We start from the raw sequence: 139,791 nt of genomic DNA on the forward strand, positions 1-139,791 counted from the left end.
AGTAAAAGTCAACTCGATTAAATGTCTCAGTGAAGTGATAGTTTATTTTATGATTTTGAGGCCTTTGATTATTTTTTTTTTGTTTCCTTTTTGTTAGTGGCTAGTTAAAATATGCTTAGAGATCTCTATGTTTTTTATGTTTGCAAGGTTCAATAGTTAAATATTTTGTGTGATTACGTGTATTCTTGATTCAAAGGTTATATTTTGCCCCGAGAAAAACGCTAAAAGCTAGTCAGAATCTGAAGTAGACTGCCGGATTTCATAAGATTTTCTAAAAATTTCGAAATAAATTCTCATATGACTTCTATGTCTTTGAAAAGAGCAAGTTGAACAAAGATGTCGTCACAAAAAAGTTAATAAACTCATCTAGATTGTAAAAATCAAATTATACATTTTAGAGTGTTATATAGAGTGTTGTTCACAACATCTGTTGAAATTAACTTTCTTTTTAACTTCATTGTAATTTGTTAAATGTATACTTATTTTTTTACGATGACATCCATGAAACTTTTATTTTGATACGAAATCTGGAATTTAAATATGTCCTGAACAAAGAAAGCAATTCAATGGTGTACAAGTTTTGATCCAACCGTTACCAATCTTTCTATATATTAGTGTTTCTAAGTTGTAATGTTTCTACATTTAAATGTGTGCGAGGAATTCACCCCTTTATGTGGCTGATAATATTTTGTTCATGTAAAGTTACCCCAAATCTATATACAAATCGTGGATTGATTACATCAGTTTCGACCAATTTAACCCTTCTCATAAGGCTCTTGTTATATTATCTCTTGCCACCATTTGGGGATGGTCATTATTCGTGTCTTATATTATCCTTTGGTAACTGACATTTCTACCACTTTTTTGACACAATGAACCAAACATAGAGAGCTCAACAGTTAATCACTTTTTTCGTGAGAAAATGGAATGTGGTCTTATTAGTCTGACTCATATTCTCTCCTTTTGTCAGGTAACTAACATTTCTACCAAGCGGTTTGGACCGGGTAACAAAAATCTGAAATAACGTTTGGATTTCATAAGATTTTCTAAAAATACATATTTGGAAATAAATTCTGTACGACTTTTATGTGTTTGAAAATAGTAAGTTGAACAAATATGGTGTCAGGTAAACGCATGACACCAAAAAGTGCGAAAATTAGTATCATTGTGCATACACGTTTGTGTGTTAGTCAACCCCATGTAGCGTCAGACGACGTGAGAATAAACCATGGTACGCTCCCACTAGGAGAATGCTAGAAAACATTTTACCCGTAAAATAGAGATGTGATCTACCACAACAGCGTTAGCAAGAGTCCACCAGTCTTTGGTGCAGTGGTTGGACACCCCTCTTAAGTCCATGAGGTCGTGGGATCGAGTCCCGGTGGAAGTAGTTTGCCACCAAGATTTATCCTATGTAATTTAGGCTATAAATAATGTAATAATTTGTCGGGTTTTAGGCCTCTTTGTTGTTGAGTTTTAGGCCTCTTTCATTATTAGTTTAAATTTCAACATGAACGCGCCAAGAAAAGTAAACCAGTGAAACTAAATTTCAACCGTCACTCTAGTACTAGTCAAAGAACAACAAACAAAAGTATTTCATTAAATACAACATTGGTAGAAGTGTAGAACAACTTAGAACCTTTTAATAGTTTAACAGTATTCAAACTAGAGTATATGTTTGGAAGTTTCATCATGTTAACAATTAATGAATGTTATAAAAGGAAGGGTTTTTTGAGCTTACCCCCTCAAAATTAATTGGTAATTGAGTTTACCCCCTTCAGTAATTGGTAATTGAGCTTACCCCCTTGAATTTAGATTTTTTGTCAAAACTACTAAGGATATGTTTGGTATGTGATAATAAAATCAGAAAGTAAATAATATATAAACAAAATCAATCTTTACTAATCATATTCCTGACCAAATCAAACAATAAAATGAGGTAAAATCCCTAATATGAATCATATTGAAGAATAGTTGTTCTTGGTAGTGGCAATTATTTCACGTATGCCAAACATAGCCTTTGTGTTTTTGTCACTAATAGTAAGTCTAAGGGGGTAAGCTCAATTACTCATTATTGAGGGGGGTAAACTCAATTACCAATTAGTGACGAGGGGGTAAGCCCAAAAAACCCTAAAAGGAAAGTGAACAAATATTTTGAGACATTCGTAAAAAAAAAAAATATAACAACCAAACAGACGGAGTAAGTATTATATCAGTAAATGTTGTTTATCGTGTCCAAATCCACAGAGTAACTTGTCCTTAAAATAAATTTCATCAAGATTTCAAAGTTATAAGTTTCCAACGCTATATATAGACAATGAAAGATTGGTCAAACCTTAATTCATCACATCTTTATATCCTCACCCACTTCGTCCTTTATCCTTTTGAATCTTCCAAATCTTTTGTATAGTCTTGATACCAATCGGTTTAATCATATGATCTGATTCTCTTATAGTAATATCGCTAGTACCACAGTCCTTTGACATCGCTGCATATAATAAGAGTACTACTGATTAGCAATTAGTTGAGAAACAAGGATTAGGGTTAACAAATATATAGTCTTGTTTGGCACTTAACTGATTACAGGAACATTCATACACCCTGAAATGAATTTGAGTAGCCATTCAATATTAGCAACATGAATATCAATGAGAATTATATCACATTCTTCCTTGTCCGTTTTTGTAGTAAGCCATTTTGTAATAAGCCAACGTAAAGCAGATGGAGAAGAAGTATGTATTATAACTGAAAAGTACAACCCAAACTGTATCAAATATGAAAAACGATAGGGAACAAGAAAAACCAGTCACTGAACAAAAATTCTATGTGGCTTACTGTTGATTCGCCCTTGGGATGATTCTGATTCGCGAATCAAGTTAAAAATTTTGCCCAGAGTCTTTTTGATTTTTCTTGTTCTCTATCGTTACTTATCAAATATCTCTTAAATTTGGAAATTGCATATTAAGGTTTACCTTCACAATTACTATCCCTAAGTTTGTTTTCTTGCAAGCGTTATGGATCATTATCGACAATCAAAATCTTAAGAGTTTTCTCACAAGTCTGTATTGTCGTCCACGTCTCCCCTTCTTCATTGTTGTCAATCTCCTGATGAAAACCAAAAAGTAGATCAAAATTTAACAACTCCACTTTGCTAATCTTTAATAACTCAATGGTTTTTTTTGTTAGAAAATCGAACTTGACGGTTGAATCATAATCAGCAATCTACCTATATTTGATTAGGGTACACCATAATTTCATAATGTAGATGCTAAGATCCATCGGTTTCTTACTCAGACTAGATAATGTATATATGGAACTCCAATTTAAAAGGAAATAAAAACAATCACGACAGATTATTTGATTTGAGTTACTTGAATCAAACAAAAGATTTCTTTGAAGAACTTACTTGTTTGATTTCAGTAACTTGATTCGCCATAATGCGTTTGCCCTACCTTCTCTACAAAAACAAAATATATATAATGCAAAAAAAAAACAAGAACCCTAGAAATCTCGTTCAAAGGTTTAGTTTAAATACTACAGGGTATTGGCGGACCCATCATCCACTAAGGGCAAGTCCAACGTCGGGTTCGAGCTCTCAATTTTGGAAGCCCCTGAATTTTAGGAGCCCCGGCGTTTTGTTTCAATTCCAACGTCGGCTCCCAATCGGGACTCTCTAATCAAAATAATGTATGTGTGCGGAGTACGTGTGCAAAATTTTGGTTTCAGTTTTCGACTATAAATTATTAATTTTAGATACAAAATTAAAATGTGATATTATTCGAGAGAGATAATTTCCAAAAGATAAACACAAACAAAAAAAAAACAATAATAGTTCAAAACAAATAAAGAAGAATTCCCATTTTGGGGGATCCACCCAAATCTATCTTCCCAACTGATAGAATTGGGGACGGGAGCCCGGGTTGGGAGGGTCGGGCTGGGGGCTGGGCTCCCAAAATTTGAATTTTGGGAGTCAGCCCCCATTAGGGTTGGGAATCGGGCGGGTTCGGTCGGGATCGGGCTTGATAGAGTCGGGCTCGGACGGATCGGGCACTAAAATACCTAGTCCGCAACTAGTATCCGGGCGGATCGGGCCGGACATATTCAACATATTCACTGCCCGTAGCCCGTCCGAGCCCGCCTGCCCGAGCGGGTTCCATCGGTGACGGGCCGGACGGGCTCGGGTTATTTTAGTATTTTTTTTTAATAATTAGAACTCTTTCTGTAACTTAGTATTTTTTTTAATAATTAGCCAACTCTTTCTGTAACCCTAGGTTAGTATTTTTTGATTGTGCTTCTTTTTTTATTATGCATTAGGTTCAACCTCTCTGCCCATCTCTTATCTTTGGTGCTATTATGCATTCAGTAGACTTGTTTTAAAGAGTTACATAAACATAAATTAAAACCATCAAACTATTTTTCATGTCACTAAGTTACAACAAAATAAAACAATCTATCTCAAGTTCTCTTTTTTTCTTTTTTGAAATTATCTCAAGATCTCAACCCATTGTTAAAAAAAAATACATCAACAACTAAGATCTACAAAAAATAATAAACCCTAGTTACCAAAGAAAACAGTAAACCCTAGATACAAAAAAAACAGTAAACCCTATATATAAAAAAAACAGAAAACAGTAAATCATTACAAAATACAAACCATTTCCAGATCTATAAAAAAAATACATCACATTTAAATAAATAAAAAACCTATTTTTCGAGTTAACAACACCAGCAAATCTATAAAAAAAAATACATTATTAACCAAGTTACAACAAATCCTTCGAGTTACATCACTTTTCTTGTTTCTTCACCCACATGTAGAAGTAGATCGGAGAAAAAATTGAAGAATCATGGTGAAATAAGTTTTCAGAGTTTACAACTTTCTACTATTAGTTGAATAGATGATTTTGGGTTCTCTGGGATTTAATGGTTTTGGTTTCTCCTTAGTATTAGTTGAATAGATGAGATGAGAAAGTGTAATGGTTTTAGCTTTTTAGGGTTTAATGGAGTTTTGATGAGAATGGGAGAGAAACTAGACAGAGGAGGCGGCAAGGTGAGTTGTAATGGGAGTGGGAAAAGCCCTCTTTTATAGGGTTCAATGGGAGCTTAGGGTTTCTCACGGGTTTTGAATCGGGCGGGTTTCGGCTCGGGTATCGGACGGGCTTATCGGGCCGGGACTCGGATTTGAACCCTTGTCCGAGTCTCGGCCTTATAAGCCCGAGCCATCGGGCCGGGTAATCCCGGCTCGGGTAGCACGCGGTCAGCGGGTCTAAACGGTCCGGGCAGATCGGGCCGGATCCCGGGTTCCCGGACCGTTTTCCCACCCCTAGCCCCCATACGTTGGACTTGCCCTAAGAGAGGCGGTATGTAATTCGTAATTTCTTTATATAACCAGGAGTAATTTTGTAATCATGTCTTCTAATTCTTTTCAACTACCTTTGAATGAAGATTCTTCCCTGTCCCTCTCGCCAATATCCTCCCTTCATGTCTTCCTTTCATGTATTTTCGATTTTCATTATTATTATTAGAGTTATTTCTTTTTTGGCCCCCTATTTTCAAGTAAATGTCGTAACTACTCTTCCTAATTTCAAAATAAAATATTAAAAAAGAGATATTTCCACCTCACCTTTTTTCAAGTAAATGCTATTACTACCCGGAAATTAATCTTTTTTTTCTTAATATTTTTAATATTTTTTTTGATAGTTTTATTTTGAAATTAGGAAGGGTAGTTATGGCATTTACTTGAAAATAAGGGGCCAAATTTGAATTTATGAAAAATAGGGGGCTAAGAAGAAAACTGGTCACAAAGTAGGGGGCCAAAAAGGAAATAACTCTTATTATTATTTCATCAATAAACTATTAATGGGTTTTAAACTATAGTTCAAACTTGAAATTAGGTGAGCTAATATGTGAAGAATTTCGAATAGAAACATGTGCATTTTCCATAAGAAGAGAGAGTGAGGAACTAAAACCATATTAAGGTTAATAAATTTTGTGTAGATAAAACCTAGTTTCCATTTCTTGAGGTGATTTAGAGCACGTTACTTGATTGGAGATAGGTTTTGTGGTAACTTCTACACGATTTTTTTACTAACTTTTAAGTGTGGGGTATGCTCTGTGAACATAAAATCCTGATTTCGCAAACAGTCAGAGTCTAGTCTTGTAATGGTGTTCAGGTGATCTCCTACATTGGTTACAACGGTTCACCCTTGCAACATTAATTGAAGAGGTATTTCTTGTATGACATCTTCCTTTATAACGAGTAAAGAAGCTGTCAATTTGCAATGTCGATCGGAAAAAAAAAATGTCGATCGGAAAGAAAAAATGTCGCGTATCGTTCGGAAATATTGTCCATGCCCCAGAGACACGGATTACACCCTCGTACTATTACTGTTGGATGAAGACGATGTGTTTGCCACAGCTTCTTCTGGGCAAGAAACTGTAAAACAGTCGTGCCAGAAATGGTTTATAAAACACACTTTGGATTTGAGATCAACCCATATTTTAGGGCACGTTTTGACTTAGATGGTGACATTGTTAACCTTTGTAAATGTGAATTGCAGGTGATTAAATACTATATTCAGAAGTGCAAAGTTGCACAAAGATAAGGTTGGTAATTGTAGAGATAGTTTGAATAACTTTTATGCTCATATGTAATTTTATACATTATCATAACAACTTTCCGAATGCAGCGTGGGTGCAATTCTTGAAAGCCAAATATTACCCAAACTCTGATAATCCAGGTCCAGCGAAACAACATTACTCATGGATCTGGAAAAACATTTGCAAACATTTCAATCGAATTAAGAACTTAATTATCTGGGAAGTTCACACGGGAGAAGACATTAATATTTGGCAGGATATATGGATCTTTACCATAAACAACTCGATCATAAACCAGCATAACTCAAACCTTACTCTCGTCACAAATAACAAATGGAACGAAAATCTCATGATTGACAATTTTGACGATAATACGAGAAATTTAATCAAAACGATCCCCATTGATCATGAAGGAAGGGATGAACTAAAATGGATACTCACAGAATCCGGAAAGTACACAGTCAAATCCATGTACAATCACCTTAGAAGGGAAAATCGCACTTCGACGCAATCCCATTATAACTGGAATTTTATTGGGTTATTTCCCAAATGGCCCCCAACTTTGTGACCAGCTTCCTGCCTAGCCCCCTACTTTAGCAAAAATACCCATATAGCCCCCTTTTTCAGTTACTGTTATAACACCGTTAACTAGTCGTCACCTTCTCTCTGCCACCTCACCTTCTCGCCACCTCATCGTCTTCTCCGGCAAAAGTCGCCGGTCGGAAAATTTTACGGCCGGCCACCTTCAAACCAAAAAAAAAAAAAAAATTATTTGCTCTCTCCTCTCTCTCTCATTCTTTTTTTTCTCTCCCCTTTCTCTCTAGATCTAGAGAGAGGGAAAAAAATTTAGAGAGAGAGAGAGAGAGCAAAAAAAAATTATTTAGGTTAGAAGGTCGCCGACCGAAAATTTTCTGGCCGGCAACTTTTGCCGGAGAAGACGATGAGGTGGCGAGAAGGTGATGAATAGTTAACGGTGTTATAACGGTAATTGGAAAAGGGGCTATATGGGGTATTTTTGCTAAAGTATGGGGTTAGGTAGGAAGTTGGTCACAAAGTTGGGGCCCATTTTGAAAATAACCCAATTTTATTTGGGATATACCCACCATCCCAAGAATACTACTATTTTTATGGAAAATATGCGCCAAGGCACTACCGGTTAAAGAACGTATAGGTAAATTCATAGGTAATAACATGCAGTGTCATATGTGCACGAAAACAGAGACTATCGAGCACGCACTGTTATACTGTCCCGTAGCCAAAAACGTCTGGTTTCACTTCAACATAATTTCGGAAAATATTAGCTCTATCACGGAATGAATTTTCTCTTGGCAAAACTATACTCATAGGTGCACTATAAAGAATAATACTCATTTTGCAACTGTCCTGTGGATCATACAGAAAACAAGATGTGAAAGCTGCTTCCAGAACACTAATGCTGAAACAAAAACAATTATCAACATGATCAAAAGTTTCCCGGAAAAAAACAATGAGACTGTTAATAATAATCATACTACTACAGAAAAATGGATCCCTCCAATTGCACCATATCTCAAAATTAACGTAGATGCCTCTTTCACTTCCGTAGAATCCAACATAGGTACGGGGTTGATAATTCATGATGCGGATTCTAAATTCATTGAACTGCTGCGACCTTCACTAGAGCTAGAAATAGCGAAGAAAGTGAAGCTATTGCCATTCTAAATGACATGGCTTGGGCAGAAGATCATGAATGCAAAAGCATTATCATCGAAAGCGACAATTATAACCTCATCAAGCATATCCAAGATCACAGACATACAATGCAGTGGCAATCCAAAATTCACATCAACAAAATACGAGAAATGAAAAGAAGTTTCGACAGCATCATATTCAAATACACCAAGATGAAGCTAAACTCTCAAGCAGACAAGCTGGCAAAATGGGGCCGTGAGAAAAACAAATCCAAGACATGGAAGAATGTTCCTTTTATTTTAATTAAGCAGTATTGTAATACAATTCTAGTTTAATTAGTAAAGAGTACCCTTTCAACAAAAAAAAAAAACTTCCCATTGTCTTTTCTGTTCACATCCGATGTTTTACTAAAGAATTTTTATTATTCTCACCAAAAAAAAAAAAGAATTTTTATTAGCTTTCATGAACTGAAATTCTAAAATAATTTGACTCTGAAACTAGATGTAACTATCTTAATGTTTCGAAACTAAAAGGAATCAGAAGTAGTTTTTTCATATATAAAAACCATTTAGACAATAACAGGGGTGGCCCTGGGCCAAAGCGAACAAAGCGTCGCTTCGGGCCACCGGCTTTTAGGGGCCACCAAGACATTAATTTCTGTAAGAAATATATAAGAAGTCCAACTCTCTAACAAAATTATAAGGGCCCCATTTAAAAAACGTTAAGTAAAAAGGGCCACCAAATTTGATGATCTTTAAATAGATGGTGGGGCCAACAATTTGTTTGATTTATGTGAAAGTAGAGTAGAAAGTGTTGATTCAAAAACTGGTGGATACAAGTTATGATTACGAGAAGCTTATCCGATTTAAAAAATGTTAAGTAAAAAAGGCCACCAAGACATTAGGTTTCAAGCTCCACAATTAGGAGAAGCTTTAGAAGAATTGGTGGAGACAAGTGATGATTCAAAAACAGTTTATGATGCCAAAAATATATTAAAACAAGACTTTGAAAATTTTGAATTCCTTTTGAGCATAATTATTTGGCATAATATATTGTTTGCGGTAAACTCTATTAGCAAAACACTTCAAGCTGAAGATATGGATATTGATGTTGCATTAGAGAAATTGAATGGACTCATTCGTTCTCTTGAAGATTATAGAGAATTGAGATTTGAAGAAGGCATGGTTGAAGCTAAAGAGATTGCCATTAAAATGGGAGTTGAAACAACATTTTGAGAAAAACGTATTATTCAAAGAAAGACACAGTTTGACGAGAATGCGTGTGAAGATCCATCAATGTCACTTGAAGAAGCATTTAGAGTTAATTATTACATATACATATTAGATCAGACTTTTTCTTCATTTAAGAGCATATTCAAGCAAACTAGAAATACAAAGAAATATTTAGTTTTCTGTTTGAGTTAAAAAAGTTAAACTCCCAAGATGATGGTAATTTGAGATATTCATGTGTTCGCTTTGAAACCTTTTTCAAGCATAATGAGTCATATATCATAGACGGACTAGACTTAGTTTCTGAACTGAAAATGTTGAAGCGTCTTTTACCAAATGAGATCAAAAGACCAACTGAAGTACTAGATTTTTTGAAAGATATGAAAGGTTGTTAACCAAACACAGGAGTTTCTTATAGAATTTTGTAAAAGATACCAGTTATTGTTGCTTCTGCAGAAAGAAGTTTTTCTACGTTGAAGTTGATTAAGTCTTATATTCGATCTACTATGTCAGAAGAAAGGTTAAACTGGTTAGCTATTATATCTATTGAGAATGATATAGCTGACAGCCTTGATTATTAGTGACTTTGCATCGAAAAATTTAAGAAGAACAAAATTTCAGTGATTGTAATTATCAAAAAAATTATTTTGTTATATAAATATGATGAAAATATTTTGCGGTACTTAACGTTTTCATGTAAATACATTTAGACGTTTTACAATTTGGTAGAAAGGGCCACATTTTTAGACCTCGCTTTGGGCCACCGAAAAGTCAAGGCCGCCCCTGGACAATAAGATAAGATCACTCCTGTTTTTGTTGAAATATCACTTCTATAAATTTGAAAAAACATACCTAACTAAATTTGCACATGTTCTAAGTTGTGATTTTTTTTTTTCTTAAACTAATATATTAGCACGTGATTAATGAGGAGATTTTATAGTACACAATAGAAATACAGAAAGATTCAAACTTTGTTTTTGTATTTTGTGGATATAAACTTAAAAAAAAATGAGTCGACAACTTGTAACTTTACGCGTGTATGAGATATAACAAATAAGTACTAGAAAAGGCAATATGTGGAAGATTAGCAAATAGACGACCCGGGCCATTGAAGTATTGCTTTCTCATTGGAGTTCGATTTTTTTATTTTGTCAAATTTTCACATACAAATTTTAATAATTTGTCTCATTTTGTTTTTCTAAATCTAAATACTAATATGTTTTAATAGACACAAATCAGTTCTTACTACTGAAACAAAAATAAAAATTCATCCTCACTGAAAAGAGAAAGAGACTAGTAGCACCAACTTACCGGCAAGTCAACCCTACTGGGATTCCATTTCCATCTCTCTTTTTCTCTCTCTAGAAAATCAATCACAAAAGAGAGAAAGTTGTCATCTCTCTCTCTCTCTAAGATTTAAACAATGAAGCAATGATAGAAAAAGGTGATCATTTTTAGTTTCTTCAATCCACTCAACTACCAAAACAGAGTAGAGAGAGAAAACCCACAACTCTGTTGAACCCATAGATAGATCAATTGTTAAGATGTACACAGTTAAACCCATAACTCCATTGAGCTCAGAGATCAAGATTTCTCCGGTTACCAGATCCATTAAAGCAGCTAACTTTGGATTCCAGAATAAATTTTATCTCAGGAGAATACAAAACCCACGATTTTGTTTAAGGGTTGGTTCGATTCGAGCAGTGATTAGTAGTGAAGATAAAAATGTTGGATCAACAGTTTCTAAAACATCATCTTCAGTTAAAGAAGAGAGTAATGGGTCACTGAGTTCATCAACTTCTTCTTCTTCACTGATTGATGTGACAGCAGCAATCACAATCAGAAGGAAGATGAAGGAGAAACTTAGTGAGAAGCTTGAGGACCACTGGGAATCGATTATTAATGGTATGGGTCAAGGGATCATTATTCAACTCATTAGTGAGGAGCTAGATCCTGGTTTGTTCTCTTAAACCCCCATATCTTCTCTGTAAATGGGTATTTCTTATATGACTCTAAAATGAGATTTTATCTATTACTAGTAATAATGAAATGTGAATTTAGTACTCAATTTCTACCCCAATAGCATTAGGGTTTTAATTTCATGCATTTTTACATATCATAGTTTCTAGATGTAATAGTCATACGTCGCTTGGAAGAGTGTCTAGAGCCTCTGCTATAGGTGTGTGCTCAAGCTTAGTATGGCCTTCTGAGTGCGCTCGCGGAGTCATTGCCATGAACAAAACTCCGTTCTTGTTGGGGCTCTGGGTGTCAAAATCGGGGACAATTTGATAACCACTGAGGCTTTGGGGTGTTACTGAGTTCATGGTTTTAACTTAGAAATGCTAGCTAGCTTCTACCCCAATAGCAATAGGGTTTTAATTTCATCCATTTTTACATGTAATCTTAGTTTCTAGATGTAACATTCTCACATCGCTTGGAAGAGCGTCTGGACTCTGTTATAGGTGTGTGCTCAAGCTCAGTAACTTAGTAAGGCCTTTTGGATGCCCTCGCGGAGCCTTTGACAGGAACAAAACCTAGTACTTGTTGGGGCTCCAGGTGTCAAAATCGGGGATAATATCGATAACAACTGAGGCTTTGGGGCGTTACAGAGTTCTGGTTTTAGTTTAGAATTACTAGTTAGCTTCACCTTATAGTTAAGTTAGGTTTTTTTGAGGACTAAGATGATTTTGTAACTCTTGCCTTTTCATAGACATGATCTTTGATCTTGAGTTAACCTTTTGATGATCATTTTATTGTTTTCAGTTACTGGATCTGGCAAAATTGTAGAATCTGCAGTAAGAGATTGGGCACCTAAACAATTAGAGCAATCAAACTATGTCGAATATGGTGCTAATTTCACTGTCCCATCCGATTTCGGATCCCCAGGAGCTATTCTCATTACTAATCTTCATAACAAAGAGTTTTACCTTGTTGAAATCGTCGTTCAGGGTTATAGTGATGGACCCATCTTCTTCTCTGCAAATTCATGGATTCAATCTCGGAATACTAATCCTGAAAGTAGAATTATCTTCAAAAATCAAGTAAGAGCTCAATATTATTTCATACTCGATAGTTTTTTACTTGCTTATTGATTCTAACTTACTCCAGTCTCATCTTGATTAGGCTTATTTGCCTTCACAAACACCAGCTGGTCTTAAGGATCTTAGGCGTGAAGATTTACTAAGTATCCGAGGGAATGGAAAAGGGGAGAGGAAATTCTCCGACAGAGTTTATGATTATGCTCCTTATAATGACTTGGGTAATTCCGATAAGTCTGACGATCTTGCTAGACCAGTTCTTACTGGTGAAGATAAGCCTTATCCTAGGCGTTGTCGAACTGGTCGCCCTTCAATGAAATCAGGTACATTCTCTTCAAATCATGTCTTGTTGCATTTTAATCGATTCATTTGTTATCGTGTTTGCCTTTAGATGTCTCTTGTTTGTTTATATGACTACTGTATGTCTAAAGTGGGTCTATTCTTTCTGTTTATACAGATCCTTATTCAGAGAGTAGAATAGAGAAGCCTCATCCGGTTTATGTTCCAAGAGATGAAACGTTTGAAGAAATCAAGCAAGCAACTTTCTCCGCCGGACGATTGAAAGCTGTGCTCCACAATATAATACCATCTCTAGCTGCTACGTTATCAAGCAATGATAATCCCTTCACTTGCTTCTCCGAAATCGACAAGTTATATAACGATGGTTTTATCTTGAAACACGACGGATCAAATTCTGCTCTTTTTGAAAACTTACTTGTGCCAAGGTTGCTGAAGAAAGCGGTGAAAGCGGGTCAAAGATTGTTTAAATACGAAATACCAGCCCTTATCTCAAGTAAGTAGAACTAACTCGATATAGCATCTCATATGTTTTGGTTGGGTGTCCTCTATTTGAAACTGCATTTCGTGTGACATTATACGATTATGATTCTAGGGGACAGATTCTCATGGTTACGCGATAATGAGTTTGCACGACAGACTTTGGCTGGGGTTAATCCTGTCAACCTCGAATTGTTGAAGGTAGAATTGATCCCAATTGTGTTTTCATTACGGATCCTTATCAATGTTATATAAATTTTTTCCATGTTCTTTTATCACTATAGTAATTCCTGAAGTAAGAACAAACGCTTGCAGGAATTTCCGATCGTCAGCAAATTAGACCCCACGGTTTATGGTCGTCGAGAGTCTCTGTTAACGAAAGAATTAATAGAACAAGAACTCAGTGGAATAACTATTGAAGAGGTAAATTGCTTGCATATGCATTTCAACATCTCTCTATCCCTTGCTCTCTCGCTCTAAATTTGTGTGTTTTGGTGAATGAAATTGCAGGCAATAGAGAGCAAGAAGTTGTTTATACTTGACTACCATGATATGCTGTTGCCTTTCATTAAGAAAATGAATGCATTACCCGGGAGGAAGGCGTACGCTTCTAGGACTATTTTCTTCCTAAACAAAACTGGTCTTAAGCCCATAGCTATCGAACTTTCTCTTCCCCCGACGCCTTCTTCGCCTCAGAACAAACACGTCTACACACATGGTCATGATGCCACAAATTACTGGCTCTGGAAGCTGGCTAAAGCTCATGTATGTTCAAATGATGCAGGAGTCCATCAACTAGTAAATCATTGGTAAGTTACTAAAATTAGAATTTGATGCATTTATGTCGATACCTTTAATTGCTTATTTCAAGCTTATTATAATCGATAGAATTAAGTTGATCTTTCGAACCTTCCAGGTTGAGGACACATGCGGCTATGGAACCTTACATCATAGCTACCCATAGGCAGCTTAGTTCAATGCACCCAATTTACAAGCTTCTACACCCACATATGCGATATACATTGGAAATCAATGCATTGGCGCGACAGAGTTTGATAAACGGAGGAGGAATCATCGAAGCCTGTTTTAGCCCTGGAAAGTACTCGATGGAGTTGAGTTCTGCTGCTTATAAGAGTATGTGGAGGTTCGACATGGAAGGCTTACCAGCGGACTTGATTCGGAGGTAAAACATTTCCGCTTTCTTTGTTTGATCTCATCGTGTGTCTTTCCTGTTCATGAATTCTGAGCTCGAGTTCTTTTTTGTCGGGCCAAATTGTGATATTTATGAATGTAAACTTCAGGGGAATGGCAGAAGAGGATCCGTCGATGCCAGGTGGAGTGAAACTCGTGATCGAAGACTACCCTTATGCTGCTGATGGTCTTCTCATCTGGTCTGCCATTAAAGAGTGGGTAGAAGCTTATGTCGCTCATTTCTACAAAGAAAACAAGAGCATCTTATCTGATGTTGAACTCCAAGCTTGGTGGAGTGAGATCAAGAACAAGGGCCATTATGACAAGCGAAACGAACCTTGGTGGCCTAAACTAAACACCAAAGAAGACTTAGTAGGCATACTCACAACAATGATATGGACTTCATCGGGCCAACATGCTGCGATAAACTTCGGACAGTATCCATTTGGTGGGTACATGCCCAACCGCCCTACTTTAATGAGGAAACTAATTCCTCGCGAAGATGATCCTGAATATGAAAAGTTCCTTATGAACCCACAAGATACGTTTTTATCGTCTATTCCAACTCAACTCCAAGCTACCAAGATTATGGCAGTTCAAGACACATTATCGACTCATTCGCCAGATGAAGAATACTTGGGACAACTTCACCTTTTACACTGTCACTGGATTAACGATACCGAAGTTCTAAGTTTGTTTGAGAAATTCTCTTCAAAGTTGTTCGAAATAGAAGAGACAATCAAGGAAAGAAATAATAATGTTAAACTGAAGAACAGAAATGGCGCTGGTGTTCCTCCTTACGAGTTATTGCTTCCCCTGTCTGAACCTGGTGTTACCGGCCGTGGAATCCCGAACAGCATATCTATATGAATGGTTCGCTCCGTTAGTGTCATTCCGATAACCTTGATGATGGTCAGAGCAGGCTATTACTAGATTTTCAAGGCCTGTAACTTACAAATAAGACCATCTGCTGTTTCTTCTTCTGATGTCTTCTCTAAGGAGTAGTTGTGATGCTTTCTTCTCTCTCTAGAGATTTCATGTAATAGGTTCTGTCAGTTCTGTAATTTGAGTATACAATTCAGTGTGTAAACTAGTAAACATGTAAACTTAGTATTTTCCATTTTAGAAGATTAACGTGAAGACAAACATGCATCAGAAAAACTTCTCTTGGGTGGTACTTGTTTTCGATGATTGAATCTGAATTATACTCAAATAGACACAAAGTCAACTCAGAGACGAGTCAGTCGTATACGAGGCACGAGTCAGACAAAACGTCAAACAGTTCAAAATCTGTCTCCCGCCATTACAAAGATCGAGTCAGATTTCATATCTGACTCGAACAACACTACCTGCGTTTGAAACATTTTTCCCAAATCTACCTGAAATCTGAATTGAGAATCAGAACCAGAGCCACTCCTTGACTTCAGATCAATGGTTCTTGAAAATTATTTCATATAAAGAAGAAAAGAAAAGGGAAAATCGTAAATAAGTTAAATTTTTAGCATAGGTTACAATATGCTAATGAAAAATATGTTACAGATACAAAGTGTTCATTTTGATCACCATAACTTCAAGGAGAAAAATATTCTGCATCGAGAAGTGTAGGCAGTAGAGAAGAAAATGAAAGCTTTCGCCGTTCAAGCCATGACCTCTGTTAAAGAATCGTATCATGTCTCTCGCCAATGCATGCTCTAGGCTTCAAAGTACTCATCAGCCGAAAGGGTAGTCAACCGATTAGCCAAATAGACCAGTATTACCTAGCTCTCGTTGTTGCAACTCCTTTCTCCTAAGCTCTTGCAATGGATCAGGACTCTTCATAACTCTTCGTAGACGTCTAACATTCATGAAAAACCAAAATTCAATTGAAGAGAACATAAGATTTTGATGATATGCTTAATTTTTGTCCAGTAAATTTAGTTCGGTTTAGTTTTATGACTCGGTTTATTATACCTGTCTTGAGCATGTTGAGCTGGAAACGTTGGCATGAAATCCTTTGATTTGGGTAGAGGAACTTCACGGAACCACTCATGATTAAGAGCATCTTCGGCAGTTATACGCTGAAAAACATGGTAATCAAGTCTATGTTACAAACAATATCAGTAATTTCGAAATGTTAATTGGCAGTAGCTAGATCAAGATATAAGTAACTATTTTGATAATGGGACTCTGAAAGAATTAATTACCTTCTCTGGGTCGTACGTAAGTAACTTGTTCATCAAGTCAAATCCAGAATCAGATAGAACAGGAGATCCAGTGAAAGATGTGCCTGGGAATTTCTTTCTAAGTAGATTATACCTGAAAAAAAGACGTCAGTGGTTACAAAAGAAGTACAAAATAATTACTTCCAACTGAAAATGTCACCAGGCAAACCACTTAGTCTGACCAGATCACCTAAAGCCGGAAGCCTGGGAAAAGAGTAGAGAGAATAAGAACAAAGCGAATCCCATAATGAGCTATGAAGTATCGGAAATAAATAAAATGACTTACTTTTGTTTAACAAAGTTGACCTTTACCCCAGGTAACTTGGAAAAACCTGGCCAAATCGTCTCACTTGGTGTGCCAAGTATGCGAAAAATCTGCATTAAGAAGAGCTTATCAAATATTGATCTAAAGGAGCCCGCACATATCACTGATGAGAATTCTGGAGAGAAAGATTACCTTGTCCAGCTGATCCACTTCACTTTTCCCATTAAAAAGTGGCTCCTTACATAGAAGTTCCGCCATTATACAACCCAGAGACCACATATCGATAGCCGTTGAATACTGTTTTGCTCCCAATAGAAGTTCTGGTGCCCTGAAAGTAGCAATATAACACATTACTTGTGAAGTTCGTAATGAATAAGATATTCTTTGTACAATGTTCAACCAAGTATTATAAATGGAAAAATCCGCTATCTCTTGCTTGTTAATGACATACTTAGTCAAATGTTGAATCAAGTGTTAAATTGACATCTCAAAAACAGAATGGAGAAAATAACGTAAACCAAACAGAAAACTTACATTATGCCAAATGATAATAATATGTGGAAGTAGAGTTGCCCTCACCTGTACCACAGAGTAACCACCAAATGAGTATAGGGCTTCAATGGACTCCCATATTGACGAGACAACCCAAAGTCACAGATCTTCAACTCGCCTCTGTTATTCAAGAGAAGATTTGATGTCTTTAAATCCCTGTGAAGAACCCAATTATCGTGAAGATATTTGACACCATCCAATAATTGTAGCATTAGGCATTTAACTTCACTCTGGCTATAAGGCTGCTTCATTGTTTCCATCAAAGCTTTAAGATCGTGTTCCATGTACTCCATAACCATAAAAATACTATCAAGGTTGCTCCCCACGACGACTTCCTTCACATCCACAATTGATGGGTGATGAAACGCTAGTAGAATGTTTATTTCTCTCAAAGAAGTCAAAGGGAAACCTTCTCTTTCTTTTTCCATTTTCACCTTCTTCAAAGCTACAATTTCCCCTGTCTTCTTATCCTTTGCTCTATACACAACACCATAGGTGCCTTCATCTATCTTGTTGAGTCTCTCAAATTCATCAACACTTCTACACCCCTGAAGCATGTTTATACATCTTTGAGGAGGGGCTATTGGCTCTGGGATTCTACAAGAATCATCTTCCTCCTCGGAATATGAATCTGAGTGGTAAACCCTTTCCCTTCTGTTTCCATTCTCTTCATCAACCTCCATAGTATCATTCTCGGGGTGCTCACCTTCACTTGTAGAACCAGCTATCCGATCTCCATCAGACTCATATGACCTTGCTCGAGTTACTTCTAAGCCTCCTTCTATTGTGACCTCACCAGGTTCAGGTGTTGATGCCTTTGTCTTTAACCTGGTGTCTGACGATCGAGAATCTTGCATCTTCTTCCTTTTTCTAGGCATATCGTCATAGTACGAAGTCTCAACAACATCAACAGGAGACGTACTCTCATCTGCCCACCGTGAAGAAGAAATGTTCCTAGTAGACACAATGTCATCTTCTTCCATCTGCCCTGGCTCTCGGTCATTGCTCCACTGGTGCTCCCGTGGTGGAGAAGTTAATAAGCTTTCTGGTGACTCTAAAACAGCAGACACCACCGATGCAGATGCAATTGGAGGTTTAGGTAGTGGAGGAAGAGGACTGGGTAGTCTGATAGGTTTAATGGGAGAAATCTGCACACCACCGTTAGGAACAGTATTAGGAGATTGACGAAAAGATTTTGGCAGTGGGGGAGGAGGAGGAAGCTGTGAACTCGTCGAGACGAATTTACTAGTAGAAGAACTGACAGGTTCTTTCTCTTCTCTATCCCAGACAATGGGCGAAAACTTCCTCTTTCTATCTAGAGATGATGAAACCCCATTTTGAGCTTTAGAAACAACCTCATTATCCTTTACCTGTAATTCAGAACCAATAGTACCATCAGACCCACTTCCACTCGAAAGCTCACCAGGTTCTCGATCAGCTGTTCTAACAGACAACCCAGCTCTTCTACTACGACTACTACTATCGCTGCTCGAGTTAGAACGATAGCCACCATTAATTACTTCCCTCTCTTTAATATCCTTCCCCCTAACCCTAAATTTATCACTGTCATCCATCTCTTTCTTCCGCTCAATTTCACGGAAGCGAGCCTGTTCTAGGTCAGGTTCACCTTTGCTAGCATAAGCCAATTCTTCCTTAGTATAATAAAAATCCCTCATTTTAGCAACTTCAATATCCGACTCGCGCTCCCTAACTTCATTATTCCTATAACCACCATGTCTTCTCGAACCCATAAAACCAATCCAAACAAGAAAACTCAAACCCCAAACAAAAACCCTAAATCCAAACAACGAAACCCTAAACAAACCCCTATAAAAAACAACTTTCTGCTTTATTTTTTTCTTATTTGCCCTAACACCTCAAAGAAAGCCTAATAACCCAATAATCATAGATCTGATAAATAAACTACTCCAAAAAACTAGAGAAGGACAAATCTTAATCTTCCTGTTGCTCCTCCTAACCTTCTACGAGTTTGAAATTATAGAGAGAGAGAGAGAAAAAGAATGAGATCGAAATAAAAGAAACCCTAGAAATCAAATATACCAGTTCAAATCAAATACTGGAAATATCTAAAATTGATTCGTGTCTCTCTCTATTAATCCTTTCTCTCTCTAGAACTCTTTCTCTCTCTAATCGAAGAAGAAGACAGTAATTAGAGTAGAGATTTAGGGAATTACTTACCGGAAGAGCGTCGAGAACTTTTTTCCCCCAATTTCTTCACCAAAGAGAAGTAGCCGCCACAAAAAGGAGTGAACTTTATAAATTGGGCGCCCCGCGACGATGATAATAATAATAATAATGAAGGTTATTTTGCTGACGGCCCCTGGTTTATGACCAGCTTCCAGTCTTGCCTCCGAACTTATTGAAAATACCTAGATGGTTCTCTTTTTGCTGTTACAGTCACAGGACCATTAAAGTCAGATGTTTTATTCCAAAGTCACCCTTATTTTAATTCTTTCACATCAACTCTCTTTCTCTGTAAAAACTCACGTCATCATCTCTTCTATTCCCTAGATTATCTCTCTCTAGAACTCATTCATCTTCATTTTATGATACTCCATCAGCTTGTTAGTAATATTGAATTCGTTAATGAATCATTGATATACTACTACAAAGTTTGGTTTGGTATGGTATATTAAGATTGTAATAACACCAGGCGGATCTCCGATTGTTGATTTAGAAACAGTTTACTAACAAGGAACACCGGAACTGAAAAACATCCCGTTTAGTTTGGTTCGGTTTGGTTTAACGGATTTGATTTTTCGACGGGTCTGAAATGTATCTGCAAATTGTTGAAATGTATTCTTGGACCAGTAGCGCATGTTTAGATCTTATCCTGTCTGAAATCAAACATTCTGACTTTTGACATAAACTGTAAGTAGTTGAGTCACATACATAGTGAAAGTCATTTTGATTGAGCGGTAAAATGTGTATCGTCACCGGAGATACTAGAGTTTAAACCTTCTTGTGTCCGGATAAAAAAAAAATGGACCGAATAGATCCAATCTAAACCGGTGTTTAGGTCCTCAGGGCAAGGAAGATGCATGGACAACCTTCATAATTACTATGTATTTTAGTTTGAAGTGATTAGTTATGAATATTCTACTCAGTATTTCTTAGGAAACCAAAATATTTCCACCAATTCCATCATTCCCAAACGGATTCATTAAATTACAAGGGGCAAAATCCATTCGATCGTAAATACACAATTTTTTTTAAATTTTTTTTTCACAATCATGAATAGAATAGACCTAATTCCTGCAAATTCTATATTGTACCATAGTTGCAAATCAGAGAATGACAAAAAAAAATGCATATCAGAGAATAAATCAAACATAATTACAATTTCCAATTTTAAATTGTAAATTTGAATAACCAAATTGAGGTAACACATTTATGAGTAGCTCCCTGTATTTTGGAGGCAATTGGTAATGAAGGTAGACGAAGATGATCCAAGATGATATCTCCATGACTATGAAGACTGAGTAAGAGCTTTCGTTGTTAAGTTACCGATTAACGCTGTCAAGAATCCTAGTAGCCCGCCCGCAACAACCTGTCGGAATTTGCAAGGTTTCAACACAAGAAGGATTATTATGTTACACCCGGGGTTGTTCGTGAAATTGCAGCTATGAATCTGACTCGTCTTAATTTGGATCGTCCGACTCAAGTAGACCAAAAATCAACCCAAATCAGTCACTCAGACGAGTTAGGTATCATGAATCAGACAAATCAAATATTTTGAAATCTGACTCAAGTCAATTCAAACCTCGAGTCAGATTTCATATTTCACTTAGAGAAAAACAAAAAACTACCTAAGATAGATTAAGGCTTAAATAATGATAAAAGGGTTGAGTATGGTATATGGTCATTCGAGATATAAACGGGGAAACGGTCGTTATAACAAATTTTTCATCAAGAGGACGCTAAGAAGTAAGAAGACATTTGAAGGAGTGAATCATACCTGAAAAGGAGTATGCCCGAGAAGTTCACGAAGCGGTCTGGTGTCAGACAGTGGATGTTCTTCGGGTAGTTCAAATACAATTTGATTTAATACCTGCAAATATTAAGTTTTCTATAAAAAATCAAAACTAGTTTATATCCTATTATCAAAGTGATATGATGATTCCATCATTTGTGTGTGAAGCCTACCAGCACTAAAAATGAAAAAAAGATGGATGTATTCTCTAGATGTAAGACAGTAAACCCAAAGAATATGAAGAATTTAGCTGAGTAAAAGAGAAGATGACGAATCGGAAAGAGAGAATGAAGAAAAGAAACAGGACTAGAAGTAAAATCACACCTCTGCTTGGCGTCCAGCGTGTAACCTAACACCAGATGCATCATACATCACCTGTCAAGTAACACATTTCATTAGAAATCTCCAAGGTCAAGTAACATACTGACCTTGATCCCTTAATTTAATCACCAGTTATTTCCCTTTTTGTTTCTAAGATTGAAATGGTCCGATCAATAAAAATCTTCTCGGATTGATTATACAATTAATGGACAACGAACACCCTTTCATACATGATAAATTGTCTAGACCTTATCATGGCTAAACATACCAAATGTTAAACACTGGAGTACACGTCCGAATTACGCATATCTCTGACGAAACAGTAGAGCGGAGAAAGATTCTACTAGATTAGTGAAATCCAAAGAGTATTTTAGCATCACATCTAGTCAACAACTCAACATACTACGTTATTAGCATGCATAACACCTGCTGGAAAACATGTCAAGATACGAATGTCATGACTCATGTAAGCAATCGGCAAGAATTTATCGGGCAGATGACTTAAAAAAGAACGGTATTGTCCCGAACGACCGTTGCATGAGCATTTGGTGAAGACGTATAAATTAGTAACTGAATGTATGTAAACGATTAAGTAAAGAATCATACAACGACTGCTAAGATCATCGAAGTGGCAAACATGGATCCTCCAAAGCCTTCTTGGAATCCGATTGCCATAGCAAGAGCAGAAACAGTTGCAGAATGGGATGATGGCATCCCACCAGATCCAATAAGTTGTTTAACATCCCACTGTCTCTCTTTATACCTGCATCTCTATCAAATTTTGTAACTCTTTAGCAGAAATTGACTACCAAAAAACTAGTAAAGACACCATAAAAACAAGTAACAATCAAACTTTAAGCCATGATCGACGACAATAATGGCAAGGATATGGATGAGCGAAAATCGTTAGCAATCACATTTTAGTACAAGCTCAAATGTATCCTTATATCTTTTACAGATCTGCATGCATACGGGCATGTTTGGCATGCAGGAATGGATTGTTGTTACCACGAACAGACATTCCATAATGGTGTTAGGTGCAAAGGGACGAACCACGAATCACATTCGGATGGGGGGGGGGGGGGGGGGGGGGGGTGCTGTTTTTCCTCCTCGAGGGGGATCCCAAACCCAGGGTGTGATCACATTCCATAATGGTGGGTTTTCGATTATTTTTCTCTTGGAATGGTCCATTTAATAATCTACAAACAAATTTAAACCAATCATTTTACTTACCAACAACAATAAAGTTAGGTATTGCAATTAGGAAACACATTACGGGATTTATATTTGAGGTAATCGAATTCCTTTTCCGCGTGCCAAACCCGGCCTTAAACTTCCTCATCTTAGGCTACTCTCATCCTAATCTAAGGTGCCGTTTATGTTTTTATCATTGTTTGTTTCTAACTCGTTCGTCTAAATCTGAATCCTCTAAATCAAATGGAGGTAACACCAACCACCATTTAGATGAGTAATACACAATCAAACATTCTAAAATATCACTCAAGTCAGATTTGAAATCTGACTGAGAAAAAAAACACACCTTAAAACACTAAGTATGATATCTAACACAGTATATCAAGATACCAAGTAAGCAACTAAAATCAGAATTCATCATATAAATATCAAAACAAGTATGAAAATTAGCCGTTCTAATTAGTTGTTTCATTGATTCTGTTTCTCAAACATTTAGGTTACAAATCAAACAATTCAATCAATCAATCAAGAGAGATAGAGAGGTATACCAGGTGGTGAAGAACTTGATAGATTGAGCAAAAGCGAACGCGATTATAGCAGAAATAAGAGGATAATTTGCCAAAAGAGAATAAGAGGAACAAGAAGTAGGTTGAATCGAAGGAACAGCAGCAGCAGAAACAGAAGCAGAATTCAGTACTAAATCACTATCAACCATATTCCCTCTTTAATCCTCTCTTTCTTAATTATGAAAAAAAAAAATCACTCGTTCAGTTCGAGTTGATGATCTTCTTCCAATACCTAAATGCTTATCTTTCACTTCTAATCAAGTAGAGAGACAGAAGACTGATTGTAGAGAAGAGAAAGAACGATTTTGGTGGGAAATAAGAGAGAGAGAGATAGAAAGAAGAAGGTGGAAAATTAGGGCAGTAATAACGAACTGCCCTTGTGTGTCTTTTTCTCTCTTTTTTTAAAAACGTTACGTGAACGTTCAATTGGATATTTGGATATCCATTATTTCAATCTAGGAATATTCCCACTGATTGTTTCAGGAGAAATGTTATTTGACCTAAAAAAAAATTATGCCAATCATAGCACGTCAAGTGTTGATGTAGTTAGCTTTCGTTGGACTGAGTTATTTTTGTTTCAACATGAGTAGCCCAATAGAAACTGGCAACATTAACATTATGATCGCTTCTTTTTTTCGCGGCAACTAGAATTTTTGATACTATACGTTGTTTATCAGTATCTAATTGAGAGCAAAAAAAAAAAAATGTTCTCTCTTTGAACATGGTTATGAGGCAGAGATAAGGCGAAAATCCAACGTGGATGCTATAATTTTACCAAAGGTGATATTGTCCAGTATCTCAAAGATTACGCCTTGTGTTTTAGTTGACTAAAAAAATTAGGCAAATCACGTTATCCACTCTAAAATTCGTTTTTTTTTTTGTACCGGAATGGCACAATTGCTTTGAGAAATATACCTAATTAAGAACCCGAACTAAAAGACCCTTGTTCCGATCATTTTAGTTTTCATGGCAACTTCAAGATCTAGCTGTTATCTCATTGATTACATTATTTCTATTATTATTTTCGAAAGTCAAACTTAAGGAACATATACAGTAATACGCAAATTCAAAAAAGATATCTCAACACTTTTTAAGTTCGAACTTGCACCTGTGGTTAGAGAGAGAAAAAGAGATTTTTCGCACCTGTGGTTGAATCAATCACAACGGTTGATCTCGTATTCTCTCCCAAAATCTGCATGGGGTTTCTAGGGTAGCATATGGAATTGGACAATTGGTCATTTTTCTCTGTTCCTCTAAATTTTAATCAACTCTTGATTGACAATTGAAGTAATCTATCATGAAATTGTGAAATTGCAAGGAAGATCTCAAACATAAACATTCACACTTCTGATTCATCTATCATGAAACTGTCACAAAAGAAGAAACTTAACTTTTTACATGATTATGTCACAAATATACTAGCATTTCTAACAAATAAATGGGAAGGGGATCGATCTGACAGGAGACTAAAATCAAACAATTATGCACGCCCATCAAAACACAAGAACGGAAAATACAATTACGAACACAATCACCCTCCACAAACAAGACTTCCCACCAAAGGTTAAAGCAAATTTCTCACAAAAACTCGTTACATTATCGTGCAATTGCATTTCGACTCCAGCTTTGGGGGCTTCAAACTGTCAACCTTGTTCGGAATCCCTGAATCATGTTTCAGGGATTCGGGTTGTTTTATGTTGGTATCTGTTTTGGTCGACAGAACTTTTCCATCTACTTCGGCTGGCTTCTGTCTGGCTTTCTGAGACTTAGAAGGTCGTTTATTAACAGTTCTGAGATTCCGGGAGTCTTTCCTATCGGAGCTAGTTTTACCCAATATAGTAACCATAGGTCTTGGAGTCTCTAAAGGAATCACATTTTCTTTCTCCATTGCTATGGTTGCTGCCCCGAAAGCAAGATCGCGAACAATCGAACTGCAAAAGAGTAGTGTTTCATCTGCTTCTTCTTCCTTGGATACACTACTTTCTTCCTGTCTTCGGTACACGTCCTCCGTTAAACTTGATTTTTCTGTCATAAATATGAGATTTAGTCAAAAGACAATTACAAAAAATACCCAAACTAGCAAGAAGATTCTTGTATACAAATACAAATTTGGAAGAAAATCATTTGATTAACGAGAAAAAGTTTAACGGTACGAAATGGAATGTAAAGTTCGATATTAGCTCAAAATATCAACTTGTAAGGTAACAATACTAACCACGTATAGAGTCTGAAACGCTTTCGTTAGCAGAAGTTGGTATACCTTCCTCCGGTGTAGGAAGGACAAAGAGATTATTCGATTCATTGATGCTGCAATCTGAACTTGGAGATTCAATATGTTCAGTTTGTGAACCAGATATACTCTCATGACAATTTTCTAGTTCTTCTGATACAGAACTCAACAAGCTATATGTCGGATCCTCGATGGCATCAAATTTATAAACAAAACTGTTTAGTGTGACATCTTCCTCAGTAGAGGACTCCAGAGTAACTGTTCGTTCTCCAATAACCGAGGTATTCCGTGTCTGACATGCCATATCTTCAGCATTCTCAGATGAAGTACAGTAGTCATCATCTTGAAATGTTGTTACAGTTGAAGTATCTTCTAAGTGGATGTTTTGTGAATGGCTAGATAATTCCGAGGTAGAAGAGTTCATTGTTCTGCAGATTTCAGTGCTAATCGATTTTTCTCTCTCTAGAGCAGACTTCTTGATAAAGGAAGAATCTGGATCGTCCAACTTGTATTCGATATTTCCATAAGAGGCATCAAGGGTATCTTCAGTTGTACTCTTTGGAGGGCACATAGTGTGAGATGAATGATCTGAAATTTCAGAGAAGGAAGATCCACGCCTTCGATGTTTAGAAACAAAATCATGTCCCGAGCTCTCCATGCTAGCTTTCTTGCCACTTAACTGCCGCTGAACACGGGGCTCTTGTTTGGATGAGCTCAAATCAAGAGATGATGATGTTGAGACACTACTAGGAAAAATGGAGCTTCTCGTGTTCGTGCTGTCTCTTGCACAAGAGAGATTGCCATCAGGTATATTAGCAGAAAAGTCCCTCCCTTCAGCAACATACAAATTTTTACTACTTAACGTTTTCCGATAAACGAAAACTCCATCACCTTCTACAACATCAATTTTCAAGTCTCCGTCGCCATTTTCTATTTGCAACTGCTGATCAGAACTTGCACTCTCAAGGTGGTCAGAACAAACTAGGTCCTGCCCCACAAGTTGTTGATTGGCAATATGCTTCTTCCCTTCCTCCATGATTGACCTTGTAAGTGATATGTCTGCTGAGCAAATCTGACCATGGTCGACATAGATCTCATCATCGAAAAGCGAAGTGTGACTTCCATCAATAGTTTCTCTCAGCTCAGATACTCCAACTTCAAGCCCCAACCGCCCATCCACTAAATTACTCTGAGAATGAGGCAAACACACATTTTTCCTCCTGCAATCTGGGCAAATTTTGTCGTTCTCTTTTGCCAGCCCCATCGAGCAATACTCCTTACTACACTTTGAACAGGACAGCACATTGTCAAGACAGTTGAAATCCTCAATGTTCGAAGATCCAGAAGCAGATGCTGGTATATCAGCAGCAGAATCAAGACTGCTCAAATTTCCAAATTCCCCAGGCCTGGCTTCACTTGTACTACTTACAATCTCGTAATGTGCAAGAATAGGTGGTCCATCATGGATTTCATGCTCAGAATCCTTATTCAGCCCATCCGCCTTATCAAGGATAGAAACTTCATCTCGAGCATCAGATTTTGGTATATTTCGATTAGAAGTGACATCCTGGCAATGGTCACTACCTTCAGTATTGAGTGCAACACTTGTACCTAGATCAGAACTTGCATTACTGCTGGTTGCGAAGGAAGAATTCTGAGAAATTGTAGAATGATGTGAAGAGCTTGTTTTCCCAAGATAGAATGTAGTGCTGGGGACGCTTGATAAAAGTGGCCTGAACATTTGAGGACCTCTCCTATCCTAAAAGAAGAAAAAAAACACATATGACATCTGAACGAATTTGACGAGAAATTGTAAAACATGCGTATATGAAGTAGGTATTCGAACTCTTTACTTCTGGGCTAAACAGACAATAAAATGTTTTGTTTATGTATTTTTTCCGTTACAGTGTTGTAATTCGATCACTTGAGAGAGAAAAAAATTTATCATGAAAGAGAATCTCATCTCAATCACGCCAAGAAAACAGTATATAACACATGAAGGGAATTGCCTATTGACGTTGTTTCACGTTTCCCTACTCTAAAGTGTTTCGTTGAGATAAAAAAAAAACTTATATTGTTAGGCTCAGCAATAGACGCTTCCACCGCATAGAACACATTTTTTAAGTTATCCAGTCCTAAATGTGCATGGTAAAGTAGTTGTCCAAATTAATTTATTCCTTGTTTTGCTGCTAACTTGTAGTGTTTTCTCATGCACTTTCAACGGTAAAAGCTTAGTGGTATATATATTAAAAAACTATTAGGGAAAAGAAACATACCATTTGTCTGAGTGCTGAATCGAATGATCTTTTAGGAGCAGAACTCGTAGAAGATAGCCTCTGGGAAAATGTTGATCCTCTGCTATTTGGAAATACTCCAACTTTTCGTACAGACGAACGAGCAGAGACATTGACCCTGATGGATTGCGGCGAATCTACATCATCATCACCAGATGATGCCACAGAACCCTTACTCTGAGAACTAAATCGGTCTCGATCATGACTATATGATGAACTTGCACTTCTAGACGCAGTAGGGGACATTGATTGCCTTTCAGATTTCGATGATGATCCCCTTCCATCTCTGGATGCTGGAGATGATCCCCTTCCGTCCCTGGATGCTGGTGATGATCCCCTACCATTTGTGGATGCCGGTGAAGATACCCTGCCATTCCGGGATGCCGGTGATGATCCCCTACCATTCCTGGATGCTGGTGACGAGCCTCTCACATATGATGCTGGACGATCAGCTACAGAAGTACGAAGATTTGGAGGTGCCTCTAAGGAGAAACCGGGCATGTCGGCCTGCCAAGCCCGCGATTTTGGTGAAGGAGAGTTTCCGCGACTTGTCTTTATTGGAGAAGTTCCTCCTTTTCCAGAGGAAACTGCACTGCTACTCGAGCCCGAGTTCATTCTCCGAAGAGTTGGAGTTGAACTTCTAGGAGTAGGTGTTGAAGGTCTATGTGGTGGATCAGATGGACTTTGTGAAGGGGTTGTTGGTCGTAAAGTGAGGGCTGGGCTACCCCGAGAAGCAGAAGATGATGGTCTTCCTCTTGACTGCAAAGAATTTCCTGGTCGAGGAGAAGGACTCAATCGGCGTGGACTTGCGCTACTTCTACTAGTTCCAGAACTCTTATCCATCTGCCATAAATGAAAAACTTTTAAACGTTACCAAATTTAAAGAGGATAAACACTGAAAAATGGTTCAGGTTAAGAACCCATTACTTACTGTAGCTGATCGAGCGAAACTAACAGGTTGACTTCGAGGTCTGCCAGTGCGAGCAAGATTTACTGATGGAGTCTCGTCCTCCAAAGAGGGAAAGAGAGGTGTCTCGGGAGGAGTTAATAGCCTTGAGGAGTGAGTACCGACAAATCATGAGTTTAGTACCATATAAAGTAAAATTTGGTTCAGAAAAATACATAAACGGCAAAAAACACTACCTATAAAATCAAATGTTAATTTCATTAAACAAACCAAGAAAACTTCTATGTTTTTCAATTATTTGCCATCTTCGACGATCGAACTTATTACCTTAACGTTAAAGCAATAAATTGCTGGAACAACAATTGAGTAAGATATTCTTGTATACTCATTTGAAGTATTATCAGAAGTCGACTGATGCATTTGTATATCAATAACTTACTACGAAAAAGAGTTCCTTACTAACAATTGAGGCTTCTAGTAATCTAGTCCTACTTTATGTTCAAAGAAAATAAAACCCACTCCAAGTAATGCACAATAGTCAAAAAAGATACTATACTAACCAGTCATAGTCATTTTTATCGGCATCTCCATCAAGCAGGTCACTGCTCTCACCTCGAGCTGGAATTGAGATTTCAAGCTTCGAATTCGCAAAATATCTCAACTTCATTGCTGAAAAGTGTAACACAGAATTAGACAAGAAAATAAAAGTTAACCCGCCAAAATGCCAGCCACTAAGAAACTATATCTCAAATATCGTAAAATGTATATGAACAAAAAGGCAAGAATCTGATTAAGAAATTACATAAAGAGTCATCAAAATCATCGGTCGATTGAAGCAAAAAGTTGTCTGTTTCTTTAGTTTGCATATCATTGAACAAAGCGAGATCATCTTCTTTCTCCTTAAGGAATAACCCACCATCGAGACTTCGCCCACGCTTATGATTCTGTACTCTGAGCTCCCTACTTGGAGAGAATCTCCTAACTGGAGAAGGAGGCATCTTCTTCACCACTAAAATTGCCACACCAAAGACTTCACTTTTCCATAAGAATCAAAATTTTCCAAACCCAAGTAATCATAATCACAATCATGTTCAAACTTGGCAACTGCAATAACTAAACTCTAAAATACCTCAAATGGAACACCCAAAACTCAAATTGTCAAACTTTCCTGAAGAAACCCAAATTTCAGGGATGCTAGTTAAGAGAAATTGAACTGCAAAAACTTGATACCAACCCAAATTTCTCACAGCAAACAAGCTTACAATATCATCATCACACAAAACCCTAGCTTTTATAGTAACCCACCATCACAAAATCCATCCACAACAAAACAGTGTGAGCACACCAAATAACCAATTACCATTCTCCAAACTCACTAGAAAGATATCACAAAGGATTCGGAATCATTTAAAGTCCGATTAAAATGGAAAAACTTCAACAAAATCCAAAAGATAACGAAATTGGGTAACTATAATAACTATTAAAAAAAGAGTATCAAGTTCTAAAATACCAGTAGATCGGAAAAAAGGGTAGATGGATCTATTTGTAGAAACCCTAATTTTAGAACATTAAACAAGAGATAGGGAATGAGGAAATTGAGAAGGAAGATTTTGATGAGTGAGTAGAGAGAGAAAGTAATTTAGAAGTTGGAAGATTCTCTCTTCATTCTTCTTCTTCTTCTTGTTTCTGATGATAATTCTTCCATTCTACTATGGCTGATCAAAATTCTCTCTTTTTTTGTCCTCCATTTTTGTTTGGGATTTTGATGAATTTACTTTACTACCACTATGATTAGATGGCTTGTTTTTTAGTGGATTAAGTTATGTTAATTAAGTATAATAATTTAGATTAATGAGAATATCAAATTAGAAGAACTCTCTGGTTTCTTTCACTAAAAATATAGAGAGCATAAAATTTTGGTGTGTCGGTTGTTTGTCACGAAATTTTCTTGGCTGCACCGTGACATCAAAGCCTAGACAACTTTTCTTGATGTGGATATATCATTATTTGAAAAAAGATTTTTTTGACAAATTAACAATTTTTTGGTACTTGAGATGGGTTATTTGGTGAAGCATTTCTAACAAAACTTCGGATTTTTTGAGTTCGCCATTTGATATAGATATTTTATCTATTTATCTCATATCTCTATCGGATCTTGGGTTTTGGTGAAAGTGATCTATTTCATGAAGTAAGCGACCGATGAGGTAAGATCAACGTTTCGGTAATTCTAGTTTTTGTTATAGAATAATATAGACTTTGGTCAATAATACGAAGATCTTAAAAATATGGTGTAACTTGGTCATTTATATCTTGTGTCTCTTTATATTCCGATGAGATAGAGGTCTCGGGAACCGTTCATCTGGAAATTGAGAAATAAAGATTGTAAAATTTAATAGATAACAAAAAATATTCAATTTTGTGGATTCCACAAAAAATGGTGATAAAAGTGAAAGTGAGTGATATTCTCCTACAACTACGCACATAATCGAACCATCCAGAATAGAAACCAAATCAATGATTTAAATATATCAAAAAAATCAAGGAAGTAATGCTTCAAATGAAAACCGAACTTTAAAGCTATGATTGATCAAGGATCCAACGAAGGGAAGGAGATAATTGACATCTTTAGAAAGAAAACTAATATACTGGTAAAAGATTGGTTTGGTTTTGATATTTTCGTGAGAGTGACCTGTTCAGTATTTTGTATAATTAGTCTTGCTAAGCTATGGACCTCTTAAACATTACGTAATCATTTTGAACGTACTTTTAATCAAAATTCTTGTTGTTTTAAACTCTTAAAGAATAATAGAAAATTAGAGTTTAGGTTTATGGGTGCATTAAAGACGCATTAGAATGACACAAATGGACTCTTAGAAGTCAATTTTATTATGGTTAATTTTTCTTTTCTCTTATAACGATCGTGTAGTTATATAGTGTAGCAAAATACAGAGTTGTCTCTTTGACTGTCTGTTGTCAAAGAAAAAAAACTGAAATTGAAGAAACAGAGTTCCAACGCACAATCAATCTGTTTTATTATTTTCTTTCTATTCACCGCTTGATATAAATTATCATAGCTACAAGTAGCTTATTAAACTAAAAATGATATAAATAGAAAGACAATACTACAGTACTTACCCCATCCAGCATTATACTACAAATTAACAATTTTGTGTGGGAAGTTTGTTATAAACCACTTTAATTAAAAATATTGGTTGATTACTTTAATAATCAATCATTGTCATATCTTAATGCATACAAAATGTAATCAATTTAAATATATGGGATGTTCTTTCTAGTAAATGATTTTTTATTTGTAATATGTGAGTTAACAACTTGTTATCATTAATGGATATGACTTAGTTGTAGGCTGGTCAACCACCAACCATATGTTAGAAATTAATTATTTTTATTATTACTTTCTCATGGTGTATTTGCATGGGACTAATTTTTACCCACTTATGTAATCTCACTAAACTCTTATGACAAATTTTTGACTGGAATGTCATCCAACAAATAGTAATTTTCGTAAACTAGAGAATTATACATTTCATCCGATAAATAGCAGACTATGTTGACTGAAATTGAATATATCAAGTTTGTCTACTTAGTTTTGTTTATAGTTTTCAAATTAGGAAAAGTTATTTGACGAAGGAGAAAGAGGAGAGTGTGTGTTTGGGAGAGATAGAAATGAAGGTACAAACGACTTTGTAGATGTTATTTTATGAAACTATGAAAGTGATTAGTACAACTTAAGTTCATATACACCTATGGAATATAAGAGATGGAAATAGTTGAATGTGTCTAAGATAAAATGTTCTAAACTCTTTACTCATTAGTATATATAAAAAGAAGACCGACAAAATCTTTAAGATAACATGAATTTATGATAATTGTTATCTAGGAAACAACCACCACATCATAAAACTTATGTCATCCGAAATTGAAGATGAATTGCCTGTACTTTATCCAGGAGCTTCTGAAATTGAAGTTAGTGAAGAGATTATTCAAAGTGGAATGAAAATAAAATTAGGGGAGATGTTGGTGATCGGATCTGGTGGGGGTTTCTAGTGGTGGTAGAGGCGTGGTGGTGGTGGTGACGGTGGGTTATGTGATTCAGTTGTTTGTGAAGGTGGCGATGGCTTTACCGGTTGGGTATCGGAGGCGGTTTCGGTGACGAAAACGGTTTTCCGTTCATGAATGCGGTTTTCCGGTGATGATGGCGGTTTTCCGGTGACAGAGGCAGTTTTCTGATGACGGACGTGGTTTTCCAGCGACGACGACGGTTTTTCGGTGACATTAGTGGTTTTTCCGGTGACATCGGTGTTGGTTCTTTTAGATTATTTTCAGTTATTTTGTCGACCTTTAGGGTTTTTTCATTCACGACCTTTAGGGTCTTTTCATCCACGATCTTTAGGATCTTTTTATTTTTCGACCTCTATGGTCATTTTATGGAGTCAGTGTCTAGTCCAATTTTTTTCTCTTCATGAGGTACTTTACATTTAAAGGTATGCAACTCTCATGAAGTTTTCAGAGGAGAGAAATAAGAATTATCTTCCATGTAACATTGTGATTTAATCACTTATGAATGTAATGGTTCGCATGGTTTCAAAAAAAAAAAAAAAAAAAAAAAAAAAGAAAAAAAAAAAATTCATAGGAAAGTTTGATATGGGCCACTATAGTGTTATAGGCGCCTTCTTTGAGACGAACTTGAGAGAAAATTTGTAAGGAAAAAAGGTGCCATTACTATAAACATTTCGTTGACAAAAATAGAAAGCAAACCCTTAATTATTTGAGATGCAAGATGAAATGTTGAATGATAGTAAAGATGGAGAATCATTGAACGAAATAAATAAAGATATTGCACATGAATTGTCTAAATCTTAATGGGTACCATCTTTTTAAGGTCGAAAAGCAAAATCACAATAATCATGAGGAGTTCTTTAGTATGTCTATCTACTTTTAGAACAAAGCAAATATGTCTTTTTTTTTATCTTCAAGACATTTTTGTTATCATACACAAAAATTAGCCGTTTGGAATCTTGTACAATTACATAGTACTATAGTAGCCTTTATATTTCTTACGAGAAATCGCTCTTTCGTAGAAAAGGATAGCGTGATAAGATTCGGCGGAGAAACAAATATGTAGCAAATGATAAAAGAAAATACATATATACTAGACTATCTCGCGGTTCACCATTTCTTATAAGAATATGCATATGATATAAATGGAGTCGATGAAAGTTGATATAGGGGCACACCATGCCCGCCCAACACATCACGTTTGTGTTGGTCCATTGATTTAGTTAAAGTCATTCGTTATACCTACAGATATTTTCATGAACTTCGTCTTTACATTTAACAGCGCCAATATCACCAACCACCACCATCACCACCACTACAAGCATCACCAACCGCCACTGCCCCACCATCACCGCTGTCCACTGCCCCACCACCACCACCATATCTCTGTACCCTCTCCTTCGACTTATTACCACCACCATCTCTCTGTACTCTCTCCTTCGACTTATTACCACCACCGCCGCCACAACCACCATCTCTACGACTCTACCTACACCAACTGAAAATTATGGGGCTATATCAATGTGTGGGCTTGGGTCGAAACCCATCTTGGGCCTTTTTCTCAACGCGGGTCCTAAAATAGGCCCATTTTCATGACCAACCACTTGAAATTTCGGACGTGACTCATAGTAGCGAGGAACCAGATTACCAGACCAATTTTCATCACACCTCTCTCTCTCTCTCTCTCTAAGAATGAAGACGGACTTTCTAGGGTTTCCTTAAGCGTTCTTTTGTAGTAGTATTACTATTTTCTTCATTTTATCTTGATTTCTTAATTTAGGGTTTCATCTTCGTGGGTTTAAAAACTCCATCTTTGGTGACATACTTCGTCCTATAGAAGTATTTCAAAATCTTGGCGCGAAAGATCAAACTTTTGCTGGTTTTGATGGTAATTCTAATCTTTGGATTGGTTTATTCACATTCCGAACTTCTTGTTTGACTTAAATTAGTGAACCAACTCAAGTTTAGGGTTTCTTGTGAAAGATCATTTCTTGTGAAAGAATGTTAACTTCAAACAGTAACTAGATTAAAAGATTTGACTAAGTTTCAAACCTTAAGGGAAATTAGGGTATCAATTACCTAAAAAAAAACTGGATTTTGGCCTTAGAAACTTGAACAAATAGGATCAATGAAATTACTCCTGTGATTGATATGACAGACCAAGGGAAATTAGGGTTTTCACTTACATAAACAAACCTAAAAAGAAGCTCACTGGAGGTCTTTCACTTCTAATGGGTAAGAAACAGAAATTCTCTGGATTTGTTCCTGATCACTATCAAGAAGCAGAAGCAATGGGTAGATTTGAAACTGAGAGGACTACTTCAAAGTATTCTTGTTCCCCTAAGAGGAAATGTACAAGTTTAGATGTTGATAGAAGTGATAGTTTTGGCATTCCTATAGAAGTTATCTCTTTCGCCAAGATGTCTCGGTTTGAAAAGAAGGAATTGGAAATAAGACTAAAAGGTGAGCTTGAACAAGTTAGGAATCTTCAAAAGAAACTTCAACCCAGGTTGTCGGATATTGCTACTCCATCGACTAGCTATAATGAGCGAACACGGACTGAGAATTTGCAGAGATCAACGGGACTTTTGTCTGGGCAGGGAAGGAAATGGGCTCCGCCAGGTCGAAATGGTCGGAGCATGAACAAGGGTTTTCCACGAAAATGTGAGTCTGTGAATAGGGATCCTCTGTCTAGTCAATCCAATTTGAAGTTAATGACACAGTGTGAGGTACTCCTGAAGAAAGTGATGGATCAACCATATGGTCATATTTTCAATACCCCTGTGGATGCTGTGAAGCTGAATATTCCAGATTATTTTGAAGTTATAAAACATCCAATGGATTTGGGGACAGTGAAGAGCAAGATTGGTACGGGTGATTACTCAAGTCCATTAGAGTTTCTTGCTGATGTGAGACTAACGTTCTCTAATGCTATGACCTATAATCCACCAGGACATGATGTCCATATCTTGGCTCGTAAACTTAGCAGACTTTTCGAATCAAAGTGGAAATATATTGAGAAAAAACTTCCTGTTAATGAACCCACACCAATTCCGGAGCAACTTTCTGTCCCTAGAAAAAGAGAAACTTCAGCTGCTAAGTCAATTCAGCCTTCTAAAAAGAGAATGCCCAATTCGACGAGTCGTAATATTAAGACAGAAAAGATAATGACAGTCACGGAAAAATATAATCTTGACAGAGATATAAAGTCGTCAGATATAGTGTCCCCGGAACATATTATTGACCTCCTGCAGAAACATAGTGGTGGGGCTAGTGCAATTGGTGAGGATGACTTTGAGATTAATGTTGATTATCTCAGTGATGAATTCATGCGGAAGAAACAAGCAGTGGAGACAAAAGCTGAGTTTTGCGAAATGGAGGTACCTTTTCCGGTATTTGTGATCTGGTTTCCAAGTCTTTCTTGCTCTTTAAGATTCCAGAAATGTATAGGGCAGACGTGCAGTAATGTATATTATTGTCCGTGCAGATATTGAATGTCTCGGGATTTAGCAATTCGTCAATGCAACCTATCGAAGGTTAAATTTTGTCTTTATACATTGAAATCTGTATCTTTTGAGGATATTGGTTTTCTCAACTGCTATTTGGTCTTCTTATATAGGAAATGACCCTGTGGAAGAAGAAGTCAATATTGGTGAGAGTGATCCTCCAGTTTCGAAATGTTTGGTGGAGATTGACAGAGTTACATCCCCAAGTAGTAGTAAATGCAGTGCAACAAGTAGCTCCAGTAGTCGTTCAGGATCTTCCTCTAGTGGTTTGTATTTGTCTTACTTTCTATTTTTGAAGTCCGGGGAAGGGGAGAGCAGCATGATATTTTCCATTAGTGTATCAGTGTTCATAAAGACCCAATTAGGAAGAAAATGGACTTCAAATTACGTGAAGTGTTGTTTAATTACTTGAAAGCTATTTGTATTTGTTGGTATTGATAAGTATTCTCTTTAGGATATTATTTAATTGTTGGAAAGAATGGGTTGCTAGTGCACTATCTATTTCACTTTTTCGTTATTAAGATGGAGATGTTTATGGTTTATACTTTTCTTTCCTTAATTAATCTTTCCCTCCTTTGCAGATTCGGACTCTAGCAGTTCTTCAGGAAGCGATTCTGATCACGTTAAAGTTTCATCTCCATTAAATGCAACAAAAGTAACTCCTGTTAGTACTGGGTTCTATTTCACTTCTGTTCAAGTATTGGTCTTCAGATTGACTTGTTCTGCTTAAGAAAGATTAGTTTCTTTATCTGATTTTGGCATGCTTTTATGCAGGAACTCATGGGTTCTGGAGATGTGTTAAGCCAAGAAATAAATGGTGCTCCTGGTCCTCGTCGTGTAAACCGTGAGTTGCTTAGTTTCTAACGTTGTATGAACCCACTAAATGGACCTGTTATAGGTTTGATAATTGTTTTATCATCCAATTTGCATGGATGTGAAAGTTGTGTTTTGTCATGGCAGATATAATCAATTATATTAAACTCAAACTTGGTTTTTAATTATAATTGTTAGCAGACAACTTGTTTACATGAATAAGAAACTTGTAATATATTTTTTTTATCATCATTTTTCACCGTTCTCTGTCCAAAACCCAACAGGAGCACTGCCACCATCATCACATGACCCCTCACAGCCACAACCTTCGTACTTCATCGGAGCTAGAAACAATTCTCGTATTTTTCAACTCAAGATTAAAACTTGTAATGGTTAGCGCGAAAGGCTAAAATTTCCAACTTCGACACTGTTTTATTGTTCGCTATGTGCAGGACCTGTTAGTGGAATGGATCAGGTTGAGCAGAATGCACAGCCAAAACCACTTTCGGTTGAAGTCAATAGCCGACAAGAGGGTAAGCGATGGATGGTTTAATCTTGTGAGAGACCGTTCAGTTTGGTTCATGATCTTGATACTTGGTGCTTCAAATCCTTTAGGGGAGAGTGCTCGATCTGACAGTCAGGTTTCACAAGACAAGCTCTATCGTGCAGCTTTATTGAGGAGCCGCTTCGCTGATACTATCCTAAAAGCGCGAGAAAAGACAATGAACAAGGTTGGTTAAAAAGTTGGTTTTGTATTCAAGCTTACTTTGTGTTCACATATCCATTTTCCGAAATGATTCGAGTATTATTTTAATACTCTGAGGGCAGAGTGAAAAAGGAGATCCCGAGAAACTGCGTTTCGAGAAGGAAGAGCTTGAAAGGCAACAAAGGGAAGGTTTGACTTTTCACCCTTTTAAAGTGAACGTTCTCGAATGTTTAGGTATTATTTGATTTGGGAGTGTGCTACGGAATAATTATTAAGGTTATTGTGGCTATTCCTTTTCACAGAAAAGGCTCGCTTGAAAGCTGAAGCTGAAGCTGCCGAAGATGCTCGTAGACAAGCTGAACTTGAGGTTGCAGCTGAAGCCAAAAGGAGGAGGGAACTGCAGAGAGAAGCTGCGCGTCAGGCACTGTTGCAGGTTGATATATATATATATATATATATATATATATATATATTGTCGAAGTTTTATTATCTTAGTGAAGTCAAGTACATCTGCAACGTTGGTGATTTATTTGGTTGCTTGTACAGATGGAGAAGACCGTTCAAATTGAAAATTCACAGTTTCTAGAGGATTTGAAAATGCTTAGGGCTGCCCCTGTCCATGTTCATTTGCCTCCAGACGAGCCTACCCAATACGAATATGAATCTGAAGAAGGAATGGGTTGTTTCAACTTCCAGGGTGCCAGTAATCCATTAGAGCAGCTTGGACTATTCATGAAAATGGATTATGTAGATGAGGAAGAAGTTGTCCCTGCTGATGTCTTTGAACCACCACTACCACTACCACCACCACCACCACCACCATCACCACCAATTCAAGACAATGAAGAGGAAATAGAAATCGATTGAAAGGGTATATTCCATTGCTTTCTGTATGTACTTTGACAACCCAAGAAAATAGAAACGGTAGTTGTTCGATAGGAAAACCCTTGACAGGTACTCTGATTTAAAACCCTCGACAGTACTCTGATTTTCCTCAGCCTTTTTCCGTTTGAACTCTAGTTATATTACTCATTTTCTCTTTGCACTTTAGTTGTTGTATTCATTTTTCGCTTTCGTGTCGTGATCTTATTGCAGCTTCCATGTGTGGGTGGTCTGATCTGCATTCCTGGATTTCTCTGAGATGCGAGAAGTGAAGACACCAACGAAAGCTCAAAGAGTTGATTGAAACTGAACTTTGTACATGAAAAGAGATTGAGGTGCTAAAACTTAGATAGGAACCAACTAGCTTGTCAGTGCACATTTTATGATGGTTATGAAACTTTGGTTAATGTGGAAACTTTTGTTTTTTTCCGGCAGATTTCTATTCGTTTCATTTCAAATTGCAGAAAGTTGGAAAATGATGGCGTGAAAAGATGCTGCGGAGTTGCTTGATCTTTTCTCATTGCCTGGATCACACTCGTCAGAAATCTGAATAATCTGACTCAAGTGTATTTACCTAATTGAGCCATCCAGACAAGTCAAACAGAAACAAACGCTTGGCCATCTACTGAAGTCAATTCAAAACCTCGACTCAGATATCACATAGGACTTGTGAAAAAAATTTATATAACCAAATCATAATCGCAAATTACAAACTAAAGATAACAGAAAACAACAGTTATCGACAAGAAACTGGTGAATGTCTATTAACGAATCCAACCCTCAAACAATCCACATGATTAAACTTCATTGTCCACGGAAGAGTGCTCCCTCGGGTCACAAGTTCTTTATTCCTTAAATATCACAACCTAGACTCTTTATTTCCTTATTAAGTAATAACACAAGCTAAAACCCCATAAAGCATATTCATATTTCAGATTTTGAGAAAGTAAACCTCCGTCAACAGGATCGAGTACTTTACTGGGTCTTGGACATGTGAACGATCAAGTCAACAACGCGCGAGCTGCAATTTCATCAAAATATTAGAGCATATAATGAGATGATCAATATACAAGTAGGAGAATGAAGTTGTATCGTCGGTTACCTGTATCCCCATTCATTGTCGTACCACGACACAAGCTTCACAAAATTGTCGTTCAACGCTATTCCAGCCTTGGCATCAAAGATGCTTGACCTGCACAAATTATTTCTTTAGTTCCATAGACAAATATATAAAACATCTTGGGCATCTCCACTCATTGTCAACTGGTTTAAAGTCAGATGAAAACTGGCGCGCTAGATGGTCACATCACACGTGATCCATATAACCTAACAAAAAGACACGTTTTGGCCCACGGGGCCAACTTCCGGATACCAACATTACAAGGGCATTGAACAAGGTGCCCTAGATAAGAAGTTCAGAGTTATCCTCATCTACTATTACTGGCGGGGCAATTTGAGATATCTCTTAGATATGACAAAAGTAGGGCAATCTCATGATGTAGATAGTGAATAGCAACAAACCAGGGGAATTGAGCAAAGTGCCAAGAGATAAGCAGTTTTAGGGTTATCCTCATCTTTCCCACTACCAACTAGGGCTAGTTCTAAAATTGTTAGCCTTCTGAGAATGAAGCCAAATTTCTGAGGTCAATTTTGTTTCTTTGAATACTGACGTCTGGACTCTAGGGTAATAAGACAAGACACTGTACAAGACATTGATCGAGACTACGAGTTGGATTGGCTGGATCAGGTAAGCTCATTTTGGGGTTCAGATGGTAAGACCCTAATTAACTCAAGACATAGGCAAACTCTCCGAAATGCAAACTCGAGACGGATAACCTCAACCCAAAAAAAACGCGTACTCGTTCAGACCACAGGACGAAATGGAGGTCTTGATCGAACAGCACAAACATTAGATATTAAATATTATGGATTTAACGTATATCCTTACCTGTTGTCACCGACGAAATCTGTCGAAACCACGTCATCTTCAGTATAACCTAAGATGCCCTTTAGCTTGCCTTCTGACTCCTCCCTAAGAACATCAAACCAAACCATAAATGAAAAACACTTCTACCAGTTGACCTAATTACACTAATATAAATGGAAAATGATAGATTTTTCGGTTCATACTTAATGGCAGCTTTGATCTGATCATATGTTGCTTTCTTCTCGATCCTTACAGTGAGATCCACCACGGAGACATCCACAGTAGGAACACGGAAAGACATTCCTGTTAACTTGCCGTTGAGTGATGGCAACACTTTTCCGACAGCCTGCAAAGAAACATTAGTTTTACGACAAATGAATGAAAAACGAAAATAATTTCTTCTACACGTCTTAAGTCTCCCATGTTTCCAGTGATTCTGCATAACCCTAAAACCAAACGAAAAAAAATGAGACCCTTGTGAAGTTACCTTGGCAGCTCCAGTGCTACTGGGAATGATGTTAAACGAAGCAGCTCTTCCGCCTCTCCAGTCCTTGCTTGATGGCCCATCAACCGTCTTCTGGGTAGCTAAACAACGACAATCAAGAAACACCTATCAATCTACAATATAAATCTTTAACATTTAGAAATTAAACGACACGGCAAGGTAACAAGAAAACACACCAGTGATGGAGTGGACAGTAGTCATAAGACCCTCAACGATGCCAAATCTATCATTGATAACCTTGGCCAAAGGAGCAAGGCAGTTGGTAGTGCAACTAGCATTGGAGACGATGTTAATGTCGGATTTGTATTCATTCTCGTTTACACCAACGACAAACATCGGAGCATCTTTGCTTGGGGCGGAGATTACAACCTTCTTAGCACCACCCTAGGAACAATTCAAACGCAAAAAGAGAAACTCAATCAATATGCCAGTAGTGATGGATCCCAAATGCATAAAAATTGAGAAAGCAAATTACACGAAACCGTAAACGAAAAAAACTGCAGAAAGGAAAATAGTGCAGACCTTCAAGTGAGCAGCAGCCTTGTCCTTGTCGGTAAAGACACCAGTTGATTCGACGACATACTCGGCTCCAGTTTCACCCCATGGGATCTCTTCAGGGTTCCTTAAAATTGTGTTCAACAAGTATCAATTACTCAATTTCATAGCCATAATTTCGAACCAAAATGATGAAAACTCTTGAACTTCAAATACAAAAAGGACACGGAAAAACAACAAAAAAGACGCAAGAAACAATCACAAAGAGAGGTTGAAGAAGAATGACTACCTAACGCCAAAGACTGTGACTGGTTTTTCACCGAAAAGGAGGGTTTTAGAGTCCTTCACCTTGAGCTCATGGTGCTTCCATTGACCATGAACACTGTCATACTTGAACATGTATGTCTACACAGCAAAAATATAAATGTTCATACTATCAGGAGAAATCGCGAAACAACGTTTACTTACTAATTCCTTCAAGATCAAGTAAAATTTGATCAAGACAAATAGACCCACAATCTGACTCATCTGAATTTGAACTGTCCAATTGGTATAGATCCAAAATCTTCCATGTCGGACGAGTCACACAAGAACAAACATTCTATAATATGACTCGGGTCAACTCAAGACCACTGACAAGACCGCGTTTATTAATTTTCTCATTCTCTGTATCTGTGGCATCTGACTCTAAACTGTCTGATTCATATAGACCCAAAATCTGCCATGTCGGGCGAATCAGACAAGAACAAACATTCTAAAATATGACTCGGGTCACACCTCAAGACAACTAACAAGGTGGTGTTTATTTATTTTCTCATTCTCAGTAATCTGAGTCATCTAACTCTTCTGAATCTGAATTGTCTGATTCAAATAGACCCAAAATCAACCCAAATCAGCTATTTCCGCATGAGACGAGTTAGGGTTAGGCACAAAAAAAAACATCATGAAGTAAGACTCAAGCCAACTCAGACCCAGAGTCAGATTTCAGATCTTAACAGAAACTCAGACCCAGAGTCAGATCTTATTTAGAAAAAACAAACACTACTAAAATGACCATGGAGAGAGAGAGAGAGAGGGTTACCATGTAATCAGTGGTGATGAAGGGATCATTAATAGCAACAAGTTCAACATCATCTCTTTGAAGAGCAACTCTTGCAACCAATCGACCAATTCTTCCGAATCCTACCACCAATTTTGAACAAATCTTATCAAATTCTTAAAAAACAAATAACTTCTACATATAAAAATCACAGAACAGAATAGTTAAGTTCAAGTACCATTGATTCCAATCTTGATCTTTCCGGTACCTGTGTAAAAAGAAAAATTCAACCACAAAATGAAACAAAAACACAAATCAGCTTCAAATCAAAAGAAGAAAACGAAATTCTAAATCAGAATCTGCAAAATTGAAAGAAGAAGTAGAAGAGGAAAAAAGGGTAGAGAGAATTTACTCATGATTTATAGAGAGAGAGAGAGAAGTTTGAAGTAGATAGATAGAGAAACAGAGGAAAACAGAGGTGTGAAGAAAAGGTTTAGAGAAGAAGAGGATTATATTGAGGAAGAGGAGAGAGGGGAGGGGTGATATGGTCAATGTGAAAGGGTTGAAACTAACGGCGTTATGGTTATGTTTTTCTAAGTTTTGGACTCCAAATAGTTTTGTCTTGTAAAAGGTAAAACAAAGTGAGTTTTGCTCCATTGGATTGGATAGTTTTTCAACTCTGAATTTTGGAATTTCTTAAAACATCTCCAGTTGGACAACTGGAGAAAAACTCTGAAAGTCTATTTGATACACATATCACGCTTAACTTTAATAAGAAAAAAATAATCTAACCAAAATTTAAACTTTTAAGTGTAATAAGGTAGCACTTAGAAAACGCAAGAAGACATTCTAATTTGAAAAGTGTCTCTCTTGAAAATTTATAATAAATGTCTACACCTCATCATAAAGTGTGTAATAGATTGTCCTAGTAGAGAATTTATTTTAACAAAAAATCTAAAAAGCCTCAATGACACTCTATGTTTTAGAGTTTGAGTGTCTCATTCAAGATGCTCTTAAAATCAAACACGGTGGAGGTGGAAATGTATATAAATAATGACTAGAGCTAGTTTTTGGGTGCTTTAGGATAATTTTATAGCAATTATGAGCATATTTATGATGTATACAAGTTTATCTTTGGTATTTGTGCCAACATGCTGTTTCGAAAACAAATTGCAAGTTGACTTCTTACATGTTCGACCGACGCAAATGGTCATCAACAGTCAGGCTTTTCCGCTACCTGAAGATCGTGGCTGATTATGATTTCAGATATTTCCGACTTTTACTTTTGGTCTAAATCAATCTAAATCTCACTTTGGGTTTCTCATGATCGTCGATTAAATGAAAGTATGGTTATGAGATTTTACTAACACAAATGCCCCTCTTGCTAACGTTCTTTACAGTTTGTTATCCGTTATTGATATTGTGCAGTTGTGCAAAATTGGTTCTCTCAATAAACATGATTTGTTATCGGAGTGCACAGTATTAACAACTACTCCCTCCGTCCCAAAAAGAATGACCTATTTTGAAAACCCAACTTATTAAGGGAACATCATTAATTGGTGTTTGACTTTCAAAAATAACATGGTTTTTCCAGTTGTATCCTCGTTAACTATTATAATTTACAATGAAAAAATTGAACTTACCTTTAAATAAAGTTGTCATTAAATTTATAGTAGTGGGTATTATTGGAAAGAGCGAAAAGTTTCTTTCTTTATTTTTAGAAATAAGACACTAAAATGGGACAATCCAAAATAGAAATTAGGTCATTCTTTTTGGGACTGAGGGAGTAACAAACATATAGAGTATTTAAACATACTAATAAATATAGGCCAGCGCTTTGGGGAAAGCTAAATAGTTTCCGGGGTGTGAAGACTTAGTCAAAAATTGGTCAATTTTGTTTGACAATTTTATTTAGGGGGAAAGCAAGATAGCTTCTCCACCTCAGCTCTCTCTCTCCCTCCACCTCAGCTTCTCTCTCCACCTCATCTTCTCTCTCTCTTCTCCGATAGGTCGCCGGCCGGAAAATTTTCCGGCCGGCGACCATGAAGAAAAAAAAAAAAAAAAATTTCTCACATCTCTCTCTCTCTCTCTAAACTCCGGCGAAGGGGGTTTCCCTTCGCCGGAGTTCCAGTCTGTTGAAGAACAGACCGGAACTGGTCTGTTCTTCAACAGACCGGATCTGTTGAAGAACAGACCGGACTGGTCTGTTCTTCAACAGACCAGTTCCGGTCTGTTGAAGAACAGACCGGTTGAAGAACAGACCGATCTGGTCTGTTGAAGAACAGACCAGTTTCGGTCTGTTCTTCAACAGACCGGAACTCCGGCGAAGGGAAACCCCCTGCGCTGGAGTTTAGAGAGAGAGAGAGAGATGTGTGAGAAAAAAAAAAATTCATGGTCGCCGGCCGGAAAATTTTCCGGCCGGCGACCTATCGGAGAAGAGAGAGAGAAGATGAGGTGGAGGGAGGTGAGGTGAGGTGGAGGGAGGTGAGGGGGAGAGTTTCTTATTTTGAGCCATATTCCCCATAAAATATGTTTCCCCGGAAATTTTTCAAAATTTTGTATATTCCCTTTAAAATTTCAAACCCCGGAAACTATTTAGCTTTCCCCAAAGCGCTGGCCATAAATATACGGTTTGCTTTGAAGACTAAAGAGTAAAGAAATATTCAATTAATTATAAAAATGTAAAGATATTTTCGTCTTAATTATAGAAGGAAATAAAGAGATGGTTTTGTGGAAGAGAGAGAGAATTGAAAGATAAGAAAGGTCTTTCATGGGAAAAGACATTTGCTTGGGGATCAAGTTGTGTGAGAGAGAGAGCTTTATCAAAAGAAGAGGAATCACGGACAAAGACAAATATAAAGGTCATACTTACCTACCTAATCAAGTTCCAAATTTTCCAACTCCCACCCGACTAATCTCTTCTATGCCCTAACTCTGTGTGCATAAAACGTTAGCACACATGTCATCATCAATCTAGAGCTTCGGGAGCACGAGAAAGCTTCTATGGTGCACACTAGAGGTGGAGTTTTGGTTCGGAAACCCGGGAACAGCCCACGAGCCTGCTTGCGCAGAGTCAGTGGGAGCCCGGTGACCAAGTCAGTCACTACCCACCCACCCGAAAGATTAGTGACCGGTGCCCGATAACCATTTCGTCCTGCCCTTAAAACTTCATAGACAAGCTCCTCATTGGAGAAAAAACCAAAATGCCCGTCCTTTTCGTCGGGATGACCGAGCGGACACTAGGGAAGTGTGCCTGTTCGGCCCAGACATGCTGAGTAAGTGCCCGAGAAAATAATTCTGAAATCTGCCGTATTGAACTAGAAAATTCAGATGAGCTAAATTACTCCTAAAAAACTATTGCTTGCCCCCTCGAGGAATGAACCCACCTAGGAGAGACAATTTTGATGTCCAAGCATACGATCCATAGACATATATAGATGCCACACAAAGAACAAATTCATTAGGAACACACCAATTATCCACAAAGAGGTCGAAAATCTAGAATAGGAATTGAGATAAGTGTCAAATTAATATTCACGAATGATGAAAACTCTCAAAATTAACCAAAACTCATTGACGTTTTAACATTAATAATGACAATGTCTACTTTTCCCTAGATGAAGGCTTGATGAGTTAACACATAGAGATGATTTACATCTCTACCTACTGTTGTTGAACTTCGACTTTCGTCTTCTGCCAGAGCCGATCAATTGCGCTGTCAGCATCTCCCTATAAATACCAAACACGTTATTATTTAGTTCAACCACCAAAATAATACGACCAATCTATTTTGGAGTTACAGTAAGCAAGTTTCTAAAATAGATGAAAGAACTAGCCTAACTTCGCTATAAGAATGAACTCTACAAGCCAAATCAACAAGTCGAAGGGACTGAAATGTCCGTACATTATCTCAGTATAAACCCAAGCGGTTTCTTTATCAGTATCAGGACATGTTCCAAATAGAGAGAAGTTATTCATCGGGTAGGCAGACTCTATATATAATAAACGGCCAAAGATGTGTATTTGGTAGTAGGTAGTTAAACACAGAGGTCAACATTACATAAATTCATTTCATTATCCAGACTCGTTAGAATCATAACTTCGAGTTAAAGGTTCATCCTATTGTATCTATCCGACAAAAAGAGTTCACGAAATTCACGAAGATTTTTCAAAGACACAATTATATTGACAGAAACATTACATTTAAGCAAGCAAGTAAGCAACAACGATATCTAATAATAGCAGCCTAAAGATTATTCACACGGTCATAGTTGGCAGAATAATTATATAGGTTCAACTACTCTCTTCCACTAACCTAATAACCAAGTGTCTTTCTTCAAGATAGATATAACGATTTAAAACCGTAAATGATAAACTGATATAGTAAAAAACTAAACATCAATATCACAAATCACTCTCAATTGACTTCATCCCTGGTTATCTACTTATCTAACTCAAATTTGCAGTAAACAAGAATTCAAAAACTACGAACTACCCTAAAATTAAAATGTAATAAAACAAAAGCAACAATATATGATTTCGACTAAGATAAATGCAGATAAGCAAGAATATGAACCTGGGCACGGACGAAACCGCAAAGAGCAAAAGTGGAGAAGGTGCCGGTATAAATTCCATTCTCATCCAAATGTCCGATATTAAGCTGAACTGAAGCATGATCCTTAGAGGTAATCAACCTGTTCGTTGCCGAACTGCAAATCGGAAAACAATTTCATTAACAACACAAAACCATTCTAGGGCGAATATAATACACACAAAAACAGATACACAGATCAAGAACAACTAAGTTTTTAGATGTAATTAACCAAAAAAGGAAGACTTTTTCTTTTCTCTTACCATTTCCTTGGAATGTAAAGATCCATATTTTGCCCTTCTTCATTCTGCATCTTTAAGGTTTCCTTTTTAAGTCTTCAGGAACAACACAATCAAGCTGGAATTCAAAGAAAAAAATTAGAAACTTGGCATAATTAAGGAATTAAGTGTAATTCAAACGACTCGCAGAAGTTAAATGATAACCCTAATATCATCCAAAGAGGTTAGAGGCTTTGACTATAAATTAGTCTGGAAAACGATTAGATGGTAAGATAACCCTAATTTTCATGAAAGGGGTAAGGGTTGTTTGATTATCTATTAGTCTGATCAGAGTGTGGATCTTCTCTCAAATATACTAATAGATTGATGAACATACGATGTACAGAAATGCAAAATGAAAACCCTAAATTAGTAATAAGAAATCAAAATGAGTGTGTTTACGTAGCTTACCAGAGAAAAACAGGGAAGAAGCTTGAAATCGAGAGAGAGGGAAGAAGAAATCTTTAGAAATTATTAACTCAGGGTTTTATTATTATAATCAAGAAGCTCCCGCGGAAACCCTAAAAATGGTTAAACCCGAGGGCCGAGACAAACAAAAAAAGTAGACGAAAATGCCCCCAAAGTTGGTATAAGAAAAAGGATTTTTGAGGGAGAGGACCAAAAAAAGGGGTGCTTATGTGGGTAAGATCCAGGGTTATCCGGATATAAGGTTTAGGTCCAAATATTAATGGTTTTGGTGGGCCCGAGATAAAGGTACAACAGGGAATTGTGCCTAACTAGTTTAATACCCCTAATACCCTTTTATCTTTATCTTCTTTACATCTCTCTTTCTCCAAAAAATTTATACAGTTCTAATTTTTTTTAAACCATCTCTCTCTCTCTAAAAATCTCCTTTTCTCTCTATCTCTCTCTCTCGAAATTTATATATCTCTCTCTCTAAAACATTTCTACACACTTTTTTTTGGATCTTTCCTATCTCGGTAGAAACCCTAAATCCAGCAGAGATCTGGAAGCAACAAATCTGGATTTAGGGTTTAAAATACAAAATGTTGGCTCTTTTTTCTACATGGATATAGTGAAGAATGATGTTTTTGAAAGAAAAAATTAACGGTGAAGAAATCAGACCTAAGGTTATTGTTTCTGGAATACTTTGATTTTTTGGACAGGTTTTGGTGAAAGCTTAATGGTGAAGAAATATTGAAAAAAATCTGTCGGTGAATTTTTTTGGAAAAGTCAGATTCAGTGAAAATTTAATGAGGAATAAATCATTTTCTTGAACAGGGATTCATGGGTTTGGGAGAAATTCATCTTTGGGTTCAGAAACAAAGCTTCTAGTGAATATAGTGAACAATGAAGATTTGATTTACATTTAATGGTGAAGAAATCAGATCTGGAGTTATCCTTAACTTGATCTGCTTTAACTATATTTGCTTTTTTACTTCACATATTTGTTCTAGGAATATTAAAATGTTGAGTGCATAAAATGGTGCACTGAACATCTCCAGGTTCTCTTAGATATTGTCCCAATTTTTGTTATATTTAACGTCATAGATATAGGTTTACGTGTTGGAATGTAGTGTAAATTCCTCAGTTCCCGTCACATTTTACCGTTCGTAATCCGTTCCCACGATTCGTTGTTATGTGGAAGTTCACTGTACTTTTTTTAGTTTCATTCGTCTTATATTTCTATCTTTTTCCTTATTTTGTGAAGGTTGCAACGTGAAATATTTTTCTTGAACAGAGATTCATGGGTTTTAGCGAAATTTCAAATTTAGGTTTAGAAACATAGCTTATAGTGAAGAATGAAGATTTGATAAACATTTAATAGTGAAGAAATCAGATCTGGAGTTATCCTTAACTTGATCTGCTTTGACTATTTTATTTTTCTAGTGTCTAGTACATAACCAAATATCCCGTACTTTCGAACATGTCCCGTACATTCACAAATGTCCTGTACATTTAAAAATTCCTGGTTCATGTTAAGAAGGCAGAGTACATAAAAAGTTATACTATGCCCAGTACATAAAAATCAGATTCAGTGAAAATTTAATGTACAGTACAAAGAAAAATGTCCCATAAATTTCCTTTGAAAGTAATTTACGTTTTGGAAGGAATGTCTTATAAACTCTCCATCATATAAGGAGAAAATGTTTGAGAGAAGGAAAGAAGTTAAGATTGGAGAGAGAAAATATATTTAAAAAAAAATATAGAGATAGAATCAAATCAATGGGAAACTACCAAAAAATATATGGAAACAAACTAATGAAAAACTACCAAGAATGAGAAAAAAATTCTCTTTGTACAGTTTGTTATCAAGACGTAATTGTTACTAAACCAGAAAAAAATTTAGAAGTAATATCTATTACATATTTCCAAAAAAGAAAAGAACTTTTAGATTTTAAGAAAAAACTATCCTTAAAGTTTCCCGGTGGACAAGAAAATTTTCGGTACACAAGAAAATTCCCGGTATCTAACATCTTAAAGTTTCCTTCGAATATTTTTCTAGTGTCTAGTACATAACCAAATGTCCCGTACATTCGAACATGTCTAGTACATTCACAAATGTCCTGTACATTTAAAAATTCCTGGTTCATGTTAAGAAGGCAGAGTACATAAAAAGTTATACTATGCCCAGTACATAAAATAATTTCCGGTACACAAGAAAATTTCTAGTACAAAAAGTGTCTAATACATAAACTAAATGAGTGGTACATAAAACAATTCCTGGAGCACAAAAATATTCCCAGAACAAAAGTTTCTCGTACATAACCATATGCCTAGTACAGGAAAAAAATTCCTAGTACACAAGAAAAATCCCAATACAAAGTGTCTAGTACATAACCAGATGGTCATTACATAAAATAATTCCCGCTAAACAAGAAAATTCTGGTACAAAAGACAATTCCTGGTACAAAAGTGTCCAGTAAATAAAAAAATGTACAGTACAAAGAAAAATGTCCCATAAATTTTCTTTGAAAGTAATTTACGTTTTGGAAGGAATGTCCTATAAACTCTCCATCATATAAGGATAAAATGTTTGAAAGAAGGAAAGAAGTTAAGATTGGAGAGAGAAAATATATTTTAAAAAAATATAGAGATAAAATCAAATCAATGGGAAACTACCAAAAATATATGAAAACAAACTAATGAAAAACTACCAAGAATGAGAAAAATTTCTCTTTGTACAGTTTGTTATCAAAACGTAATTGTTACTAAACCAGAAAAAAATTTAGAAGTAATATCTATTACATATTTCCAAAAAAGAAAAGAACTTTCAGATTTTAAGAAAAAACTATACTTAAAACAAAAGAAAAAAATCACAAAGATATAAAGTATTTGAAGAGGAAGAGAAAATATTTGTAGAAAGAGAAAAAAATTAATTTAGATTTGTGAGAGAGAGAGAGATGGAGAGGACGGCATTAATGTAGAGAGAGAAAGTGGAGGACATAGTGTAGAGAGAGAAACGTGAAACACGGGATTTATTAATGGCATTTCTGTAATTTCGGGTGGCAATCTATGTAAATAAGAATACAAATTTGGTTATTGTTGTAATTTCCTCCAATGGTGTGACTAGTGGACCTGCCCCTCATTCTTTGTGGGCAGTGGGCCTGCTTCTTGTTTGGGAGAAACAAACAGACCTTTTGCCCAACCCCTCTAAGAAAAACTAGGGCTAAAAAAATAATGGCTTCACCCGGGTTCGAACCGGAGACCTTCAGTGTGTTAGACTGACGTGATAACCAACTACACCACGAAACCTGTTTGCCTTTCTCTATGATTATCAATTAACTGGGATAGAAGAGTTAAGTCATGTCTTCAATTTTGTAGAGATTTTTTTGGTGAATTAGGGCATTCCTGTTCCAATTTTTTGGTGAATTTGTATAGCTAATAATCACTACTAACTTGATTGTGAGATTTTTGTTTTGATTTTGGTTGGGAGTTAGGAGGATGTCTCCAATTTTGTAGAGAGAGGTGGAAATTCTTTTGAATACAAAGGTAACCCTTATTTTCAACAAAAAGCATTGGTTTCTTTTCAATACAAATATTTGTTATTTGTTTTAATTGATAACAATTAACTACATTTAATTCTTGATGTTGTTTTCTTCTTTGTTTATTAACAACAAGAACAAAATCTAAATGACATGGGCTATACAATTCAATCTCCCTTGCCCAAGCATTATTTTCGAATTCGCATAACGGTTAGAGGACTATAAACCCTCGCCACCAAGAACCCTGTTCTCCGTAGTCGAGAGGCACCTACAAAGTTGGGCTCGACCAGATCGGCCAGAGTTACTCAGAGATCGGATTGGGGCTCCGAAATCCCTAATTCAGGGGTTTGACGGGTAACTTGGCCTCATCTCGGACTCGGGAAGAGCCTGCTTATTTCTCATTGAGGACCACAAACTTTAACGACCAAGAACCCTTCTTTCTGTAGTTAGTTGCGCTCGGTCGGATTAGCCTGAATTACTCGGAAATGGGCTTGGGTTAGGGGAGAGCCCGAGCTGATCCATGGCATATACTCAGCCGAGCTCCGGCTCGGGCAGTGCACACTTAGCTTCACATTCCTTTGTAGGTGAAGCAATGCTTATGGATACTATCTTTTTGTTGTTGCTGCTGCTTGGAGATTGCTTCCTTCTTTATTGGGTTATACTCTTTCATGACCTCCTTACGAACTCAGTCACCAACTTTGAGAAAGCCGACGAGTTTTCTTTGAGTAATTGAGCCGGTGAATTATACTCTAAAACTATGCCTGCATTATATTCGATATAGAGTTAGACTTATAGAAGCTCCATAATAAGTTCTAGTTAAATTTCAGTGTTGGGTTTGTTTGTGTAGTATACCTTCATCAAGCACGAGAACGAGGTCGTTATCAATGACAGTAGGAATCCTATGAGCCACTGTGATAACGGTGCAATTCGTAGTTTCTTCTCGTATTGTCTTTTGAATCACATTATCCGTCGCTGTGTCAACTGAAGCTGTAGCTTCATCCAAGACCAGAATTCTTCGCTTCTTTAATAATACCCGAGCAAGACAAACCAATTGTCTTTGTCCCAAGCTCCAGTTATCTCCATCATCCGAAACTGCATCATTCACCAAAGTTCAGAGAATAATAATACCTTAAGAAACAACAATGGTGGTGAAGTTAACTACAGTATATTAGATTTTACTTAAGTACCAGGTGCATCAAGAAGTCTTGGATCTTGAGTTACTATTGCCTCGAGATGACATTTCCTTACGACCTGAGATAAAACACCACATTAGATGAAATCGAAACCATGTAACTTGTAGAAGTGTTTTTTTTTTTGTAAGTCAGATATGGAATATGACTCCACTTCTGGATTGACTAGAGTCAGATTTCAAAGTGTTCGTTTTTGTCTAACTCGTGATTTCTAGCTTGTCTGGATGGCTCAGTTGATTATGGGTCTATCAGATGAGTCAGATTCAGACAATGAGAAAACACAAGAACCACCCTTAAATACTTGGAGCTTGGATTCTTACCTCCCATATATCTGATTCTGAATGTTGATTCAGAGGATCTAGGTTGGTTCTCACAGTTCCTTTAAAAAGAGTTGGATCTTGTGGGATAATACTCAATCTAGACCTTAAATCTTGCAAACCCATCTTACTTATGTCTTTTCCATCAATCAAGATACTTCCTTCTAAGGGTTCCACCATTCTAAATAGAGCTTGAATGAGAGTCGACTTTCCGCTTCCTGTTCTACCCACTACACCAATCTTCTTACCCCCTGGGAATGTACAAGTGACTCCTTTTAGAACCATGGGAAGTGAAGGATTATATTGTACTTTGAGATTATTGATCTCCACAGTTCCATTAATAGGCCACTCTGGTTTCGGTTTATACTCGTCAATCTCTAATGGAGCTTCACTTGGGATGTTAAAGAATTGGAGAATTCTTTCGACCGAGATCATCTTGTTCTCAACGTTACATAGATTCCATATCACCCAAGCTTGTAAGACATTTAGATTGAGGCCATATGTAGCTACTAGTCCTGCCAAACCTGAAATTTCATCCATACATTAACTAAGCAAGTATATAAATGATTGAGCTAAATCTTGACAACAATGAGCTACCGAAGATGGTTATAAATAGATGAAACTTGAACTTGATTTGCAGATTAGAAGCTTACTAGGAGAAATGGCTTCTTTTGGCAGGATAACCAAGATAACGAGAACGAGGAAGAAGACCATGTTGAAGAGAAAGTTGATTCGAACACAAAGCCATTCCATAGTAGCACAGTTATGGAAGGCTAAGCGAGAATAATCATCTATCAAGTTGATGTTTATTTCCAGGAAACGGTCTTCCTGGTTGAAGCAACGGATAGCTGCTGCTCCGGCAATGGACTCTGAAAAATGATGCAAGATTGGAGATTTCCCTGTGGCAACCATCCTAGCGAGCTCTCTGGCCGCTGTGATATAGTAAGCCTGCAGAAATCATAATATAATCCTAAGTAGCATCTTCTGATATTTTTGCAAGTTATCTATTAAGCGTAATAGTCCCACATCACTTAGTAAGCGTCGCGGCCTTTTGAGGAGTCGTGGAGCCTTCCTCAGGACAAAACCCCATCCCAGTTGGGCTCGGGCCTGGGCCTCTAAAGCGGGGGCAATATGGATAACTGTTAAGGGTTGAGTCGTTACTTTAAGAGAGCTTAAAGTTGAACGAATAATTTGTTCACTTACTTGATACCATATGGAGATGGCAAGAATAGCGATGAAGAAAAGGATGACTTCCCAAGCAACTTGAGACATGAGAATAACAATGCTCACAAGCTGAATAAGTGCAAAAGCCAACCCGGCTAGCCTATATGGAATGTCAGTGTCGACCGAGCTCTGATCTGTTGAAAACTGATAAAGAAAAAAATACATAAAAATGATGTCCAATTTTTTCGAAAAACATAGAAAGATGATGAAAGATTAAGAATTTCGAACTAACCCTATTGAGTATATGACTTGAAGGTGTTGAATCGAAGAATGAAATGGGTGCTCGAAAAACAGAATTAATCATTCCAAGGAAAAGTCTTTGAGCAGTCTCAATCGAAGCCGTTGCAAGCAAAACAGCTCTACCTAATATGAATATAGAACTCCCACCAGATAACAAAGCAAACACTCCTATCATCTTCTTGCTACTTACCCTTTCTTCTTCTTCAGTTGCCCAAGCTATCCAGTAATTACTACTTATCTGTAATCCTTGGAATAGAACTTGACAGAGAAGGATAACCGGAATGAGAGCTCCTTTATATGCTAAACTAACAAATTTCGAGTAAACTCTCCATTTCACTCTACCGATACCAGATTCTGTTTCTTCGTGAATACTCTCCGAAAGCTTTTCGTTCTTGTTGGAGTTCCCGGATTTTTCTTCTGTTAGTTCAGTTTCATCAAACTTATGGGGTACCCAGGTTAAACAATTAGAGCCTTGTGGTGGGGTGATCACTTGGTTTATCGATTTTTTGTGTGCTGTCATTTGTCTTACTAGCTCACCATTTGAGTCGGCTATTAGATCTTTATATTTTCCCGACTGAACAATCTGTCCGTCTTCCATCACCTGAAATATAAAATTTCACAAAACGAGATGACGAAAGTTCACTTGAATGTTTAGAATATGTGAACATGTTTGAAAGAAATTTGTAATGCATTTATCGTTTCAGATTTTGATGACTTACTAGGATGACGTCCGAAGCTTCCAAGAACTCCAGTTGATGTGTAACATAAATTACAGTTTTCTGGCGCAACAATCGTGAGAGACATTCCTGCACCAAGCTTAGAAGTTGTTAAAGCTTTGATTGTGTGACGGGTCTACAAGTGTACATATGTGGAAGTAACGACAGAGATAGTAAGAGCGAAAACGATGGTTGTATACCTTGAAGAGATGGGCTCCTGTGTGTGCATCCACAGCACTGAAAGGGTCATCGAGCAAATAAACGTCAGCGTCACTATAAACGGCTCGTGCGAGTTGAATCCGTTGCTTCTGTCCTCCACTCAAATTCATCCCTCTTTCTCCAACTGTGCACAAATCCCCGTCAACCCACATCTCAATATCCTTGTTCAAAGCACATCCATCTACAACATCCTTATAAAAATCACTTTCCATTTCCTTACCGAATAGTATATTATCTTGAACTGTACCTGTCTGAATCCAAGCACCTTGGGGGACATAAGCTTTTGAACCATAAACTTTGATTTCGGCTCCCAAAGTTCTTGGAATCTCACCAAGTATGCTAGAAAGTAAGCTTGATTTCCCTGACCCAACTGACCCGCAAACAGCAATCTTAATACCTTTTTTAATTTCCATCTTCTCGGTGATTTTTATACTTGGTTTCTTCATTTTCTGACCCGAAGTTTCCCTCGTGTATTCCCCTGCTTCAATCTCAATGGCCAGATTCGTCACATTTTGGGTGTAGTGAGATATGAGCTTCTTTTGACCTTCTTCAGTAATGAACTTTTGAATTCGATCTATCGATACCTTCGTTTGAGCTATCATGGACATTAACTCGGGAAAATTATAGATGGGTTCTTGTAGAATTCGAAAAGTGGCTAATGCCGAGAGAACTTTACCAGATGATAAGGGTGTTTTCACAACAATGCAGACACTGAAAGTCACGACCGAAACTAAGGTAGGTGAAGTCCAGAAGAGAAAGGCTATAGACGCACAAACATAGAGGTATTTCTTCAACAAACTTCTCTCTCTTTCTCTTAAGTTTAAGATCTTTTTCAAAAATGTTATTTCCCAAGAATGAAGTTTCAAAACTCTCATACTCTTTAGAGTTTCCGATATCGCTTTTATTCTCGAATCTCTTGCTTCCATTATCTTAGAGTTGAGCTTTTGTTGCAAATTGGCTAATGGTGTATTGCTTACCATCACCAAGATTGTTGCTAGAAGGGCAGCCATGGAAGCTGCTCCACCAAGGTTCCTATACAAGATGAGCAGAGCAAGAAATACTTGCAGGGGTAGTAACCAAATTCCATGAATATACCAAAAGAAATCTCCGATTCGTTCGATATCCACACTAATGAAATTTACGATATTGCCATTGCTTAGACCGTAGTTTCTTATCGAAAGAGACTTTTTGTATATTGAGACCATTAGAGCTGCTCGTACACGAATTCCAATCCGATTAGCACCAAAATACCATTGTCGTTGTGTTAGTGACTCCACTGTCTTTGCTAATAAGAAGATTATTGCAAGAATAATTCCATAGTGATTACTTGAATCGTCATGTTTTCCCGACAAGAAATTGACGAAGTTCGTGATAAGCAAGGGACCCATATAAGAAGCAATGGTGTTTGCACCTGCAAAAGTTATTTATCAGTCTGATGAAATCTCAGGTGGATTTCACTTTTTTTCTCAATGTCTAAATCTAACTCATATTACTCGTCTGAATCTGAATCGCCTGACTCAAACGGACCCTAAATCAACCAAACCAGTCATCCATACTAGCCTAACAACACAAGTCAAACAAAAATAATCACTACACTAAATTATATAAACCAAAACTTCATATTTATGTTGAGCAGTAGTACCTGCAAAAACTGCATTTATAGCAAGAGGTTTCCATATCGATTGAATTATGGCATTGGGTAGTGAGAATGATTTAGTTTTCTGATTTTGAATTGATTCATCTAACGACGAGAATGATTTTTCAGCTTTTTCTGATTCAGGAGCTGCCGGAATATGATGAAGTTCAAGTCTTCGAGTCCGAGCTTTTTCAAATATCGGATTTAACCATCGGAAAGTAAGTAAGCTCCAAATTCCAGCATTGCTATAAACATCTATATCTTCATCTTCTTTTTCGAGTAATGGGCGTTCGATTTCTTCAAGTTTCTTGTAATAATTATTATGAATAGCATTGAAGCACATAAGCGAACTGAACGGGAATGCGAAAAAATCAGCATAGTTAGCTTCTGGGAAAAAAATTGAAAATTTTGAATATTTCATATCATTTAGGATATAAATAGATATAGAGATTGCATTTAGAATGCTAGAAAATATCCACCATAAAATGAGCACCAAAGGCCATTTATGAACATCACTGTAAACTTTGTTCTTGAAATAGAGAACAAAGACTGTCACTAAACCCCAAGTTATCGCCCGAAAAATAGACTCTATACGGACAGATTCGAGCTTCGAAACTTGATATAAACAAAAACCCGAGCTCGAAATAGTAATCAAAACATTAGAAACAATAATGAACTTGATTGAACTCGAAGTTTCTCTTTCGATAATTACTTGTTCTTTATACTCTTTATCATTTATATTTCTACTTCTCTCTCTCAAAATCTCTAATATTATCCATGAAAGTAATAGTAAGAATCCTAGTATAGTGAAAACAATTCTCAATGAGATTTCCATGAAAACATATGATGAAAACTCGAAATGCAATTTGAGTTTATATATTTAGACTAAAGTTTAGATGAGAGATTCAAGTTTGAGAAGAAAACAAAGAAGTAAAAGTGTTAGGAAACAAGAAAGCAATTGAACTCCCAACAAAAAGAAAACTAACAGCATTAAAGTAGTTTCGAAAAGGATTAAAAAAAGGCGACGAACCACGTGATTATTTAGCATTAGAATGAGAACATTATCTAGTTCAGAGTACTCTTTATAGTCTTAATATAGTCATGAACTAAGTAGACATAAACAAATCTTCCTACTACCACTATCTCTGTTACTTTTGTCCTTTGCTTTTTCAATACTATATTCCCTTATTATCTGAAAATAAACAAGTATTTCTAACATTCTTAAAACACATGACTCCATAGATCTCTCCCTCTCTCTATCTCTCTTTCTTATATATATGTGTGTTGGATTGTTGTTGCTGTCAAAAGCTGCAGGTGGAATGTCTTCATGGATGTCACTACTGACTTGTGTGTTATTATTAATTGGATTCTTCATTGTACAAGTCTTCTCCCTACCACTTTGAGTTATTATCAATTGGAGTCTTCATTCTAAGTCTTCATAGGATATATTTATATATCCTATGAAGGCGATTACTTTTTTTAGTGCGGTCGTCAGATTTATATTCGAATATAGGAACTTAGGAAGCAACACTATTTTAGTCGAAAAATGTTGATTATAAGTTTCTAATGTCTCTCAATATCTCTAACTATAGATAGACATTCTGATCTTATGAAAAATGTTAGGAAAACAAGAATTTTCAGGCAGACTATATGCAGAAATTCGATGTGACTTCCTATGATTGAACGGAAATAGATACCGTCATGGGAAGCTATAAGTGTGGAAAGTCACATTGGATTTCTCGTAATTAGAAAATATTTATAATTTCTTGTTTCCTAACACTACTGTTATTTTGTTAAGCAATTTGCCCATTAGGGTTAGGTATGATTGAATGACCTCATACCCAACCCTAATACTCCCATAGTACCTCATACTTTCAATTTGCATATCCTATCCAGAGGCCAGAGCCAATGTTCAAAACTTTAAAAGTACATATTTTATTAGAATAAACCCCAAGTTTAATGAGTGATTTAACCTTTTTATTTCTTGTAATTAGTAAAAAGTTTAATTTTAAAATTGTAGTACTAACCAACTAACCATGAGAATTACTTTCAATAATTTAATAATATAAAATCGTTAAAAAGAATTAATAAGTTATTAAATCTCATGGGTGTTTACCTAACATGTGGCAAACATTAGTTGGCGTGTGTGAAGCTTGTGGGCAAACACTATTCAAGTGTGGACTTCATGTGATCTAATTTGGACCCAAAAACTACCATAAAGCTTTTTTGCTGCAAAAAGTTGATATATCAAGTTGAAATACAATGGCCGCGGCTTTGGGGAATAAAGAAAATTCTCCGGGGAATAAATTCTCGAGGGAATCAAGATTTTTTTTTTAAATTCTCCGGGGAATAAATTTTTATGGGGAATACAAAATACATTTTTTTGAAAGTTCTCCTCTATCTCATCACCTCTCTCTGCCACCTAACCTTCTCGCCACCTCATCATCATCTTCTCCGAGAAGGTCGCCGGCCGGCGACCTCCAAACATAAAAAAAAAAAAAAAAATTTATCTTTTTCCTCTCTCCTCTTTCTCTCTCTAAATTTTTTTTTTTATCACTCTTCTCTCTCTCTCTCTCTAGATCTGGTGAACCAGATCTGGTTCACCAGATCTAGTTGGTCTGTGAACAGACCTTGTTGAAGGTCTGTTCACAGACCATTAAAGGTCTGCAAACAGCTGTAAGCATAAATAATCGCTACCCATTTTGAAACTAACCCTTCTTCCTTTGATTGATCCGCCGATGAGAGCCAGGGGCAGCTGGTTCTTAGAGAGAGAAACTACATGACTAAGAAGAGACTAGTTAACATAAAGAGAGATAGAAACCTTGCCCTAGTTCATCCTCTCCACTGAAAAAACTGAAACAAAGAAGAACAAGGAAGAGGGTAATCAATAATTCTTTTTTTTAGAACGAGGTTACGAGGGTAATCATCAAAAATTATATTGGATGAAATTGATATGACCCATAATGCAAAATTGAAATTGTGGGAGGTTTCTTCTCTTCCGATTCTATATGGCTTCACCTAAACCCAAACCCATACGGCTCTATCAAGTATGGAAGGGTAGCAATGTGAGTTATTAATCTTCATGTGTTCTTCAATCTTCTCTGTCTATTTAATTTGTGGAAATTTATCTGATTATGAATTGAAATGGGTATCAATCGGTTAGGTTGATTAATGAATTTTGGGTTGCTTTTATCCTTTTTAATTTCAACCTCTGTTTTTCTTCTCACTTATTGATTGAATTAATATTCAAATTAGTGTTTGTGACTGAATTTATTGATTTGAAGGTCTGCAAACAGACCTTCAACAAGGTCTGTTCACAGACCAACTAGATCTGGTGAACCAGATCTGGTTCACCAGATCTAGAGAGAGAGAAGAGTGATAAAAAAAAAAAAAAAAAAAATTTAGAGAGAGAAAGAGGAGAGAGGAAAAAGATAATTTTTTTTTTTTTTTTTATGTTTGAAGGTCGCCGGCCGGAAAATTGGCCGGCCGGCGACCTATCCCGGAGAAGATGATGATGAGGTGGCGAGAAGGTTAGGTGGCAGAGAGAGGTGATGAGATGGAGGAGCCTTTTTTATAGCATCTTCTAAAATTAGAAGCCCCTTAGCAATAAAAAGAAACATAAAAAGTCAATCTTATTTGACTAGTTTTAAGAAAAATCTTTATTCTCCGGAGAATTTTCTTTATTCCCCAAAGCCGCGGCCAATACAATAACCTCAACAACAAAAACAAAAAAGAAAAGTTGAAATACAATAAGGTAACCATAGGGAGCTAAATATCTCATTCTAGGGATTGTTCCAAAATAAGGGTGGGAATTTAGCCCGGGAGCCCGAAACCCGATCCGGAACGCCCGAGTCCGAAAGAAAAACGGACTGCCCGAAGCCCGAGATGGGCACTACCCGCCCAGCCTGTTTGATTTTGGTGGGCGGGCTTGGGCTCTCCTTAAAAAAGCGCTACCCGAGCTACAAGCCCGACCATTAAGCCCGTTTGAGATAACCTGAATTACTTAAGATGTTAGATCGTGATATCATGTCCCAGTCGTTAGATTATGAGACTATTTTTAGGGTTTCTCTATAAAGGGTTACAATTTGTACCCTAAATTTTTACATGGCAGACAAATCTAGAGAGAAGTTGGAGACAGAGAGAGGGAGATAGAGAGAGGATTCAGGAACTGCAGTCCGAAGAGCTTCAAGCCACTTGAGAATAGTAAATGAAATATAAGCGAACAGTTTTCCTGACTAGCATCAAACCAAAAATTTCATCAAGATAAAACATCTTTGAAGATATGCAAGAAATAGTAATCCAACAATGAAGAAGACAAATCATGAATAAGCAGACCATTGTTTCAAAGCACTAACCTTCAACTTCGATTGTGCATAAGTATGAAACTCTCAGATCATGAAAACCCCAAATGAGGCAATCTTTAATAGATCTTTATCTCTTTTTATCTATTTTTTGTAAATATTCTCTCTACTCTCCTTTCTTATTTTCAGTAAATATTTCTCTTCTAAGAGCCTTAAATTTCTTTTCATGTAAAGTAGAAACAATATATTAACTGTTCAGTTTTGATGTAGATCTGTAAGATAGAATTTCATGGTGTATATGGATCTATTTATCTCTCTCTTGAAAATGATAATTCAGAAGATGAAATGTGTATCCTCATGTCTCATGTGTAACTTTTTTCTAATAATTTTGGTGTTAATCTATGACTTCTCTACTAATTTCGATATTAATCTACGAATGGTTAGATCTATCTAGGGTTAGTTTTTTTTTTTACAAAAAAAATCTCTCCAAAGATGGGCAACCCGATACCCGGCCCGCCCGTAACCCGATATGCCCGTCGTGGACTAGTACCCATGGCGGGCTCTGTGCAAGAAAATATTGTTTATGCCCGGCCCGAGCCCGCCCGATAAGTCAATTGATCATTGAGATACGATACTCGAAACGCCCGAGCCCGGACTAGAGGTACCCACGGGTGTCCGAGCCCGGCCCGTTTCCCACCCCTAGCAGTGCTTTGGGGAAAGCTAAAAAGTTTCCGGGGTGTGAAGACTTAGTCAAAAATTGGTCAATTTTGTTTGACAATTTTATTTAGGGGGAAAGCAAAATACTTCTCCACCTCGCCTCACTCTCTCTCCACCTCACCTCACTCTCTCTCCACCTCACTCTCTCTCCACCTCACCTCTATCTTCTCCGATTAATTTTCCGGCCGGCGACCATTAATTTTTTTTTTGTTCACTCTCTCTCTCTCTCTAGAAACTCCGGCGAAGGGGTTTCCCTTCGCCGGAGTTCCGGTCTGTTCTTCAACAGACCGGAAGTGGTCTGTTGAAGAACAGACCAGTCCGGTTTGTTCTTCAACAGATCCGGTCTTCAACAGACCGGACTGGTCTGTTGAAGAACAGACCAGATCGGTCTGTTGAAGAACAGACCAGTTCCGGTCTGTTCTTCAACAGACTGGGACTCCGGCGAAGGGAAACCCCTTCGCCGGAGTTTCTAGAGAGAGAGAGAGTGAAAATTTTTTTTTTTTTTTTTTAAATGGTCGCCGGCCGGAAAATTTTCCGGTCGGCGACCAAATCGGAGAAGACAAAGAGGTGAGGTGGAGAGAGAGTGAGGTGGGGTGGAGATAGAGTGAGGTGAGGTGGAGAGGGAGTGAGGTGAGGTGGAGATAGATTGAGGTGAGGTGGAGAAGTATTTTGCTTTCCCCCTAAATAAAATTGTCAAACAAAATTGACCAATTTTTGACCAAGTCTTCACACCCCGGAAACTATTTAGCTTTCCCCAAAGCGCTGGCCTTCCAAAACCATCTAAGGAAATGTAATTCACTAATTTAATATTCTAGTGGCCCTTTCCTTTATATATATATATATATATATATATATATATATATATATATATATGACTATTTTCACTTCTTTTTTTTGTTGGAGACTGTTTTCACTTAAGCGCCACAAAAGTTAGTTCTAAAATAAGAGTTTTGTTCGATGTTATGGATTAATCTGGTGTCTCGTCTGCAAAACAATTGTGATATTATCTTAACAAGTAGTGAATTTCGCAAAAGTCATCCACGTGGATGTGATATTGAGCTAAGATCTCTTGTGCCTCCAACACCTTAAACACTAGCTCAAAACTAAAGGTTTTTCTCCTAGTCCTAGGTATAAATTGAACTCACAACTATTGACAACTCCCAACTAGCTCTTTCGATCTTTCATCAAAAACAAAAAAAAAACTAGCTCTTTCGATGCCATAAATAACCCTTGTACTTTTTTCCTTCACAATTCACAAATATGGACCTAGGATATTATCTTCTACCTCCTAAATAGGATCTTAAGTAAATGTAGCCCCTTCTACCATTTGTAGGTGTCGTCTTGGGCTTCTACCACCCCAATAACTTGCCATGAAGATGAAATTTTTTCACACTTATTGTTTAGCATGCCCTTCTCAAAAATTGGCAGACATGGCATAGTTTGGTACCCATATATGGTAAGGAAAGTTTTTTTTTTTTTTTTTAATGAGAATATATGGTAAGGAAAGTTGAAATTACTAGTATGAAATGAGCTTCCTTTTAAAATTCTTTTTAAGGATAATTTTTTTCTTAGTCAGTTGGGCAGCTAAATTTAGACAAATTAGATACACAAATACGGTCTAGTTGGTGGCAAATGATATTAGACCCCTCTATTATTCGATCGCAAACCACTGAATCTAGCTGGTTGGTCGAGCATTATCCAACTTCGGACGTAAATGGGGCCATTCGAACTTAGATACACGTGATAAATTTTAAACTTCTTGATTAGGTTCTCTCTCGTACCTCTCCATGTGAAGTTAAACTTTTATTATTGAAGTTTATATCCTCTAAAAATAGTACAAAAACAATAAATAGTTATGAATGGAAAGAAATGTAAAAAACGCATGCACGAATAATACAACTAAAATGGGGAGCTAAAAAGATAGTGGAAATACCAATTTGATAGAGTATGGGTTGTTTCGATGATCTCCATTGCCATACCAACTTATTAAGAAGAGAAGCAAAATATGGGAAGAAGAAAGATTAGGTGCTTATGATAGATTAGAGTGGGGAGAAGGAGAGAGTTATGATACATGATAGTTAAGTTCAAGTTTGATATATATATATATTCACAAACTAACCATTCATAGATCCTTGGTGGGGTGAACCATCACAATATCACATTCAAAGGAGAGAGAGAGGGAGAGAAAATGTTTTGGTTTGAAGTGTATATACATGGAAACAAAGGTAGTTGAATTAACCCCCAACTAAAATTAGTAAAATAAGCCATCACCACACTCCTTGTACTTTTCAATTCCCAACCCCCAATCAATTTGTATATGATAATCATGTGGATGGTAAAATTAGGAAACAACAAGCTGCCCTTTCCTCACATTTGATCCCAACTTCCTTTCTCTCCCCATTTAAGAGAAATATTGCTTTCCCTTGCATGCTAGCTCAAAATTTTACTTTGCCCTCATGTGTCATCATTTTGATACCCACTTTTTATCACTCTGTTTCATGAAAATATTGATAATTGTAAATCAAAAATAGAAATTGTATCATCAATGCATTTAGCGAGAGACTTAACCTAGAATCGAACTCATGACTTAACCTAGAGTCGATCTCACCTTATTTTCTGATAGGAAGCATCCGTGGGTATGTGCATACTCAATGTTTGAATTTGTAGCGAACAACCTCTGAGTGGAACTCTAACATCTGAATTGACTCGAGTCAAATTCGTGTATGCTTAATTTCTACTCAAAATTTTATGCAAGATTAACTCGGACTAATTTTGCATCCATTTCGTAAAGAGTCTTTGTCTGAAATAACTTGAAATGACTATTGTCCTTTAACCACAACAGATCAGACCGAGACGATTTAGAGCATCTCCAATGGGACACTCAATCTTTAAGGCCGCGGCTTTGGGGAATAAAGAAAATTCTCCGGGGAATAAAGACTTTTCTTAAAATTAGTCAAATAAGATTGACTTTTTATGTTTCTTTTTATTGCTAAGGGGCTTCTAATTTTAGAAGATGCTATAAAAAAGGTTCCTCCATCTCATCACCTCTCTCTCACACTTCATCTTCTCGACACCTCATCATCTTCTCCGGCGAAAGTCGCCGGCCATCCAATTTTCCGGCCGGCGACCTTCAAACATAAAAAAGAAAAAACCTTTTTTTTAGTTTTCTCTCTCCTCTCTCTCAAATTATTTTTTCTTTTCTTTCTCTCTAGATCCTAGAGAGAGATCACGAACAGGTGGTCTGTTCGAAGGGCTGATTTTGATCTGTTCTCAACAAAATTATTATTAGTGTAGTCCTTTACTTCCTTCCTCCCTTGATAAAATATCTCATCGCCCTAGTTTTCTTCATCTCTATCGAAAATCAAACAACTCCAAACCCTAAAATCAAATTATGTCGAAATCTCCTCTAATAGAACTCAATTTCTTTGACATGGAGCAGAAAAACAAATCTTCTTCTTCATCACCAGAACCTCCACCAAGAACATTTGGAGGTATCAAATCTCTCTCTCTCTCTAGACTTTCTCTCTTTCTCTTGTTGTTGGCTCATAAATCTTGCTTCATTTGATTTTCAGGCATGCAAAGTGCAATTTCTAAGATAAATCCACAACTACTAAAATCTGTAATTAACTCATCGGGAGCTTCCATTATCAGTAACTAAGTTGAAGAAAAAAAATCTGAACAAAATGGCAATTTCTTCAAGAATCTGTTTCCTGAATCATCATCTTTACCAATATTTAATCCACGGTATAGATTTAATCAGATCCGTTTCAAATCTTATCTCTATCTCTATTTCTATTTGAATACTTTCTAGTTAGTAGCTAGGGCATAATAATCTGATCATTTTTAATTATTTTTCAGATGTTCTTCTCAGATTACTCCAAGATCAAATGCATCTCCATTAACGATTTTCTATAACGGAACTGTTTCTGTTTTTGATGTTTCTCGTGATAAGGTTTGATTATTAATTTGAGATTTCAAACTTCAATCCTTTTATAAAATTTATACGTTTGTTTACCGATTAGATTGAATTTCCTTTTCTTTTTTTCCTGTTCAGGCTGATCCTGTTCGTGAGAACAAAAACAGACCTTCTCTCTAGATCTGTTCTAGAGAGAGAAAATTTAAAAAAAAAAGTTTTTTTTTTTTTTTTTTTATGTTTGAAGGTCGCCGGCCGGAAACTTGGCGGCCGGCGACTTTCGCCGGAGAAGATGATGAGGTGTCGAGAAGATGAAGTGGCAGAGAGAACAGATGAGATGGAGGATAACTTTCAGAAAAATGTATTCCCCATAAAAATTTATTCCCCGGAGAACTTTCATAAAAAACTGGATTCCCTCGAGAATTTATTCCTCGGAGAATTTTCTTTATTCCCCAAAGCCGCGGCCATCTTTAACACTTAGAGTGCCACATATGACTTTTTGGAGTTTTTGTTAAAAAATCATCTCCAATGGAACACTTTGTTACACACTCTATTGTGAGTTGGACACATTTATTATAGAGTGTCTAGAGAGAGAATCTCTAAAATGAGAGTGTCTACTTGAGACTCTCTAAGTGTTACTTTATTATTTCAACCAATAAAAAACTTTGCTTTTCAACTACTTTTTATCTATTGAATTGAAGAGGGACATGTGTATTAAGTAAGAGATTTTAGAGATCTCCATTGGAGACCAAACAAATGTAGAGTGTCTCTATATTGACACTAGGAAAGAGAATCTTTATTTGACACTTGACAACTAGATTTTTAGAGTGTTTATTAGAGTGTCCCATTGGAGATGCTCTTACTAAATAATCTTACTCTCCTCCTTGCTTCCTATATACAAGACCCATTACTACATGTATGATGAACTAGAAATCTCTTAATACAAGTCTAACTATTGTACTGGAAAGTAGCTACTAGCTTGGTAGCTTCAAACTTGATATCTCAGACTAAATCTATAACCACCAATGCCATTATCAAAACATAGTACATTTCCCACATATTTTCAGTCAGATCAGTTTCTGTAAAAGTAATTCCTGAGTCTCTCTCAGACATGATATTCAGATGGTCTGATGGTTTTTGCTTATATCTGACTCAAGAAAAAACATACTATTCGGCCAGCAATCTCACACCTTGGTACATAGCTCCAGATCGGAGATCGTTTAGAGTATCTACCGTTCTGAACCCACTCAACTCTCTGAGACTGATCCAACCACGACGAGTGAGTAAATTGCGGAATTCATCTTCAGTGTATAGAGTTTTTTCTTCAGTTCGGGCTAGGATACGTTCCAATTCATCATAGATACAGATTTTTATGGTAATTCCTGCAACAATTTGAAGATAATAGTATTAGATAATTTTAAAACATTGTTAGGAGAATGCCAAAGATATTTTTAATAAATTACCCTCGTCAAGATGAAGAGTATACAATCCCAATGGCATATCCCTGTCGAGACTTCGAATAACTTCATCTTCGTCTTCTAACCAAAATGCTCGTCTAGTTCTTAACCCAAAAGCGGATTTAATCGCTTCTTTGATTGCATCTGATGTACCATCTATACCGATTTTTCTAGTAAAATCACCCCACTTTACTGATATAACCCTCCCACCATATGAGTTGTTGTCACCAGCTACCAAAACGGAAGTAGAAAAAAAGAAAATTAGTTGCCGACGTGGATGTAAGTAAACAAGAGAGAGAGAGAGAGAGAGAGAGAAAGATACTTACCATTTTCAGGATTCACTCTCCAATTCCATGGAGGGACTCCGTTTGGTCCAACTGCGTCAGCTGCAGTAATGGCAAGAGGGTGCCCCTCGTGATCCAAACGCCTTTCAAGATTTAGATTTTCTCTTCCACTAGCTGAATTGATCATGCAATATAGTTTCCAATAACTACTTAAATATTCAAATCGAGATTCTTTGAAATTCAGATACGCTGACACGCAAGTTTGACACAACTGACTATGGTATAACTCCTATAATGGTCGACTGGTAGAATTCTATAGTCAAGGATTTGGTAATATGGAGTCGAGATAGCTAAAAGAGTTGCAGAGAAAGGAGAAACGAGATGAGATATGGTGATTGATGAGCGCAAGGAGAGTAGGAGTAGGTGTAGATCAAAATCATCAGAGTACATGGTAGTTGTCTATCCCTGGTAACTCTGCCAATCAACGGCTGAATTTCTTGAACGTTTTCCACAAACAGAATTTCCTCTAATTCCATCCAACGAAAAAGCATCCGAATAGCAGACTACATAACTCTTAACTAGTTGTAACCAACTCAAAACGATCAAATCCTAACGGCAGTAAATAACTAGATCCGACTATAATTACGACTTAATTAGAGACGGGTAAAAGTTTAAAGCCTGTGAGGTCAATATACGGGTTGCAGCAATTGAGTCCTTAAGATTAACAATAACGACGAAAGTAAGTGAAATTTTAAAATAGAGAAGGAAGAATCGGAAGTCCGGATGGTTTCCACCCACTTGAAAGTAAAAAACAAGTTCCTAGCTAACATATAATCGAGATAGTACGAACCTTAACTTAAATATTATACTTACAAAAATGTTATAAAGTCTGAATTTAGTACATACCTTCCACAGATCCAAATGGAATGCCGGTCTCCTCAAGACCTAAAACACAACAATCAAAAGCTTTAGGGTTGATATAACACTAAATAGATTTTGTTCGACTATTACTGGTGTCTTACTCAAGAACAATAAATAAAAATGACATCTCGTAATAGAGCTCCAACTTTCAAACCCGGAAGCAGTAGGCAATGCAGATACCCACATCCACATTATAACCTTATAAAAGCATGAGAAGTCAAAGATTGTTAGTGGATGGAATTGCATATCTTATTATACCCAAAGAACACAAAGATAACAACTCCGAACGAGCTTATAGGCAGACAGAATCACTATTACGCTAGCTAAACACTATTACGCCTACTAAAGTTTCCATCCAAACCGAAATTTATTTAAGATTCTCTTAATAATGCCTTGTCAAGGAAATAAATTTCGAAATATTTCGGTTCTTTACATGCCTACCGACATTTCCACCAAAACCGAAATTTCATTCATTGCTCATCAATTGACACAAGTTCAGATTATAAGATTACCCACAATCTAAAAAGAGTGAATTTTATACCTTTATCAGAGAATTGAATGAATGAATCAACTTTGGTAAGATTAGGGCTTTTGTAAGGAGCATTTTTCTTCCTCTCTTCCAATAATTCAAGTAGTTCATTATAGTAAGACATTTTCGTTCCTCTATCTTGGTGTTTAGTTTTCTTGAATTCTTTCAATAAATTCCTCCATTTATCAGTACACATAGTGGGTGATCTATCAAACCCTTTCTCTCTCATCTTAGCTGAAATTTGCTCCCAAAGATGTTTATTTGATTTAGAAGTATTAAAAAGACTATCAATTACTCGACGAAAACTAATTAAACTCCTAATTTCTTCTTGAACCCAAGTTTCTGCTCTCCTTTTTGGTGCTTTCATTTCATGATCTTCTCCACTACTTTCACCAATAATCATCTGTTGTTGTTGTTGTTGATGATGTTGATGTTTTTGATGCTGGTGGGGAGATTGCAATCCACCATCACCAACTACATCCATCATCATCTCTCTTCCTTCGTCTTTGTAGAAATCAACCGGCCTTGGCTTATCAGATAAATACATAGTTCCAGAAAAACACAAGAAGAACAATAAATCTAGTGAGATAAATAAGGGTTTAGCTCAAAAGAAGATGAGATAGAGGCAAAAAGAGATATGGGTATTGAAGATGAGAAGGTGGGGAAAAGTACCCATATCGGGAAATTAGAAATTGAATAGAAAGAGAGAGTAGGAGAAGATGGGGAACAAAACCCAGATTTTGTACTACAAAGAATTTGAATTTGATTTGGTCTGAGAAGGGAAGATTAGAGAAAAAGAAGTAGTGAAATTTAATGAAGGGCTAGTTAGTAGCTAGGGTTTGTGTTCTTCCCCTTTTTACCTCTCTGTTTCTGCCTTCACAAGAGAGTAGAGAGAGTAGCAATGACCAATGAGTGGACTCTTTTTGAATTGATTTGATTCATTTCTCGATTTCGTAGAAGAATTGTATGACTCCTAGACCGTAGGATTTGAAGATAAAATTAACATCGACGTTGGAGATTTCATACGGGCAGAGAACGGGTTCTTTGGGTGTTAAACTTGAATGATGAGATGGAGAAGTCTTGTGGATAATGAAGAATAATAGTACTATTGGTATGTTGAAATCATAGACACTTATTAATGTGTAGCAAGGGATAGTCAACGAGGACTTTGGTAGACATTTCAAAGTTGGTGAATATCCGCAGTATGCAATCCTAGATATTTCAAAGTCAGCAAACAATATTTTAAGGGCCACGACTTTGGGGAATAAAGAAAATTCTCCGGAGAATAAAGACTAAGGGAGCATATTTACTTTTAACCCAAAAATTTACAAAGTTGTATCTTGCCCCCTAATCTTCATCTTCATCTTCCATTAAGTTTATCTTCTTCTTCTTCTCTCTAAAAACCCTAATCCAAGAAACTCAATAATAGTACTACAAATCAAAATTCCTAATAAATCAAGAGAAGGAGATTGAGGAATTAGGGTTACAAATTGAGTTTTAGAAGTAATATTCTTACACCTTCAAAAATCCAATTAGTTTGAAACCTACAAAGCGATGTTATATCAAAATTGGGTGAGTTGATTGACAATGATTTAGTATCCATTCCAACACGAATTTGATGGAAGAAGAACCCCGTTGGTCTCTAAATTCCTCAATCTTCTTCTCTTGATTTATTCGAGATTCTGATTTGTAGTACTACTATTAGGTTTCTTGGATTAGGATTTTTAGAGAGAAGAAGAAGATAAACTTAGTGGAAGATGAAGATTGGGGGGGGGGGGGGGGGCAAGATACAACTTTGTAAATTTTCGGTCTAAAATGTAAATATGCTCCTTTAGTCTTTATTCTCCGGAGAATTTTCTTTATTCCCCACGCGACCTATTTTAAGTTGGATCAATTGAGTTGGACCAGAAAAGACACGTGGTGTTTTAATTAGGGGTGGGAATGTTGCCCGCGAACCGAAACCGCCCATGGGTACCCGAGCCCATGATTGACCACAGACACCCGCTACCCGTTGCGGGTAAATTCCACCCGGCCCGATGAGATTTGGTGGGCGGGCGCGGGTAAAAACCCTTGCCCGACCTTCCACCCGCACCCGAGTCCGATAGGGCAAGTCCGATGGGTTCTCATATATATTCGTCCGTTTGTGGTCCATTAGGAAGCTTAAAAGAAGAAATCCACTTTAAATCTTTAATAAGGCGGAGAGAACGTATGTCGTTAGATGATGGATTTCTAAGATCTATTACTAAGGCCAAAAATGAAGCCCGGACCTCCTTGGAGTTGTTCTAATAGCCAAAGAGAAGATTTACCCGACCAGCCCGAGCTCGAAGTGTTTTTATCCGTGGGCGCACATACCCGCACGATTCCCACCCCTTGTGTTATTTAAGAGGTTCATTTGACGGATACACAAGCATGTTATCTATGTGAAGTGAAGATATTAGGGCAATTATGTGTATAGTGGTGTGAGTCTGGCTCAGTTGGCACGCCGAGCATGCCAACACGGTTTGAACTTTTGCCCTGACCGGAACGACACCAATTGGTCTAACACGACACTTCGAGCACGAGAACACAGAAAGTCACGAGTCGGTATGTGTTAAACACTGGGAATGCGACGAACACAGAGTGCCCTTTGTGTTCCAGACACGGGATGTCCATGCATTGACGTAACCTTTATCTTACTCTTTCCTTATTGTTTCTCTCTACTTATATTAATGAGTTAATTTACGATAATTTTTTCTCTCTCCATCGTGTTATTCCGACACAAAACATCCACGCCGTTACGTATTGTTATTGTTTAATGTTAAGTTAAATGGGTTGGGTGACTACGGGTGCAACCACTTACAACTCGCAGACGGCTTCGTTAGGAGATTGGGCTTCTTTTGTTAATGTATTCCAGAGTGGACTGATAAACTCTCTGTTTTTTTGTTCGGTGGTTCCTACTTCTAATTTGTCTTGTGAAAAAGCATGATGTTTTGAATTTTACTATTTGCATTTGAATGTACATACTAAATTTTAGCTAATGCATTTTCCAACTTGCCACGTCGGAAAATAAAATATGTTATGTATTTTATTCTTTGCGTTTAAGTCACACTTTAGACGATAAATAACATTTTGACTTATGCATTTTTCAGATTACGTTGTTGGAAAAAACGTTATATTATGAATTTTACCTTTTGCATTTGACAAAATAGTAGGATGCAAAATTTAAATTTGGGTTGATTCATCTTTCAATTTGCTTTGTGGAAAAATAAATATTTTCACCCCGTACATTTTGCAAACACATTAATAGGCGACATTTCTCTTTATGCAATTTTTTATTTGTCTTGTGGAAAAAGCAATATGTTTTTCATTTGATCCTTTCATTTTGATTTACACCCTTTCGTAGATGGAAAAAGTTAACTTCTAGTAAAATTTCAGTTGTGCGAATTGCACGTGTGAATCAAAACAAAAATGTCATTATTTACATTTTCGTTTCCATCTCAATACCTTCTTCTTTATTTCATTAATCTACTTCATCAATCACAAACCACCATTTCCCTTCTCTAAGATGCTCAATAGTGGTGACAGTCGATGAAGGGGAATGGTTGTGATCTGTAGTTGATGAACTTGATTAATGGAAGTATGAAGATGAAGATATTCAAATGGTTATTAAAATGTAAATAAGTGCATTTTCGTCCTGATTCACATGTGTGATTCACACAACCGACGTTTAACTAGAAGCTAAAGTTTCTATCCACGTCGAGGGGGGGGGGGGGGGGGGGGTGTAAATAAAAGGTTTTAAGAAAAACGTGGGTGTAGTCCTAATATCTATATAAAAGAAAGGTCACTATCAAAATTATAAATAAGGGCATTTTTGTCCTGAGTCACATGTGTGATTTGCACAACTGACATTTAACTAGAAGTTAATGTTTTCCGTCCATGTGAGAGTGTAAATCAAAAGTTAAAGAAAAATGAGGGTGTAGTCCTAATATAAAAGTGGTGGTCAATTTCAAAATCTCACAAACGAAAGAAAAAAGAAGTTAAAAACACAAATTAATGAATAACAAGGTTCACGAAGAATGAAAAAAAAACTTAGACATATGGAAACAATGAGTTAGAGCAACCCCAATTGAGGTTTGGCTAGGCTCCAAAATCTAAAACTTTGGGAGCCCATCCCTAACTCCTAAAGTCCAATAGGGGAGCCCCTGACCTCGGCTAGCGTCGGGGCTAGGAGTCTCTCCCAACTAGCCATTGAAAAGCGCTAGTTTGGATCCACCATTATTTTTCATTTTAATTTATTTATTTTTATCATTTTGAGTAAGTTCTTCTACAAATATGTTTTAAGTTTATTTAATTTTTTCAAAATTCTTTTGTTCAACAATTAGATCAAATTTTAAATTTGAAACTAATAATTTAAAGTTGAAAAATGGAACTAAAATCTCAAATATTTAGAGACTCCTAAACCGGGATAAGAGTCCATCATTTGAGAGCCACTATTAAGTTTGCTCTTATAGCATCTCCAATGCAACACTCAAATTGAAAAACTCAAAGTGACACCTAGGATTTTTTGAGTTTTTTGTAAAAGATTCTCTCCGATGACAACACTCAATTTGGACCTGAAAACGATGTGGCATCATTTAATGTTGAGATATCTCAAGAAGAAACTCAATATTTGAGATTTCTTTTGAGGATCTCAACTGACCACTCGATATTAAAAACAAATTTACCATCTAGGAAATGACACCTAAGTTATTTTTAAAATATTAGAAGGTTTGCATTGGAGATGCTCTTAGACATGGATTTTGAATTTTATTCAGGACTTGGGCTAAATGGATCTTTAAGTAGTACTAAGGCCCAACATTTGCATCCAGAACCAAGAATTTGAAGGTTTTACTGATTAAATAATTTATCAAACTCATAAACCCTAAAACAGAAGAAGCAATCTTCCTCAACCAGAAGAAGCTCAGAACATCGGTAAGTAAATTCCTCCTTGCATTTTGACTTTAGAATGAGATATTTTCTTCAATTATAACCTAATATTATTTGGGTGGTTTTTGTTTTTTTTTTTCATGGTTTTGGTTTTCAGTGAAGCCAGAAGATACTGAAAAATGGGTTTTTGCATGAACCCTTGTGCTGAAAGCTTCTCAGCTAGGTTATCTTCTTCTTCAGCTTTTAATTTATCAAAATCGAAAGCTTCTCCTGCTATTCACTTTTTATTGTATTCAAACAAAACTAGAACAACAAAAAGGAACAGTCTTTCAGCTTTAAACCTCCATTTACAGAGACCCTTTGGTCGTTCAATTAAACCAGGAAACCTAGCTGGTTCAATCCAATGTAAGAACAATGGAACTATTACCACAAATGATGGTTTGGGTACTCCCCAATTTCATGAAGGATCTTCTCCTGTAGGAAAGAGAACTGATTTGAAGAAGATTATGATACTTGGGGCAGGACCAATTGTGATTGGTCAAGCTTGTGAGTTTGATTACTCAGGAACTCAGGCTTGCAAGGCTTTAAAAGAAGAGGGTTATGAAGTTATTCTTATAAACTCAAATCCTGCAACAATCATGACCGATCCCGATTTAGCTGATAAGACTTATATTGCTCCAATGACACCCGAGTTAGTCGAACAAGTCCTTGAGAAGGAGAGACCTGATGCCCTTTTACCCACAATGGGTGGGCAGACTGCTCTCAATCTAGCTGTAGCTTTGGCTGAGAGTGGGGCTCTAGAAAAATACGGGGTAGAATTGATCGGAGCGAAGCTTGAGGCGATTAAGAAAGCCGAGGATAGAGATTTGTTTAAGCAAGCAATGAAGAACATTGGAATTAAGACGCCTCCTTCAGGAATCGGAAATAGTTTAGAAGAGTGTTTAGACATAGCTAGTACTATTGGAGAGTTTCCTTTGATTATACGACCTGCTTTCACTTTGGGTGGGACTGGAGGAGGGATTGCTTATAACAAAGAGGAGTTTGAAACGATTTGTAAGTCTGGTCTTGCTGCCAGTTTGACATCACAGGTTCTTGTGGAGAAGTCTCTATTGGGGTGGAAAGAGTATGAGCTTGAGGTTATGAGAGATTTGGCAGATAATGTGGTAATAATATGTTCAATTGAGAACATTGATCCAATGGGAGTTCACACTGGAGATTCGATAACAGTAGCACCAGCTCAAACTCTGACTGATAAAGAATATCAAAGGCTTAGAGATTACTCTATTGCAATCATTAGAGAAATCGGTGTTGAATGTGGGGGATCAAATGTTCAGTTTGCTGTTAATCCAGAAGATGGTGAGGTTATGGTGATTGAGATGAATCCTCGGGTATCAAGATCATCGGCTTTGGCTTCAAAGGCTACTGGATTTCCAATTGCGAAAATGGCTGCCAAGTTATCAGTTGGTTATACATTGGATCAGATCCCAAATGACATCACAAGGAAAACTCCTGCTAGTTTTGAGCCGTCCATCGATTACGTGGTTACCAAGGCGAGTTTTCTTTCTGTTCTTCTTCTTCTTCTTCTTCTTCTTCTTCTTCTTCTTCTCTGTCTCGCTTGAAATTGTTTTTCTTCATAAATGATTTAGTATTCATTTGGTTTCTGTCTTGATATGCAGATTCCCAGGTTTGCTTTTGAAAAATTCCCTGGCTCTCAGCCAATACTGACTACCCAGATGAAGTCAGTTGGCGAATCCATGGCAATGGGACGTACATTCCAAGAATCGTTTCAGAAAGCAGTTAGGTCCTTGGAGTGTGGATACTCTGGCTGGGGTTGTGCTCAAATCAAGGAGCTTGAGTGGGATTTTGACCAGTTAAAGTACGGACTGCGGGTACCAAGCCCAGAGAGAATTCATATCATATATGCAGCAATGAAGAAAGGGATGAAGGTAGATGAGATCCATGAGTTGAGTTTCGTCGATAAATGGTTTCTCACACAGCTCAGAGAGCTAGTTGACGTGGAACAATACCTCTCGGCTCAAGCCTTATCTGAACTAACTAAAGACGACATGTATGAAGTGAAAAAGAGAGGCTTTAGTGATAAGCAGATTGCCTTTGCAACTAAGTCTTCTGAGAAAGAAGTAAGGCTAAAAAGGTTGTCTCTTGGGGTAAGTCCAGCTTATAAGAGAGTTGATACATGTGCCGCTGAGTTTGAAGCCAATACCCCATATATGTACTCGTCCTATGATTACGAGTGTGAATCTGAACCTACCCAAACGAAGAAGGTTTTGATATTGGGTGGAGGGCCAAACCGAATAGGTCAGGGTATAGAGTTCGACTACTGCTGCTGCCATACTTCCTTTGCCCTTCAGGTTTGTCTTTCCCTTATCTTTTGGCTCTTTTTTTGAATTTGAAATGAATCTGCTGACTGCTGTATGATTTTTCGCATTTCAGTATTTGACCCAAAACATCTTTTAAACTGAATGATCTGGCGTTATATCTTGATGCTATTACTTTTCTCTTTATGCTCCACTTATATTATGTCTGCATAATTTCAGAAAGCTGGGTACGAGACCATCATGATGAATTCAAATCCTGAGACAGTATCAACAGATTATGACACTAGTGACCGACTTTATTTTGAGCCGTTGACAGTTGAAGATGTTTTGAATGTTATTGATCTTGAACGACCCGACGGAATCATTGTACAGTTTGGAGGTCAGACTCCACTTAAGTTAGCTCTCCCAATCGAGCAATACTTAAACGAGCAAAAGCTTTTATGTTCCAGTGGGTCTGGGTATGTTCGAATATGGGGAACATCTCCCGATTCAATCGACGCGGCTGAGGATAGAGAGAGATTCAATGCAATCCTCAAGGAACTTGAGATCGAACAGCCCAAAGGTGGAATAGCCAAGAGTGACTCTGATGCTCTCGCCATTGCCAAAGAAATTGGATACCCAGTTGTCGTTCGTCCTTCATATGTCTTGGGTGGACGGGCAATGGAAATCGTCTATAGTGATGATAAACTTGTAAAATACCTTGAGACTGCTGTTGAGGTTGATCCCGAACGTCCTGTCTTGATTGATAGATACCTCTCAGATGCCATTGAGATTGATGTTGATGCATTGGCCGATTCACATGGAAATGTGGTCATCGGTGGAATAGTGGAACATATCGAGCAAGCTGGGGTTCATTCAGGCGACTCTGCTTGTTCACTACCCACAAAAACTATTCCTTCTCCATGTTTAGAAACAATCAGATCCTGGACTATAAAACTAGCGAAAAGATTAAACGTGTGTGGGCTAATGAACTGTCAGTACGCAATTTCAGGATCAGGAGAAGTTTTCTTGCTCGAAGCAAATCCTCGTGCTTCTCGAACTGTCCCATTTGTGTCGAAAGCAATTGGTCATCCTTTAGCCAAGTATGCATCACTTGTCATGTCAGGTAAATCTCTTCAGGACCTCAATTTCACAAAAGAGATTATTCCTCGGCATATGTCAGTTAAAGAAGCTGTTCTTCCATTCGAAAAGTTCCAAGGTTGTGATGTTTTACTCGGACCAGAAATGCGAAGCACAGGTGAAGTAATGGGTATTGATTTTGAATTCTCTTCTGCATTCGCCAAAGCTCAGATTGCTGCTGGTCAGAAGTTACCCATATCTGGAACTGTTTTTCTCAGCTTAAACGATGTTACAAAACCACATCTTGCTAGCATAGCTCGTTCGTTTTCTAGTCTTGGTTTCAAAATTGTATCGACCTCTGGGACAGCCCACGTCTTAGAATTGGAAGGTATCCCTGTCGAAAGGGTACTGAAGTTGCATGAAGGAAGACCACACGCTAGCGATATGGTAGCTAATGGACAGATTCAGTTAATGGTGATAACTAGTTCGGGCGACGCGTTGGATCAGATAGATGGAAGAGAATTGAGGAAAATGGCTCTTGCTTATAAGGTACCGATTATAACAACAGTTGCTGGAGCAAAAGCTAATGCAGAAGCTATAAAGAGCATGAAACACAGTAATGTGAAGATGATTGCTCTTCAAGATTTTTTCCATGTTGAGGTTGATTCACCGACAAACTTGCAGCCTGCTGCTTCATCAGTTTGATTAGTTCGTTACGAGTAGTTTATCCCTTGGTCTACTTTTCTTTGATCAGTTTTTTCGGTTTTGTACTTTGTTGTATTTGCATGTTTTAACCACATATAATCTTATCATTCCTTGTTTTTGATGATCTTCCTCATCTGTTGTCCAAGATTAGGGTTTAGGGTATCAAGTTTTTCTTTTAGTTTGAAATGTGATATTACAAAATGTTAAGAACTAAATAAAGCTGCAAATTTTGTTCATAGTTTTGAGTGTGATATCACACATTTTTCTCATGCCCTCCAAGCAACCAAGGCTATGGGCATCTTACAAAGTTAGAAAAAGGAAAACAAGAAGAGTGAGCAGCTGGTCATACATTCTTCTCCATGAAATTTCTAGGATTGGAGTGAGGTGGAGAGAGGAAGCTAGGTTGTGAAGAAGGGTTAGCTCGGCCAAGCTTGCACTTGGTCGGCCCAAGTTTGGTCAGCCAGAGTTGTTGTTTGACCGGACAGAGCAGCAACTCGACCAGAGTTGTTGTTTGGTTGAGCTAAGGCTGCTAGGTCAAACGTGCTCCCTCAGTCGGTCGAGGTTGAATGTAGCTGGTTACAGGCTCGAGGCCACGAGTTCAATATTTTTTCCTTCAATTTTCTTTTCTCTTTTCCAAATAGCTCAAAGTAAGGTGTCGTTTGGCAACACTAAAATAAGTTACTTTTTTACTTATTTAAGTAGAAAAGTTAAAAAGTTAGTTTGGTACGCAAGAATTACTGACTTCATTTAAGTTAAAATTTGACTTTTTCTTGAAGTTAAAATTTTTAGCTTTTGACTTCAAAGTAAAGTAACTTTTCTTTGAGACATGCATGAATTTTACTTGACGATTTTTTTTGTCTATCTCGCTCTATTACCACAACTAAACTTCTACCATACCATTCTACCCTCACCACCACTACAACAAGCATTGCACCTCCCCCACCACCCTACCTCAACTACCACTACCACACCTTAACCACCACCACCTTCGTACCACCACCATACACCACCACACCTCGACAATAACTACTTCATAGCTCCACCACCACCACCATCACCGTACCTTCACCACCACCGCCTTACTTTCACCGCCACCACCACCACCGTACCTTCACCGCCACCACCGTCCTTCACCGCCACCACCGTCCTTCACCGCCACCACCAACATACCTTCACCACCACAGGGCCTTCACCACCACCATCATACCTGCATCGTTACCACCTACATATCTTATCCACCACCTTTACCACCATCACCGTACCACCTCCACCATAACTCCGTCACTATCATTCACATACCTTATCCACTATCACCACCACCGTATCTCAACCATCACCGTATTTCCACCATCAAACTTCCACCACCGCCATAATTTCACTATCATCGCCACCATCATACCTCCACCACCACCTCTGCCACCATCATACCTCTCTACCACCACCACAACCATCAAATCTCAACCACCAGCACACCCCATAACTATACCTTCATGGCACCACCACTACCACCAATATCACCACTACTTTGCATATATGAGTAATCGTGGAAATCATAAATAAATTCAATTAAAATCAAGTATCTCTATGAAAAAGAAAAATAAAGTTATCAAAAGTAAATTGAGTTACCAAACTAACTTTTTGACTTTTTTACTTATAAGTAACATTTTTGCCAAATATACTTTTAAAACATTTTTACTTTTTTAAAGCAAAAGAACTTCTACTACAAGCAAAAGTACTTCTACTTTTGGTTGCCAAACGACACCTAAGTACCTTAGTTTTAGCTTTTTAGCTGATGATAATGGAATTTGAAATTCAATAGTCATTGATTTCATTCTTTTTTATTAGATTAATTTCTAAATATGCTTGTATAGAACTAGAATCTTTTTTTTTTTTTGTGATAGAATGTAATTTGAAGCGCCAAATACATATTTAATTATTAAGCTTGTTTACATTTATCTAAATATAAGAAATCTAAGGATATTGTCTAGAAGTCCTTCTCAAAGTTTAAAATATAGTCCTTCGTAGAAATAAAGTTACCTATTAAAAAAACAATAATCTTTTCCTTCATTGAAAAAAAATCTCTAAATTAAGAAAAAATAAGAAACCAAATAAATTTCAAGGGTTAAAACCTATTTAAAAATTCTAATTTAAGAAAAAAAAGAAACAAAATAGAATCGATATGTAATTTATACAAGTTGAAATTTAACAATAAATTTAACAATAAATTACACTTGAAATTTAACAATAAATTTCGTAACATGTAATTTATACAAGCGTCCGTGCCCTAGGGCACGGGATATACCCTAGTACATATTTAATTATTAAGCTTGTTTACATTTATCTAAATATAAGAAATCTAATCTTGTCTGCTACATTAGGTATAAAAAATTAAAATTATCTCTTATATTACCGAAGAGTTCCAAATAAAATATCGTACTGAGCTTTGTTCAGCCACGCCACTAACCTGCCCCAGGGCCTTTAGGAGCAACAGTTAGGTAGTAAAGAAGTTATCCAAATTAACAAAAGAAAATCAACCAAATGTCTAAAGGAAAAGAAGTAAAAGCTAGTCAATCATAAATGTTATTATCATAGGCCATCCGATGTCGATCAATAGATGAAGGAGAGTCGATGGCACTTTTGTGGGCAGTTCGATGGGCCATCGATAAAGGAAAACGAAGTGTATTTTTTTGTGGAGACTCCAAGAATGTTATTAGCATGTTGAACCAAAACGATCGAAGAACATATCACTTACACTGGACAACGGTTCATGTTTTGGATAAAATTAGGAGTCTTACTACTTCTCTTGTTAATGTAAAGTTTATGTATGTTAATCGATCCGTTAATATAAAAGCGGACAAACTTGCTAAATGGTCGAGAACGCGTAAAACCTCTAGATCATGGTTGTTTAAGCAAGACTCTTCCAGCTGCAACAATCTCATATGTAACTTAAGTAAAGTTTAATGATATTGCAGTTTCTTCAAAAAAAAAAAAAAAATGTTATTATCCGCATCTTTACTGCTCATTCTTCTTCTTTCTCTTCTCACTTGGAGAGTAGACAAATCAGTTTTATTTTTTAGTCAGATATGAAATCTAACTTGAGGTTTAATTCGACTCGCGTGACATTTTAAAGTGTGTGTTTTAAGGACTAATTCTGTTTTTACTCTGTGACCTTATAATTCTATTTTTACTCTCTTTTATCTTTCATTAGTTAAGTTCCACAACTGTTATCTCCTTCATTTGTTCATTTCTTTCGAAGAAATTTCTGTTTCTCTTTTTTCTTAGGCTGAGAAGGGTTATTGACAGACGGTCTATTGACATTTGCTAGTGTACTATTATGGGGAAATAGATTATTTCTCCTCCTTCAACTATCGTAGTTTTTCGAATCTCTTTGGGTTATTTAAGCATCTACCCCCATCTATTTAGCGATATTAGGGTTTCACATGTGATGTAGAGGAATTGGCCGAAAAATATATAGAAGAAATAGATGCGGCCAAGTATAAAGGTCACAGACTAAACGGCCAAAACCGAAGTTACGAGTGTCGGAATTGAACGAAATTTTGAGGGATGGTGCGAAATAGTCTTCCGCACTTTGAGGGTCAAATTCCATCGTTTAGGTCCTTAAAACGAACTTTTTAGTAGTTTTCCTATTTTAAGTAATTGTTTTCGGTTTAGGATTTCTTTTATTCCAGTGTTTTATTTTCTTAGGAGTTGCTATTTGAATTTGATTAGGATTAGGAAACCCTGAAACCCTAGGGCTATATAAAGGGTGGACTATTAGTTGTTTTATTCATTCAAGTTTATCAATAAAATTCAGTATTTAATAGTAAATCTTCTAAGTTTCGATTCTATAGTCTTTAGACGAAGATCTAAGGCTCTTTTATTAGTTTTCCGTTGCGTATGGCGTTGGCCTCCATTTTCGTTTTTTTCCGTTAATTACCAGTTAAGTGGTTCACGTGACAACCACATGCGTGACTTATAACAAAAACACTCTTCACGAAATGTTTAGAATTATTTAGCATTGAACCCCAATTATTTAGCAATTTTAGGCCTACACCCCTAAAATGAAAATATATATGAGAATGACTCTCATTCTCGATTTTTCCGTCAAATATCAGTAAAGTGGGTCACATGCCGACGACATGCATGCGTTTTTTATATTATAAGTAACAAGTCTAAAACTAACTGAGGACTACACTTTGTATATAATGATTATATATCTGAGACCTTTTCCACTCTCTCTAAGAAACCAGACTTATTCGACAATCGGACAGTGGGGTAAGCCTTTTTTTATATGTTTTCAATCGGTAGCTTATCTAATATATGTAGCCAGACGGGTCGAACCCGTTTGGGTAGCCTATTTTCCTTAATATTCTGGTTTATTTGGATCAAACGCTCAAACTAACTTCGATTCATGGATCGATCACTTTTTGTACATTATGCAATTTGTGATCTTTAATTCTTATGCTGTCAGATTGTGATGAATTTTCCATCATAAAAACTATCTCTAAATTCCTATAAATATAAGAGGAATACGAAACCGCAAACAAACTACTTAATTGGTATTTGACGAAACCGAGAATGAGAGTCAACTCTAAACATATTTTTGTTTTAAGAATGTAATCCTAATATCAGTAAAGAGTTGGGAGTCAACGTCTAATAACCTAGATTTTTCATGAAGGATATTGTTGTTATAAGTTACGCATGTGGTTGACATGTGAACCACTTAACTGAAATTTAACGAAAAAAATGAGAATAAAGGTTAACATCGTACATATTTTCATTTTGGGAGTGCAGTCCTAATATTTTGCTGAATAACTGAGGTGTGAGGGTGTGGGGGAATGTCTAAATAACCCAATCTCTTTTGATGAAGTCATTCTGTAAATAAGAAAATAGAGATCCTTGGATATAGAAAGAAAGGGACGAGAGAAAATGGGAAGCTATTTTTTGCATAATGCTTCATTGGTCTCAAGCCTTCCTCTATACATGAAAGCCAAATCATCCAAAACAAAATGGAGGTGGTGAACTTGAAACTTTAATGGAATTTAAGCAATAAATAAAGGTAAAACAATGAATTTGTCGATGCGAACAAAATCTGTAGCTTTATTTGGTTCTTAACATTCTGTAACAACACACTTCAAAGAAAAACTTGAAACCCCAAACCCTAATCTTGGACAGAAAACAAGGAAGTTTATTGAAAACAAGGAAACATAAGATTATAAGCGGTTAAAACATTCAACCTGAATACAACGAAGTACAAAATTGAACCCATAAACAAACATCAACGTAAAGTAGACCAAGATAAGGCTACTTGAAAACGATGTAATCAAACCGATGAAGCAGCAGCCTGCAAGTTTGTTGGTGAATTAACCTCAACATCGAAGAAATCTTGAAGAGCAATCATCTTCACATTACTGTGTTTCATACTCTTTATAGCTTCTGCACTAGCTTTTGCTCCAGCAACTGTTGTTATAATCGGTACCTTATAAGCAAGAGCCATTCTCCTCAATTCTCTTCCATCAATCTGATCTAAAGCATCACCCGAACTTGTTATCACCATTAACTGAATCTGTCCATTAGCTACCATATCACCAGCGTGTGGTCTTCCTTCATGCAACTTCAGTACCCTTTCGACAGGGATACCTTCCAATTCTAAGACGTGGGCTGTCCCAGATGTCGATACAATTTTAAAACCAAGACTAGAAAATGAACGAGCTATTGTAGCAAGATGTGGTTTTGTGAGATCATTTAAGCTGAGGAAAACAGTTCCTGATACGGGTAACTTCTGACCAGCAGCAATCTGAGCTTTGGCGAACGCAGAAGAGAATTCAAAATCAATACCCATTACTTCACCCGTACTTCGCATTTCTGGTCCGAGCAAAACGTCACAACCTTGGAACTTCTCGAATGGAAGAACAGCTTCTTTAACTGACATATGCCGAGGGATGATCTCTTTTGTGAAATTGATGTCTTGGAGCGATTTACCTGACATGACAAGCGATGCATACTTGGCTAGAGGGTGACCAATGGCTTTCGACACAAATGGAACAGTTCGAGAAGCACGAGGATTTGCTTCGAGCAAGAAAACTTCTCCTGACGCTGAAATTGCATATTGACAATTCATTAGCCCACATACATTTAATCTCTTCGCGAGTTTTATAGTCCAGGACCTGATTGTTTCTAAACATGGAGATGGAATAGTTTTCGTGGGTAATGAACAAGCAGAGTCGCCCGAATGAACCCCAGCTTGCTCAATGTGTTCCATTATTCCACCAATTACCACATTTCCATGTGAATCGGCCAATGCATCAACATCAATCTCAATGGCATCCGAGAGGTATCTATCAATCAAGACAGGACGTTCAGGGTCAACCTCAACAGCAGTCTCGAGGTACTTTATAAGTTTATCATCACTATACACGATCTCCATTGCCCGTCCACCCAAGACATATGAAGGACGAACAACAACTGGATATCCAATTTCCTTGGCAATGGCAAGAGCGTCAGAGTCACTCTTGGCAATTCCACCTTTGGGCTGTTCAATTTCGAGTTCCTTGAGGATGGCATTGAATCTCTCTCTATCCTCAGCCGCGTCGATTGAATCTGGAGATGTTCCCCATATTCGAACATACCCAGACCCACTCGAGCATAAAAGCTTTTGCTCATTCAAGTATCGCTCGATAGGGAGAGCTAACTTAAGTGGAGTCTGTCCTCCAAACTGTACAATGATTCCATCAGGTCGTTCGAGATCAATGACATTTAACACATCTTCAACTGTCAACGGTTCAAAGTAAAGTCGGTCACTAGTGTCGTAATCTGTTGATACTGTCTCAGGATTTGAGTTCATCATGATGGTCTCATACCCAGCTTTCTGAAAATTTGCAGATAGAAGTATATATTACTGTACTGATACATAAGTCACTTATTTTAGTATATCATAAAGAGAAAGGAAACAATAGCATCAAGATATATGGATCGTTCAGTTTAAGGGAAATACTGGATCATATGCGAAAAATCATATAGCAGATTCATTTCGAATTCAAAAAAGAGCCAAAAGATAAGGGAAAGACAAACCTGAAGGGCAAAGGAAGTATGGCAGCAGCAGTAGTCGAACTCTATACCCTGACCTATTCGGTTTGGTCCTCCACCCAATATCAAAACCTTCTTCGTTTGGGTAGGTTCAGATTCACACTCGTAATCATAGGACGAGTACATATATGGGGTATTGGCTTCAAACTCCGCGGCACATGTATCAACTCTCTTATAAGCTGGAGTTACCCCTAGAGACAACCTTTTTACCCTTACTTCTTTCTCAGAAGATTTCGTTGCAAAGGCAATCTGCTTATCACTAAAGCCTCTCTTTTTCACTTCATACATGTCGTCTTTAGTTAGTTCAGATAAGGCTTGAGCTGAGAGGTATTGTTCCACGTCAACTAGCTCTCGGAGCTGTGTGAGAAACCATTTATCGACGAAACTCAACTCATGGATCTCATCCACATTCATCCCCTTCTTCATTGCTGCATATATGGTATGTATACGTTCTGGACTTGGGACCCTAAGCCCGTACTTTAACTGGTCAAAATCCCACTCAAGCTCCTTGATTTGAGCACAACCCCAACCAGAGTATCCACACTCCAAGGACCTAACTGCTTTCTGGAATGATTCTTGGAATGTACGGCCCATTGCCATGGATTCACCAACTGACTTCATCTGGGTTGTCAGTATTGGCTGAGAACCAGGGAACTTTTCAAAAGCAAACCGAGGAATCTGCATATTGATAGAGAACCAAAACATATGCCACAGTAAGAATAGACGCAACTAGATAGCGGGAAACTCTGAAAGTATGAAACTCAAAGTCAAGGGTGTGCTTCTCCTGTTCTGAATGACTAAACTATGTATGGAGATAAAAAAAACATGTAAGAAAAACAACAATTGAAACAGAGAAAGAAGAAGAAGAACAAAAAGAAAACTCGCCTTGGTCACCACATAATCGATGGACGGCTCAAAACTAGCAGGAGTTTTCCTTGTGATGTCGTTTGGGATCTGATCCAAGGTATAACCAACTGATAACTTGGCAGCCATCTTCGCAATTGGAAATCCAGTAGCCTTCGAAGCCAAAGCCGATGATCTTGATACCCGAGGATTCATCTCAATTACCATAACCTCACCATCTTCTGGATTAACAGCAAACTGAACATTCGATCCCCCACATTCAACACCGATTTCTCTAATGATTGCAATTGAGTAATCTCTAAGCCTTTGATACTCTTTATCAGTTAGAGTTTGAGCTGGTGCTACTGTTATTGAATCTCCAGTGTGAACTCCCATTGGATCAATGTTCTCAATTGAACATATTATTACCACATTATCTGCCAAATCTCTCATAACCTCAAGCTCATATTCCTTCCATCCCAACAGAGACTTCTCCACAAGAACCTGTGATGTCAAGCTAGCAGCAAGACCAGACTTACAAATCGTTTCAAACTCCTCTTTGTTATAAGCAATTCCACCTCCAGTCCCACCCAAAGTGAAAGCAGGTCGAATAATCAAAGGGAAGTCTCCAATAGAACTAGCTATGTCTAAACACTCTTCTAAACTATTACCGATACCCGAAGGAGGCGTCTTTATTCCAATATTCTTCATTGCTTGCTTAAACAAATCTCTATCCTCGGCTTTTTTGATCGCCTCAAGCTTGGCTCCTATCAACTCCACCCCGTATTTTTCAAGAGCCCCACTTTCAGCTAAAGCTACAGCAAGATTAAGAGCTGTCTGCCCACCCATTGTGGGTAAAAGAGCATCAGGTCTCTCCTTCTCAAGGACTTGTTCGACTAACTCTGGTGTCATTGGAGCAATATAAGTCTTATCGGCTAAATCGGGATCGGTCATGATTGTTGCAGGATTTGAGTTTATAAGAATAACTTCATAACCTTCTTCTTTTAAAGCCTTACAAGCCTGAGTTCCTGAGTAATCAAACTCACAAGCTTGACCAATCACAATTGGTCCTGCCCCAAGTATCATAATCTTCTTCAAATCAGTTCTCTTTCCAACAGGAGTAGATCCTCCATGAAATTGGGGAGTACCCAAATCATCATTTGTGGTAATAGTTCCATTGTTCTTACATTGGATTAAACCAGCTAGGTTTCCTGGTTTAATTGAACGACCAAATGGTCTCTGTAAATGGAGGTTTAAAGCTGAAAGACTGTTCCTTTTTGTTGTTCCAGTTTTGTTTGAATACAATAAAAAGTGAATAGCAGGAGAAGATTTTGATTTCGATTTCGACAAATTAAAATTTGAAGAAGATAACCTAGCTGAGAAGCTTTCAGCACAAGGGTTCATGCAAAAACCCATCTTTTTCACTCTCTTTTATCTCTTCTTCTACCTTCACTGAAAATCAAAATCAAAACCATAAACAAAAACAACCCAAATCATGTTAGGTTATTATTGAAGAAAAGATCTCATTTTTAAACCAAAAAACATATGGAGTATTTTACTTACCGACCTTCTGACCTTCTGGGTTGAGGAAGAATGCTTCTTCTGTTTTAGGGTTTATGAGTATGATAAATTAATAAAGCAATTGGATGGAAAGAGGAGAGAGAGAGAGAAACAGGAATATGCATCAGGACCACGGTGGGGTGAAAGTGGAACAATAAAAGTGGTGCCAAATAAAGGAAATGTTTCTTTTTTATCATTGTGAATCCTTTAAACTCAACTGTGGAGGAAGGTCAAACCAAATTGGCTAGTCAGACAAATCAAACATAGAGTAAGAATAAAAATAAATATTCTGAAACTTAGAGTTGAGTTCGTTCGGATAATAAGTCATATTTCATATCTAAAACAGGAAAACATAAAAAACAGATAAGTACTACTACAATCTGAAAACATAGTTGTGTTACGATAATCGTGTCGTGTCGACATGCCACATAACTACTTTCTACGCCCATGAACGAGTCGTGTCGTGACGTGGCCGGACCGTGTCGTCGGCGATGACAACAGGAGTGTGGAGGCTTATGAAAACCTCAATCTTGTTGCCATTTATGAGAGCTCCCCATGCCAGACTTCACATTAAGTTATTACCACTAATAGAAATATATTTCCTATTTGAATATTGTTCAGTCTTTGAGGCTGGCCGTTTTGTGAATGCCACTAAAATGAGTAGCTACCAGATTCTCATTCAAAGCAATGCAGAGGAAAATGCATCTCTCGAAATTCCTATGGCTTTGCATATGAACAAAGTAGCACCTTACATAACAAAAACTACATAACACTCAAACCCCTCATGTTGTACCATAAATGGTTTGATCCTTTTTCATTTGTAAAATCTAGTAGTAGTACAATTATTTTTTTTTGGTTGAATATGGACTACGATTTACGTTAATCATTACATGACATTGATACACAATCAAGATGTGATAAGCACGATAATCGTCTAAGTTAAACAGTAATGAAAGAGGCCTATAGTCCGACAAACTTATTATTTGTACCTTTAATAACCCAAATTTAATAACAACGAACTCCACTTCCACTTTCCATTGTTACCTCCAGGATTTTGCAGTAGTACAATTATTGACCCTTGTGCATTTTGGAACTATCTTTAGATTTTTTTTGATGAGAATGGAACTATCTTTAGATACAATGTCTCATTTTATCGAGTGTTATTTGATACACCATCGGCTCTTCCCTTGGAAATCGAACGTGACTACAACAATTCTAGGGGTGACTGAGGAAAAACAAAAAGGAATATATGATAAAAGAAACTACAAAAGTCTACTTACCCCAAGACGTAAACATGAATCAACTAATTGTATATCGAGATTTAAAAAAGTTAGTGTATAAGCCTTGAGTAGGTTTTGACCTGTAGCCTCTTCTAGCATTACTCCTAACACAATTTATTCCATGCCAAGAACAAAAGGGGGAAATAATTTTCTAACACCCATTAAGAGGTTGTACTTAACTAACTCTCTGTCCATGATGATATATTTAGTTACATATTTCTCATTCTAACACAAACTTCATCTTCTGCCATTACTCTACTATCATAAGTTAAAGTTTCCTTGATACTAGGTAGTGTTTGTTATTTTTGATTTTCAAATCTTGAGATAATATGATTTTTGTTTGTCTCACTTCTTGCTTTGATTGATTTATTCTAGAAATTTTGGATATTATGAATTAATGTTTTCAATGAATGTTTTTTAACCGATATTTTGTGTTAATTTATAATCTTGTGTATTGATTTCTTTTTTGATACCTAGAATTTTGTTTAATCAGAAAATAATTTTGTTTGAAATTTTAAATTGATTATCAATATGGAATCGTTTGATTTTTAGGGGTTTCGATTCTTTAGTGTTTTTTTGATACGTAACCAATTTACATGGTATAATCAAAAGTTATATTATAATGACCAAAACTAGAAATCCTGTATATAAAATTCGATATACTCTCTACTAGAGGAAGAGTTAGATTGGATTCCAATTGTAAGTGTTCTAACCTACTTAGAAGAGAGTTTAGGATTCATCCATCTCATCACCCTACTTATGTTTGGTCCTTTTACAAAATAACCAAAAACAACGGAAAAAGAACAAGGTTCATCATCACATCCTTTTCCTAAGTGACCTTTTCCTTCCCTTCATCATCACACCCATTTTCATTAGAACTTCACTGCCGCAACAGCATATTCCAGCCCGCACCTTCAAATTCACTTCCCTATTTCCTTTTTTTTTTCTTTTTGAGGAGGTACTGACAAGATGCGACAATCCTTGCAAAAATTCTCACGAAAAATTATCCTCATGTTCCATATCACTAATGCACTGCCCACACGCGTAGCATCGAGGAACGAAAGTGACACATCTTCTTTGTTGGTCACTTAAGGAGTGTTTCCTTCGGCAACTCGCTGTAGGACAATCATATACAGCGTCAAGTTTTAACAGAAAGCATTCAATATCAATGTCACAATCACCATCATATGGAAAAGAAGATAGATCGTCATGGAAGAAATTTGGTTGTGAGTTTTTGACGGTTGAGTTATACTTTCTGCACTTAATAAGGACTTCAGCTCTTCGAAGTGGTTGTACGTTATGGCACGACAATGACTAGTTCGTAGTTGTTTTACTCAAACACATCTGAATATTTCAAAGCCTTCAGATTATCCACAATACTTTCAGTATCTAGTTTTGTACATTCTTGAACACTCAACTGCAAGAAGATATAAATTAATGTTCTAATCACTTCATTGTGTCAAAAAAAGAGTGACCAAATTAGCTAACAAATCGTGTTTTTTCTTCCATAAATATCATCATACAATAATCTCAGAGAGAATAATAGTCCAATTGATAACAGAAAAGTCATCAATTACAAAAGAGAAGCACTAAATAAACAATAACAAATCTAATATAAAAAAGTATGACATAAAATCACTACATACTTAACTTTTCCCGTCTAGTTTTGTATTGATTCATCTTTGATACCTAGATTCTTGTTTAATCAGAAAATAATTTTGTTTGAAAATTTTAAATTGATTATTAATATAGAATCATTTGATTCTTAGGAGTTTTGATTGATTAGAGGTTTTAACCAATTTGCATGGTTTGTATAATGGGGCTGAAGAGAGAGATTGATGGAAGGGAGTGCTAGAACTGAAGGGAGTGCTGGAAATTCTTACCAAAATTTCTGATGAAAAACAAAAAACATATGAAAAATAATAGAAAAGACTACAAAAGTAAACTTATCTGGACCTCAATAGAATTCAACTATCCATTGAGACTAGAAATTTTTATCAAGAGGGTTAAATTTAAAACAAAGACCGTTGCTTTCGTGTAAATTTAAAATAGAGTTTGATTTGTATCCTCTACTTGCAATACACAATAAAGTAGTCTGGTAAGTAAAACTCCACTTAAACAAGAAACAGTTTAAAACAACTGAAACAAGAAACAATGTTATTTTAATTTTTAACTCTTGAGATAGGATTTGTTTATCTCATCTTTTTTTTTTGCTTTGATCCGTTCGTTCTGGATTTCCGAATATTATAATTGAATGTTATTTTAATCAATATTTTGTGTTGATTTACAATGTTTTGTATTGATTCCTCTTTGATACCTACGGTTTTGTTTAATCAGAAAATAATTTTGTTTGAAAATTTTAAATTGATTATTAATATAGAATCATTTTATTTTTAGGAGTTTTGATTGATTAGAGGTTTCGAAGAGTAACCAATTTGTATGATCAGGTTGATTAAGGATCAATGATAAGAATCAATGGGGTTTTGTTATTAGGGTTCAATCGTGGCAGACGAAGAACAAACTAGAGAGAGAAAAAGATGCAGGTTATAGAGAGAGATTGACGGAAGGAAGAGCTGGAGATACAGAGATGAAGAATGAAACACAGAAAAAAATTTGTCAAGAGTACTCTTCTTTAACAAAAAAAAGATACGTGATAATTTATGGCTGCAACTTTGGAGAATAAATTCTCTAGGAATCTACGTTATTTTTGTACATTCTCGGGGGCATATTTGATTGTAGTCCAAAAATTCACTTGATCAAACATTGTCTACCAAAATTTAGATTTTTTTCTTTTTTGCAAGCTAACATTCATCTCTGCATCTTTCCCTCTCCCTTTCTCTCTCTTTATCGCTCTCTGTCGTTGTCTCTGTTTCCAAATCCAAACAACAATATTACTTAACCAAATATTGGTTACATCATTATACACAAACAGATTTGCTACTAAGAAAAGATTTAGAACTAAAAGAGAGAAAATCAAAATTTTACTTGGGTTCCCCCATATTCAGGTAAGAGAACAGTATAACCTAGCTTCCTTAAAACACAGGAATTAGCATCCCATTTTTATCATGGGCACCTTCCTTTACCCTAGAACTCATGAATCGAGATACCAGTAAGATTTTGTTTAATTTTCTTTAGGTTGTTATGCTAAATTTAGAGTTTTATCTTAATTTTGGTTAGTGATTTAAGTTATGTGATAAAGAAGTTGAAGGAGAAATAGTATGAATGCATATAGGGGATGTTACTGTGAAACATGTGGAGTCATATGGGTTTTGTTGGAAAGAGTTGTTCAGATTGGCTAGAGAAAGAAAGGCCGTGGGAGAGAGACAATCAGGGCTGACCCTGATTTTTTGGTGGCCTGAAGCAAATTTAAAAAATGAGGCCCCTTATATCATGCGCAAATTCAAAATCACTTTAAGCCCTCGTAAATCTAGGTTAACCATGCATGAGCCAATCCTATAAAATCTATTATATTAAAACAGGTCACAGTCGGTTATCAGGGGATAAGTCTGACCGTCCATTTTATTTTAGAGATTTGGTTGGGAACACATCCGACGGATGATATAATTTTTTTTTATGTAAATAGACTACAAAAAGAAGGGTATCTATGTAAATCAACTAAAATTAGTTAGAGTAACTACTACCCATATATTTTTTTTTTTCTCTTGAGTAGAAAAACGTGGGAGGATGAGAAATTAGTGGGGAGAAAATCTCTCTTCCACATTCTTGATCGGTTTTTTTATGAAAAAAACTTCCCAAAATAACTACTTCGAAAAATATATAAATAGGACTCTTGCCAGACTGATATCTTTTCACTGTTAAGAAAAAAACAATCTCTCACATCTATTTTATAGTTCAGGCTTCAATGAAATATTATTTCTCTTTTTTAAATGTAATTCTCTTTTTTTAAATGTACAATGAAATATTATTTTTCTTTTTTAAATGTAATTCTCTTTTTTTAAGGCCAGCGCTTTGGGGAAAGCTAAATAGTTTCCGGGGTATGAAATTTTAAAGGGAATATGTATAATTTTAGAGATTTTCCGGGGAAATAAATTTTAAGGGGAAATAAAAAAAAAACACTCCACCTCACCTCACTCTATCTCCACCTCACCTCACTCTATCTCCACCTCACCTCACTCTATCTCCACCTCACCTCACTCTATCTCCACCTCACCTCACTCTCTCTCCACCTCACCTCTTTGTCTTCTCCGATTTGGTCGCCGGCCGGAAAATTTTCCGGCCGGCGACCATTAAAAAAAAAAAAAAAAATTTCACTCTCTCTCTCTAAACTCCGGCGAAGGGGTTTCCCTTCGCCGGAGTCCCGGTCTGTTGAAGAACAGACCGATCTGGTCTGTTCTTCAACAGACCAACAGACCAGATCGGGTCTGTTGAAGAACAGACCAGTTCCGGTCTGTTCTTCAACAGACCGGAACTCCGGCGAAGGGAAACCCCTTCGCCGGAGTTTCTAGAGAGAGAGAGAGTGAAAAAAAAAAAATTTGTTTTTTTTTTTTAATGGTCGCCGGCCGGAAAATTTTCCGGCCGGCGACCTAATCGGAGAAGATAGAGGTGAGGTGGAGAAAGAGAAGTGAGGTGGAGAGAGAGAGAGGTGAGGTGGAGAAGCTATTTTGCTTTCCCCTAAATAAAATTGTCAAACAAATTTGACCAATTTTTGACCAAGTCTTCACACCCCGGAAACTTTTTAGCTTTCCCCAAAGCGCTGGCCTTTTTTAAATGTAAATAGCTTAGTATTTGATTGCTCCTCTTGGTTGTTTAATGTATAATTATTATTTTCTCTAAATGTAAAATGACTATTCAACTGTTACAATATTCTTAACACGACGGCGCAGCCAAAATGGATCTACCGCGTCCGTAGGATGCGGTGGGAACCTAGTCTATGTAAAAACTAGTCATCTTTCCCATCATTCATAAAAATGCACACATAATATAATTTGTATTGATTTAATCTTGGCTCCATTAGTCACAATAGTCAGTTAGGAGACGTGGGATGAACCTTTAATCAATGACTTAAAACATGAAGTAATTATAATTCTCAGACTACATTTAGTACGTTGAAGCAAGATCTGCCTTTATATAACACATTTAAGTTAAATGCCAACAAGATTCTTAGTTATTTGTTTGTTATCCTCGTCGAACACCTTCTAAAACATTGAGTTTGAGATATCATATTTTGATTAAAAGGAGATGTTTTCAATAAAGATGGTCATTTAGATTCATTTTAAGATAAAATAAAGTTTATCTAACTTAAATTATTTTGAACTTTCGCTAATTCCATTTCGTATAAAAAATAGTTTTGTATCATCATTATCAAAGAGACAACCATAAACTTTTTTGCTACTGCCCCAAAATTCTCAACCTCTATTAATGAGAAGAATTTGATTCATTTTTAAAGAATGTAGTATCTGAAAGGATTGAGAAGTCTTAATTGTTCGACAATTCTCGCTTGACTTAGCTTTAGCCATACGGGAAGCGACGAAAACAACTGGAAAAAGATGGTTCAATTCATATACTCTTTAAAAAAATGAGACAAAAATTAATAAGTGAAGGTCAAGTTTGTAATAACTTTGATATTTGTTACGATGAAAGTAATTAACAGTAATGAAATAAATTTAGATAACCAATATTGCAAATAGATATTAATGTAAGGGAAAATGGTTGTTTAGGTACAATTTTTTTTCATAATAACTAAAAAAGCAATTATCTTTTTCTATTATCTAAAAGCTGTCAAAATTTTATTGCTAATGACACATAAAGCTTATAATAATATAGATAATTAGTAAAAAGGTCATTTTATATTCTTCTCATTCCAAATCTGCCCTTACTCTTTACAACTCATTTTCTCTCTCTAGAAACCCCAAAATCTAGGATTTTGCTTCTTCTTCGTCTTCTCCTTCTCTGGTTCTTCTTCTTCGAATTCTGAAATCAACAAACTTGAACATCGGAGAATTATCTGCCTCTTTGATTGAAAAATGAAAACAAAACATGGAGAGAAAATAAAAGATATGGTTTAGGGTTTGTGTTGATGCAAGCTTGTAATTCTAGAAAGGCATAGATCGGTTTAGGGGACCTTTTTTCCAGCTAAGTTCTGAAGAACAAAGGTAAATGCTGAGTCCTCATAACTTATCTAATCTATCAAATAAGTATAAGAAAACTTTTTGATTGAACCAGTTTGTTAATTCATTGTTATTCATTGTTAATGGAAGTTTTTAATTTCAAAAGACATATATCGGTTTAGGGTTTTTTTTGTAGCTAATTCTGAAAAACAAAGGTAAATACTGAGTCCTCATAACTTATCTAATCAATCAAATAAGAACAAGAAAACCTTTTGATTGAATCAGTTTGTTAATTCATTGTTATTTTATTTGTAGTTAGAGAATGTGAAATTAGATGGAAAATTATTTTAGCTGCTTGGGAGTCCAGCGTTTGGATTGGGAATGAGAGTCTCAATTCTCTTCCAGTTGTTCAAATAGGTGAAAATTTCATTATTAGAATTGAACTTCATTAAGGGGAGAACAAAATTGGGCATGATTAAGAAACAAACCGTTTTTTTGGGATTTTTTTATAGACCAATTCTTATACTATGACATGAGAGCATGAATTCGACCATATTCATTGACCATCAAGGTTAAAATTTTTAGGGAATAATGGATCCTCAATGTTGTTTTAGAATTTGTGAGATGTTTATTCATTGTCTTGATTGGTGAGGTTGGCTTCAGCCTATCTTTCTTGTTCTGGTTTGGGTATATTAATGATAAGAGGTTTTAACTAAATGATCCGGCATAATGAAGTTATTTTTTCATCTAATTCTACATGTGAAGGACTTTCCTGCAGATATAGAAGTTGGTTATTAGTTTCTCTTCTATTATTCTTCACACTATTCCTATAAGCTACCACTAAATTGATTGCTACTTGTACACGGATGTATGAGACGGGTGGAGTTGCTAGATCCTAGTTTTGAAGTAACAGAAACTGACAGTCATAAAGCATGAATGTGTGATTTAGCTTATCTTGCTTAAAAAGTATAAGATGCAAATCATTCCACTGTTATGTTTGCTTTCCCCTCGCTATTTTGGAGTTTCTTACATCTCTTTCAATGTCTTATCTATTAATCTCATTTTTTGGTTGTTTTGTAGGAAGTATGCCGACAAATAGAAAGCTCCAAGGAACTAACCTAGGAGCCTTCTCAAAATGGAACACGAACTTCAATCAAGTGAGTATTGAATCATTATTCAGTCTCATTTTTTATTTTTGTTATCGTTCATGAATACGCTAGTAATTGTAAATTGTATGATCAACTAAATATCCTATCTACTTCTCAAAAAATATTCTTTTATTATTGATGAGTGATGTCCAATATGACTACAAAGGTAATTGTTCATACGTCTGTCTTAGTCTTGTTCTAATACGGCAGTGTCTAAAGTCTTTGAGTATGTTGATGCAGAAATTCACAGTGCAAACCGAACAATGGAGGAAAGTTGTTGATGCAGCAACAACTACTATTCGGAGTAGATATGAATGGGAGAGTTGTTGGGAGATGTGGGTCAATGGACAAACAACTCTTTGATCGTGGATATTCTGGTTTCCGTCCTTCACCATTAACGCACGATGATTTTGAAAATGGATTTGACAGTGGAAAAAAGAAAGGCTATAGAATTCGAATGTTCGGCGACTTGTGGAAGAAAAAGGGTCACAAATAAACAACTTCAGTATCTTAGTGACTGCATTTTTCATTTGTTTCCTATCTCGATTACTTCTTTTTAAGGTTCCGAAAAAAAGAAAATATTATTGAGGACGTACTCGCCTTTTCTCGTAGATCCTCAGTTGCCCAAGTCGTATTCGAATAAGGACTTTAAGAGATTCATGGGTTGTAAATTAAGTTCTAAACTTGGCGTTCAATGTTATTTCGACAGAATTTTGTTTCGATTATACTAACTCTTTGACTGCATACTTTTGTTTTCCATTTTTCAGAGTTCGTGTGTAAACTGACTTTGTAATGTCGTAAATGCAAACTCAGTTTGCATTGTCGCACATGCAAACGCAGTTTGCAATATCGCAAATGCAAACACATGTTTGCAGAACTTGTTTGCAAACGTTTGTTTGCAGATCAGATTGCTGCAAACAGTTGTTTGCAGCACAGATTGTGCAAACACGTGTTTGCAGAAAAACGTTAGATCCTCAGTTGCCCAAGTCATATTCGGATGAGGACTTTAAGAGATTCATGGGTTGTAAATTAAGTTCTAAACTTGGCGTTCGATCATATTTCGGCAGAATTTTGTTTCGATTATACTAACTCTTCTACTGCATAATTTTGTTTTCCATTTTTAAGAATTCGTTTGTAAACTGAATTTGTAATGTCGTAAATGCAAACTCAGTTTGCATTGTCGCACATGCAAACGCAGTTTGCAAAATCGCAAATGCAAACACATGTATCCAATATCGCAAATGCAAAGACATGTTTGCAGAACTTGTTTGCAGAACAGATTGCTGCAAACAGTTATTTGCAGAACAGATTATGCAAACACGTATTTGCATAAAAATGTTAGCGTAAAAACACCATTTTTTCTGGGTTTTTTTTTTGAGAAAAAAAGTATTGAAAATGGATCTTGTTAGAAAGCTAATGAAAAATCATTTCTAAATATATAAATTTTATTGAAATCCGACATCTCAAACGAAAGTTATAGCGATTTAAAGTTTAAAGAAAAGTAATAGAATTTAGTTACACAAAAAGACAAAAAAGGTTAATTTAGTCTTTGTATACTTTTTGACCTGAATAATAATTTTCAAATGTTTTGTGTTTTTCTACTCATTTTCAATATTATTTTGACCTTTTTAGTTATTACCTCTTAATGTAATTAAACACACTCTAATAAAATCGTAAAGAAACGACGCACATGGGATTAGAAAGGGCCCGTAATTCTTAGGCCTAAAATATGAGGGATATTAGGACTCAATCTTGAATATTAGTGTAAAAAAACACTCACTTTGTGAAAGTACTTGATTAATCCTTCTTACACAAAGTTGTTATCCATATGTCCTTCCCAATTTCCCACCCAAAATTGGCCCATCAAGTCAAGTCAGACGGGTTTATATTTCCCAAAATTTCCTCTTTCTTCCTTATCAATACCAATACTCAGAGCATCTCCAATGCAAGACTCAATCTTAAAATCTTAAGTGCCACCTAGGACTTTAGAGTTTTTTTTGAGAAAAAACCTCTCCAATGCAAAACTCAATTGAGATCTTAAGTTGATGTGGAAGCATTAAGTTTTAAGATGTCTCAACTAGAAACTCTATTTTTGAGATCTCTTTTGAGAGTCTTAAGTGTCTTAGTCATCAAATTTAATTTTTGAACCAATAGAAAGCTTTTCTTTCTCAACCACTTTTTCCTATTAAATGTATGTATGACATGTGTATCTATTAGAGTTTTTTAGAGTGTTGCATTGGAGAAGGACTTGAATTAGAGACACTCAAGTTAGGCACATAGGAAAGAGAATCTCAATTGAGACTCAACACATAAGCCAAATAGAGTTTTTTTTAAGTTTTGCATTGGAGATGCTCTCAAAGCTTTCCATATTCTCATTCTCTCTCAATATTTACCATCTTCTCTCTCTGTACAATACTTTCAAAAAGCTTAAGTCTGCTTCTTCTCTTTCAATTTTTTTACCGAAACCAAGAGTAATTTTGTGCATATGTTAGCAGCAATTAGGGTTTCAGTTACAAAAGTCAATTGACACGGGAATCGAGGCATTGCACTCGGATATCAAGAAAGTCTGAATAACGTGACGTATCAGATGGGATACTAAATTGACACGGGAATCGAGGCATTGCACTTGTTCTAAGTCCAAGTGGGAGTCTGAAGGAGTTGAAGGAGATGTCCTTCGACCAAGGTGACAATGCGAACAATTTGTCGGATAGGACAATTGATGTGGAAGATCATCAAATCCGATTGATTTAGGGATCGTAGAGTTGTAGCTAGAGATCAACTACGATCGTCGAATTACGAAGTAATTCGCGGCTAACTTCGATCGGATCCTACAACGGGTTACACATAAGAGTGACAAATTGATCTAGGATATGACTAGTGGGAGTGAGATATAATCATGGGAGTGTCCCATAAACATATCTCATAGGCCTAAAAAGGAATTAGGCAAAGATAGTACAAAAAGGCCAAAAACAGGGTTTTTGGGCCTTAGCCGATTCGGGCACTTCTAGGGCTCGGATTGGGCTGATTTTTGGAGGGACGTTTCCTTATGTTATGAAAATTAAATCTGCCAATTTTGGCTGGGTTTGGACGTCATCTCCTTAGGGAATTGAGAAAATACCAATAGTTGCTATTTTCGACTATTTCCCTAAATCTTATTCTAAAGGGTGTTTTAGGAAACCTAAAAGGAGGTGGATTCTTATTAGGGTTCTATATAAACACTCTTAGGGCAGAGAATAAGTTGTGGAATTTCTCTCTAAGCTTTCTTACTCTACCACATCAAGTAGAGAGGAGAAAGTGAGCTAATTCCCATTACTATCAATCTAGTCAAGGAAGAAGGTGTTCTTCTTTTCCAACCACCATTGGTGTGCTAGCTATACAACAAGGTGGGAGATCAAATTGATTGCTCGTGTCCCAAGTAGAGGAGCTACACTTGAAGCTCTTGGTCTTCTTCAATCAATTCAACTAGTTCGAGGGAAAAGCGATTAAGGTAATCTACTATCTCCATTAGATTAATTACTAGTTTTGCATGTGATCCTGGGAATACTAGTGTAGACATTAGATGTCTTATTTCCACTATAAACACTAGTAGAAGGGTGTAAATCCCTACAGTGGCGTCAGAGCCTCTTGCAATTAACTAGTTTTTGCTAAGAATCGAACTAGTTCACATTGGATATGATTGATAGTTTAATAAATTGAGTTTATAAAAGTATTTTAAAAGTGTTTTTAAAAATTATTTAAACTCACAATTTGATATTATTGAATGGGATTCAATGAATTTCAAATTGAGAATCAAATTGTTAAAAAGTATTTTAAAAGTCTCAATTTGATTGAATTTCAAACTAATCCATGCTTGATTAAATTGATAGTTATGTTTAAAAAGATTTTAAACATAAATTTGATTAATTTTGAATTGGATTCAAAGATTTTTCAAATTGATTTCAAAATTGTTCTTTGGAAAATTTCAAAAACCTAGATTTTGATCCAAAATTGGTTTGATTAAGAGTTGTTTTTAAGTTTTGGAAACTTTTGAAAAACAAAATTTGGAATTTAGAAGTGTTCTAAAAGAAGTGTTTTTAAGTTTTGGAAACTTTTGAAAAACAAAATTTGGAATTTAGAAGTGTTCTAAAAGAAGTGTTTTGAGTTTTAGGAAACTCTCAAAACAAAATTTGAAAAATTTTAAAAGTTTCTACAAGTTTTGTAAAATTTTAGAAGTGTTCTAAAAGAAGTGTTTTTAAGTTTTGGAAACTTTTGAAAAACAAAATTTGGAATTTAGAAGTGTTCTAAAAGAAGTGTTCTAAAAGAAGTGTTTTTAAGTTTTGGAAACTTTTGAAAAACAAAATTTGGAATTTAGAAGTGTTCTAAAAGAAGTGTTTTGAGTTTTAGGAAACTCTCAAAACAAAATTTGAAAAATTTTAAAAGTTTCTACAAGTTTTGTAAAATTTTAGAAGTGTTCTAAAAGATTTCAAAATTTAGAAAGAATTTTAAAATTGGAAACTTTTGAAAAACAAAATTTGGAATTTAGAAGTGTTCTAAAAGAAGTGTTTTTAAGTTTTGGAAACTTTTGAAAAACAAAATTTGGAATTTAGAAGTGTTCTAAAAGAAGTGTTTTTAAGTTTTGGAAACTTTTGAAAAACAAAATTTGGAATTTAGAAGTGTTCTAAAAGAAGTGTTTTGAGTTTTAGGAAACTCTCAAAACAAAATTTGAAAAATTTTAAAAGTTTCTACAAGTTTTGTAAAATTTTAGAAGTGTTCTAAAAGATTTCAAAATTTAGAAAGAATTTTAAAATTGGAAGTTAGCAAATAAGATTTGCACAAAAAAAAAAAAAAAATTTTGGAAACTAGGGTTTTAGAAACCCTAGTGTCCGGCCAGGAAGCTTCCTGGCCGGACAGAAGCTGCTGGTCGCGTCCACTGGACGCGTCCAGAGCAGCTGCTGAGACACGTCCAGGAGACGCGTCCAGCAGCTGCAACCAGATTGCCACTGGTCGCGTCTAGGACGCGTCCAGGTCGAGTCTAGGACTCGACCACCAGCTGTAATGGAAGCATCTGGACGCGTCTCTGAGACGCGTCCAGAGCAGCTCGGAAGCGTCTAGGACGCGACCAGAAGCTGCCCTGGTAGCTTCCTGGACGCGTCTGAGACGCGTCCAGAGCTCTCGAGACGCGTCTTAGAGACGCGTCTTAGAGACGCGTCTTAGAGACGCGTCTAGGAGGTTCTGGGTGTCTCGGACTAGTCCGAGACACCTAGTGCTGGTCCGGTCCAGCACCAGACACGTCTAGGACGCGTCTGGTACATGGACTAGCGTCCTGGCTCCGGCCAGGACGAGACCAGGCCTTGATAGGCCTCGGCCAGGACATGCCGGCCCTATGGGCCGTGCTATGTCCGGACCTTGTCCGAGCCTTTTTTGGGCTTGGGCCGGGACTTGTCTAAGAATTACAAAGCATGCACCCTAAACCCTAAACTTGATACCCTAAACCCTAGTCTAGGACGGAAGGCCGACCCACCTTCCTCGAACAAGGGCGCAACGAGTGTCTTAATCTGGATAGGCGATTACTCAAGATTACGTTTTGGGGACTTTTACGCTAGTCTGGCGTTTGTTATAGTGAACTATTTAGCCTAACTAACGTCCACGACATAAAGCGTAAATAAGTAAGTAAATGCGCGCGAGAAAGTAAATCAAGCAGACATGGATCCTAGTATGGCCCCTAACCTAGAAGATCTAATCTCCTTTGGTTTTCTTCTTGTTTCGCCTTTCGGTTCGTCTTAGATCGCCATCTTTGAACCTCCATTGATTTCTCCCACTCGCCTTTGGATTTCATCCTCGAGTTTCTTCAATGGACTCATAGACCCTAAACTCTAATTACAAGACTCTAACGATTCGCAGATCGTATAAACTTGAAATTAAAATTAATTACAAAGCATGCACCCATCCGTGCTTAAAACAAGAATAAAGATATAAATCTATGGCCATACTAGTTTCCCGCATTCACATCATATGCAATCATATAATATATCTTTATTCTTGTTTTAAGCACGGATGGGTGCATGCTTTGTAATTAATTTTAATTTCAAGTTTATACGATCTGCGAATCGTTAGAGTCTTGTAATTAGAGTTTAGGGTCTATGAGTCCATTGAAGAAACTCGAGGATGAAATCCAAAGGCGAGTGGGAGAAATCAATGGAGGTTCAAAGATGGCGATCTAAGACGAACCGAAAGGCGAAACAAGAAGAAAATCAAAGGAGATTAGATCTTCTAGGTTAGGGGCCATACTAGGATCCATGTCTGCTTGATTTACTTTCTCGCGCGCATTTACTTACTTATTTACGCTTTATGTCGTGGACGTTAGTTAGGCTAAATAGTTCACTATAACAAACGCCAGACTAGCGTAAAAGTCCCCAAAACGTAATCTTGAGTAATCGCCTATCCAGATTAAGACACTCGTTGCGCCCTTGTTCGAGGAAGGTGGGTCGGCCTTCGCAGAGTACCTCCTCTACCTTGGGACAATGCGGGTAGGTCTATAGAAGAGGCCTACACGTCTAAATGGTTCTACTCAACGAGATCAGCAAGAGAGTCTTGGATACTCGAGGCAAAAGGATAGATTAGTCATTCATTAATGAAATCTATCAACCAAGAGTCATAAGGTATGATCAGTGAAGTAGTTCACTCACCCGGAACGACGGAGTCAAAGGGTAAGGCCTTCGTCCGCTTTACTCCGAAGAACTGGGGTCTTGGAATCACTTATTCAATCGGGGACGATTTTTATTGAATAATGTGGGAAAACTAAGTTTATCAAAAACGATAACGAGTTTTAAAACTTTGCCATTTCTTTATGTAGTTTTAAGATGACACAAACGATTTCAACATTGAATCACACCTAAGGGAGGTGCTGATCCACTTCCTAGAATGGATGAATGAATTCGAGAATAGTTCTCAGATTCAAAAGGAAGGTCACTAGAATACCCAATCCCAATGTTGACTCATACAAGAGAAGGTCAAAAGCCTTTTGCAAGCAATCGTATAACATTCTCTTTGGAAGAGTAATGGATGCTAGCATAACCATTAAGACAAACTAAGGAAGAAATTCCTACAGAAGTCATAAATGGAGAGCTACGAGACCTCCAAGGCAATCTGAAAATCATCCTAAGGGAAGACAACAGAATACATCTATCACCCAATTCAATATCGATTGAACAAAGATTGATAAAGACCTTAGATGAGTCACTCAGGTTGTTACAAACAAACTGAGCAGAACATACGGGAATATCCAGTCTAAGAAAGGTTCTTGAGATTTGGTACAAAGAATCTAAGAAAGAGATCTTGAGATTCAAAAGGGCAAAAGGATCAGTCAAGTGAGACAAACATTTGATCAAAGAAAAGCAGTTGCCGAGTACATGATCAAGAGTATTCCTCATTACTGTGAATGTTTCTAAAACAATGGCTAGACCATTTAAAAGGAAACTACCTTTAGCACCTGGAGGACAAAAGGAATGGAATTATGAATTCCGGTTCCGTATCCTTGCTAACAAAGTTAAAAACAAGTATCGTAAAATTCCTTCATCAGGTATTTAAGACCAGATGAGCGGCTCAGTGGGAGCTTAAGGGAATTACATACTTGACTAAAAGAAGTAAAGATCCAAGAGGGAGCAGAAGCAGTAATGCTAGGGATGCTGAAAGGGATCAAAGTCTTCTTTTAGACACTGATCTAGCTTAGAACTTAATAGTGATTATTTTGTTCTTCTGGAAACATATGATGTTTTAAACCAGTGGTAAAATTAACTGAAGGTTAACATTGATAATGGCTAAAATCAAGAGATTCAAACTCATTAAACTTCAGCATTGTCAATTAGGTCTTAAGGACTGAATTGACAAAGTCACCCTTTTCAAAAGGCATAAAGACTGGTAATCTATTATGACTCATACAGTGTTATGCAGACCTATAAGTTTACTTGCAGAAGCTAACGAGAGAAACTTCGAATACGTACTCTGACAACTTCATGAAGTATGGAAACGTACAAATCATAAAGTATAAGTCGGAATGTTTGAAAGGTTCAAACAAAGTACAAACCGAAGTAAAAGAATCATTTTGACAAGAGAGTTTAAGTCATCCGATTAGATTGGAGTGATAAAAACTTGAGTCAAATACTAAATAACCATCAAAGGAGTTGAGAAAACGTTTCCCAACTCGCTCCATGGAACACATCTGAGGGATGGTGGATTCAGTGGGAGTAATCGAACATTGCTATGCATAATTCGATCAAAGATGGGTTTAAGCCAGTCTTCCGAATATTTTGGGACATATTCTATAAACGATTGTTTTCACACTTACCAAAGTCCGTCTAACAGCTAAGCTTGTAAAAGCATTACAAAACTAGCTAATATCTGACGCAATTTCTTTTGAAAGAAATTTGAGCTTCTTCCATAACCAATCAAGAGAACAAAGTGTTTGTTGCTCATGAATAGTATTCTTCTAATAATTAGCGCACCTAGTAGTCTGGGAGAAAAACACTAATTATTACAAGAATAAGTGGGAGAAAAGTACAAGTCGATTTAATTCGATCATGAGAAAAATCATGGAGGGTCATGAAGAACAATCATGAAACTTGTACAAGACGATTAAATTCGACCAAGAGCAACAAACTGCGACTCCTTGGAAAAGGAAAGGTTAAAGATATGATCTTGTAAACCCACCGCACAAAAGCGAATGTCATTCGCAGGAGAACTCTCAAAGCGAGTGAAAGTGTCTCTAAAGGAATATCTCAAAGTAGTTGAGATAACTCCAAGTTGTTGTTCAAAAGCCCTGAAAGGTCAAAATAAAATCTTAAAGACTCAGAAAATAAAGGTTATTTCTGAAGAGATAAAAGACCTGCGCAGAAACGGAAACTGACTCTAGATTTTGGCTAGAAGCCAAAATCATCGTGGAATCCATATCTCGTCAAGACATGAAGCTTGATAATTTAAGTCAACAGAAGACCTAAATTGGTTTTCCAAAATAGAAAACTGAGAAGGATGGAAACATTCATGTTTCCCGAAACTAGACAAGAAGAATAAGATTCTTCCAATCAAGTTATGTCCATAAGCATGCTTCAGAAGTCTATCAACGAATTAAAAGCACGCAAGAGTTAGAATCTTCAAAAAGGAAATCAAGAAGTTTGATTCCTGAGGAATGAAGAAAATCTTGAATCACGAGTTTCAAGAAGGTAAGTGGGAGAAACAAACCTTCCAGGTCCGTATGCTAAGTACATACAAAAGATTGAGTACGACATAAGGTGTTGTATAACAGTAACGAACTGACTCAATAAAGGACCACACACAAAAGGATAAAATGCCATTTTGGGCATCTGAAGATCTATAAGCATAGATCAAAAGGATGATAGGATTAGAGAGACTCAGTACGCTGAGATGCTTGAGATCCGAAACAGAAAATCTAAGACTCGGAAAGTCTAAAAGAATTTCGACCCAAAAGCTCATGACAGAGGGCGTTGCAAAACTCGGAGTCTGAAAAGACACCGATGAGCAAACAAGCATGAGAGGGAGATTTATGTTCGAATACATAAAGTCAATCATATTGGACATGATTAGCATTTGAATATCCAAATTCGGATTTGAAAACCGAAACACTACATAGAAACATCCTAGAAGGCTAAAGGATGAAGTAGTACAAAAGTTGAACATGTCATCGTAGCAAACTTCCAGACATGGAAGGAAAGTAGGCTAAAAGTGTTTTAAGCCGGAAACTGTTGCAAATACTACACAAAGAATTAAAAGCCTTACCTCTAGTAAAAGTTACTAGATATTATCAAGGTTGAAGTTAGCAATCTTCAAATTAATTGATAATAAGCAAAGTTTAAAACCGACTACCACGGTAGTCAAACTAAACTGTCACCTAAGACATAGTATGAGATTCATACACAGTCTAAGGCATGAGGTATAATTTTAAACCTCGACAAGTAAAATTGAGTGGGTAAAAGGAGTTTTACGGAAGAGGCTCAGATTTACAACTCTCGTTATCAGAAATAATAAGAGTTATTTCACCAGTCGTCTAAATTTGGTTTAGTATTTAAACGACAGTCCATCGATAATAAAACGTTCCGAATAGGTTTGTCAGATACATGATCTGATGAATGAAACCCTATTAAGTGAACTTGGAATATTTATTATCAAAAACCCTGGTCCAGGTCATTGCATGGACAACAATGACTCACGAAGACTAGCACGGGAGTCGATGGGATAGCGCAGTTTCATGGGCTATAGGAATAGTATATTCTATTCGACTACGTGGGTGTGTAAAAGGTTTATACACTGGATAACCCTCAATTGAGAAGTACATCACTCGTGATGAACGTCAATACTTCTCATAAAGACAATTGGAGAGATTCCTCAAAACATGAGTGCTCCACTCATCTTATGAAAGGAATGTCCGACTTTGGTTCCGTCAAACGCCGCGCCGTAAAAGGAGGTTATAAAGACGGATACTGGGAAGGACAGGATAGACATGAAGTTAAGTGGGAGCGCAAGAATGGATTGTGTCACCCTAATCACATTAGGTACAAAGTGTCTCAAGGCCACTTGATGAGTAGCAACTGAAAATGCGTGGCCGCGCTCAAACGGATTAAAAGTTAATCGTTTGTCTTTTACAGTTGTACTCGGATATCAAGAAAGTCTGAATGACGTGACGTATCAGATGGGATACTAAATTGACACGGGAATCGAGGCATTGCACTTGTTCTAAGTCCAAGTGGGAGTCTGAAGGAGTTGAAGGAGATGTCCTTCGACCAAGGTGACAATGCGAACAATTTGTCGGATAGGACAATTGATGTGGAAGATCATCAAATCCGATTGATTTAGGGATCGTAGAGTTGTAGCTAGAGACCAACTACGATCGTCGAATTACGAAGTAATTCGCGGCTAACTTCGATCGGATCCTACAACGGGTTACACATAAGAGTGACAAATTGATCTAGGATATGACTAGTGGGAGTGAGATATAATCATGGGAGTGTCCCATAAACATATCTCATAGGCCTAAAAAGGAATTAGGCAAAGATAGTACAAAAAGGCCAAAAACAGGGTTTTTGGGCCTTAGCCGATTCGGGCACTTCTAGGGCTCGGATTGGGCTGATTTTTGGAGGGACGTTTCCTTATGTTATGAAAATTAAATCTGCCAATTTTGGCTGGTTTTGGACGTCATCTCCTTTGGGAATTGAGAAAATACCAATAGTTGCTATTTTCGACTATTTTCCTAAATCTTATTCTAAAGGGTGTTTTAGGAAACCTAAAAGGAGGTGGATTCTTATTAGGGTTCTATATAAACACTCTTAGGGCAGAGAATAAGTTGTGGAATTTCTCTCTAAGCTTTCTTACTCTACCACATCAAGTAGAGAGGAGAAAGTGAGCTAATTCCCATTACTATCAATCTAGTCAAGGAAGAAGGTGTTCTTCTTTTCCAACCACCATTGGTGTGCTAGCTATACAACAAGGTGGGAGATCAAATTGATTGCTCGTGTCCCAAGTAGAGGAGCTACACTTGAAGCTCTTGGTCTTCTTCAATCAATTCAACTAGTTCGAGGGAAAAACGATTAAGGTAATCTACTATCTCCATTAGATTAATTACTAGTTTTGCATGTGATCCTGGGAATACTAGTGTAGACATTAGATGTCTTATTTCCGCTATAAACACTAGTAGAAGGGTGTAAATCCCTACAGTACTAACTCAAACTCACGAAGTAATCCGAATCCCACCTTAGTGTAACATTATTATTGTATGTAAAACTTTGTGGTATAAAGCGTATAGTTTTATACGTTGAAATTTGTTTCCGAACAATATCCATTGAATAATTAAGTTTATCCTAATCATTTTCTCTAAAATGAGGTATTGTTCACTTAGACAACATTAACATCTTTCTTAGTATATTCCTGTCATTACATTAATAACATAATTTGATAACTTATAAAAAAAACTTATGTTATGAACTTTAATAATGATCAGTTCAGGTCTACCAATTTCAATGGAATCACACATTTTTTACTAGATACAACTCAAATTCGGTGGACCGAAGACAAATTTTGTTACAAAATTCAACTGATGTAACTGATTTCAACTCCAGTCCATAACCAAAGATAGTCAAACAATATTCACCAAGTAAAAGGGAATGCGTAACAAGAATGGGAGGCACTTTCGAAACTTCTTTGTAACCAAACAACAATATGACAATATGTTAATTGAAAGAATTTTTTTTCCTTACATCGTCATTTTCTAAATATGGTAAACTATTTGTATTGGAATGAACTTTTTTTTTGTGGAGGTTATCCGGAAGGTATACAATACAATAAATTAAGACATTATAAATAAATAGGTAGCGCTTTATTTACTTACGATAAAAGAAATTTCTTTTATAATGAAAAAGTGCCCCCATATAAGAAATTTCCTGGCCTCGCCACCGACACCAACATCACGTTTTTCTGTGTTGTAAACATTTTTGTTTTTTCATGCAAACATTTAAGTTGGATATCTTGGTTTTCCTATTATTCGTTTACAAATTTCGAGGGTTTGTTTTTCAGATCCACAATACGATGTTATATTTTGTGAACATTTTTTATTTTGTTGTAAACATTTAAGTTGGATTTGTTTGCTTGTTATCGTCGAATATGTTGAAGAAGATATCGTCAAATTTGTAGCAGTCAAAATGAGTTGGTTGTATATTTTAAGTTGCAATACTATATATATATATATCTATTAGTTTGTCGACGACATAAAGGTTTTTGTTCATATCTTTTATGTCTATGTTTACTTTGATACTAATTTCCTTAGAGCACTTCGATTTTTTTTTTTTTTTGTTCATATCTTTTATGTCTATGTTTACTTTGATACTAATTTCCTTAGAGCACTTCGATTTTTTTTTTTTTTTTGTTCATATCTTTTATGTCTATGTTTACTTTGATACTAATTTCCTTAGAGCACTTCGATAGTTTCCATAAAATTTCAATCATTTGTTACTTTATTTGGGTTACTTTTTAAAACATTTTTTGTAATTTTCTTTATTGACTTATGGTGGGGTTCATGAAGGAGAATATTAACATTTGACTTCTGAATTTTTGTATTTATTCTTATTTCTGCGATGATTGCTTTGAACCAGGCCCGTGCCTGGGAATTTAAGGGCCCAGTGCGAAATTTGAATCTGGACTTTTTTGAACAAAAAAAACTACAAACAAAATTAGGACAAGCTATAATTTCTTTGTTAAGATGTATTCTTTCTTTATACAAGATATAGTTTAAAATCTAAAAGTAGATTTTCAAATGTAGCATTTTGTATCATGATTTTCATATACATACCTTCGAATTTTTTTTACAAATTTTAGACATCTATTTCTAAAAGTACTTGAAAAGATGAAAGAAATGCACCCAAAATACATAACAAAATGTAAAAATAAAAGTGTAACAAAGTAAAAAATAAAGAATCAATTAGCAATGTACCATGAACCTTAATTACAAAATTAGCTAAAGGAGTAAAATTACTTTTGCGGCCGGTGGGTATTGAACCCTCGCCAAACGGATGGAATAAGAAACTACCAACCATCCCGGCTAACTTACGTTTTTGTACACATCTTTTTCTTTATTTTATATATAGTAAGTATTAGGATGTTATTTCAAACGGGCCCTTGTCGGTGGGGGGCCCTGTGCGGCCGCCCTGCCGGCACGGGCCCAAGCACGACCCTGCTTTGAACATATATTCTTTTGTTCCTGATACGAAAATTTATGTAAAGGTAATTGAAACAAATCGAGCATTATCCTAGCCGATGGTTCCAATATTTGTAATCCTTGCGCAAATCGAGGAATGCCCGTGACACATGTAAAATAATGTCCAAACAATGTCTCGACAACTATGAATAAAGGTTCTTGTGTTCTGAAAATTATTATATTTGCATATAACAATGACATATATGTTGATATATTTGGTTATGTGTTGAACCGAGGCGAAGAACGCTTAGAAATAAATGTGCATATCAGGAACTCCCCTTCCTTCGACCTCGACATAAATATGACCTGGCCAAATGCGTTCTTTGCTGAGGTGTCTGAAGTTGGAACAACATTCACTTCAAATTTGGCACAAGAGAGCTCGAACGATGAGTTCAATTGAACATGCTCGAAGAGGTTAGTAGTTATTCACAAAAACATAATCAAAATGCTCTTGTCACATGGAATAATTTAGTCAGAAATTTTACGACATTTCTTAGTATGTTCACAAATTTCACATTTTTTCAGGACATTGCATATTCGACTTCTGAACTTTTCATATTCGATATTTACATAAGGATTATCTATTATTTTTCAGGGCATTTCTTAGTATGTTCACAAATTTCACATTTTATATGAGACATGCATATGAATGTTCTGGAATAATTTCTTTTGTCCTCTACAATGACGATGGACTATTTGTCATTCTAAGGATGGAAGAAATGATAAGTAATTTGAACTCATACACGTAAAAGTTGTAAACAGATTAGAAAAATGAGGCACAAAGGAAACATGCTGAATCTACATTCTTGATCCTCGAAGATAATTTGATTCAATTGAGAGATTAGAGAATTAGTATTTGATGTTTTGGTTATGTTTAGTATTGGTATTTTGAAAACTGAATGTGTGGAAAATATACAGATTTGGCGATTGGTGCAGTAAGCAAATGTGAAATTGCTCTCATATAATCTGATTATGATACTAACAATTTGAAGAAAGTATGAGCAATTTCATATTTGTTTTGAGCATATCCAATTTTGGTTCGACTGTATCCTACATTTATTGTAAACTGTCAATGTATATTGTAGCAATATTGTAAGATCACCTTTTGTGAAGTTAATATATGAATAGAACATGAAGGTTCTCAAAATTATTCCGTATGAATTAGTAATTGTGTCCAAACATCCATCTTATCATGGTAAACAAATCTGGATATGTTATTGATTGGAATATAATTGTGAACAGCATTAGGACATGTGCTGTTCACGTTTAATATAGAAACGTGTAAACAACGAATAGGTAAAACGAAAGGTATGGGTAGAAAATGAAGTAACATATGAACACCATATTTAATGTTGATGATTACTTAGATTATGTTTAAAACATTTAGGGTTTTTTCCCTAATGGCCCCTAACTTTGTGACCAGCTTCCCGCCTGGCCTCCTACTTTACGAGAAATACCCATATGGCCCCCTTTTTCCGTTAACTTTAACTTTCCGTCACTCTCTCTACTCCATCTCTTTTTCTCTCTCTGCCATGTCACGCCACATCATCTGTTACGCCACCTCATCACCTTCTCCGGCAGAGGTCGCCGACCGGCCAAATTTCCGGCCGGCGACCTTCAAACTAATTTTTTTTCTCTCTCTTCCTCTTCCTCTCTCTCTCTCTCTAAAATTACTCCGGCGAAGGTCTCCCTTCACCGGAGTAATTTTAGAGAGAGAGAGAGAGAGGAAGAGAGAAATTTTTTTTTAGTTTGAAGGTCGCCGGCCGGAAATTTGGCCCGCCGGCGACCTCTGCCGGAGAAGGTGATGATGTGGCGTGACATGGCAGAGAGAGAAAAAAAGATTGAGGAGAGAGAGTGACGAAAAGTTAAAGTTAACGGAAAAAGGGGGTCATATGGGTATTCTCGTAAAGTAGGGGGCCAGGCGGGAAGCTGGTCACAAAGTTGGGGGCCATTAGGGAAATAACCCAAACATTTAATAGTTTGTTAGTGAGTGACAAAAATTATATTCATTACAAAAATATTTAGACAATGACAAATGATAATTTGTCAAGAACAAAAATCCAACTGCCGATACAATCCACAAAAATATACAACACAATCGAACGAAAGGTGTGGGTAGAAAATCAAGTAACGTGTAAACACTAAATTTAATGTTGAGAAATTCTTTGTTATTGTATGCATAACAAATATTGAAACATTAAAACATTTTATAACATTGAAACATTTCGTAGCAAGCAACAAATATTGTATTCATAACAAAATTTTCAGACAGTCGCAAATGATAATTTGTGAAGAAATGAAATATAAGTGTCGATACGAGTTACAAAAATATAGAGCACAAATGGTTTTTTTCCACTATAGTTGCGCATGACATGTAGCACTGTTGTGATAAGCCGATCGGTTTCACCTCCGACATATCCTCTTTCTCCTCGTAACATTACCAGAACTCTCCAACCGATTTGTACGTGGTCGTCTAGCTCCCTTTCGTGCTACAGGAAGAAGAATCTTTGTTGATTCTTCGACCTCCGTATGTCGAATGCTTGAAACAGAATGCCATTAAAACAATAAAAATGTTGAGAACAAAACATTATATGTTCATGGGTGTAGAAATTTATCTAAACACAGATATTACTGCCCAGAATTGTGTATAATTTCTTAAACCATAGATTATTATGTTGACAAAATTAAAATTTATGCACAGATATGAAATAAGTCATGTGCCATATGGGGCGTTATGCTTAAATATTTATAAAGAATCGTACAGTGTTTAAATGTGAAGTGCAAGAAACTCGTTTATGCTTATAACAACACATTGCGTGTTACAAAAGTAAGGTTTGAGAACCAAACACATGTAGGAAATGTTTCAAAAGTGGGTGTTGTGTCTTGAAGAACATGATTACGTACAGAAGAGCAAGAGAGGAGAGAAAAAAAAACTATTTTTGATCGAAATACGTAAGGAAAAGAACTTTAAAATTATGTTGCTTGATGAATAAATGTTACGAATCGAGAGAGATTACGTTGGTCTTCATGATGAAACCAAAAGATAGAAACAAAAATAAATCCAGAAGAAATAACCATAAAGATAAAAACAAAGTAATGAATGAACATAAACATGAAGCTAAATGACATTAACAAAACAAAAAAACAATGAAGATGAGATGAAGAAATAATTTTGGAGAATTTCAAGAAAGGTTGAAGAATGCAAAAAGATGAAAATGGAGATGAAAGATGAAAGGTGAAGATGAAGATAAAAATGATCGTACTTTGAAGATAATAATGATCGAACCTTGAAGATGAAGGTGCGGTGAAAAAAAAAGTCAAGATGTAGACAGAGAGAGCACACTGGTTAGTGTAGAGAGAGGAAGGAGAAAATGAAACTTTGGTTGAAGAATAGAAAGAGAAGGAAAGGGGTTATATATAAGGGTACACTGGGTAACAAAAAAAATACATGCCTTGAGATGGGGAAATGTCCATAGAAATGTGTATTTGGGCTTGATTTAAATTATTTGGTAAAAAGTGGGTTTTATTTCTTTTTCTTTTTGTCATGGTTGGGACTTGGGCCTAATTCTCTATTAGAACCAAAAAAAAATTGATTTTTAACCAATAAATTCGATTAGGAAAAAGTGACTTAGGAAGAGATAAAGAATTGGAGATGAAATCATACACGTGTCAAAAGGATTTAGTCAATATGTTGAAAAATGGTAACACTTTGGTGGGCCCGTTTGTTGGAAAGAACGGAAAAAATAAACCCTGCATAATGAGTCCGCTCTCTTGTGTGAGTTGCGTGTTGGGCCAAAAGTTTGAGAACATTAGTTGTCAGAAACTCCTATAGGCACTCAAATAAGTGTGGCCCACAAATTTGGTGGCCCAAAACGAAGTTTTGCTCGTTTTGAGCCAGGGTCGGTTCTGCAGAAATTGAGAGAGAGAGAGAGACAATGAAAAAGAGAAACATTGAGCACCAAGAGAGAAAAGAAGAGAGGAGAGGAAGAAAGAAAGAAATGATTAGATGAAGATCAAGGGACAAAAAGTAACAAAGTCAGTTTTTAGATCCAAAATAAAGATCTCCCTTATGTCAATTTGACTAAGATATTTATTCCCTAGAGAATTTTCTTTATGCCTCAAAGTCGCGGCCTAATTTATTTACCTCAAATGCTAGTGCTAGACTTGTTTCAACACAAAAAAAAGTAATGCTAAACCAAACTCCTTTCCTGTTTTTGGGGTTCAATTGGTTATAACAAGATACAAGAGAAAATGAGGGTAAACTTAACCCTATTTAGGTGTTTGTTGCCCATTAGAGTGTTCGGTTATTGTTCATTGACCCTGATCAAACTACCACCTGCCCTCAAATAACAGTTCGGGTGCTTTTAGCAGGGTTATTTTTTTTTTATCTTAGGGGGAGGGGGGGGGGGGGGGGGGGGGGGTGGGTTGGGGTTGAGGACATTTTCATGTCCCCCAATGTCCGTGTTATTCGTTGGGGACATTTCAAATGTCCCCAAATGTCAGTGTTATTGGTTGGGGACATTTTAAATGTCCCGAAATGTCTGCACTATTGGTTGGGGACATTTCAAATGTCCAATGTCTCCAAATGTCCGTGTTATTAGTTGGGGACATTTCAAATGTCCCGAAATGTCTGTGTTATTGGTTGGGGGCATTTCAAATGTCTCCAAATGTCCGTGTTATTCGTTTAGGACACGAATTTGGGGACATTTCAAGACAAATTAGTTTTGGAGACATTTTAGTGTAGATTGGAGAGCTTTTGGAGAGAAAATGTCTCTCAAAATATGGAAGACATCTGAAGAAACTTGGGGACATTTCAGTGAGGAAGATAATAAAAATAATTATTATTACCAAATTAGATTAAATAATATATAAAATATTATCATATTACTGAATTATACTATTATTATATTATTATAATATTATTTTATTATTATATTACTATATTATTTTATTATTATAATCTCTTATTATATTATTATATTATTATATAGTATTATATTATATTATATTGTATTATAATATTATTATTCTATTATAGTAATAATGACATTATTATCATATTACTATATTGTCCTATTATTATATTATTATAATATATTATTATATTGTATTATAATATTATTATTCTATTATTATATTATTATTATATTCTCTTATTATATTATTATATTATTATATAATATTATATTATATTATATTGTATTATAATATTATTATTCTATTATAGTAATAATGATATTATTATCATATTACTATACTGTGCTATTATTATATTATTATAATATTACCTTATTATTATATTACTATATTATTGTATTATTATTATAATATATTATATTATTATTATATTATATTATTATATTAATGTCCACAGATATCTACGAATGTCTATCAATGTCCATAAATATCTATGAATGTCTATTAATGTGCAATTGTCCTTCAATGATGAGATAATAATAATAATAATAATAATAATAATAATGTCCACTACACATTTTGTCCATGGATTCAGTATGTTGAAATGTCCCCAGAACATTTTGTCCGTGAACCAAATGTCTTGAAATGTCTCCAAGACATTTTGTCTACGAATCAAATGTCTTGAAATGTCCATAAAGACATTTTGTCTACGAATCAAATGTCTTGAAATGTCTATAAAGACATTTTGTCTACGAATCAAATATCTTGAAATGTCTATAAAGACATTTTGTCTACAGACAAATGTCCCGAAATGTCTTGAAATGTCCACGGAACATTTTGTCTCTGATTGTCCCCTAATGTCCCCCATTGTCTTGATCCACTACCCCCCCCCCCCCCCCCCCCCCCCCAAGTTAGTTTGGCCTCTTAATTTGTAATCAGTTTTTTTTTCTAGAAGTCAACTACGATCAACTTTAGTCGTTGCATTTGGCATTGATACATTAAAGATGTGATAAGCTCAATAACTGCTCACTCAAACTGAAACAAGATCGGGCCTATAACCCAACAAGACAATGGCCTAAAGCCTAACTACATTTTTTTTCTTTTGATCTCATAGTTTAAACGAAATGCTATTTTGTATGTTATGATCGTGTCTTTTTCTAAAGGGCCATTGCCATGATATTTGGTTGTTCTTAGCTAGGGTTTTTTTGAATTTCTTCCTTCCTTCTTGCATTTCCTCTTCTCCTTGTGTAGTTCAATTTTCTCGAACCTAAAACTCCCTTAGAAACTCTCACCCTGAAAAAGATTATAACAAAGAAATAACAAAAGTTGCCATTGCTTTTGTAAGAAAATTATGAATGCAAAGATCGGTCAGCCTCTTAGCAGGACTAAGAGGGTGTTTGATTTTTACACTTATTAAGTGATTTTCACTAAGAAGAAAATCTTAAACAATTGATAAATACAAAATCCTTTTATGACTTCCGCTATGACTCTTCTCTAACTTCACTCATCCTTCACTTAAGTTTCCCTCCTACATTTACTTAACATCTCTTCCTTCACTAATCATGGAACACCCAAACTCCATGATACAACTAAGTTCTTTCACCTTCATAACTCTTAATTATTTATGATTAATATTTTTGACATAGCATTCGTAAACCGCAATTCTCTTTTACCTAAACTAACTTATTACGAATTAGTATGAAATGCTAATGTTTAAATACACTAAGGTTAAAACAGACAAATTTTTATTTTTATAACATTTAGATTTAATATAAAAATTATATAATCAAACACTTAGAACCGATGAAAAACAAACGCCATAGCACTTACATTTGATATCACTTGTAAGTGCTAAAAAATCAAGCACCCTCTAAGTTTGGACGTCATCTGAAGTGGCACGACAGGTCGGATTAGATAATGAGGTGGTACAAAACTGTTGGAAGTTGAATTGATATTCTGGCTCTGATCTCTTATTTTATCAAGTTTATAACTCTGTCCCTTAACTGTTTTGAGTGTTATTTAATGCCCATCATCTATTTCTATTGAGTGGTATTTAATGCCCATGGTCTATTTCTGTCAAAGGTTACTACAAAAATAAACTTATCTATAAAACCTTAGGTAGAAAGTAAAACTCCACTGAAACAATAAACAGTTTAAACAACTGAAACAAGAAACAAGGTTCATTAACAAAAATCCTTTTCCTTATCAAACACTTCTTTCCCCTTCTCTTCTTCTCTCCCATCTTCATAACTTCTCTTCGTCCGTCCGATCTTCATGATAGCTTTTCTTCATCCGTCTCATCTTCATCGAAACCTTGTCAATCTTCCCTTCCCAATCTAAAAAGAACCGCATAGACCAACCCAAGAACCTTCAAATTCACTTCTTTCCTTTTCCCTTCCATTCCTTTAATTTTTTTTTGTTTCATTGCTTCTACATCTTATTCTATCTTCTTTTTCAAATTCATATTTTTGTAGTTTTTTCTATTATTTAATTAATATTGCCTTCCCCAAAAACATTAAACTTAAGGGTTAAACTGAGATCCCCTTCCAACCCCATCCAACCCCTCTACTTGTCTGCAATCTGAAACATTGTTGCCCATGATCTAAGATTCAAAATGTAAAGAACCAGAAGTTGGTACCTTGCTCTTGGTTTGAGGAGGTATCAACAAGATGCGGCAATCCTTACAAAAATTCTCACGAAAGAAATTCTCCTCGTATTCCTTATCATTAAGGCACTGCCCACACGCGTAACATCGAGGAACGCAAGTGACACATCCTCTGCATTGGGCACTTGAGGATTGTTTCCTTCGACAACTCGCTGCAGGGCAATCATATACAAGCCTCAAATTCTCACATCTCGGGCATGTCCCAATATCGATGTCACGATCATCATCATCATTATTTGAAAAAGAAGATTGATCGTCATGGAAGAATCTTGGTTTGTGAGTTTTTGGCGGTCGAGTTATACTTGTTACACTTAACAAGGACTTCAACTCTTCGAAGTGGCTGGACGTTATGTCATGACGAGGACCAATTTTTAGCTGCTTTATCCCGGGTGCACCCGAATCCTTCAAAGCCCTTAGATTATCCACAATACTTTCAGTACCTAGTTTTGTACATTCTGGAACACTCAACTGCAAGAAGAAATAACTAATCAGCTCATTGTGTCAAAAAGCAGTAATAAAAGGAACTACCAAATCGTGTTCTTTCTTCCATAAATATCATCATACAATAATCTCAGAGTAAATAATAGTCTAATTAATAAGAGAAAAGTCATGAACCTCCAACTTGATTCCAACTATCCATGGAGCAGAAACATAAAATGCAATTAGTATAAACAAATGGAGTAAAAGATATGAGCAGTTGTTATCCTGTGTAGAAGGCCTATCAGGTAACATAAGAAAGGTGGTACCTTAGGTAGGGTAAACTAAAGGCAACAAAGTTAGCATCAAACCAGCCTGCCTAGAACCCTCCTTAATTCCTACCAAGGTTTCTATCCCCAATGACAACAGAAATATAAGCTGAAATGGGAGCCGCACAGGCAAGTTAGAACCCTTCAACAAGAGACTAGGAATAAAAATAGCTGACATGGACTAGATGCTTCTACTGATTAACTTCATAAAACTTAGGCTCTAGACTATAACTTTGAAGTCGGCATTGTTTATGGAACAATGTGATGACTAATGAGATGTTAGTCTTAATAGGCAGTTTCGTTCCCAATGAAAGTGTGAAATAGGACTAAACTTCCTTTAGCTATAAAGTGTCTACAGTCGGGAGCTTCTAAAATGATGTTGAGGTATGGAAAGCATCTGATACAATTATATCCTCTATCTTCTACTTTATAGAGAAGGCATGCAAAATATATACTCCCTCAGTCCCAAAATGAATGACCTATTTTGAAAACCCAACTTTTAAGGGAACATCATTAATTGGTGTTTTGACTTTAAAAAATAACATGATTTTTCTAATTGTATCCTCATTAACTATTTTAATTTACAATGAAAAAGTTGAACTTACCTTTAAATAAAGTTGTCATTAAATTTATAGTAATGGGTATTATTGGAAAAAGCGAAAAGTTTCTTTCTTTATTTTTAGAAATAGGACACTAAAATGGGAAAACCCAAAATAAAAATTAGGTCATTCATTTTGGGATGGAAGGAGTATATATATATATATATATATATATATATATATATATATATATATATATATATATATATATATGAGGGCACAAAATTATTAGGACGCAAATAGGTGAAATTATGACAAAGATAAAACCCATTTAAGGAACACAATCTACATAATGACGTAGACGGACGGAAACTCGCATTAACTAATACCTAGTTAAGGAGATAATGCATGAAATAGTAAAGACATGACACTCCACGACAAATCAATTACGAAACATAGATAGAGAAGCATTAAATAAAGCCTAACAAATTTAATGTAAAACCTATGAATTAATATACATAGTTACCTTTTCGAGTCTAGGATTTCTTTCAAGTACATGCTTTAAACCATCACTCGTGATCCCCATGCATTTCACCAAACTCAAACATTGCAAGTTGCCTTGAGCCTTGCCACATAATCGTACAAGAGAATCATCACAAATCCTCCCACTCAATGATTGATCTACAGTAATGGTTCTCCATAAAAGGTTGTCATCTAGAACTGCAGAACGGAGCGATCTGCAAACACTTTCAACAGAAAGCAAATCTCGAACGCCAAGATATCGAAGGGCATAGAACAAACCCTCATGTGGAGGCCCTTCACTTTCAAGGGAACAACTTCCAGAAGTCTTCTCAGAAGTCTTCTCATTTATCAAACTACCCATGTCGAATGGGTCAGGGGGCAAACAGTGTCGATCATCATCGAAGATTGGCTCCTCTTCCCCACAAGAGCCTTCCCCATCAGATTTATGATACCTTCCATTAGAATCATAACAATCTCCGGTACCACTGAAATAAGAAAAGTCCCCAATGAACAGGCTCGTCTCTCTGTAGAGACCCTCATTGAAGATATCATCAACAATAAATCCTCTTGGAAGCCTAATAGAGGAGCCTAAATTATCTTCGAACAAATTCATGGGAAAGACAGGACGACGAGACAAATTCAATGCCATTTTCTTAAATCAACTTGATCAATTTTTAGAATATTTCAAAGCTAAGCAGGCCCAAACCCAAGAGAAAAACTCTTTTTTTAGTTTTTTTTCTAATTATTTTTTTTTCTTTTTATCTTTTTTAAGAAAATCAAGCAAAAAATCAGTACTGATCAACAAAACTGGAAAAGATATTCTTTTTTAAAAAACTAGAAACTAATAACCCTAATCCTAACCCTAGAAGAAGAAACAAAAACCCTCAATTTCGGATTGCACCAAAAAAATAAAGCACCAAAAATTTCACTGAGTTTCTTGTTAAGAACTTAATCAAAACTATTATACTCAAATCTATTCAAAATAGGGTTTCGTAGAGACAAAATGCTATACAGAGAATAAAAAAAATTTATTTCGTGAAAAAAAATTTCCTTTTTTTTTGGGTTTATTATCTCTGAAATCGAATCAATAAAGTAATCAAATAAAAGAATATAAAAAAAAAACAAACCTTTGAAATTGAAAATCAAAAACCAAATCACACCCAATTTGGAAACCTCAAAACCCTAGCCGCCGCCGCCGCAACAAAAACTCAATCGGAAATAAAGAAGGGGGTGATTCCTTTATCCTCGATGAAGAAACGAAATAGGGTTTTTGTTATTAGGGATCGATTTTCAGAGATGAAGATGAAAAGAGAAAGATGAAGAATAGAGAGAGAGAGGGAATGGCGGACGGGAGGGTAAGAAATACGGAGAAGGAAAAAAATACGGAAAAAAAGAAGGAGAAGAGTTGTTAAGAAGACACGTGATAGTTTATTTACTTACCTGGAGTGGCTAGACCAAACTCCTTTCCTGTAAATTTCTAGGATGGGCCCCATATCATTCTTTGTGGGGCTCTGTCCTATAATAGCATCACAATCCAAATGCAGCTCTTAACATGCTGGGCTATTAGGAGCCGGCCCAAAGACTCGAAAAATCTGTAGGCGTCTATAGGCGTCGGAAATTAATCAAGCACCCGTCGTCGGCTTTGCCTTTAAAGTAGTTAACTTGTCTTCTATCTCACTTCTTTCTTTGATTCAACTCTTCTTTCTTCCTGAACTAAACCCTTATAAACTGATCATGTATTGTTGTATGACCTCCAATAAACTTACGACTGGTTTGGTTTTGGTAGAGTGAAACTTGAACCCCAACATCTCCACCACCAGACTCGACCATCCAGGCTTTCTTGCTAGCACACAGACTAGAAAACCAGGGCTCTCTTGCTAGCACACGGACAATACAGTGTGTGACTTTTTATAAACTTTCCAATTGGTCTAGGTCCAGGATCTCTAGGACAACCCAACCCGAGATATTTGTACATAAAGTTTTTTTTCTTAAACTTATATTTGTAAGCGGTTTTTTGGTCTATCTTTTTTTTTGCGTGGAAATGACACTTAATGACCTCCCTAGGTCGAAGGATCAGTGACCGAAATGCTCTTGAGAGGTCACAAACCGGACCAGCCTGAATACACAGTCCGACAACTTCATTTTTTTCGTGGCACACTGTACATGAAACACTAAAACATCAAATAATTGATTATTTCCGGTTTGACCTCCTAGTCATGGCCGCTTTCTTGTTTGACCCCTAGTTTAAGGGAAATGCCATTTTAGCTTGTCTGAGGACTCTTTTCTTTAGTTCTTTTTTTTGTGAATATTGTTTTCATCAAGCCTTGACAAAAATTTCTAAAGGGACATAATGTTCTCAAGTGTTTTAAGGGAGAAAATTTTTGTTTGAAACCTGTCTACAAAGATGTCGTTCACATTATTGACAATCAAATCACATATTCTATGCTTGATAGATCCCATACAGAAAAGCTTGTAGTGTACGTGATAAATTTCTACTAGTTAGTGCTAATGTCAGAAAGTATTTTGTCTTTCACTTGACAATGCGAAGTGCAAACACTGTTTCGATTGGTAAATAGAAAGATCTAATCCCTACTCGTCAGTGGTGAATTTTATATAGTTCGAAGTAAATTTGTTCAAGAAATTGCTTCAACAGATATCAAGTAGTTCAGAGCGTATTTTTGTGTCGGGAATAGAACTATGTAGGTGCTATTTAGGACCCTTTGTCAATCAAACAGTATAAGTTCAAAAAAATTACGGTTGGATGTGAAACATAGATGAAAATTCACAGTTACAAGTTGCATTGCCTTATGAAGTGTGTTTTTATTTCCTGTCGGACATCATGTCCTTATAACATTACCGATATCAGTAAGTTGCATGCTGTACTAGTATGTAATGTTTTATGTCATTTCTATGGTACTACAAATTTTCTCTTATAGATTAATTTTGAGTTTTTGACGGCAAATTTCATCATTTTCCAATGAACAAAATAGAAAACGAGGGGAAAATTGTTCACACCCTCTATATGTTTTTCTTTCTTCAGATTTCAGTTGATCAGACAGTTGGTTTGCCCTTGCATCTGAAAACTTCACCACCCTATAACGATCTATATATTTGTCCAAATTTTTCAAAATTTAAATCTGCAATCAAAATATTTAGTAAAACATTTTTCAGATATAAACTGGTTATTTCCACCCACTGATGTTAATTCCACACCACTCATTTTCCTCAATCAATGGCTAAGAAAAAGATTTGATACTACTTGTACTACATTAACACCACAACATTGTAATAGAAATCCATTGACATACCAAGCTACTCCATATAAATCATTTTTCGGTTTCCTCTCTTATTACAAACAGAAACGTGGACGTCAATTTACGTACGGCCTATTAATAACGAACATAGCGGTGAAGATTATTCGTCTCAAATACAATATAGTTATGATTATAGAGTAGGTGGGATCCATATATAGCCGTGTGTTTGAACATACCCGGCTTTCTGGAGTAACTCATCTGCCTCGGATGGACCTCGGCTACCTGGTTTGTAGGAAAGAGGTTTCATCTTTCCATCGTCGATCTCGTGCAGTAACGGAGTAAAAATCTCCCAAGCCGCCTGAAGAAAGATAAATTTGTTATTTCAGGAAAAAAAAAAAAAGTACAGTTGATTTCGATTTTAAATTCGATTTTGTTTCAGTCACAACTCACAAGTATTTAGTTCAGTACTTACCTTCAGTTCATCTCTACGGACGAAATGCTGCTGATCTCCTCGAATTCTGGAAGTAAAAAAGTTCAGAGTTTAGATGTTTGAATGTTGAATATATTTGCAAGCATGATTATACCGACATAAAATGCTAACTATACGAAATAAAATAACAAGATCGAAAGATTGAACAGGAGTTGGTGAAGTAAGAGTATACGTGTCCAGAATCAATCGTTCATAAGCCTCTGGAATTGTAGCATCTTGGTATCTTTGCCCGTAAGATAAGTCTAGTTCGCTTTGTATAGTTGACATGTCGAGACCAGGTTTCTTGACCTAAAGAAAGAAAGGGGAAAAACAAGGTCATGACCCACAAGCCTACGGTGAAACCGTTTTTTCAGAAATCTATGGAAATCATAAGCGATCGATCATAATAATAGGGTACGATCAACGATGAGTTATTGCTTACCGTAAGCTTCATGTACATGGCCTCTTTAGGTTGAAGGCGTATAACAAATTCATTTCGTCCTTGTTTCTTACCTACATGTAAAATAAACGTTCATGTCATGGTTATAAATAGAGATTATTAACTAAATACATACATGTGTGTGTGTGTGAGCACGTGTATCTGTGTTTGTTGGTTGCATCTGGTCTCCCTCGCTCCAAAAGCTACCTCAGGATTTTATGAGATTCACCCGACAATCTTCCCCTCACAAGTTGGGCTACAGTTCAATAGACAATTGACTTGTTGTTTCCCATATTGGCCATGTTGGCCATCTCTTACCCCAAAAGCTAGCTTAAGGGATAAAGCTTTTCCCCCACTTACGAACGGACCACCTGCTCCTTTTTTAACCATTATGGGATTACTCCAATATGTATAAGGTCATCATATGCATCAATATAATTATTAAAATATCATACATTTGAAGATGTCACCGGGGACATCCTTAAATTGGACACGGATTTCTGCCTTCTTTGAACTCAAAGCTTTCCCTGCCTTTAGTATAAAAGGGACACCTGTGGAGAAGGGTATATTAGTCACAAAAAGGCAAAACAAACAGAAATCTCATGGTTCTCAAATATCAATTTATATGTTATCACACCTTCCCATCTTTCGTTGTGTATCCGCAGAATCATAGTTGCAAAAGTTGGGGTGTTTGACTGATCTGGAACGGTTGAGTCATCTGTGTAGCCCTCATACTGTCCAAGAACAACTTCTTCATTTTGTATAGGTAGAACCGATTGAAGAACCTGAAATTTGATTTATCATTAAAAATAGGGAATAGTATAGCTTAATTTCAGACATTTTTCTTCTATAAACAAGGGTTTGATCCAACATATGAATTCAAACTCATGAGATGGCAAAAGTATGGGATAAGAAAGCAAATAGAAATTTTGAATAATACCTTCACTTTCTCATCTCGAATGTGCTCGGGTTTGAGAGAAACGGGTTTCTCCATGGCAACCAAGCAGAGAACCTATAGTAGTACAGAAGAAAATTACAAGTTAAGCTTGTAAAAACTTGTATTGTAAGAGTCGTTACATACAGAGTGGAGCTTTTTCAAAATAATCAACTGGACTTACCTGCAGTAGATGATTCTGAATGATATCACGGATAATTCTGCAAAAATATAGTTAATCTCTCAGTGATCCTTCCTCGGCAATTTGAGACAAAAACATTTGAATATAAAAAAAATATATATAAAGAAGTATAAAATTACCCGTATTCATCAAAATATCCACCACGTCCTTCAGTTCCAAAATCCTCTCTGAACACAATCTACCAAAAAACAAGATAAATGTCAAACACCAGAAAGTGCTTAGAGATAATAAAAAAATTCTCGCTTTGGCAGAACAAATAAATCTATGGAAGACAAAAGGAAACCAACTACATAGTTCTTTTGATGATAAATGTGTTTACTGATCTTTTCGACTCTACAAATGCTAAATCTAACTGGTAGAAAAAAAAAATCGTCCTAAAGTTACCCGAAAGTCAAAATATATCAATATAGTACAAGGGAACAAGGAAGACAGTTTCACTCTAGTATCATCGTGCAGAGTACTAATTAGCGACCTAGATTAAAACAAACCTGTCATAGTAATTTCGAGTTGACTTCTCACCTGTACATTATCAATGTTATCACGATTCCAGAGAGGCATAAAGAACCGGTTAGCGAAGCGAAGCACCAACTGCGAATTCGAGGGGAAAATGTGAGACGAAAATTAAGTTGGAAGTAAGAGATAAAATATGAAGTTTGGAAGCAAATGTTACCAAGTTCTGCACTAATTCTTTTCCTAGATAGTGATCAATACGGTAAATCTGCTTTTCATTAAACAACTCCCCAAGCTGCGCACTAAGATCCTCTGCTGTGTCCAAATCCTTTCCAAAAGGCTTCTCAACAACCACACGAGTCCATCCACCAAGATCAGCTGAAAATAAATGAATTTATTTTCATTAGTTCATAATCTGAAGCTATACCAGCAAGCATCCATGAGCCATCCACATATTCAGGAACTAGAATTAAGAACGAGATTATCTGTATTGAGCAGATTCGTAGTTACTTCGCTGGCTCCTTGATTTAACATTAAGAAGAGTTCACATACGAGTGTTTTTTCAGAAATTGCTGCTTTTAGCTATTTTTAGGTAGAAGCGCGTAAAATCAAGAAGGTAGCACTGAAGGGACGAAAGTTCTTGTAGAATTGATTTTGCACCATAGGTACAGCTTCAACGCCACATAATGGCAGGTTATTTGAATCAGACTCGCGACATTGATGAAACAGAAAATATCCTTCTTGATCACAATGCTAGGTCAAGGTTGAAAATAAATGATGAAATTCCACAGTGAAACTTACATTTATTCATGCAACAAAGCCTGATCATTTTGCAAACAGATGGATATACTGTTGGTGGGAGTGCAAGATAAAAAAGTCTACGAGAAGATCCTTCTCTGGTATTTCTTGAGACTTCATGTGCAGAAATTTCCTTGTCCAATAACCTAAAATCGTCCTCACTAACATAGGTACCACTAACATATTTGATCTGCAAAATTAACATCAAGATAATTTCAAGGCTCAAAAGTAGCAAATAGTCAACAAACGATAGATCAACTCCTCGAGAAATATACCAATTGCAAAAACTTTGACACTTCTACGGAGTGATCTGACAAAGATTCCTTCCCATGGGTGAGATATCTGCAGTTATAATTCACTTCAATCTCTTTTACGAACCAAATATAGGTAGAGGAAACCCAAACATTCGACTTTAGAAGTTGTGAAAAAGTAAAAGAAAACCACTTAAACCCGACAAGTGTTTGCTGGGAAAAAAAATAGCATGGGTTACTTAAAGATAACTAGCATTTAGAACAAGAAATCTCACCCACGAATGTGGCTCCTCAACTTATCATCAGACATCTTAGTTCGAGCATAACCAAATATGTGAACTTCATTTTCTCGTAGGAATCCCTGGGCACATACCGGAACCAAAATTTATTACATGACATGACTCCCCCGGACAATACAAATAACCAACTATTAAAATACTACACCTAAATGAATTTTGCTCATAACATTTCACCAAAATCATCTAAATATAAGTTATTGCTTGAGATCTCTGAGCAGTTGAAGGTTTCTAATAACTGAAATCATAATTATATTAGCATTATCGACATCCCCCGGATTAAAATTTTACAAAGTTGATAATCTTTGAGCAACTCTTTCCTTGCAAGCCGGTTTTCAAGGAGAGTTAAGTCCAATTAGCTTTAACATGGTACTGGAGCTAGTGACCCAGGGATGGGTAAAAACTAAGTAACTTTAGCCACGCATGGCTGGTGAGTGCCTAAGTGACTCCAGCCTACACCATTACGGAAGGTACTACTATTAGCATTATCCTGCACCACTTGGGCATTCAAATTTGCAAAGTAAATAAGCCTTGAGCAGTACTTCCCTAGCAAGTCGCTTTTCAAGGAGAGTTAGGCCGGAATAACCCTATCAAATTAGCCAGAGCTTAGACACTTCAAACCATGAACCCAAAGTATCACATCAATCCAAAAAACCTAATGATTCATATCCAATTATTTTCGTTCAACAAAATTAACATTTCCCTTAACTCAGAGAAACGTAGTTCTAACTCCTAAAACAAAAAACCTAGATAAAGTAATTTAAATTGAGCAATACAACAAAGAAAATTGATGAATAAAAGTTCAATTTCTATAAACCTGTTGGTAAAGATTATAAAGAGCTGGAAATGTCTTCTTCTTGGCAAGATCACCGGAAGCACCTAAGACAATAATTGAAAGACATCCAGTTTCACGTACACTTTCAGAATCTTTTCCTTCCGAGAAAACCTCATTTCTTTCAGTCAAAATCCCTCCTAACTCTTTCGATTCCATTCTAATCTTAGCTAATTAGGCGTAATTATATATACTCTCACCAAAAAAACTGCATTTAGAGAGAAAAACTAAAATTAGTAATAACAACGATCATCAGAACTAGTGAATTAATCAATCATCAGAATCTGTTTCTCGATATCAGATCTTACTCCATGTATAAACTTAAAATCAAATTTGATAAGAACAACAAATTGATCAAGACAGAATAACGATCAAAATTCAAAGTTAATCATACCTAATGAACTGGAAGATCTGAGCGAAAATTGAAAAATCGAAGTGAAAATAACCAAAATCGTGATAGAATTAGGAAATTAAAGTTGTTGGGGGAATTGAGTGAAGTTTGACAGAAGAGCGAGAAAGTAGAGAGAGAGAGAGAGAGAGAGAGAATATAGAAAGAAAAACAGAGAGAGAGAAAGATTTTTGGAGAAGAAATCTGAAATGGGAATTTGATTTCCCTAGTATAAATGATTCGGTTGGTATTGCCACCAACTTCCTCCGTCTTCTTTTACCAGCAGACGTACCGTTACAAAATTGTTAATGCCAACAAGAAATCTTTGTAATTATTATGGTGATACTAGTGACAAAATCGATTATTGCCTCTATAGACCCTATAGAAGCATATACTCCAAATTAAAAAAAAAACATATACTCGGGCCGAATGGGCCGGATGATTTCAGTGTGAACTAATAGTTTGCTAAACAAAGAAGATCTTCAAAATTTTGTGACCTACCGTAAAATTTGTTCCAAATCTAAGAATTTGGGTTTGGATTGTGCAAATCGATAAAATATTTCGTATGGACAAATTTAAATTCAATGTAGACACTCTAATTTCACTACCTTTGATTGGAGTGGTCGCACATTTGTTTGAATGATTTTTAAGTTAAGAGTACGAGACATTAAGTGTCAGTCTCTCTTAAAAAGTCTGCTAATTTTTCTAAAAAAAGAAAAGAACTAAATTTAGAAAAGTGATTCTTTTTTTATGTCTCTTTCTTCTTTGTCATTTTAGGTGCTTAAAATAACAATAATGTAAAATGAATCAAATTGAGAAGTTACTTACTTTGAATAGATTTCTCCATTAAAAGTTTTGCATTTTTTGTTGCGGTAATAAAATATTTAATATTCAAATATATGAAAAACACCATTTAAGGGTTATTGAAATGATTTGAACTTCATCATAAAAACTCCTTATCACCAATCACTGGATCGATAGAATAGAAAATCAAGTATAAAGATTTTTCATAATTTTAGATTTTTTTAATTAATTACGATGGTCTTTACAATTTCATTGATACGTCAATAAGATTTGATAAATACGATAACCACCGAATCTAAACTCTTACAGGAACACATCTAAAATCCAACGAAACTAGTGACATAAATCCTATCTCAACTACTCTATATACCTGTTAATACGAGAAGTTCAAAATTTAAACCATTAGTTGAACTACCTAGCTCGCTCTCATGGAGTATGTCTTATGGAACTTTTTTTTCTTTGTTGAAATTGTCTTATGGAACTATAATGGTAAGTTTAAATTCATCTCACTAAGCTCTATAAAAAAAAACGAGGGATTGGGCCATTGGTCCAAAAAGGGGACCAAAATGAAAATCCCACCCAAAGTTACCTAAAAATGAAAGGGAGGTCCAATGTGTCAGTTTGGGGGTCAAAATTACGTAAAGGGCCCTTAGAAAATAAAGTATTTACCGTTCATGCCATCGAAAATTACAAAATTGCCATCGAAATTTCTCGGGAAACGATTTTTTTTCTGAAAAAGAATCTCGACAACCCGTCCATCAGAATGTGTACTGTTCAGAAATTTACGGAACTGCCACCGAAAAATTCCCAGGAAACGAAATTTTTTTCGGGAAATTATTTTATTTACTGGAAATTTTTTTCTGTACTAGACATTTTTGCTGGGCGGGAATTTGAAATTTCGTAAAAAAATTTGAAAATTTGGGCGGGAATTTGAAATTTCGTTTGAAAATTTCAAAACTTCGAAAAAAAGATTTTGTGACCGGGAAATTATTTTATTTACTGGAAATTTTTTTCTGTACTAGACACTTTTGCTGGGCGGGAATTTAAAATTTTCAAAAAAATTTGAAAATTTGGCCGGGAATTTGAAATTTCGTTTGAAAATTTCAAAATTTCGAAAAAAAGATTTCGTTTGAAAATTTCAAAAAAATTTGAAAATTGGAATTTTTTGTGTACTGGAAATTATTTTATTTACCGGGAAGAGATGGTTTGCTGGGCGGGAATTTGAAATTTCGTTTGAAAATTTCAAATTTTCAAAAAATTTTGAAACTTTGAATTTTTCGTGTACTGGTAAATTATTTTATTTACCAGACATTTTTTTTTTCAGGAAAACATCAGCATGTCCCGTCCAAGGGCAAGAGGGGAATAAAAAAAAACTGACATTTGGACCTGCAACTAATTTTTGGGCAAGAGTGGATTTTTTTTGGGTTTACCCCCAGATTTTGGACTGTTGACTCAAAAATTCAAAAAAAACATGAGCCCAGCTAATAGATGTGGAAATGGTGGTTGGTGGAAAGTAGATGTCTTTCGGTGTTAAATTTCGAACAAGACCTTTTTGTACTGAAAACATACGAAGTGAAAGAACTTTTTTACTTGTGAAGTAAACAAACATGAATTCAAAATAATTTACGAGTAAAACTTATATAAGTCATTGATGAATATAAACTCAATGAATGACGTCTTTGTGATTAGCCTAATATTATCTCAAATAAAACTTCTCTAAATTGTATAGAATTTTTGTTCTTACTTTTTTTTTGAGAGATTATTTTTCTCTTTTCTTTCTAAATTGGGATTTCAACTTTATCTTCCCACACAATCTAAAATTAAGGTCTAAAAAAGTATATTTGATAGAAAAATATAGATCAGATAGAGAGATTTGCAAGATAAGAGAGGGGGACTGCCAGAAAAAAAATATTGGAGGAAGGGAGAGAAAAAGGATCCAATAGAATAAAGACTTTGGCCAATTAGATTTTACCTATGTTACATCTTTATTTTGAATCCACAAATTGATAGAAAGAAATAGGTTAGTTATAGAGATTTGCAAGACAAGAGAGAGGCATTTTGGGACATCTAAAAAAAATCAGGAGAATAAAGATTTTAGTCCCTTAATTGTTGCTCCTCGTGTCTTTCTCTTTCCTTCTCTCTTCCACTCTCTTTCTCATTGTTTCGGCGAAGGGTGGCATTCCCTCCACCACATTGATCATTAATATCAAATCCAATTGAGAAGTTCCTATTTGAAATGGATCTTTCCATTAAAGGTTCTGCACTTTTGTTGTCTTGACAAAATCTTTAATATTCGCATAGAGAATGTTAGGAAACAAGAAAAACTAGACAGAAGCTAGACATAAATCTTATATGGCTTGTTGTGATTCATGTTTTCGATAATTCCAATACCTAGAACTGCGAATTATGGCAAACCACATGAGAATTCTGCCTAGAGTTTACCTAGCTTTTCTTATTCTATAGCATTACTCATAAGCTTATATGTCAAACACTAATTTAAGGTTAATACAATGATTTGAACTTCGCAACAAAAAATTCTTATCACCAATCTGGAGCCCAGTGAAAATTGAACACGGATGTAATTTTTTTTTGTTATTTTGTTCAAGACGGAGATAAGTTATTCGTGTCAAAATCTTAGTTTAACTACCTCGTTTTCATACATGGGACTTTTTTTTTTTTATGAAAGTCATACATGGGACTTTGAAACTGTAATAGTAAGTTTTAATTCATATAAAATATCAGGCTCCAAGCCTCCAACTTATAGATGTGCAAATGTTGGTAGATGGAAATCAAACATAAGCGTTACAAACAAATTAGGAATTGCATAGTCTCTCAATGCAATTTCAATCTATCAACTCAAATGTCCCTTGGGTTAGGATGTAGATTGTACATTCAACAAAAAAAATGTAGCTTGTAATGTGGGTCGTCTAATTTTGTACGATAAAACAATATAATAATCAACACAGAATGATGAATAGTTAACACATCAAAAAAAAAAAAAAAGAACAACAAAAATGCATAACAATTTAAAGGAAAGAGAAAAAAAAAAAGTAAAAGAACTAACAATTATTACAACTACCTATGGTTTTTGCATGATTCTTTTTCAAATAAGGAATCAATTTTCGTTTAAGTCATTAAAATAATATCACAACTATAGACAATAGTAGAAATTTGTGTATCACATACATAGATTTGATCTCTACACAAAATAATGAATTCTTTCCCTTCCCTACACGAAGACTTTTATCTTCTTCTTTTTGATGAAATCACGAAGAACTCTAGACTGTAACTACTAAGTAAGCATGATTCACGTTTTGGTTGGCCAGACATTTTGTTTATTCAAAACCAAGAAAAATGTCTAGACTTCTTAATAAATAAGCATATTATATTAAGATCGTGCTACCACATTTTTAATTATTTTTTTCTTCCATATTTTCATTAAGATGAGTTGGTTGTGTAAGATAATAGTAAAATAAATAAGATCACATTTCATTTAAATCATTTTTTAATTTCAACAAAATTTTGAATTAGTCAATATAATATAGAGAAATGTTATGTGGTTCAGACATTAGGGTCAATTACAGCCGAATACTTGTGCAACTGGTTCCTATTGTTAAGACAATTTCTATTTCTACATGACCAGACTAATAGGAGACGGCCAAATCGATATTTGGTTTGTAATCGACCCAATTTTCAGACTAAATAGCATTCTATTATAAAATATTTGGTTAAAGAACGACAAAAGTTGCATTAAATTTATAATCTTAGTCATTTCAGACTCGTAAATGTGATACCTAACTTTCAAATAGAGGTACGATTGTATCTAACATAGACAGTTGAATATTATGGCATCAAAACTATATTAGTTATGATTGCAACTTCCCTCACCTTATACTATAATTATCTCACCTAATATTTGCTTCCAAAGGGCCCGGCTTATCTGACCATCATTGCTAACAACCGTCTCAAAAAAAAAGTGGTAGAAATTTTGTTTTTTTCTTTTTTTGTTGAAAATGTTAGAAAACTTAGATTGGCAAAATACCTGTTGTAGTCGAAAAAAATGTTATAGCAAGGTTAGCCGGTTAGGGTTGGGAAAACCGGAAAAGCAGTTAAACACCTAACGAAAAACGGATGGTAGTGCCTATAACTTTAGTCCCCAATTCCATATTGTGGACTTCACAGTGGCAGCCTAACCATGGGAATTTTGGTCCATAACACCAACCCATATGTAATATCATTGGGCTCGTATGTGCTACAATTCTTTTTCACACTCCAAGGGAAATTTTAAATGCACTCATTATTTTTGTTATACACACTTACATATAAGGTATTTTTCGCTGAAATCAAAGGAGGTGTGAGTGTGGCATGTAGAAATGGCAAGTGTATACAACATTTCCCAAACTCAGAATAGTGCCACTCCTATTCACATTTTTCTAAGCTGGCATATGTTATTAGTACAGACCACACAAAAAGACATACGGGGAAGGACGATTAGATGAACATGCTGACTGCATTCACCATCACCATTTCTACTTCTCTCACATACACAGAAGTCGAACCCTCGTTAAGGGTTTAAGAATCCTCAACAACGGGTCTCTTTGAACTCTCGGTCAAGGATTTGCCCGAAGAGAGAGGTCGGAAAGAAAAAAGGTGGTGACGGAATAAAAATACGAAGACTGTTAAGTATCCTACCGGGATCGACTTAGTCGAGATAGTGGTCGGCATACTATTAAGATGGTTAAACATGCAACTAGCAGCTGCTGATATCAGCATCACAACCAAATCCCATTTACTCATACTTACTCCCTTAGAGCATCTCCAATGCAACGCTCAAACCATAAAATTTAGAGATCCACATAGGATTTTTTTAGAGTCTCTTTGAAAACAATCTCCAATGCAAAATTCAACTTGAATCTCTAAAGTGATGTGGCAAAATTTATTTAAGAGATCATTAAGAGGACACTCTAAATTTAGAGTGTTTTCTTGAAGATCTCTAAGTGCCAAAACAAATCAATAAATTTTATAGTCAAATATAAATTTGACAATGTCTCTCGAGGGTTGCATTGGAGAAAACTCTCTAAACGAGTATCTCTAAATGACCACGTAGGTAAGAGACCATTGGAGATGCTCTCATGGGCTATGGTTGGAGTGTTTATTGTTGTTTCTCATCATTGTTATCACACTAAACCCACCAAATAATTAGAATTCATAAAGTTGATGTGATTTGGACAATCACCACTTTCTAAGTTAATTTTAGGAGAAAATTAGGTCAGGTAGACTGAAACAGAATAAAACTCTAGGTTGCATTATCGGAAACAACCATAAAAAACTTACATAAAAAAATACATATAAACTTTAGATTTATATAAACAAAAAAAAATGAAAAAACAAAAGAAGAAACGTTTGCATCATATCTATAGAACATCTCTAAAACAGATAGGGATCTGTTTGATCAAACATCTCCTACGGTTAGATCTGTTTGATCAAAGAGATCTAATATGGATTTGTTTAAGAGACGTTTTACATCATCATATAAAAAGAATTTACATCATCACATGAAAAAAAACATTTACATCATATTTTCTTGACATCTCTAAAACAAATGGAGATCTGTTTGATCAAATAGATCTACGGTTAGATCTATTTGATATACCCAAATATGGATTTATTTTATATAGATGTTTTACATCATCACATAAGAAAACATACATTTAGACTATACTTTCATAACATCTCTAAAACAGATGGAGATCAAACAGATCATACGGTTAGATTTGTTTGATAAAATAGATTCGAATATGGATTTGTTATTCTGTTTTAGAGATGTTTTACATCACATATAAGAAAAAGTTACATCATCACATAAAAAAACATAGAATTTTTTTTTAAATAAAAATAAAAACCTTCAAACGCTTCATCTGATCCTCAGATGTGTTTCAGTTGAACATTCAAGTTTATTTTGAAAAATAAAATGGATGAAGAAGAAAGAGATGATTCGTTTACAAAAATGAATAGGTTGAAGATCTACAACCTTTGAACACATCATTTGATCAAAAGATGATCTGCGTTTCGGTTACATAATTCAACTGTGTTTAAAAAAATCAGAGACGAAAAGGGCTTAGGGATTTAACTAGTTACCGTTTTGGAAGTGATTAGAGAAGAACAAACGGACGCGAGAAGATGATAGAGTCTAAAGATGAGAAGATGAAGAAAACTAGAGAAGGTGCGAGAAGATGAGAGAGATAGAGCCAGACAGTAAAAGGGCTTGTTGGGTTATAAGGGGGTTTAAATAGAGAATAAAGATCGTCTTAGGGTTTTGATGAGACGCCCCTTTTGATCCAACGACTAAGGGGCTCTCTTGAAGAAACATGAGAACTCAACTGTTAGATCTATATACATGCAGACTCTCGGGCACACTGTTGGGCAGTCCCTTAGTTGGCAGGAATCAGGCGGATTGTAGGGGCGGGTTCTTAGGCGAATTACACCAGGTCTTTGATTACCGAGTATAACAACCAGGACTCAAGTAGAAGGTTTTACCCGTGTCTCAGCTGCTTCAACCCATTGCGACGGGTCGGGTAAGCCCAACTCGGGCTCATTTTGCCCCCAGATCCTTGGTGGTCCAGGCGGTCGAGTCACAGGCCCGTCGGCTGTCTTCCCGACCCTAACCCAATGTGTAAAAAAATGATAAGTTTTTCATTATGTATCTTCTATTGTTCTTAAGTTCAACTTCTTTTTCAGTTATTTGAATAAACAACTCGTTGCTAAATAACATATTTAACATTTTAGCAAGTTGTTCAATACTAGTGTTAAAATCATAGTAGTGGCCAAAAACCGTCTTAGGCCACTTCGCCTAAATGACGCCTAGACTTAACCTACTTCGAATAAATGTCACTTGGGCCTAGCCTACTCGTCTACTAGTTGGACACTCTCCAATGTGGAAGTCAACCCACTAGAGGTTCAACTGGCTCTAAGCCCTTGCGAACGTCCATCTAAACGAACAATAACCCATCAAAAGTTATAATGCTCCAAGCGCCCCTTGGTCGCCCTCAACCGAGCCTGCCGTTTACCGAGTCAACCTCAACTCCGGAGACCTCGCCACGTACTCATTTGACGAAGTCGCTCTAAAACCCCACGTCGCCTTAAGTACCGTTAGGCGATCTCAAACTACAAAGGGTTTAAAGTCGAGGCGGCGTAATCGTACGATCGAGTTACTCCAAGCGACAGATCGACGGTCAAGAACGAGTCTCCCATAGGGTTTGGGGTCACCTCGACCCCAATTATCTCGGATCTGACAGACTCCACGAGTCCATCAGTCGCCTATAAATAGAAGGAGACTCAGACTCCAAAGGCATCAGATACCAACTAGAAAACAACAGAACATTCTTCTCTCTCTCTCTCTCACATTTAGTATCTTCTGATCATTGCTCTGGACGACGATAATCGACCTTCGAATTCCAGAAGACTTGAAGGGTAATCTTCTAGAGGATCACTCTAGACGACGATATTACATCTTCAAGCTCCATCACCCTCGAAGTCCTTCTGAAGTCCTTTCGAGACGACCTCTCGACCTGCTCCAGGAGATCAATCTGACCAACTATCCCGTAGAGTCGAAGCTCCGACCACTCTACGAGTCTAGCCACCCTCCGACGATACAACACGGTGACACCCTCAACATTCAATCGTTTAAATACTTATCTTTTATAGTTTGTTGACTTGACCGTCGGAGTGCCCTTGGCAAGACACCATCCCGGTGTCCCCAAGACTTCAAGGTTTTACTTGTTTTTGTCTGTCTACAGGTCCAGCCGGAACTTCGTCCGTCTCGAGGTCTAAAGCCCAAGTTGTCGGTGGCCCACCAATCGACGATCTATTAATTGTGTGATTTTCTACCGACCACAATCATAAAGACGGAAAATATGGTCGGAGCACAAATCTACCATGAACAAGAAACTAATTCGGAATTATAAAAAAAAGATATAGTAATTGAATTTTTAATAAGCTATTATATTTTTGATAGGCCGGGATGGAGCAAAGTTTGCGTGACCTTGAAGGAATGATCAAATTTGAATTCAATGAAATAAAAAAGAAGATTAAAAGACCCCAGTAATATTCAACGACAAGAAGAATTGTAAAAGATTTAATAGCTATTAACCCTTAGAGTATCTGAATATACTAAAGGCTTAGTGTATCTATAGTGTCTGTAATTTTGACTAATGTTTTGTGCCAAAAAAGATTGAAATTTTATTGAAACAAAGACTAAATTTAAATAAGTAAATAAATAAATAAACTACTATTAAATTTAAATAAAGATACATTAAACAAACAACGATTTTTAATAAAGTTATTAAAATGTTTTCGTTAATAAAGATATATAAAAAGTATTAGTTTTAATAAAGATAAATAAATATTAATTTAAATAAAGATATACTAATATTTATTTTAATATAGCTATATTAAAAAGACATTAAATATTAATATATCTTAATTTATAAAATCAACAAAGATATACTAATTAAAATAAATATTAATTTTATCAAATATAAATTAAAAATATTAGGAGTCGAGAGCAACCCCAATTTAACTTAGATGCTTACAAAGGCACATTGGTAGTTTAACTTAGAGGCTTACAAAGGCACATTGGTAGTTTGACTTAGAAGCTTACAAAGGCACATTGCTTGGAATGGGTAATACTAAGGCTTAGTTATTACAACTAATCTCCAGGAAGTAAAACAGTATTAAAAGCTATTAAAATAGCCATTAACCTATTATCTAAATTTGTTTTAGTAGAAGTGATTAACTTTCAACAGCCCAATGGAATCTATAAAGTCTTAGTGTATGTGTAGTGTCTTTCTGTAATTTCAAACTTATGATGTGTGCCAAAAAAGATTGAAATTTTAGACTAAATTTAAATAAATAAATAAATTACTATTAAATTTAAATAAAGATATTTTAAACAAACTACGATATTTAATAAAGTTATTAAAATGTTTTCGATATATTAAAAAGATGTACTAATATTTATTGTAATATAGACATATTAAAAAGACATTAAATATTAATATATCTTAATTTATAAAACGAACAAATATATTCTAATTAAAATAAATATTAGTTTTAATTAATATAAGTTAAAAATATTAATTTAAATAAGATATACTAATATTTAATTTAATATGGACATATTAAAACAGAAATTAAATATTAATATATCTTAATTTATAAAATGAACAAGGATATACTAATTAAAATAAATATTTCCTATATTTTTTAAAAGAAACATACATGTTATTAATAATTAAAATGTGCACGCACTAGGTTCGGAAAATGTTTACCTATCTAAGAGTAGGTCTTACGAAATGTTCAAAATTGGCGAAAATCACCAAAAATTTACAATAATTGATTAAAGGAAACAAAAGGGGGAAACTAAAATCTAATAAAAAACAATCTACTTCCTTAAAAGTCATCTTACTAGGTTTAAAACCTTGGAGATTTAGATATATACAAAACCAGCGAAGCACCAATCTTGTCATATTTTCTAATTTTATGTTAAGAACTTTAGATCAACATTTCACAAGAAGAAAAAAGTGGCAATTTCCATACTCATAAATGTGTTTCTAAGAAAAAACGAATAGTTCAAATCTGTTAAATTTTTTAGCCTTATACTCCACTAAAAGAAAAATCACATTCTACAACAATTTGAGCTCTTGTAAAAATGACGTTTTACAGTATAGTTTAAGACAATAACGCATTCGTAAATCATCGACACATAACTTTCTAATAAGACTGCAAATAAGTTCAAAACAAGATTAAATTATTAAAAATAAATAAAGAGCCGTTTACTTGTTTTGCGATGGAAACTGTAGTTGGATCATCAGGCTGATAAGTAAATGAACTTGATTTAGTAGGTATTGTCGGTTCAACAAGATAATCAAGTAAAGCTTGGACAACATCGTACTAATCGCTATATCCCTAGACAAAGATGATTTAACATTCATCTCTTTAGTAGGCACACTTTTAACCTTAGTATCACTTCTGGTAGTGGACTCACTTCTTAAGTGACCAGAAGTATCTGGCGCACTATGAGCATCTGGAGTATTGCAGGTTGCTCCAACTATATCAGGTAAAGTCGTCTCAAGTAAAGTATGCAAAGCATCTTCCTTAGTAAGCATTATATCCCCCGATGAAGATGATTCAATATCCATCTCTTTCATGGGCACACTTTTGACCTCCTTATCACTAGTGGACTTCTTCTAATGTGACCAAGAGTTTCTGGAGTAGCATCTGCAGGGTTGCAGGAAGCCTGCTCAAGTAAGGCATGCACAACATCTTCATTAATAACCATTATATCTCCCGACAAAGATGATTTAACATCCATCTCATTCAAGGGTACATTTTTAACCTCCTTCTCACTATCGAGCTCGCTTCTTATGTGACTAGGAGTATTTGGAGTACTGTGAGCATCTCCAACATTGTAGTTTTCTTCAACTTGATCATGTAAAGTTGACTTAAGTAAAACTGGCCCAATATATTCGTTAGTAATCACTATATCCTCCAACAAAGATGATTCACTGTCCATCTCTTTTGTGGGCAGACTTTTAACCACTTTATCACTAGCAGGCTTGCTTCTTATGTGACCAGAAGTATTTGGAGTACTATGAGCATCTGGAGCATTGTAGTTTGCTTCAACTTGATTAGGTAAAGACGGGTCAAGTAAAGCATGCCCAACATCTTCGTTGGTAACCACTATATTTCTCGACAAAGATGATTCAACATCCATCTCATTCAAGGGTACACTTTTAACCTCTTCACTATCGGGCTCGCTTCTTATGTGACCAGGAGTATCTGGAGTACTGTGAGCATCTGCAACGTTGTAGTTTGCTTCAACTTGATCAGGTAAAGTTGAGTCAAGTAAACCATACTTAACATCTTCGTTAGTTACCGCTATATCTCCCGACAAAGATGATTCAACATCCATCCCATTAAAGGGTACACTTTTAACTTCCTTCTCACTATCGAGCTCGCTTCTTATGTGACCAAGAGTATCTGGAGTACTATGAGCATCTGCAGCGTTGCAGTTTGCTTCAACTTGATCAGGTAACGTCG

The 139,791-nt window shown here is 36.1% G+C and overlaps 14 protein-coding genes, 1 long non-coding RNA gene and 1 other non-coding gene across 32 annotated transcripts; 5 read left to right on the forward strand and 11 right to left on the reverse strand.

Moving 5' to 3' along the window:
• Positions 1-10,577: 10,577 nt before the first annotated feature.
• On the forward strand, positions 10,578-15,667 carry LOX6 (PLAT/LH2 domain-containing lipoxygenase family protein). The gene is made up of 9 exons (XM_086669218.1): positions 10,578-11,456; positions 12,264-12,541; positions 12,624-12,861; positions 12,996-13,331; positions 13,431-13,516; positions 13,631-13,738; positions 13,826-14,124; positions 14,232-14,498; positions 14,617-15,667. The coding sequence occupies exons 1-9, from the start codon at positions 11,045-11,047 to the stop codon at positions 15,374-15,376; spliced, it is 2,784 nt and encodes a 927-aa protein (XP_086525344.1). The 5' UTR covers positions 10,578-11,044; the 3' UTR covers positions 15,377-15,667.
• A 313-nt stretch (positions 15,668-15,980) lies between these two features.
• Positions 15,981-20,086, reverse strand: LOC147547535 (cyclin-dependent kinase G-2-like). 3 transcript variants are annotated; one of them, XR_015237620.1, is made up of 7 exons: positions 17,552-19,938; positions 17,165-17,300; positions 16,994-17,082; positions 16,890-16,911; positions 16,690-16,801; positions 16,457-16,563; positions 15,981-16,340 (listed from the first exon to the last, which is right to left on the reverse strand). XR_015237620.1 is itself a non-coding variant. In XM_086669219.1 (6 exons), exons 1-6 carry the CDS (start codon positions 19,273-19,275, stop codon positions 16,241-16,243), a joined length of 2,268 nt encoding a protein of 755 aa, XP_086525345.1. In that variant the 5' UTR covers positions 19,276-20,086; the 3' UTR covers positions 15,981-16,240. The 3 variants fall into 3 exon arrangements, 1 of the variants encoding a protein (XP_086525345.1); XR_015237619.1 differs by having other exon boundaries at positions 16,898-16,911; positions 17,552-19,865; XM_086669219.1 differs by lacking the exon at positions 16,890-16,911 and having other exon boundaries at positions 17,552-20,086.
• A 568-nt stretch (positions 20,087-20,654) lies between these two features.
• On the reverse strand, positions 20,655-24,023 carry LOC147547536 (uncharacterized). Its single transcript, XM_086669220.1, has 5 exons — positions 23,582-24,023; positions 22,446-22,602; positions 21,843-21,893; positions 21,504-21,596; positions 20,655-21,095 (listed from the first exon to the last, which is right to left on the reverse strand). Exons 1-5 carry the CDS (start codon positions 23,746-23,748, stop codon positions 21,015-21,017), a joined length of 549 nt encoding a protein of 182 aa, XP_086525346.1. The 5' UTR covers positions 23,749-24,023; the 3' UTR covers positions 20,655-21,014.
• A 901-nt stretch (positions 24,024-24,924) lies between these two features.
• On the reverse strand, positions 24,925-30,969 carry LOC147547537 (uncharacterized). The gene is made up of 6 exons (XM_086666865.1): positions 29,833-30,969; positions 29,591-29,699; positions 29,055-29,175; positions 28,106-28,966; positions 25,815-27,588; positions 24,925-25,624 (listed from the first exon to the last, which is right to left on the reverse strand). Exons 1-6 carry the CDS (start codon positions 30,026-30,028, stop codon positions 25,191-25,193), a joined length of 3,495 nt encoding a protein of 1,164 aa, XP_086522991.1. The 5' UTR covers positions 30,029-30,969; the 3' UTR covers positions 24,925-25,190.
• Positions 30,970-34,697: 3,728 nt separating this feature from the next.
• On the forward strand, positions 34,698-39,732 carry LOC147547538 (transcription factor GTE10-like). 12 transcript variants are annotated; one of them, XR_015236851.1, is made up of 12 exons: positions 34,698-36,490; positions 36,598-36,646; positions 36,730-36,882; positions 37,198-37,271; positions 37,391-37,460; positions 37,882-37,962; positions 38,045-38,160; positions 38,258-38,324; positions 38,438-38,568; positions 38,682-39,006; positions 39,231-39,352; positions 39,453-39,710. XR_015236851.1 is itself a non-coding variant. In XM_086665771.1 (11 exons), the coding sequence occupies exons 1-10, from the start codon at positions 35,342-35,344 to the stop codon at positions 39,000-39,002; spliced, it is 2,211 nt and encodes a 736-aa protein (XP_086521897.1). In that variant the 5' UTR covers positions 34,698-35,341; the 3' UTR covers positions 39,003-39,006; positions 39,231-39,451. The 12 variants fall into 12 exon arrangements, 4 of the variants coding, with proteins under 4 accessions (XP_086521897.1, XP_086521896.1, XP_086521895.1 ...); XR_015236846.1 differs by having other exon boundaries at positions 34,744-36,502; positions 37,198-37,280; positions 38,682-39,089; positions 39,453-39,732; XR_015236845.1 differs by having other exon boundaries at positions 34,744-36,502; positions 37,198-37,280.
• Positions 39,685-43,700, reverse strand: LOC147547539 (glyceraldehyde-3-phosphate dehydrogenase GAPC2, cytosolic). Its single transcript, XM_086665772.1, has 11 exons — positions 43,396-43,700; positions 43,222-43,251; positions 43,026-43,126; positions 42,234-42,349; positions 41,972-42,071; positions 41,626-41,833; positions 41,432-41,529; positions 41,148-41,290; positions 40,966-41,049; positions 40,120-40,209; positions 39,685-40,038 (listed from the first exon to the last, which is right to left on the reverse strand). The coding sequence occupies exons 1-11, from the start codon at positions 43,397-43,399 to the stop codon at positions 39,993-39,995; spliced, it is 1,020 nt and encodes a 339-aa protein (XP_086521898.1). The 5' UTR covers positions 43,400-43,700; the 3' UTR covers positions 39,685-39,992.
• Positions 43,701-46,458: 2,758 nt separating this feature from the next.
• On the reverse strand, positions 46,459-48,432 carry LOC147547540 (small ribosomal subunit protein eS21y-like). Its single transcript, XM_086671561.1, has 4 exons — positions 48,264-48,432; positions 47,838-47,931; positions 47,560-47,692; positions 46,459-46,712 (listed from the first exon to the last, which is right to left on the reverse strand). Exons 2-4 carry the CDS (start codon positions 47,885-47,887, stop codon positions 46,647-46,649), a joined length of 249 nt encoding a protein of 82 aa, XP_086527687.1. The 5' UTR covers positions 47,888-47,931; positions 48,264-48,432; the 3' UTR covers positions 46,459-46,646.
• A 3,063-nt stretch (positions 48,433-51,495) lies between these two features.
• Positions 51,496-51,569, reverse strand: TRNAV-AAC (transfer RNA valine (anticodon AAC)). Its single transcript has one exon. It is a non-coding gene; the product is annotated as a tRNA-Val (tRNA).
• Positions 51,497-57,813, forward strand: LOC147547542 (uncharacterized). Of its 2 annotated transcripts, XR_015237340.1 has the most exons (5): positions 51,497-51,806; positions 52,435-52,536; positions 52,647-54,248; positions 54,786-56,487; positions 57,471-57,813. It is a non-coding gene; the product is annotated as an uncharacterized LOC147547542 (long non-coding RNA). The 2 variants fall into 2 exon arrangements; XR_015237339.1 differs by lacking the exon at positions 52,435-52,536 and having other exon boundaries at positions 51,518-51,806; positions 53,985-54,248; positions 57,486-57,813.
• On the reverse strand, positions 51,837-64,439 carry LOC147547543 (putative ABC transporter C family member 15). Of its 2 annotated transcripts, XM_086667921.1 has the most exons (11): positions 64,293-64,439; positions 57,348-57,691; positions 55,687-57,116; positions 55,490-55,576; positions 54,763-55,371; positions 54,510-54,674; positions 53,960-54,254; positions 53,310-53,830; positions 52,987-53,050; positions 52,652-52,891; positions 51,837-52,560 (listed from the first exon to the last, which is right to left on the reverse strand). In XM_086667921.1, the coding sequence occupies exons 1-11, from the start codon at positions 64,334-64,336 to the stop codon at positions 52,466-52,468; spliced, it is 3,894 nt and encodes a 1,297-aa protein (XP_086524047.1). In that variant the 5' UTR covers positions 64,337-64,439; the 3' UTR covers positions 51,837-52,465. The 2 variants fall into 2 exon arrangements, with proteins under 2 accessions (XP_086524047.1, XP_086524046.1); XM_086667920.1 differs by lacking the exon at positions 64,293-64,439 and having other exon boundaries at positions 57,348-58,309.
• Positions 64,440-65,429: 990 nt separating this feature from the next.
• On the forward strand, positions 65,430-66,363 carry LOC147547544 (protein TIFY 9-like). The gene is made up of 4 exons (XM_086665653.1): positions 65,430-65,850; positions 65,932-66,009; positions 66,120-66,123; positions 66,218-66,363. Exons 1-4 carry the CDS (start codon positions 65,751-65,753, stop codon positions 66,315-66,317), a joined length of 282 nt encoding a protein of 93 aa, XP_086521779.1. The 5' UTR covers positions 65,430-65,750; the 3' UTR covers positions 66,318-66,363.
• Positions 66,364-67,280: 917 nt separating this feature from the next.
• LOC147547545 (trihelix transcription factor GT-1-like) lies at positions 67,281-70,388 on the reverse strand. The gene is made up of 5 exons (XM_086667922.1): positions 69,476-70,388; positions 68,920-68,958; positions 68,056-68,187; positions 67,736-67,960; positions 67,281-67,654 (listed from the first exon to the last, which is right to left on the reverse strand). The coding sequence occupies exons 1-5, from the start codon at positions 70,008-70,010 to the stop codon at positions 67,440-67,442; spliced, it is 1,146 nt and encodes a 381-aa protein (XP_086524048.1). The 5' UTR covers positions 70,011-70,388; the 3' UTR covers positions 67,281-67,439.
• Positions 70,389-74,081: 3,693 nt separating this feature from the next.
• LOC147547546 (carbamoyl phosphate synthase arginine-specific large chain, chloroplastic-like) lies at positions 74,082-78,704 on the forward strand. Its single transcript, XM_086666866.1, has 4 exons — positions 74,082-74,413; positions 74,526-75,918; positions 76,045-76,737; positions 76,924-78,704. The coding sequence occupies exons 2-4, from the start codon at positions 74,548-74,550 to the stop codon at positions 78,466-78,468; spliced, it is 3,609 nt and encodes a 1,202-aa protein (XP_086522992.1). The 5' UTR covers positions 74,082-74,413; positions 74,526-74,547; the 3' UTR covers positions 78,469-78,704.
• Positions 78,705-83,540: 4,836 nt separating this feature from the next.
• On the reverse strand, positions 83,541-88,358 carry LOC147547547 (carbamoyl phosphate synthase arginine-specific large chain, chloroplastic-like). Of its 2 annotated transcripts, none has more exons than XM_086666868.1 (4): positions 87,965-88,358; positions 86,440-87,849; positions 85,540-86,232; positions 83,541-85,336 (listed from the first exon to the last, which is right to left on the reverse strand). In XM_086666868.1, the coding sequence occupies exons 2-4, from the start codon at positions 87,811-87,813 to the stop codon at positions 83,792-83,794; spliced, it is 3,612 nt and encodes a 1,203-aa protein (XP_086522994.1). In that variant the 5' UTR covers positions 87,814-87,849; positions 87,965-88,358; the 3' UTR covers positions 83,541-83,791. The 2 variants fall into 2 exon arrangements, with proteins under 2 accessions (XP_086522994.1, XP_086522993.1); XM_086666867.1 differs by having other exon boundaries at positions 87,961-88,267.
• A 28,827-nt stretch (positions 88,359-117,185) lies between these two features.
• On the reverse strand, positions 117,186-121,458 carry LOC147547548 (F-box protein SKIP14-like). The gene is made up of 2 exons (XM_086666869.1): positions 119,579-121,458; positions 117,186-118,235 (listed from the first exon to the last, which is right to left on the reverse strand). The coding sequence occupies exons 1-2, from the start codon at positions 120,221-120,223 to the stop codon at positions 117,705-117,707; spliced, it is 1,176 nt and encodes a 391-aa protein (XP_086522995.1). The 5' UTR covers positions 120,224-121,458; the 3' UTR covers positions 117,186-117,704.
• Positions 121,459-122,725: 1,267 nt separating this feature from the next.
• LOC147547549 (glucose-6-phosphate 1-dehydrogenase, cytoplasmic isoform-like) lies at positions 122,726-128,409 on the reverse strand. Its single transcript, XM_086666387.1, has 16 exons — positions 127,894-128,409; positions 127,485-127,707; positions 126,647-126,732; positions 126,396-126,462; positions 126,124-126,310; positions 125,543-125,700; positions 125,392-125,460; positions 124,992-125,050; positions 124,855-124,891; positions 124,677-124,748; positions 124,374-124,521; positions 124,192-124,287; positions 123,740-123,810; positions 123,491-123,606; positions 123,301-123,346; positions 122,726-123,186 (listed from the first exon to the last, which is right to left on the reverse strand). Exons 2-16 carry the CDS (start codon positions 127,656-127,658, stop codon positions 123,019-123,021), a joined length of 1,554 nt encoding a protein of 517 aa, XP_086522513.1. The 5' UTR covers positions 127,659-127,707; positions 127,894-128,409; the 3' UTR covers positions 122,726-123,018.
• Positions 128,410-139,791: the final 11,382 nt, after the last annotated feature.

This window comes from Eschscholzia californica, unplaced genomic scaffold (genome assembly GCF_041429995.1).
Source record: "Eschscholzia californica isolate CP2 unplaced genomic scaffold, dmEscCali1.0.p SCAF_3, whole genome shotgun sequence".
NCBI classification, from domain to species: domain Eukaryota; kingdom Viridiplantae; phylum Streptophyta; class Magnoliopsida; order Ranunculales; family Papaveraceae; genus Eschscholzia; species Eschscholzia californica.

Excerpts from the sequence above, each read along its gene's own strand:
- LOC147547545 (XM_086667922.1), bottom strand. The coding sequence starts at position 70,010 with ATGTATTTATCTGATAAGCCAAGGCCGGTTGATTTCTACAAAGACGAA. Across the intron at positions 67,961-68,055 it reads GAGAGTGAATCCTGAAAATG|CTGGTGACAACAACTCATAT; the intron begins GTAAGTATCTTT and ends CCGTTTTGGTAG. Across the intron at positions 67,655-67,735 it reads TACTCTTCATCTTGACGAGG|GAATTACCATAAAAATCTGT; the intron begins GTAATTTATTAA and ends AAATTGTTGCAG.
- LOC147547544 (XM_086665653.1), top strand. The coding sequence starts at position 65,751 with ATGTCGAAATCTCCTCTAATAGAACTCAATTTCTTTGACATGGAGCAG. Across the intron at positions 65,851-65,931 it reads TCCACCAAGAACATTTGGAG|GCATGCAAAGTGCAATTTCT; the intron begins GTATCAAATCTC and ends TTTGATTTTCAG.
- LOC147547537 (XM_086666865.1), bottom strand. The coding sequence starts at position 30,028 with ATGCCTCCTTCTCCAGTTAGGAGATTCTCTCCAAGTAGGGAGCTCAGA. Across the intron at positions 28,967-29,054 it reads GTTTCGCTCGATCAGCTACA|ATGGATAAGAGTTCTGGAAC; the intron begins GTAAGTAATGGG and ends CATTTATGGCAG. Across the intron at positions 25,625-25,814 it reads CGTTTCAGACTCTATACGTG|AAAAATCAAGTTTAACGGAG; the intron begins GTTAGTATTGTT and ends TATTTATGACAG.
- LOC147547538 (XM_086665768.1), top strand. The coding sequence starts at position 35,342 with ATGGGTAAGAAACAGAAATTCTCTGGATTTGTTCCTGATCACTATCAA. Across the intron at positions 37,461-37,881 it reads TGGTCCTCGTCGTGTAAACC|GACCTGTTAGTGGAATGGAT; the intron begins GTGAGTTGCTTA and ends CGCTATGTGCAG. Across the intron at positions 38,325-38,437 it reads TGAAAGGCAACAAAGGGAAG|AAAAGGCTCGCTTGAAAGCT; the intron begins GTTTGACTTTTC and ends TCCTTTTCACAG.
- LOC147547548 (XM_086666869.1), bottom strand. The coding sequence starts at position 120,223 with ATGGCATTGAATTTGTCTCGTCGTCCTGTCTTTCCCATGAATTTGTTC. Across the intron at positions 118,236-119,578 it reads GAAATCCTAGACTCGAAAAG|TTGAGTGTTCCAGAATGTAC; the intron begins GTAACTATGTAT and ends TTCTTCTTGCAG.
- LOC147547536 (XM_086669220.1), bottom strand. The coding sequence starts at position 23,748 with ATGGTTGATAGTGATTTAGTACTGAATTCTGCTTCTGTTTCTGCTGCT. Across the intron at positions 22,603-23,581 it reads ATCAAGTTCTTCACCACCTG|GTATAAAGAGAGACAGTGGG; the intron begins GTATACCTCTCT and ends ATAGAGATGCAG. Across the intron at positions 21,096-21,503 it reads TCGGGCATACTCCTTTTCAG|GTTGTTGCGGGCGGGCTACT; the intron begins GTATGATTCACT and ends AAATTCCGACAG.
- LOC147547546 (XM_086666866.1), top strand. The coding sequence starts at position 74,548 with ATGGGTTTTTGCATGAACCCTTGTGCTGAAAGCTTCTCAGCTAGGTTA. Across the intron at positions 75,919-76,044 it reads TCGATTACGTGGTTACCAAG|ATTCCCAGGTTTGCTTTTGA; the intron begins GCGAGTTTTCTT and ends CTTGATATGCAG. Across the intron at positions 76,738-76,923 it reads ATACTTCCTTTGCCCTTCAG|AAAGCTGGGTACGAGACCAT; the intron begins GTTTGTCTTTCC and ends GCATAATTTCAG.
- LOX6 (XM_086669218.1), top strand. The coding sequence starts at position 11,045 with ATGTACACAGTTAAACCCATAACTCCATTGAGCTCAGAGATCAAGATT. Across the intron at positions 13,332-13,430 it reads AATACCAGCCCTTATCTCAA|GGGACAGATTCTCATGGTTA; the intron begins GTAAGTAGAACT and ends TTATGATTCTAG. Across the intron at positions 14,125-14,231 it reads CATCAACTAGTAAATCATTG|GTTGAGGACACATGCGGCTA; the intron begins GTAAGTTACTAA and ends CGAACCTTCCAG.
- LOC147547543 (XM_086667920.1), bottom strand. The coding sequence starts at position 58,176 with ATGGAAATCTCATTGAGAATTGTTTTCACTATACTAGGATTCTTACTA. Across the intron at positions 55,372-55,489 it reads AAGCTTCGGACGTCATCCTA|GTGATGGAAGACGGACAGAT; the intron begins GTAAGTCATCAA and ends TTTATATTTCAG. Across the intron at positions 53,051-53,309 it reads CAGAATCAGATATATGGGAG|GTCGTAAGGAAATGTCATCT; the intron begins GTAAGAATCCAA and ends GTTTTATCTCAG.
- LOC147547535 (XM_086669219.1), bottom strand. The coding sequence starts at position 19,275 with ATGGGTTCGAGAAGACATGGTGGTTATAGGAATAATGAAGTTAGGGAG. Across the intron at positions 17,083-17,164 it reads AAGTGGATCAGCTGGACAAG|ATTTTTCGCATACTTGGCAC; the intron begins GTAATCTTTCTC and ends TTCTTAATGCAG. Across the intron at positions 16,564-16,689 it reads TTACGTACGACCCAGAGAAG|CGTATAACTGCCGAAGATGC; the intron begins GTAATTAATTCT and ends CATGTTTTTCAG.
- LOC147547539 (XM_086665772.1), bottom strand. Across the intron at positions 43,127-43,221 it reads GATCAAGATTGGAATCAATG|GATTCGGAAGAATTGGTCGA; the intron begins GTACTTGAACTT and ends AATTGGTGGTAG. Across the intron at positions 41,834-41,971 it reads AGGCTGCTGCTCACTTGAAG|GGTGGTGCTAAGAAGGTTGT; the intron begins GTCTGCACTATT and ends AATTGTTCCTAG.
- LOC147547547 (XM_086666868.1), bottom strand. The coding sequence starts at position 87,813 with ATGGGTTTTTGCATGAACCCTTGTGCTGAAAGCTTCTCAGCTAGGTTA. Across the intron at positions 86,233-86,439 it reads TCGATTATGTGGTGACCAAG|ATTCCTCGGTTTGCTTTTGA; the intron begins GCGAGTTTTCTT and ends ATCAATATGCAG. Across the intron at positions 85,337-85,539 it reads ATACTTCCTTTGCCCTTCAG|AAAGCTGGGTATGAGACCAT; the intron begins GTTTGTCTTTCC and ends GCAAATTTTCAG.
- LOC147547540 (XM_086671561.1), bottom strand. The coding sequence starts at position 47,887 with ATGCAGAATGAAGAAGGGCAAAATATGGATCTTTACATTCCAAGGAAA. Across the intron at positions 47,693-47,837 it reads CTTTACATTCCAAGGAAATG|TTCGGCAACGAACAGGTTGA; the intron begins GTAAGAGAAAAG and ends TCCGATTTGCAG. Across the intron at positions 46,713-47,559 it reads GCGGTTTCGTCCGTGCCCAG|GGAGATGCTGACAGCGCAAT; the intron begins GTTCATATTCTT and ends TGGTATTTATAG.
- LOC147547549 (XM_086666387.1), bottom strand. The coding sequence starts at position 127,658 with ATGGAATCGAAAGAGTTAGGAGGGATTTTGACTGAAAGAAATGAGGTT. Across the intron at positions 124,749-124,854 it reads TTCAGAATCATCTACTGCAG|GTTCTCTGCTTGGTTGCCAT; the intron begins GTAAGTCCAGTT and ends GTACTACTATAG. Across the intron at positions 124,522-124,676 it reads TTCGAGATGAGAAAGTGAAG|GTTCTTCAATCGGTTCTACC; the intron begins GTATTATTCAAA and ends ATCAAATTTCAG.